General features: G+C 31.6%; 8 protein-coding genes and 1 long non-coding RNA gene across 11 annotated transcripts; 3 read left to right on the top strand and 6 right to left on the bottom strand.

The window, feature by feature from the left end:
* Positions 1-2,393: 2,393 nt before the first annotated feature.
* On the top strand, positions 2,394-4,189 carry LOC129288716 (uncharacterized). Its single transcript, XM_054925445.1, has 2 exons — positions 2,394-2,707; positions 3,632-4,189. The coding sequence occupies exons 1-2, from the start codon at positions 2,614-2,616 to the stop codon at positions 3,931-3,933; spliced, it is 396 nt and encodes a 131-aa protein (XP_054781420.1). The 5' UTR covers positions 2,394-2,613; the 3' UTR covers positions 3,934-4,189.
* A 732-nt stretch (positions 4,190-4,921) lies between these two features.
* Positions 4,922-10,341, bottom strand: LOC129293931 (ribonuclease H2 subunit A). The gene is made up of 9 exons (XM_054932076.1): positions 10,085-10,341; positions 9,725-9,934; positions 9,486-9,557; positions 8,015-8,138; positions 7,844-7,931; positions 6,412-6,549; positions 6,224-6,311; positions 5,978-6,098; positions 4,922-5,326 (listed from the first exon to the last, which is right to left on the bottom strand). Exons 2-9 carry the CDS (start codon positions 9,810-9,812, stop codon positions 5,149-5,151), a joined length of 897 nt encoding a protein of 298 aa, XP_054788051.1. The 5' UTR covers positions 9,813-9,934; positions 10,085-10,341; the 3' UTR covers positions 4,922-5,148.
* Positions 10,342-14,181: 3,840 nt separating this feature from the next.
* On the bottom strand, positions 14,182-17,115 carry LOC129307064 (uncharacterized). Its single transcript, XM_054947930.1, has 3 exons — positions 16,187-17,115; positions 15,022-15,176; positions 14,182-14,917 (listed from the first exon to the last, which is right to left on the bottom strand). The coding sequence occupies exons 1-3, from the start codon at positions 16,809-16,811 to the stop codon at positions 14,663-14,665; spliced, it is 1,035 nt and encodes a 344-aa protein (XP_054803905.1). The 5' UTR covers positions 16,812-17,115; the 3' UTR covers positions 14,182-14,662.
* A 13,854-nt stretch (positions 17,116-30,969) lies between these two features.
* Positions 30,970-34,898, top strand: LOC129289997 (vesicle-associated membrane protein 727-like). Of its 3 annotated transcripts, none has more exons than XM_054926732.1 (6): positions 30,970-31,103; positions 32,186-32,411; positions 32,497-32,686; positions 32,759-32,879; positions 34,109-34,171; positions 34,553-34,898. In XM_054926732.1, exons 2-6 carry the CDS (start codon positions 32,222-32,224, stop codon positions 34,694-34,696), a joined length of 708 nt encoding a protein of 235 aa, XP_054782707.1. In that variant the 5' UTR covers positions 30,970-31,103; positions 32,186-32,221; the 3' UTR covers positions 34,697-34,898. The 3 variants fall into 3 exon arrangements, with proteins under 3 accessions (XP_054782707.1, XP_054782702.1, XP_054782709.1); XM_054926727.1 differs by lacking the exon at positions 30,970-31,103 and adding an exon at positions 31,110-31,383; XM_054926734.1 differs by lacking the exon at positions 30,970-31,103 and having other exon boundaries at positions 31,407-32,411.
* A 2,711-nt stretch (positions 34,899-37,609) lies between these two features.
* Positions 37,610-41,359, top strand: LOC129303850 (omega-6 fatty acid desaturase, endoplasmic reticulum isozyme 1-like). Its single transcript, XM_054943394.1, has 2 exons — positions 37,610-38,347; positions 39,928-41,359. Exons 1-2 carry the CDS (start codon positions 38,294-38,296, stop codon positions 41,083-41,085), a joined length of 1,212 nt encoding a protein of 403 aa, XP_054799369.1. The 5' UTR covers positions 37,610-38,293; the 3' UTR covers positions 41,086-41,359.
* Positions 41,360-43,341: 1,982 nt separating this feature from the next.
* On the bottom strand, positions 43,342-54,124 carry LOC129321060 (uncharacterized protein At2g38710-like). Its single transcript, XM_054966792.1, has 5 exons — positions 53,765-54,124; positions 46,837-46,956; positions 45,993-46,107; positions 44,892-44,985; positions 43,342-43,846 (listed from the first exon to the last, which is right to left on the bottom strand). Exons 1-5 carry the CDS (start codon positions 53,866-53,868, stop codon positions 43,644-43,646), a joined length of 636 nt encoding a protein of 211 aa, XP_054822767.1. The 5' UTR covers positions 53,869-54,124; the 3' UTR covers positions 43,342-43,643.
* Positions 54,125-64,755: 10,631 nt separating this feature from the next.
* On the bottom strand, positions 64,756-73,941 carry LOC129295871 (uncharacterized). The gene is made up of 4 exons (XM_054934462.1): positions 73,779-73,941; positions 68,760-68,849; positions 66,129-66,396; positions 64,756-65,217 (listed from the first exon to the last, which is right to left on the bottom strand). The coding sequence occupies exons 1-4, from the start codon at positions 73,819-73,821 to the stop codon at positions 64,944-64,946; spliced, it is 675 nt and encodes a 224-aa protein (XP_054790437.1). The 5' UTR covers positions 73,822-73,941; the 3' UTR covers positions 64,756-64,943.
* Positions 73,942-100,635: 26,694 nt separating this feature from the next.
* LOC129306864 (transcription factor DIVARICATA) lies at positions 100,636-103,227 on the bottom strand. The gene is made up of 2 exons (XM_054947638.1): positions 102,741-103,227; positions 100,636-101,347 (listed from the first exon to the last, which is right to left on the bottom strand). The coding sequence occupies exons 1-2, from the start codon at positions 103,073-103,075 to the stop codon at positions 100,987-100,989; spliced, it is 696 nt and encodes a 231-aa protein (XP_054803613.1). The 5' UTR covers positions 103,076-103,227; the 3' UTR covers positions 100,636-100,986.
* LOC129306873 (uncharacterized) lies at positions 102,082-102,734 on the bottom strand. The gene is made up of 2 exons (XR_008592269.1): positions 102,536-102,734; positions 102,082-102,385 (listed from the first exon to the last, which is right to left on the bottom strand). It is a non-coding gene; the product is annotated as an uncharacterized LOC129306873 (long non-coding RNA).
* Positions 103,228-106,390: the final 3,163 nt, after the last annotated feature.

Below are 106,390 nucleotides of genomic sequence, written 5' to 3'. Positions count from 1 at the left end.
TTCCCCCCTTTTTGTCATGTTTGATTATGATGGAGAAGGTCTAAAAAGAGATAGAGGAGAGAGAGGATAGTAACTTAGAGATTGCTTGGTTATGTTAAGTTAGTGGAAGATTTATGATGAGCAAGGAATGAAATAGAAATAACATGGAATCAAATTAAATAGAAATAACATGGTGGAGGATGGCAACCAAAGGAGGGGATTGGAGTAAGGGACAAGGGCGTTTTTGAGATCTCTTAATTTTGGAGTTTGGGAGGAGCCATTTCCCTATTATGACGGTTTTCTAGTTCGATATCAATCTAGTTTAAATTTAGCTTCTTCTTTTTTTTGGCCTAATAATTTAAATTTAGTTTAATTCTAATAACATCAATTATGATTAAATCAAAATTGTAAGATTAAATAATTAATTTTTTTCTTTTCATGAAATAAAGATAACTGATAAAATCATTTTCTTTACCCAATTTGATTTTTGACAAAAATGGCCCTCACCTGTTCTCTTGCGTAGTCGTGTCATCATTCTCCGTCACCATCCTCTCACCACAGCCCGTAGAAGTAATAGCAAACATGGAAGGAGATGGAGAAGGCTTCCCATTTCTCTCGCACCATTCTAATGCATTGTGCAAGTAACATATATGTGTGTGTACACAAAATATTTTTCTTTCTGACCCCAATATAAATGATCATTAACTAAATTACGTTTTAAAAAATTAATTAAAATCTTGATTTTTTTTAAATCTTTTTATATTTTTTTCAACTATACTTTTAAGTGGAATAAATATAAGTGAGAATTGTGTTGAGATTCTACATAAAAAATTAATTATTATCAGATTTATTAACAATTGAAGCAACCTTATTTTAATTATTAATCAACTTTGTAGTAATTAAATTTTTTACATGAAACCCGTATGTAATTCTCTTTAAACATAATATTTAATTTATTTAAAATATTTTTATTAATTACTTAAATGAAATATAATAAAATATAAATAATATGTAAAACTTATCCAACATTTTATATTTTAAATCGGATGAGATTTTTAAAAAATAGTTTATTTTATGGTTGGGTGGGAATGTATATCGATAGTGGGGGGACCCATCCTTTGTCAGGGGGACGGCCGGACCGGGGGGTCTACTTAACTTGTCCGCTTATGATTCGTCCTCATGCATAAATAATTTCTATAGTAAAATTTTCATTCGATATGCTCCTACGCTTGTTAATTTTTTGAAAAAATAGTGATTAAGGATTATTAAAAAATTATATTAATTAAGAATTAATTATTATTAAAACTGAATGAAAAAAGTTTGAATAGATTATTATTAATTTAGAATAAATTATTATTAAAATTTAAATAAATACTTATTAATAAAGGACTAACTTGAATTGAATAATATTCATTCGAATTTTGATAACAAGTAATTTTTAATTGATATAAATTTTTTTAACAATTTTTAATTTTTTTTTTAAAATTATAATATATAAAATTAGAGAAAGCAATGAGATTCTTTTTTATCTTTAATCTTAAATGAAATAGGAAAATTACATGCGTACTATTAATAAAAGTGGCAAAACAGATCTATATCTCCTGATGCATGTGAGTCACAGCAATTTCCTGAAGCACTAAAACTATTAAGTACCAACCACAATTATGTTAGAAGTGATCATGCAAATAAAGGGCCTTTGGTAAGTATAGCCTATTAGACTAAATTAAACAAATAACTTAATATTTATTATATTTTATATTATAATTAATTTATTTTTTTTTCAATAATATATCATTATATATCAATAATAAATTTTTTTATATATTAATGTGAATTAATCATACTTTTAAATTTTTAAAAATTTAATTTATATTTTCCCGACATAAGATTTTTTTGGCCAATGAGCCAATTAATCCTTCAACTTATATAGATTAGGAGAAAAAAATATTTTTACGGTAAACAATTAAAGTTTTTTTAAATTTCACTTCTAATCTAACCTTTTCTCGTGGAAAATGGAGATTCACACACTGTATGCTGGCATGTCAATAGTCCAAGACCCGTTCTAAATGGAGGAGGTGACATGATTAAGACAACTGGGCGTTGATGTAAATAAATTGTGTAAAATATAATGAATTATAATATAGTGACACGCATGTACTCATTTTGATTTATTTAATTATAATATGATGAATTCGTGTCGCTCATGGAAATAGGTGGCTTCAGCGTCCAACTACAGACGGTCAGACAAACCCCTTTCCAAAAGATTCCACACTCAGTGGTCTTTATTACTTAGCTTAATACCCTGGACCACTCACTTGTCAGTAATCACTAATCACCTTGCTTTTGTTTCACAAAGCTACTTTTTTCACTCAAGATGAGGCACAAATAATTATAATCTATTATTCTTTTGTTTCATGTATCAATATATTTATTCAACCTATTGATTTGCAAAGATTCTACCCAGAAAGATATATTTAAACTGCAGTTTTGCCTACCATTATCTATTCCTCAGTGGGAGAAGGTGAAGTGCTGCAACACTGCCAAGACTCGAGCTTTCAAATAAACGAAGGATCATTGAGGTGACTGACGCAGATCATTTGTATGAATCTCTGAAAAAGAAACAAAAACAGCCAAATGGGTGTCACAGAATTGGTTTTTTCTATTATCTTCTTCATACATCTTCTTCATTCTGTGTCTTCGTCTCCAGTTCACAAGACGTTGCCTTCAGGTACTGTTCTTATCAAACGTACAGATTCAGTCTTGTGAACATCTGCTAGTTACCATCCCATAGAAAATGTACAAATAACGATTTGAGGCAGAAGGTAAATGTGCCCTGGAAGGAATGATGACCGAGAATTCTGTCATTTGGCTAGTGAAGAAATATCTTTGAATTTTCATGTCCTTCTGCATGATCTTAATCTGCACAAAAATTATCTTGAATCATAACAAGAAGACGAGTAACTATTTGCAGATTCCTTAGACATGATTACTGTTTGAAGAAATCCTGTTTTAAGGTATCAAAGAGAGATCTTGTCGAGTGACTTTGAATTTGTGCGATAAATCATGGTCCTTTCTTGTCCCCCAGTAAGCAAAGTTTCTTGCTGAAATTCCTTTTCATCAACAGCACTAAGTTCTAAGGAAACAAACAACAGTTACTTTTCTGCTATTTTGCTTTTCTTGAGAAAGTTGTTCTCTTGAGGGAATCCAACGCCACAACATGTATCCCCACCTTCAGTATTGTCTTTTTTGCACTCTACTACAGCAAGTCCTCAATTCACTTCATGAATAATTAAATTTATATATCAAACAGCATTTTCTTCTGCAAGTAACACAGCCCCAGTTTTCTTTATTACCATGTTAATTGCTTTCTGAAGCACATGAAAGAAACAAAAAAGCAAGGTAATGGTTCAAGGGTTTGGTTGAACCGCCATTCATGATTATTATTTTTTTAACTCAAAAAGATGTTTTAGGCTTGGCAAGGTGAGAAAAAATATATTAAATTCAATATGTTGACCCATCCAAAACTCTTAGTAGACTGACCAGGGGATTAGTTCACTGATTTATTGGCCTGAACAGCCAACCCGGATTGATTTTTGATACCATTAAAAAAAAAAAAAAGTGTCTAAAACTGTAGGGTTTACATTGTGTACAGAATTGGTGCAGAAAAGCAAGGTAGAAGACACAGATGTTTATGGAGGAAGTAAGATAGAAGGAGGTATTAGTCATGGAGGTACAGGCGGTGTCAAAGCACCCAACAATGGTGATAATGGTAATTCCCAAGGAGGTGGTGCCGCAGTTATCCCTGTTTATGCGGCTGGTGCAGCCAACAACAATCGTCAGCATCAGAACCACCATGGAGATGCCACCTGCAACCTCAAAGGACTCGAACTTCCTACTTTAATTATGGTGATCATGGGGTTCTATACTCTTGTACAGTTATGCTTGTTCACATAGAAAGTGAAAGTCTTTATTTCATGGTATGCAAAAGCTATTTGGTTCTTCGGAGTTTTTTCCAAAAATGTTCTGGTGTGTCAGTATACTTTATTGTGATGCGTGCTTGCTTTTGGAATTTTTCCGCTTAATTTTAACCTGTCTAGTGTTGTACATCATGATGGAAGTATTCATTGGCCTTCACATCCCAGTTCCTGAGTTTGATGTTTTTGTCACAATATCAGAAATGTAACCGAGTGATCTTCTGGATTCTTATCAATCCTCATTTTCTCTATTAAAATTGAACTTAAGCATCACGAATATGAACATATGCTTTGTTCGCATGGTTTAGAAGATTTTATGAAGAGAGTGCCACGAAATTGTAACAAATTTGTTCATGAATGTTTACTGTAACAACTTGAGTTTTGTCAAAAAACAAATGAATTGATCACAATAAACAAAAGGGGGAATTACGTTAAAATTTCACAGAAAAGAGTTAGCTCCATTAACAATTGAATTGAGGTTATTTGGGATTTAGGTGTAATTCTTTCCAGACAACATCCTTCTCTTCCAGGATTTTGTTAGAATACAAGAATTAACGAACCCTGTGCTCGCGCGGCGTGTAAACTACATGAAGTAAACAACAATGCAGAACCAGCGAGGGAAGAAATAATCCAGGGGCAAGAAATAGTGAGAAAATGAAATCTTGAGGAATCATCCATACGTAATGCGAAGTTATATATATATATATATATATATAAAAACCACATACCATAAACTATGAACTAATATCAGACTTTGTGCAAATCACTAGACTCATTTTTTAGTTCAATTACCGAAAAGAGAATAAATACTTTCATCATTGTTAATTAAAAGAAAATATAATATACGTGTTTCATCTCCCCCAAATCCAAAAAACAAAATAAATAATGAGACGAAATAAACCTGGAGGTTCCAAGGAAGCCTCTGAAATTAAGACGTTCCACTTCCACCAGAAACAAGGATATCCATATGATCGAATATAACTTTCAATGCAGTGAAGTACATTTTATATAAGCTATGTCGCTTAATCAGCTCACAAATTACACGAAACGAATATAAAATCTAATCAGGATGAATCTGATGATTTACAAAGTGTCCGTTCGGAAAATCTCTGAACTTGCTACATGCTTCATATAACTTAACTAAGAAATTTCAAATTTCTAAAATGTTACAGGGAATTAAATATCAAAATTAGAATTAGAAATCAGAAACAATTTCAAGCTTCCGAGTCTGGAAAAACCGGCTGCGACCTTTGCCATTTGATTCTATTTCTTCGCTTTTTCTCTTGGCTGTGGTGAAACCTACATTTCTCAATTTCAATTGCCGCTTGCCACTGTTACTACTACCTTCCCCTTCATCCATTTTATCAGATTCCCTATAAAAGAATGACAAGTGTGAATGAGGAAAGACTAGCATAAACAATTCCCACATAAAGTTTGTAACTCAGAAGATACAAAACGAAAGAAAAAGAGGAAGGGGGGTTGTCATTTAACATGAATAAATGGCCGTGCAAGTGAATGGAATTTCATCCATCGTCCCCAGAGGGATCTAAAGGAAATAAGCTCATCAAGATTCAAGTCTAGTTTCTGCTTCTTTTATTCTTTAATAAAAAGATCAAAGAGGGAGGACGGTTGCCTAAGAGAGAATGAAAATTAGGGGGAAAAAAAAACCATGAAACCCACAAATGTTCTTAAAATTGGATATAGAGTCCTGGTGCAAGAACTCCACAACAAAAGCAAATTATAAGATGAGTCAGTTTGAATTTGCGATTACAATAGAATCTTGGTGCTCCCAAAATACTGTCATGTAATCGATTCACGTCAATCAGGAGGCTGATTGAGAGTTATTTTATTGACAGCAGCACACATTCAATTGCTTCCCTCTACAAAAAGGTGCAGGGTAGATGCAACCCCAAGATGTGCTTCGACATAATAGCAAAACGAATGCATTAACAAATCCAAGGGTGGACGAATTGATGGATCACATGCTATAAAGATTTCTGAAAAGATGTATATTTCTAACTGACCATAAGACTTCCACCACATCCTTAAAATATGTAGTGCAGGTTCCCCAACTGAATCTGACCAGTGTTGGGAATCCAAAGACAGAATGTTTGTGTTGTTCTAACCACGATTTTGTTTGGGGGTCTGCACAAATGAAAATATACAAACACATAGCTTGAGGTTTTTTTTTTTTTTTTGCCATAAATAGAGTACAGAAATTTATAAGGACAAATACATAGCTTGAGGTAAACAAGTCATGTCCTCCTCACCTCCAGGATATCCAGAACCAAAGTTCCTATGCATGTTTTCAGCAGTCTCATCAAGCACCCATTCCCGCAAAGCTCGGTCTCTTGTGACCTAACAGTGAAAAAAAAAATAAAAAAAATAAAAAAGGCATTCCAAGTGAGCTGCCAGATTTTGCAGTTTGCAAGGCAATTATAAAAAGGGAGATATGTACCTTTGCAACTATGCTGGCACCACTCACAACAGGATAGAGACTATCAGCCTTCTTTGCAACCACAAATTTGATAGATGGAAAATTTTTAGACAGCATCCTTTCATATTTTTCTGGGTCTCCAACTGTATCTATATAAACCTGAAAAGGACGTATAAAATTTTGCTTACCCTTTTATTTTGTAATTGTAGTATAGATGCATTAATATGACCAAAATAATAATAATAACAACAGTACTAACTGCAAGCTTCATCTCCCAAACTAATCTTAGAATCTGCAAAAAGATGTCCTGAAAAAAAACTTTTAAAAAAGAGTGCATCCAAAACTACTTGATAGAGAGAGAGGGTTTCTGCTTCAGGATTTTATGGTCATTTAATTCAGACTTGACAACCAAAGAATTTTTCTGAGGATGGTGATTTTGAGGCATGCAGCATGCTGTATATATTAATAAGACCCTAATTGATAGCTTATCCCTAATGGTGGAAGTCATTCTTGACACCCGAGTCCCAAGCACCAAGTGATTGAGAGTTCAATCCTTGCAACCCCATTTTTCACAATTAAAAATGAAATTTCAGCACCAAGTAGGCTGGTTCAAACTTTGTTTGCTTTCTTCCCAGGGGGGCTTTCACATGAAGAAGAATACTAGAAACACTGGTAAAAACAATAATCATCCTTCACTGAACGCCTATAGCTTTTAGGTTAAAGTATCACTTGTGAAAGTACAGGGGTAAATTGCAAGTTGCAACCACAAATCCAGGAGCTACGAGTTCAGCTATTTCAATAAATTAGGGTATGGCAGATATACATATTAAAGTCATGACATAGAAAGATATGTTGTTTAGTACATGCAACATCAAAATATATTTGAGAAAATCTTTAACTAATGGTCCAGGTTAATTCATGCTCCACATCCTAGTTTCAAGTATAGAAGTTATCTACATAAACTTGTCAGTCCACAATATTGCAAGACAGACTCAAAAAAGGGCAAAACAAAGAAGTCAGCTACATCTTAAAGAAGGTAAATACTTTTACAACTTAAACTGTTTTCCAAATAACACTATTTCTGTAAAAAGATACATGAGGGAGGCAACTGTAATCATGAGTTTACAAGTTTTATGAATTCCCAAAAAGATTTCAAGAGAACGAAAATTAGGGAAACAGACAGCAGGGTTCCAAAGAACAGGGCTTCATGAAGTATGATTGTCAAGTGAGGAAGGTTAGTCATGGGAAGAATGTTTACATGGATGAAGAATAAGATCAGAAAGCAAAGAAATAGGAGAAAAATGAAGGACAATATCAACCAAGTTTTCAACAGTGTCAACTCTGCCACATCCAATCAAAAGAACTAAAATTGACATTTTTTTTTCCTCTGAAAGACAAGCTATAGTTCAGTTAACTTGTATTTGACATTGACACTAGTTGAACAGGGTTTCACCTCAGTCAGAAGAACTCCCATCTTCAGTACTCTATCAATCAAGCCCATAGCAGATTGATGCGATATCTCATTCAGGTTTATCTTATTCCTGTTAAAATCATGAAAAATGAAGACTTCAAGACAAGATAGCCATTGTGGAATGATTGAAGTGCTAAGTTATGTTCAATTCACCTCTTCAACATTTTAGCAGAGAGTTCCCTTGGGTCCAAGACATCAACTGCCCATCCAATTGATTCATTTCCCTTTAGATTATCAAATAATTCTTCCCTTTTCTCTTCTTTTAGTGTCTTAGAATCTGCACCAGAAAAGTGCCAAATGATAACACTGGAAACCCAGTGAAACAAAAAGCAACAGCACATTTTTGGCCTAACCTGCAATGCAGTTTTGTAATTCATGTGTGTCCATGCATGAGCACTAGTTAAAGTTATTGTTCAAGTCTAAACTGTTTCTTGAGCCACCATTCCCCAGGAAAAAACAATCCTGTTATTGTAATTATTTGAAGCTTTGATCACTTCTTGATTGCATAACATGCCAAACTGAATTATTTCTGCTTTTATCTTTAGGTTTCAAATTTCTTAAAAGACCAGCATACAGAATGGATAATGAGCTCCTAAGAATTTGAGCTAGATGGATTCTTCAAATAAAATCACCAAAAACTGAATCCTCCGTGGAGCATCTCGTTTGGTTCTACGGACCAAGTCCAACCCATGATTATAGAGAAAATAACCAACCACACAAGCATCCTAGACATACACTAACATGAGTTAAATAGCCACACACTAACATGAGTAATGAGTCTTCATTGCAACAAAATTTTGAGACTCAGTATTTGACATGAAGCTCCACAAAGTGCAGTGACTACAGTCACCAAGGAAGTTATCTTGCATGGTGAACGTAGCTTTCAAAACACCACTTCTGTAGCCTTTAATGTGCTATGTGTATCTCTCATTTACAATGTGCGTCTCTCTGCAAGGAAGTAATCTCTCATTTCACCAAGGAAGTTATCTTTATTGTTATGCAGGGCCATAGCTTTGCAACCTAATGTGTATCTCTCATTTACAATAAGCAAAGTCAAACAACAAAATCTTGCAACCTAAGGTTTATATATGGAAAATCATTGCATTAAGTTGACACATATTATTTGACGTCAGAAACAGGAGAAGAGTATTTAAGATTACAAAATTTAAAAGACAAATTTGCAGTGTATAAGAGAGATATTTAGTTCCAACATAATGCAGGACCATCTTAGAACCCAACAACCAACTATTATACAAAAAATCACAATGTATAATTAACTTGAGATACACTAAGGCCGCACGACTTTAAGTAAATAGCATGACAAGATCGTATCAACGATCTATCAGCATCCCCACAAAAATAGCAACATATTACAAATTTCCTTCAATTGACTTTTGGAGAACAAATTCCTAAGAAATTCCCAACAGTGTTAAATAAGCATTCAATTGACTTTCACATGGAAAGTGAGATACCAACTGCCACGGGATTGCTAGTTTTATAAAAATTACTATTATATAAAAGCTTTTAACTCCAGCTCTGTCATCGCTCTTCTCATACAACTATCACCAGCATCGCATCAAATGACCATCGCAAAGTGAACAAAATTGTTTAAGGCTGAACTTACCAGCAAAACTCAACGTTGCGAGGGTCTTCTGATATGAGCGTGGACAGTACAAGCATCCATACACCATGGGTCCTGAAAATTTTCCCCCCGAAATGATAAAACGATAATCCATTAAGAGATTTAGATTTAGGTAAACCACATTAAAAATGTCGGAAAACCAAGCGCGGAAAGCTGAATGGTACTGGAATAGAAAAACAACAATAGTAAAGGGGGAAAAAAAATAGGGTTCGAAATATAACCTAAAACGGGTCCCCGGCCAGCTTCGTCGATTCCCATGATGCAAGGCTGGGATGCCCATTTGGGAAGAAGGATCGCCTCAGAGCCCATTGTCAGTTGCGTCGGGGGGCATTCGGCGGCTCTAAGATGCGCGCGATCTTTTTAATTTCCCGCCATGAGAATCACCCGCCAGTCCAGTCTCTCATCTCCCAAAGCACAAGATAATATAACTACTGGAAGAATCAATCAAGTACGTATCCATATGTTAAAAAACAAAGGAAAAAGAAAAAAAATCTGCAGTTTTTTTTATAATTTTTTAAATTTTAAATTAGATCCTTCAATTTTGTTCATTTTGTTTTAATTAGTTCTTGCCTTCATCTCACCTGTTTGTTGTCACTGTTGTACCATCGTCTCGCGAAGCTTGTTTGCTGGCATAGCTCATTGCTTGATTTGAATCTCAGGATTTCTGATTTGTCCCTCCTGCTTCATTCTCTTTCCTCTTCACCCACCGTTTATTGGATTTACATCCAGTGAGCACTCATCATACCACCTGTTCACTTGAATCACTAGCAAAATCCAAATTTTTATGGATTGGATGCTCTAATGACTTCTCGTTTTCCTTTTTTCCACCCTTTGCATTGCCTTGTATACTTGTGCTAATCAAGACTCGAATGTAGCAAAAGAAACTACAATTATTTAAGATTTTAAATTTGAAATCTCTAATTTGAGATCGTGTAAATACAAATGCTTTTAGAAAAGTTATCTTCAATTGAACTTAATAATACTTTAATATGACAAAGTTAGATAACCATATATAAAAACATAAAGAACATTTAAGGGAAAAAAATAAATCTCAAACATATTTATCGATCTTAATTATTAGGAGGAGAGAGCAGTATTTAATTATTTCTTTTTGTGTTGGAATCTCGTGGTGTAGGTAACGTGTGAAGGGATGGTTTGGTCCAGCGCACACGAAGCAAACATGAATGAACTCGGTTTCCCCCTCACACCCAAATCTAAACCATTCAATCTACATTTAAATGATTTAAATTTAATATTTTTTATCTTTTATTTTATATATTTTAAAATAAAAAAATTATATAAATTTTAATAAATTTATTTATCAATATTCTAGATTTAATATGAGTGATTCATATTTAATTCATAAAAATTATAAAAAAGTTTAATATTAAACCTATACTATTCAAAATATATTTAAGAAGTCCATTTATAAAATATTTGATATTAAATATAGATCATTTATATTAAATCAGGACAGTACAGGCAAGTGAAAAATTTACTAAAATTTTTCAAATATCTGAAAAGTTAATTTATAAAATATTTGATATTAAATATGGACAGACAGACAGGTAAATAATTTTATTAAATTTTTTTAAATATCTAAAAATTAATTTATAAAATATTTGATATTAAATATGGATAATTTATGTTAAATCTGGATTGTACAGACAAAAAATAAATTTATTAAAATTTTTCAAATTTATATATATTTTTTAAAAAAATTGATCTTTTAATCCTCCAACTTTTAATTCACTTATAACTCAATCCCCAACTATGACTCACTGTGACTCAGTCCTTAACTATGACTCGCTTATAATTTAGTCCCTCAACTTTTGAATCACTTACAAATTAGTCCTTAAATTTTTATTAATTTTTTTTCATGTTAACTTATATTTCACATCAATGAGCAAGAGAAGGGTATTTTAAATAATGTATGAGCATTTTTTATTCATCTTATTTGATAAAAACTTTTAAAAAAATTAAAAAATAAGGGTCGAATTATAGGTGAATAAATTAAGGGATTGAGTCGCAGTAAGTTATAGTTGAAGAACTGAATTGCAGTGAGTCATAATTGAGAATTGAGTTATAAGTAAGTTAAAAGTTAAAGATTAAAAGATTAATTTTTTTATTTTATTTTAAAAAATTTAAAATAAAAACCATTAAATCTGAACCGTCCAGTAACTCAGCGGATGTGCCGAGCTCCAACAGAATGGGGTGGGCCTGTTTTTGTGGAGTTTCATCAATGTCCACCCATCGTCATTCCTTCGGTCAAATCGCCATGTTCTGATGGACTTGGACTCTGTGCTTTCCTCGGATGCTTCTTGCTCGGTCTTGCAACATTTCCTCCATTTCTTTTCTTTTTCCCGCACGCCCTCTTCCCCTTCCTCTTCTTCTCACCCATCATCCTTCTTTGTCCCTTTCCCATAAAATTGACCATTCATTCCTCACCCAAGAAAACAGCCTCCCAGGAAAAAAGATTTCGCTCACGTCAAAATCTCTGTCCCTTGACCCACAGGATAAAACATCAAATCTCTGAAAACCACCCCACGGCTTCTTCTAATCCATCCTATTTCTATTTCAACATACTTGTTCCAATTACACTTTTCAACATATTTTTGTTACCACACACTTCACTTGTTCTCAACATATTTCTTCCAACAAGACTTTATAAGATATAAAACAAAAATGTGTGAGGATATCTCTTCACTGTGACCAGTTGAAAGATTAATATAATGTATGTTTTAAACTTTTAGTCTTGCAAGGAGAAAGTATTGTGCAATCTAACGATTTTTGTAAATATAACTACAATTTTTTCACAAAAGTATACTCTAGTCTCTATCTCTCCAGTTTATAAAATATTTTTTGAAAAAATCACACATATAAATAAAATTCATTATATACATTTACGATCTTATTTTTTAAAAATATAAATATAAAATTTTTTAAAAACACCCTTCATCTAATATAATTTTACTTGTGAAATATTAGAGTGAGATAATGTAATAAGGAGGAAATTGTGATATTAATATGATTAATGAAACTTTATTTTTATTATAGTTTTTTATATTTTGGGATATCAAATCACCTCTAAAAAATATTTTATAAATTAAGACAGGAGAGTATTAATAATAATAAATTTTTAGTGAATTTTTCAGGTTAGGAGAAGAAGAAAGGTGAGGTTGGGTTTTATGGTAAACAAGGAAAACTAAAGATGGTAACACATGGTTTTATTCGTGGTAAACAAAGTCATGGTGTAATGTAACTTGGCGTTAATAAGGTTCAGTAGTTAGAATGTAATTGCAAGGAGATATAAAATGTAACAATCAAATTTAATTTGAACAAGAGGAAAAAAAAAACGAAGGATTAAGAAATGATGGGGGGGTTAGTAAAATTGAAAGTTGAAGATAGAGGTGGTTGGTACTCAAGAAGTGATGGTGAAATATTAGCGCTGTTGTGCAAGTGATGTGTGGGTAACATTGTAACAGGATATCACAACTATGAAATTATGATGATGTGAGTGTTACACCATGACTTAATAATTGAACGTGACGTGTTGTGGCACGATCATGAACAATTTCTTGTAATCAATTATTGGCTAGTGCTCTGCACGTTTGTTACGTCTATTTGATAATTTCTTTTTTGAAAATTAACTCGCTCTACGTTATAATTTCAAAGTTTTAATCATTAGGTCCTCCACTTGGAGAATGACATTAAATATTGAAATTCATTTTGGAATAAAATTTTAGCATATATTTGACTTTTTCATGAAATTATTTTTTAAAAAAGTATTTTTTTTAATCAAAATACACTCAGAGTCAGAGGTTTCATCGGTTACAAAGTTTGATTCCCAATCTTTTTTTAATTAATTAATCAATTAATAATATTTACAATAAAATTCAGATGCCTGCGCGGAGCGCTGCGGAAGGTTTTAAGGCATTTTCTGTGCTGGATTTATGCTAGTAATTCTCGGTCTTTCTGAGCTTGATTTGTGCTAGTAATTCCAATTTCAATTTATGCCTTTATATTACTAAAATATATCCCCACTCGTGGCATTTTTAGAAGTATTATTTCGTTCATGACATAATAATTTTTATAATTTTTTTAACTATACATTTAGTTCATTTATTATTTTTTAAAAAAATTCTTATTAAAATTTAAACAAATTATTGTTATTATAAGATATTTAATGAGAATATAATTGAAAAATATATTTTTTTAAAGATTAAAGTTTCAACTAAAGTTTTATATAACTATGAAATAGTTATCAATATCTAATATATGAATAAAATTAAGTACTTATATATGTAAAATTATTATTTTATTAGTTTTAAAAATAAAAAAGTTATTAGTGGCAAAGTTGAAGGGGGAAAAGACGGTTGATGTTGCTGAGAACTTGAGTGATATAAAGGAAGGTGGGAGTGCCGTAGTGGCACTGGCAAGGATATAGCCTGAAGCTAAAGTGGCAGTAATAATGTTCATGAATGCAATTAATGGGGTCACCAGAATACCCTGCAAAATTCTTGTGAATGTTTCATAGTTTCTACTTATAATCATAATTCTTCTTCATGACAATTTAAACGTAATATTTCTGGTTTTCCAGAGCAAATATACACACCATTAAAACCTGAACCTTTTTTTTTTCCAAGGAAAAAGGATAAGGGTAGACAGACAGTAGGAATTTTGGAACGTATTCATGTGACAACCTTACCCAAAAGGGAAAGATAAGAGAATAAGTGCCCTCCTTCCTCCAAAAGGCCAGGCTGACACTCACAAGAACGTGCACTCACTCCACAAAAGAAGAGGTCACCATGATTCGCTTTACATGTGCTCTGTTTATCAACCAGCACACCATGACTTCTCAATCTCACATCATCTTCACAGAAATAGTTAAACAACAGAAATTATCTCTCTTGAGATATTGAAAGCAAATGATAGACCTCTCCTAACTAAATTACTACATATATGAAAGTTGAAATTTGAACTCCCAATCACTTGTTCATGTGACGAGAGTTCCTATCATTCATGCCAACTTTAATTAGTAACTCCAATCTTTTTTTATCAAACTCATTTCTAACACTTTAAACCTTTTTGGGATTTTAACTTTTTCTATACACAAAGTGGGGTTGGCAAATAAGATATCATGTTTGAGCTCATCACTCTCACTGAACAATCATCTGAAGCATGGATTCCATTTTTTCTCCGTTTCTGCAACTTCTGACCAAGTCCAGGTACTTCATAGCATCATGAGCCGGGAGACCTTCAAGCAAGAACTTGAACAGACGATTGTGTGTTGCTTGCATCACTTCAAAACATTGCTCCACCGCGCTCTGTTCCTCCTCTCTGCTCATCTCAACTGCCTCCATTAATGGAAGCAATTCTACTTCCTCTTCTCTGAAGTGTTGCTTGCATTGCCCCTGGATACACAAAAATCAACAATTAACTAAGCTCATACATAGTTCGTATCATATTGTTGTTGACCAAATTTTGAGGAGCTTGTCGTGATAATTAATGATTTTACCTGCAACAATTTAAGCCTAGAAGAGAGGTTGGAGAGAGCTTCTCGGTAACCAGGGCTTCCACAATCTAAAACCCCAACAGATTTTATGACTTCTTTGATGCCATTCATGAGCGGTAGGTCCCTGGCATGTTCCTCCTTTGCAGCTTTTGATAGCCCTATGCATGTATGTTTATGTCACATTTCATTCACTCGTATTTTCCTCATAGCATTGCTTCAAAACAAAGCAAGCAAACATGTTCTCCTATTCTCTTTTTTTATTTTTAAATACAAAATGTGGGTAAAGACTTCAAACTAGATATACCACTTTATTTCTTACTTTTTTTCCCTTGTTAATAAGAAACTAGAAAACTCCAACATTGCATTGAGCATCTCGTAGCAGAAAAGTTGAACATAAAGAAATATTGTTCACTTCATTTCACAGATTGAAAGATAAGGTTAAGAAAATCGCTTTGAAAGTTGAAACCCCTCCACGAAATTAACAACAGTGATCATGTGATGTTATATACTTAAAAATACCAAACAGATCTAAATCCAATCATGACTAAATAGGTCCAAGTAAATTCTTGGTCACTTAAATAAATCATTAAGTTGTATATAACATATTAATTCACTTTTGTGCAACTATTGAGTATACTATAATATAATAATAAACTATGAGAATTACATTAACAAAGTACCTGATGCCTAATGATTTACAACATCCACAATAATTAAGATTAACTACGATCATTCAGGCGTATTAATAACGCTTCAATTTCAATTATTTCCATCAAATCACCCGTCTAATACTATCCTTTTCATTGTGAAATTAATCATTTACCATCATATGTAAAAAAAAAAAAAAAAGTCACGTGCACAGTTCCCTGAGAGTTCATTGACTATGACATCTGAGAGAACTTCTCTGAAATAAAGTAGTTAATAATACAACAGATTTACAGAAATTCACGTGTTCGGATTCTATCTCCTTATCATGTGATATAACAAGTCTGATTATTGAAATTGAATATAAATCGTGACAAATTCAAACAGTATATGATACTATAGATTAAAATTATTCAGCAGGTTTTTCTTCCCTTTATGATATTGAAAGCCAAACTAGTAGGAGAAGCAGTTTTAAGTTTCAATAGAATGTGGCAACACACGCAGTAAGATGCGTGGTCCTTACCTCGATCGGCCATGTCGAAGATGGGGAAGAGGACCCTCTCCTCCATCTGAGCGTGCTCCAACATCACTTCCAGCAGCTGAGAGTAGCTCTTGGCGAACTTCTTCACCTCCATCCTCGGGCTCCCCATCGTCGGATCTGCGGCCTTCCTCCCTCCACGTGTCGCCAGATCCTCCGCCCACCTCACCATCCTCTCCAAATGCCACAGTATGCTTTTGTGGTGCAGCCTCGTGACCCTCACCATCAACGGCGTTGTTTCATCTTCTTCCCTTCCTCCACCTCCCGCCGCCGCTGCCGCCCTAGCCAGCGATGGATTCGGAAACCGTGCGTCGATGAACCTGAGCAATGTCTCTCGGGTCCCTGAAATGGTATCGGATCCCACCTGGAGTGTAACCGGGCTCTCCGGATCGGAAGCTCCGGCACGCGCGAACTCCTCTGCCAACGTGGTTCTTTCGGAGGAGGGAACGAAGTCAAGAGAGACGGCCCTGTGGACGAGCGCGAAACGAATGTAGGCGGCGAGAACGCTCTTGGGCGAGCCGTATAACCGAACGGTGGGGTAAGCCTGAGCTCCGTCGTGGGGTACAATCTCGGCCGTTAACTTCTCCGACGTACGCACACAATTACCCATTGCAGAAAAGGAAAAACGGAAGCCAAATGAGGATGAAATTGCAATGAATGAAGATTTTCCCGGGAAACAAACAGAAGAATAAGAGAAGGGTATGAGATTTCTTAGGGAAGAAAAAAAAGCAGGGACGGGGGGGGGGGGGGGAGAGAGAGAGAGAGAGAGAGAGAGATAGGGATGGGGCGAGAGTAATGGCAGTTGAAGCTTAAATAGTAATACTGATAGTTGGTAGAGATAAGAGCAAACAAGCCGAAAGCGACTGAGCAATTAGATTTCACCTGTGTTACTCTGTATAATCTCTCAGAGGGGGAGAGAGAGAAGGAAGGCCGAAGGGCCTGTTTTTTGTTGTGTTGTAAATGGTATCATAAATCCATAATGGATGGCGTAAAGTGAAAGGATTGAATTGAATCAACGAAAGTGAATATCTATTGGAGATGCCTTATTAAGAAAGAAACTTGATTTCAATTGTGAGGGTAAAAGTTTAGATAAAAAAAATATTCAAATAATCAAAATTAATTTGTTTGTAAATTTTTTTTGGTAAATTTGATTTCAAAGCTTATAAAAAATGAGGCATGGCCCCACGTTTAAAAAATATTTACAAAGGTATATTTCATTTATTAATAAAATTCTCACAATAAAATTCTCACAATATTTTTAAATGAAATTCAATTTCTTTTCAAGCAGGAATTTTTCATTTAATTTTTTTAAAAGATGACCTTATGGAACTATATTAAAAAAAAAAAATTCATTCATAAAACATTTGGTGTTCCCGCCTGCTTTGTTTCGTTATGGAGTTTAGCTTTTGACCATAAAGTACTCAGTTGGGTAAAGCTGAGCTCTTGTCTCTACTCTCTAGGGAGAGGCACAGTCAACTAAGAAGAGATAGGGATACTAAGATTAAATAAGCATCACCTACAATTATATTAAACATCGTTAGGTCCTGAACTTGATACTTTCAAGAGATCCATAATGGATCTTACTATTGAAAAATATGTACATAAACATCAATACTTGACTTAATTGGACTAGCCGGTTCAATTGGTTTAACTTGAAACCAGCCTTCCACTTTGGTCAAGATGCAAAGTCAGGAGAAAAATGAATGGTAAATCAATCAAGTACCTGCCAAAACTAATCAAGAACCATTTTTCATTTTTATTAAAAAATCTCAATAATTCAAAATTATGTTACTTTATGCTTTTTATTTTTATTCTGAATGGCTTTTTTAGTGTCACTTGCACATATGATGATTTATTGATAATTTTAGCCAATAACAGAAGCTCTTGTTTGGTTTGGTTAGAGAATCAATATGACATACTGGATAATTTTAGTTATTTGTAATTGATACTAAATAATTTTATTATAACATTAGTGTAATTAACTATAAATTTCACATATATGACAATGTTATGGTTAAATATTATTTTAATATTTTTAATTTCATATATGATCTTTAAAATTTACTATTTTAATTGAGATTGGTTCAATCATGATTCATCGAACCAGTACCAAACTGATTCAATGCGTAGATTGGGCAACATTGATACTAACTACTAAGGAGATTAAATAAGCATGATTGGTTATGATGATATTATTTTAATATTTATAAAGTTAAGGATCATTTTTGCTTTTCAACTTTACAAGATCACTAGATTTCATGAACTTAACTATATATCAATTATATTCATTAATGTTAAAGATTTTCTCAATGGTCACTTTATGATTAACTCATCATTTTTTCACCATTAATGAGCCTAATACTATATTTTTTAATATTTTTATTATAAAATATTGTGTTAAAAGTATTTTTGTCCTCAACTTTATTCAAAAGATTAGTGGCACCCTAAACTCAAACATTTTTTAATGAAAAAGTATTGTGGAGATCATTGATGGTGAATAGATAGTGAATTAATGACAAGGTGATAAAAGAAAAAATCTTTAATAATAAAAAATATAATTAACTTATAATTAAATTTAAAATATTCAGTAATTTTTTAAGTAAAGTTGGTGGGTAACAATCACCTTGAACACTATTTATAACTTATTCAAATATGTAGACATGCTTAAAACGGAAGACATAATTTAAGTTTGTTCTCGTTCCTATCATACTGTATCAGCAAAAGCTCGTGGTCTGGCATTGGGGCTGCAGATTTGTGGACACTGCATGGGGAAGCACGGCCATTGATGGAAGAGGAAACTCGAGGAATGAACTTTTTTGAGTGAATTTTAATTAAGGATCACTGCAGAAAATTAATTTTAGGTTGGTTTAAAAAATTTTTAAATTTTAATTTAATTCAGGAGAGAGAGGTTAAAAAAATTCTGACTATAAAAAAAATTAAAATATCCTTTATTTATTATACAAAATCATTAGTGATTAATTTTTTATTGCATCTATTAATTTACTAATATTACTTATAAATTAAACGTATTTATCAGATAGTCAGTAACATTAATTATTAATTTACTAACTTTACTCATTAATTTAATAATATCAATTATAAATTATAAAACTTATTAATAATTTACAATTGATATTATTGAATTACAAGGGCTTGTCAATAATTTATAACTGATATTAGTAAATTAACAAGTAAAGTTAATAATTTAACAATTAATACTATTACTTGCGATTGAAAAACTAATGTTAAGTCTTATATAATTATTGACATGTTATCTTGTGTAATTTACAACTCATATTCATAAATTAATAATTAGAATAACAAAATTAACAATTATTGATTCTATATAATAAGTTAGGGATATTTTGATCTTTTCGCTATCAGAATTGTCTTGACTTTCTTTCCCTAAATTAAACTGAATTTCAAAAAAAAATTAGACTCACATAAAATTAATTTTTTATGATGTTCCTTAACTGAAATTCTTTCAACTTAAAAAAAAAAAAAGAAACTTGAGAAGTGAGTCAATAGATTTGCCATATTAATTAAGAGACTTGTACTTGCTGTACACTTGTACCTGTTTTCATTTCCTAATTGTGAACGAAGTTAATTAAATAAGCTTTTTTAAAATTAAAATATCAGTTGCAGATTTTTTATATATAAATATCAAATTTTAAAAGCTTAAAAAGAAATTTCTACGCATATATTTTGGTTTCAATTTTGTATATTAAAAGCTAAAATATCAGCTACAAATTTACTTTACATGTTAATATCAAATATCAAAAGGTCACTATGAGTTATTGTATCTACGTGTCGGTGATGGATCCAGAAAAATAAATTGGTGGGAGCATAATTTATATGTAAAAATATATTAATATTTTTATAAAATAATTTTAAGTATTTATTTATTTTTATTAAGGATATAACATAATAAAATCAAATGCTAAAAAAAGGCATAAAATAAAAATTATAATAAAATAAAAAATTACTTTTTGATGGGATAAATTTTTTATTCTTTTAAATCATAAATTTTTATATGGGAGAAGTGAATTTTTATAAAAGGGTAAGTGAATTTTTTGAAATGATGGGGGTAAATCAAATTTTTTAGTGGAGGCATATAAAAATTTTGAGGTTTTATTATGTAATACTTTCCTGACTTGTGGGGGCATTTAATGTAAAACCATTTCCACGTGTATTCGCTAAATAAGGGTTTTTTTTAAGAAAAAAAAAAATTTTCGTATTAGAAATTGCAAGTCGATACATTAATTGCAAAATTGTGAGATTTTTAGTGTCAAATTTTTTTAAAAAATATTTTTTTAACAAAAATACACTTTTAATTATATTTTACATGCCAATAAAAATAATTATTTTCTCATTTTCATGAAAAGATGACATGCTTTTTATTTTTTGCCTTCAATTCCTTTATTATGAATAGCATTATTATTAGACTCTTGAATTGACTCTACGAGCTTATCATTTTTATATGTTTGGCTTACAAAATCGCATTAATTTACCTATAAACTTCAATTAAATAAAATTTAATTAAACTTATGAGTTAACTTTCTAAATTTATTATTTTTACATTTCTAATTTATAAAATTATGCTAGCTTACTCATAAACTTGTTAAACATGATAGGTATATAACATGTATAACTTAATTCATAAAAGCAATAGGACCTGTTTCAATAAAAAAATGAAAAAAAACTAAAACTAACATTAATTAAAAAAAGAAGTAAAAAATATCAAAAATAATTTATGCTATTTTAAGATTTCTATGTTGAATATAATAATCTATGAATGTAGATAGATTTAAATTTAAAATATACTTAAATTAAATTGTGGAAGTATTTTATATTTTAAGTATTTGCTCATGCACTTTTAAATGTTATTTACTAATAGAAGCAAATTTAAAATTGCAATCTAATTTTATGTTTTCAAGTTTATATGTCTGTCATGAGTTTATTTAAACTCACGAGTTTAACAACTTTAATGAAGAGTGAAAATGGTAAAGAAGTGTTTAAAAAAATTATATTTCTCACAATCCCATTGAACAATATAAAAATAAATTTTAAAAATAATTTCAAAAAAATAATAAATATTCTGCATTTTGAACTAAGTTTAATGGGAAAAATGTAGAAAATATATAGTTGGAGGAATTTGACATTCATCTCATATAATTTACAGTTGATTATATAATAAAAATTTGCAACAAAACTTTTAGCTTTTACTATAAAACATTTTAAGAGAAGGCTGATTGAGTAATTTCATTTTGCGTGTCTAGTCACTAAAATGTTTGATATTTTATTAGGATTTTGAAATTTGAAACGTTTTGGTCCTAAACTGTAATTACACCAATGTATTGGTGCCTTAGTCTTAATGCATGCTTAATTTTCAATTTATTAAAAGTTTATTTATTGAAAATTCATTTACCAAAATTTAATTCAGTGAAAGTCAATTGTTGTAATAAAATTTATATTTAAATATATTTTTTTAAAATTTAATTTGATAAACTGAAAGTTATTTGGATTATGATAGTAAAATATATTTTGAATGTACAATTACTAAAAAGGATATTAATTTATGATAATTTATAATTTTTATTATACAAATGTAATATATTTAAAATATTTAAAAAATATGATAAATATTTTAAATAACATAAAATTTGGTCTATAACACTAAAAACTTGATCTCTAATTATTTTTAATTTTTAAATTTATAATTTTAAAAAATGTGATAAGGATTTGTAATTTTTATTATACATTAATACTAAAAATTAATATGATTAATTATTTAATTTATAATATTAAAAATTTGATATCTAATTATCATTATTTAAATGGCAATTATATTCTTAATAAATTACCTATTTTTAAATAAAAAAATAAGAAATTAAATTTGAGATAATATAGTCAAATAACATCCCACTTTTCAAAAATAACAAAATGAATTTTAAAAAAACACATTTAATTTTATTAAACTACACCTAAACAACTTTTCACACCCCAAAAATGAGAAAGTGCTTTTGAAATATAAAAAATACAGTACCCAAATGGTGCCTTATTTCCCTCAAACTTAGGTCAAATCAAATAAAAAATAGTCTTATTTTTCCCCTCTATGAAAAACTTGCACACACAAACACACATCAAAACAAGGAGAATTGGGCTCTTGGACCTCTTAATTTTGTGGGCAAAAAGTCAAAACGTATCATAAACCTTGGGCCTGGACTTGAGCAACCCATTTTAGGCCCATGTAGCTGATAATAATGAACTGAAAAATGACTAGTCTTGTCTTGCTGGCCCGTTTGAGATATTGCTGCGCGAAAGTAGGACTATCTGAATGTATTTGCAGAAATTGGAAAAAAGTTACCCGGATGCTATAATAAAAAATAAAATTTACTTATATACTACACTTTACAAAATATTTATTCAAATACTACAAATTCAAAAATTGACATATATTAAACCGAGTTTTGAAAATATTCTGACACACAACTCGGTGTGTATCAAGCTAATTTGTGAGTGTGATAATTTTTTTTGTTTAGAAAGTAGCATAGGGTGGCAGGACTTACATTATTCTATCTCCCTCCCCCTAAATCACTACGTCCTCTCTCTCTCTCTTTCATATATCAACATTATCTTCATTTAAATATATTATTAACTTATTCATAAATAATATGAAATAATATAAAATATACCTTAAAAATAATAATAAATAGTAAATACATAAACCATGTGTCATATAAAATTATTAAAATAAAATATGAAAACTTATTTTTAAATATTATTATTATTTAATAATAAGAAAAAATTAATTTTCAGGTCCTTTAATTTTTATCAATTTTGACTTAGGCGCCTATGATTTATTTTGTTTTAATCAAGTTTTTATAATTTAATTAATTAAATATGATAATCTTTAAGGATTAAAATCCTTATTTTTTTTCTAAAAAAATTATGGACTTCTATATTTTTATTAATAGATTATATAACTTTAAAATTAATTATATGATTTTTATAACTCAAAATATATATATATATATATATATATTTAGGTTATGTTTTTAAATAACTTTTATATAAAAATTAATAAAAATTTAAACATTGGTAAAATCAATTTTTTTACTTTTTAGATTAAAAGTATTTATTATTATTCTTAATAGTTTCAAAAGGAATTTGGTTATAATATATAATTAATATATTATATAAATTATTTTTAAGGTATATTCTATATTATTTCATATTATTTATGAAGAAGTTAATAATATATTTAAATAAAGAAAACGTTGCTCACCCCCTTAAAAATATAAGGCATTTTTAATCGAATCTCACCCTCTAATAAAGTAGTTACCTACTTTCAAACTAACCCTATCTTTTCATATTTATCTCTATTAATTATCATATATTAAATATAAAGTCATTATTAATAGGTACACTTTAAAAAAATAATTATATTTTAAAAAATTAAAAATATTTGATATTTTTTAACATTTAATTTTTTAAATAATATTTTATATTTTAAATGGAGGAAGTAATACATGAACACGCCTGCATGCGTGTGAGAGAGAGAGGGAGGGAAGAGGGGAGAAAGAGAACGTAGTGAGTTAGGGGAGGAGAGATAGAATAAGAGGGTGTCAGTTTCTACCACTCTATGCTTGTTTTTTAAAAAAAAATTATCTCACATATAAATTGGCTTGATACATATCGAGTTGTATGTCAGAAGGTTTTTAAAACTCAATTTGATAGATGTCAATTTTTGAATTTATAGTATTTGAGTAAATATTTTATAGAGTATAGTATATGAATAAATTTTATTTTTTGTTATAGTATCTGGGTAACTTTGCTGCAGAAATTTTATCATCTCACTAAATTTTCAGTAAGTTTTACCAAAAGGAAATTTAGTAAGTTGTGTGTTTCTTAAAAATAAAAAGGCTAAAAATACATAAAAAGCTCATGAACTTTAATATAGTTGCTTATGATCCTATTACCTTTAAACTATCACCTTTAAATATTTAAAATTAACCTCTTAATTTTTAATTTTATTTTTCAAAGTCTGCTACTATTAATTACTTTGTTATATTATTAATAGAGTTTTCTACGTCATGTTAAGGAAAATCACATAGAAGCTTACATGGCATTTCATGTAAATAAATAATAAATGTATAAAAATTATATTATTTTTAAATATATATTTTTGTATTAGTTTTATGCTTTTTTTTATAAGAAGTTTTATCCATGCCTTTTTGTTATCCATGGTGCATAGCTTTCTTGCATTAAAGGATATATTTTTATTTATATAATTCTTATTATTAATAACAATTTTTAGATATTTTTTATTTGTTTAATATAAAAAACTTTTTTAATTAATAAAGAATAATAAAATTATACATTTTCTCTTAAATTGTCTTAATGGTGAATAATGATAATACAGTCCCTCAACTAAAAAAATTAGACTATCATCATGTGTGTTAAATTGTTTTAAAAAATTAATTAAAATACTTCTTTCATCTCATGTAACTATGTATTTCATCAATCTGATACATGAAACTTTATTAATAACATAATAAAGTTAATTAAATATAGGAACCCATGGAAAACAAGATGAAGAGTTAGAAGAGGGAGTTAGGAAGCTTACCTAAATGATTAGTAGTCTAAATTATCTCCCAAATACTCAAACCTTGATGACCTAGCAGAGGAAATTGCCAACTCCTAAACTCCCTTGTATTTTCTCAAATTTTCCTTCTAGTTTTCAAGTTTGATCGCTTCTTATCTATCAAAATTTGACATCTTACACTGTGGTGCATTGTGCCATGTCGCAGTGTATGATACAGTGAGCAAAATCTCACTTTGACTCCCATTCTTTGTATAACATTCCAATTTTAATTTTAGAATTTAAGTAAAGTTAGAAATTGACTTATTGACCAAATTAAAGAAAATGAATATTTAGTAAATTTGATTTGATTTGAGTTTGGTGAGATTATTTCAAGTAATTAAAATTTACTAGATAATTTTTGAGGGAAGAAAATTTATCTAAGAAGAATTAAATTTTGAAGATATAACATCAAGCCATGATCTTTAGAAAAGAAAAATTAATGAAGCTATATGAGATTAAATAAAATTATTCAAATTATTTCCTTACTTAAGAGATCATAATGATTTCAATATTATAAAAATTTGTATTTGAGTAAAATATAGGAGTTAAGTGTACTCATTTAAATTTTATGAGAGTTTTGAGAGGGAAAAAAAAAGACTTACAAAAACTTATGGAAGATAATTTGAAAATGTATGAGATCAAGGTACTATAATCTTATAACAGATAAAAGTTGTATAAAATAAGCCAAAAAAAAAAGAAGAGGAAGAAAGAAGAATCATAGGACCCATAACAAAATAACACTACCCACACTCAATTTCAAAAACTATTTGCATGAGCACCTTCTTCTTCTTCTCTACTCTGTTCTGCACAATAGCACCATTTTTAAAAGCTCAAAGCTCTTCTGGGCCTGATTTGGTGCTCATAATTATTCTTAACTCCAAAACGCTCTTCATAAAAATTATTCTATATGAGGAGAGCTTTTAAACAATATAAATATTGAAGGTAGTGGAGCCAGTTTTGGATTAAGGTTTATAGCAAGTGTTGTGTTTCATCGATTAGGAACCGTAGGATTATTAAGATTGAATTGTTGTGTGATGGTTAGATTTGTGCACGTGTAGAAGAGGTAACATTGAATTATTATTTCTTATATTGGGATATCTACTTTTTATTAATATGCATGTATAACTATATTGAGAATGTTGTGCTCACTGAGGGATTGTTTGACTGATTTCTAGACTAAAAATATATGTTGTGAACCATCTAGCATGCTTGTATAATATTTGAATTGTTATATAATTATTTATGTCTCTTTCAAGCATGCTAATTTGTGTTGAGTGATTATTTGACCATGAAAATGATTTCTAATGGTGATTTAATCCTTTCAAGCATACTTGTTGGTTTTGGGAATTGAATGTAATAATGGCTTGTTCATTTTAAGCATGCTTGTATATTTTTAAAATTTGACTTTTGAAATGTGATGCAAAGATGAAATAAGGTGGTTAGTGTAAGATTATCGATGGTGTTGTTGTGTTGGAGATAGTGGATTAATTATCCGTTGCCACATGGTATGCCTTTACAAAACACGTAGTGGTTGGCCTTTCTTGTAGTTCTCTGTTACCCTAATTTGGGTACTAGGATGATAGGCACTTCCTTTTAAGGAGAGAAGTTTTACTCTATTGGCAATGCAACTTTAATTAGGTGTATCAACATTTTAGGCTCAACCTAGTGGTAATAAGGTATAAGGGGCAGAACGTAAGGGTATGGTTGGGATAAGCATAACTTGATTCAATTGTTATTTAATGTGAATTGTTTTGATTATGGAAAACTAGAATTGGTTGGTCTTGCTTGCAAATACTAAGAAATATTATGATGTTGAAGAAATAAAGAGATTCATGGTTGAAAATCAAGTTAGGAAAATGGTGATTGGAGAAGGTGGTAGGCTTTAGATCCTAAATGGCCATGTTCTTTTAAAACCATAAAAAATAGGAATCTAGTTTTGTAAGTATGTAACATCCCAAATTCTTATCATTTGAGTTAATTATACTTTAAGGGAGTTTATTGGTATTTGTATACATTGGAAAATGATTTTATAATGAATTAGGTCTTGGAAGAAGATAAAAAAATAAGCTTCCTTTGTAATTATAGGTTTTCAAAGGGAAAATGATAATATTTTTGATTAATTATTTTTGTATTAGAAAGTAGACACCTCAAGCTTTCTATAGAGTCCCAATTTATAATTTTTAAAATTGTGTAGAATTAATTATTAATTTTTGAAATTGGGTTAGTGAAACTATACTATTGGCTGCAGTGAATGATGTATTTTTAGATTTAAATTTTCTGTCACAAAACAAAATGGAAGAGGTGAATTTTTGAGAGGATTGGGGCAATTTTGGAAAGCTCTGCTTGGGTTTCATGAAGGATATGCATTAAGCACATTTTTGGCCTCTAATCACTAAGGTAATATTCCGCAATCCCTTTTCTACTTTATAAACCCCTCTTTAAGCTAGTTTTTTGTAGACATCATATTTGAGTTTTAGTTTTTGAGGATGCGCAACCCTTAGATCTAAATTATAAGGCCTTTTTAAAATTAAATAAGTGTTATTTAGGTGGTTTTAATGATAGTTATCATAAAGAGATGCTTAGATTTGAAATCCTAGAGTTGTTTTGCAATAGATTAAGCTAATGAGGTTAGCTAATAGTGTTTATTAGGTTTAATGAAGGTTAAATAAGTTATTGGAGCTAAGTTTTGAGGTTGTTCTTGCTTAATCACGCTTAATGAGGGTGTAAATCCTTAACTATGATTAAGGTTAATTAAGAAATATTAGTGATTAATGTTATATATTAATTATTAATTATAGATTGATTGCTTCGGACTTCTTTGGGCTTGTTGGAAAGCTCTTTTGAAATTCAAATTATACTCTAAAAGTGGTTACCAAGAGTAGAGGTAACTAGAAGTGAAATGCTTATATATAATTCTTGCTTACAATTATGAGTTGTATGTTATTGTTTATGATGAAAATGATGACGTGGATATTCAAGCATGTTGGTAATGATTATTGAACATTAAATGATATGCAGTTATCAGGTTATTGATAATGAAATGGAATGATTGATTTGGTTTGGGTTGTGTGGTTATTAAGCATGACATGATGATAACTTTATGATTATTGAAATCTTATTTAGTATTGATTATGGCATGTGAATTAATGAGCATGTGTATGAGAATGTAGATATATGAGTAAGTGATTGAATATTTATGACACGATTCTAAGAATTGAGTATGAACACATGACTTGATAGGGTGATATTATAAAAAAAAGTTGTTAGAGTATATGTTGACAATATATCAATGAGCATGAGCTTATATATGGGTATGAAAATTTAATGTTGGTTTATTTATTCTGGGCCTGATAGTATGTGCTTGATTATGAAATAAGTAAATCAAATTTGTGACTATAACGTGTGATTGAGTAATGAGCATGTTACAAGATCATGGATGGGTAGGAGTTTACTCGAATGAGTAAGGGCGTTATAAAAAATTCACATGGTGTAGCCACCATTGAGGTTTGTGCACGGTAGTTGGCATATTTGATTACAGTGCGATTGTATCCATTATCTCTTAAGGACGGTATATGTGAGCATGCTTGCCTAGGATCATTGGTTTCCTATGAGGGACAATATGGGTTATGGCAACTATAAGATCCTAGTATTAGAGAAAGGGGAGTGCATGGCCTAATAGTAGGAAAGGGGTACCTTGGTTGGGTAACCCTCCACAATTAAAGAGCAGGTCTAATCTGGTCACATGGGTTGGTCTTATATAATTTGATAGTCCATGGATTCAATCAGAAGATATAAGTAGAAGAATAAGGATGGAATGCATTGATCACGTATAATTATCATCATTGCATTATATGCCTTGTGATTAATGATTAATAGTCTCATGATGCATGCTGAATATTAAAAGCTTGTTAATTGTGATTTCTTGCCTTTATGTGCTTATATTTGCCACACTATTTATGTACTTAAATTTATGAGCTTTGATTATTAAGATTGTATAATCTCACTCTCGTTGTTTAATACTTTCTAGGAAATACTAAGTATGAGGCTAAGGAGGAAGCATTGGAGACTAGAGATGCTTAACTTCATCAGTTAAGTCTCTAGCTCTTTAGTTTGTATAATGGATACTCATTATTGCTAATATTATGGGTTTAAGTGTTAAACTATATATTGCATTTGCATGAGCCTAAATGTTGATTTGGGCAATCCTTGTTGTGACTTTCCTATTATTTTATGATGGGAGCCAATCTGAAAAGTGTGTGATTTAAGATTAATGATTAAATTTTTGATGCTTGTGGAGTCTTAGTATTCTTATTTATAAATGTGGTTTATGTATGGTTGTTATCTTAGTTAATGACTAAGGGTTGGATGATGGCATATGGTTGATTTGAGAATATGGTAATATGTAAATGCACAAAGTCTCAATTGTCCAAAGTCCCCATTTGGTACCATATTGAGGCATAATCAGAGTCAATAGCTATAATATTTAATTGTCTATGTGTGAACACTTAGATCACTTTAATTGAAGGTTTGAGTTGAAAACTACATGCTCCAGATGTTAGATTATTTTTGTTGTCAAATTTGTGTTATTAACTCATGTACGTCATGATAGAATGTTTAATTGGTTGTGGTGGATGTGATTGCTTGTCTTAGTCATGACAAACTATACCATGGCCTTTATGTCACAAGCCACAATGGATAAGTCTTGATTTACTGAAATATCTTTTTTACCCTTATTTAACTTGTTTTATGCTAAAAGTTTTCCTTGTACTTGTATAACTATTGATAATCTAATTTTAAGTGTTTTAAAGGGTCTTTAAATTCTTGTTTTTAAATTTGAATCATTTTTGAGATACCATTTTATTCAAAGGTATTTTACAAATATTTTTAGAGGTTGAAATAGCTATGGTTGATTCTATCTACCATACTTATCTTGTGTAATCAAAGTACTTGGTCTAAACTGTTGAGGTTAATGATAGAGGTTAATTGATAAGCATGATGGCTTCCTCAATAAAGTATCTATAAAGCTACTCTCTAAGTCATGAAGGAAGAAAGGAGGAACAAGAAAGGAGTGACGACTTGCTTCATAAAAGGAAGGAAAGGAGTATGACTCATGGACATTGATGGAGTAGAGAGAGAGAGGGAGAGAGAAGGAAGCATAATAGAGAAAAGAGATAAAAGAGAGGCCATGTCAACCCTGTTAGTCAAACAATAACATTTAATGGGCAATATTAATGGCGGGGTAATATTATATTTTTTTAAAAATTTTGTCGCAATATTACTCGAATTAAAAGTTTAGGATATTCAATTTTTTTTGTAAAAAAGTTTTAAGACATTCTTACCTTTTAACCTGAAAATGAATCATAAACATTGATTTAAATAATTTCAAGTTCAAGATTGTCAATTTTAAATAAGATATTAAGATTTTAAATGTAATTAATAAAATTATTGTTTACAATTGTTTTAATTGATATTGATAACTCATTTATCAATTTTTTTAAATAATTAATCTTCATTAATTCAATATTTTTGTTACTTATTCTTGGTATTAAAGTTTGGTGCAAATATATAGTTCCCATTGCTATTATAAGGTACCCTAAAAAAAGATTCATTGTTCTTTAATATAAGGTATAAGAAGGGTTATTTATTATTATCTTTCAATTTTATTCTTGTTATCAAATTAATTTTATAGCTAATTGAATATTATGTATATCTCTCTTTTATTTTTAATAGGAATAGAGTTAAAAAAAATATTTCATTCTAAGATATATTTGATAAGTTAACTGTTATTTTTTAATTTTAGTGAAACAGTTGAAAATGTTATCTAAGTAAAAACTTGATGAGTGTGGTGAAAATTTTTATAAAATTAATATATAAAAAATTTTTAAACATAATTACTACTTATTTATATCCTATAAAGTGGTAATAAATGTGCAAAATTCATTCAACTAATTGTATATGTTTTGTGAAAGAAATAGGTATAATAATTTTTTTGAACAAAAAAGAGGATGTGTATAATAAGACAACACTTATTTTCTTGTATATTTAAGAATTATGGAAATCAAATAATGAGTGTCTATATATCAAAAAAGAAAAAATTGAAAGGACCAATAAGAGCGCCACTTCCACGTTTGACATACCCCACCACGACCACGACGGCGCTTGGATGTTGAAACCGATAAAATTGAAGTCATCTTCGATCAAGACACCATTCTTGCACAATAAGGAAGGAAGTAAACCTCGCAAATTTCACTTCTGGTACCTCTCTCACCCCCATCTCTTTGTTTTTCTTTACCTTTTCATTCTTCCCGAACAATACAAGTTTCTCAGATTGGATCGGCCTGGGATTGTTTTGGCTTTCTTGAAATTTTTCTTGGTCCATTCTCAATTTGGAATTTGCTTTCTCTGCATTCCCGAGAAAATGCGCAACCAGAGAGGAAACGGGATGCTGAATTTGTTGCTCTGAACATCTGGACTAGGAGCGAGCGTTGTCCGTTGCACAAGCTCATTGTAGCTTGAGCCGCTTCGAAAAATTGCAGTTATATTTTTGTGAATTGAAGTAGTTGTGCTTTATTCGTTAAAAAAAAAAAAGAAGTAGTTGTGCTGTAGTTGCTTCCCTTCTACTCATCATTACTTTGGCTTCTGACCTGAATTACGGCTTTATTCATACATAGAAATTAAGATTGTGACTATCGGATGAAGGGTTTTTCCCTATTGGTTCGGATGAATATTCCTTTTCTTTTCCTTTATTTTTGATTGAATTCTGGATTGACAGCTTGATTAGTCTTTGTTATATCCCGGAGTGCGTGAATTTTCCTTTCTCTTCTTTTGTTTAGTGCTATCTGGAAATCCCCTCTTCAAGTGTTGGAAGCGAGTAGAGATTGGAGGGGATTTTCTGTGTGCGGAAGAGATGAATTTCTTTCAACTCTTAAATTTCTAATTTTTCTCATTTTCTTGACTTTCTCTGGCTTTATTTTCTTAATTTAGAAGTTTGAACCGACAGATACTAATACATACAAGGAAGCTAGGTGGTCTTTCAGTATCTAGTTATGCACCTCTATCTAATATCCATACGTGAACTACCCTAATTTAGATACATGACTATGACAACCTTTGTGCATAATCAAATTACTAATCCCAACCGATCGAATCAATTAGAAAATGGTGCTGTTAGCGGTTTTTGAGTTAAAACTTGCCACTTGCAAAGTTGCGCTTGTTGCGGGTTTTGCTCTATTCCTGAATTATTCATTGGAAATTTCTAATATGGTGACTGTTATTTGGGGTTTTTTTCCTTCTAATTTTATTTTATGATATTTTTTAATTTAATTATGGATTTACAGCTTGGCTAAGTCTTTAATCGGTGGAGCTATTTAGAGATGAGTCAGCGGGGTTTAATATATAGCTTTGTTGCTAAAGGGACTATTGTGTTAGCGGAACACACACCATATACAGGAAATTTCAGTACGATTGCTGTTCAATGCCTGCAGAAGCTACCGTCCGACAGCAGCAAGTACACATTCTCATGTGATGGGCATACATTTAACTTCCTCATAGACAATGGGTTTGGTATTGTCTATTCTTAGCATTCTTATGTATTACTGGTGTTGATTGGTTTACATGTCATTTTCTGAAGAGTTTCTCTGCTATGTAGTTTTCCTTGTGGTTGCGGATGAATCAGTTGGAAGGAGTGTGCCTTTCATATTTCTTGAACGAGTGAAGGATGACTTTAACCAGATTTATGGTTCAAGTATTACGAGTGGTGATTCTGGTCCACTTGCTGATGAAGATGACTTATTCGAAGACAAATTTGGCATTGCATACAATTTAGACAGAGAATTTGGGTATGTATATATGGTTGGTTTTCTTCATAGCTGTTTGGCTTTTTGAACTTTTGTATTTATTCTTTTGTGCAGGCCAAAGCTGAAGGAGCACATGCAATATTGCATGAAACATCCTGAGGAAATAAGTAAACTATCAAAAGTAAAGGCTCAAATAACTGAGGTCAAGGGGATAATGATGGACAATATTGAGAAGGTACACGTTTCTTGGACTGTTGAAGGGATGATCAAAATGTTTATGCTTTATAGTTACACGCAATGTCTACCTGTTCAGTATGTTCCTGAAAAATTTAAGGGTGTGGGAAGGTTTTCAAGTATGTTGATATTTATGACTGTGAGACTTGGATAATATTTAGGAGAAGAATATTTATGATTGATATCTATATAAAACATGAATATTTATGTTGATATTTATGATTGATATTATTCAAGTTATTTGAATAATATTTATGATTGTGAGACTTGGATAAGTTTTATATAGACATGTCTTAAACTCTCAAAAACTGTGTGTCTGAGGATTTCAATATTCATTGGGGAAGGGGATAGGTATTCAGTTTGCTGCTCACTAGGCTATTAGTCTGGGGATGAGAAGAAGAAAAATATTTTTCTCAAGGCCTGTGGATGAAGACTATGATACCCTACCCATATCTTACCAACGATCAACCCTAACATGTTGTTAGTGTTAAGTACCTTTTATATAATAGATGCTAGTCTAAAAGATGGTTCTGTGCAATATGGTTGTCTCAAGCAGTGTCTGTTGCCCAAGGATGTGTTTGTTAGTGAAATATGTTTGCCTCATTCATAATAATATGAAATAGTTAGGATATAACAAGAGACTTTTTATCGACCAATTATAGCACTTTTGTAAGAGGAAATTAGAAATGATGATGATATCTGTCATGGTGAAGTGAATTCAGAGCGTGGAGTGTTTACTGGAGCATTAATAGTTCTCTGCTAGACCTGCTTTGAAGTTCCCTCAACATAACGAGCTCAAATCCTGGGTACACCAAAATGTGGTCAGATGTTCTCGGACCCAGGAAAACGAGGAAGACAGTTATTGTTGTCTTCTATTTTTCACTCAAAAATTACTATCCACATACTCCTTTTCTTACAAGCACTGTAACACATGTTTGCACCTGCCTCAATGTGCACATACACATACTTTACATCTATGTCCATTACAAGTGTTAGCTTAGGCTCTTCTCTAAACCAAACTATTTTTAAAAAGGTTTTGATCATTAATACAAGACAACTCAAGTTGTTGGTTCTTGATATTGAGATTGACATCATAAAAAATGTTTCTATCTGCTTCAAGTCTTTGTTGACTCGAGCTTAGTCTCTCTTATGTTGCTCTGTAAAGCAAGGCATGAAGTTGTCGCTCATAAGGAGCACTCAAGTAAAAGCCTCTGCGTTACCTGATTGCAGGTTTTGGATCGTGGCGAGAAGATTGAACTTCTGGTTGATAAAACAGAAAGCTTACAGTTCCAGGTATCTATTCCTCCTTGTTTGTTCATACTAGTGCAGAACGAAGATAGTGACACTTGAACTAATGTTTGGTAGATGGAAAAAAATATTTTGTAGAATGGAAATAAGAAATGTAATTTAAAAAAAAAAGGAGATAGGTGCAATCCTCATTTCTTTTTTAGAAAGCATTTTTCTATTTACCAAACATTGCAGAAATGTCTACCATATTCCCGCTTATATAATCAGGCCTTTGTATTAGACATGACATGATACTTAGATTACACAAAGATGCTTCAAATTCTACTGGCTTATAGCATCCATGCCCATTTGATGTCCCATATTCATATCTATGCATTTTAATTTGCTAATGATAATGTGATTTTGCGTGTTTCCTCCCAAATTTAGGCTGACAGTTTCCAGAGGCAAGGCAGGCATCTAAGGCGGAAGATGTGGCTGCAGAATCTCCAAATGAAGCTAATGGTGGGAGGTGCAGTCCTTACCCTGGTTATAATATTGTGGCTTATTGCTTGCAAGGGTTTCAAATGTTGACAGGTTTAATTTAAGCAAGCCTGTATTAACACGTATATAACACAAATGGATGTACAAGATGAAATTATGTTTGCACGTATAGCTTGACACTGGAACGTATAATGTCACTACCTTAGTCTGTAAAATAATTACGTGGAAAACTGCTAGTTATCAAGTTCCGGATCAGTTCTTAATCTGAATGGTTGATAGTAGTTAATGATTATGGTGATAGCTAGAAGTAATTTACAATAGTCAAATGTAATGTGTATTAAAATTCAAAAAAGAAAACAACTTGAGATATTTATAATTTTTTTGTTTTTAAAAATAAAATATGAGAATAGTTTTGAAAACATTTAAATTGAAAATTGATAGCCTTATTTAAATAAATCATCATTCCTATCTTCTTACTGCGTGACTCTTCTCTCCCTGTCATTCACACTTCTCTGTTAGTCTGTGACTCAATTTTAGTTCATTTTATTTTTATTTTTTATCAATCTATTCCATTTCTTTGTATGGTTTCTTAAGAGAAAGACTTCATCACGATGGAGAAATTTAGCAGTGTCAATGGTGCAAAAGCAAAAATAAGCATAAGTTATGCTGTGACCGAGCATGGAAAACTCAGGTTAACTTATTTGATTAAACTAGTAAACTATTAATATGATGTCTTGATTGATTTAATAAAATATTTTATGATTGATTTAATAAAATATTTTATTTATAATTAATTTAATTATGATTCATTTATAATTTTAATCGACAACCTCGAGATAGTATGGTTTAGTAATCAATCCGGGTATCTCGAGGCGTACATACCGCAGTAACGTGGCTTTCTATGTTAAAGACAGTTCATATCGACGAAAGATTAATTGGAATAAAACATGAAATAATAATTATGAAAATGAGAAGGGAATCGAGTATGGGACCCACGGCGTTTTGTGTGCTCTCGAGTCCCAAACATAAAATATTTCTCTCCAAGGAATCTCCGTGACTTCTGGCAGAAAGTCCAAAACTGGTACTCCATCCGTTTCAAACGTAATTTGAAACAACATTGTACACCAATAGTAAATAAAGTTGAATAATTACACTTTATAATTTTCTTTTTTAAATCATACTACAAACTTTTAAAAATATTTATACATGTTTAATCATTACATTATAATTATTTTAATTTATTTTTCAGTTGAAAAATAAAATTGTAAAAGTATTATTAATAAAATTTTTTTATCAAATTATCTTAGATTTTATAATAACAAAATATTTTTAAAATTGACTTGAGAAAATTTGAGATAAGTTTTTGCATATAGAGCATAAAATTACTTTATAAATTTACTTTTCAAAATAAAACTGTAAACTTATAAAAATAATTTCACATGATTAATTATTACATTATAATATTATTTTAATTTTTTATTTACTTAAAAAATAATCTTAAAATATATTATTAATGAATTAAAATAAATAAATATTTTTAAAATTATTTTATAATTTGGGATGTAGAGAATAATAATGTAATATATTGACTAAAAATTGCATATGCAGAACTCTAGATCTAAACTATCTAAAGCAAAACTCACTACAGCAGAATTCGCGAAAGAGGTCAGATATTTGATGGTATTTTGCCCACCGAATCACCGGACCCCACATTTACTCAGTCACTCATTACTATTCTATGAATCACCATTTTGGAATGCGAATAACAACCACGGGCTAAATAATTTTGATATAATTAATTGCTCTATAAATCAAATAATTTTGATATTCTTCCATAAGACTAAATGAATTAAATATAATTAAAATTTATTATAAAAAAAAATAAAACTAGCCTTTATAGACTCGCACTCTTTTAACAAGTACCTATTTAAAAAATAAAATTCCATTTTTATTTTAACAGCAATTAATTTTTTATTAATAACTTTAAAAAATTAACTTGATAATGGAGAGAATAAGTATTGTAATTTAGTGAATAAGTCTTAATTCAAGAAAAAAATGTTATTTTCATTCTAACAATAATAAATTTTTTTATTAACAACTCCAAAAAATTAATCTGATAATGGAGAGGAATAAACGTTGTAATTTAGTAAACAAGTATTTATTCAAAAAAAGTCCTATTTTATTGTAAAAACAATTAATTTCTTCACTAACAATTCCAAAATATTCATTTGGTAGAGATGAATTATTAATTTGGTGAACAAGTCTTCATTAAAAAAAAGTAAATTTTATTTTTATCTTAATAAACAATTAATTCCCTGCCACAACAAATATATATAAGTGGTGATTTTATTTTTTTATAATAAATTTTAATTACATACTACTCTTTTGATTTATTTATAAGTCACTTTCAACATATTTTACTAATATCAAAAAAAACTTTAAAACTCATTAAATTTATATTAAATTTAATAAGTTCTTAACTTTGCTCTATTAAATACACATATTTTAATATATATTTTCTTTCTTCAACATTTAATGGAAGATAAAAGCGAATTTTGTGATAAAAATTAAATGACATAATTTATAAATAAAATTAAAATTTTTTTTCTCCCTATCCTATAAATAAAATCAGAGGAGTATAAGTCTTTTGATGCTACACAGTAATATTAAAGTTATTATTATTATTATTATTTTGCCAACAATGTTAAAGATATTGATCAGGTAAAACATTTAATTGGGTCAAGTGGTCTTGATTGTGATTTCTCTCTTTTGGAATCCTAAGGACCCATATTCCGAGATGGGTGCTTGCGTTGTGTCATGTGTGAGTGTGACCTTTCTTTTGTTTCGTTCGTTCCTTCGTCCATATAAGCAGCGCTTGTTGAGTGTTCTTCTTTCCTTCTCACACAATAACGCAAATTTAACGCCATCAACAACACTCTCCAGTATCACCATTCAAGTTTCTGGTAGTTTCCTCTCACCCTCTCCTTCTCTCTTCCTATCTGCATTTCATCGTTCTGTCTTCTTCTTCTTGTATCTGTTTTTCAAAGATTGCATCTCTATGTAACTAATGCATGTGAGTTTGCCGACCTGATTGATTTCTTCGATGAGATGTGTTGGCTTTCTTTCTGAATCAAGGACGAACGATTATGGTTTTTATTTGTAATGTGACTCGGTTTTCTTGCTTTAATGATTAATCCAGCGAATGAATTCGGAGCAGCTTTGATTTCATTGCCGGGAGGAAATTCGTTGATTTTAATCTCCACGACATCTGAGAAAATGCTGACATTTATCCTCTTTCGTTTCCTTCGTTTTGTGTTTGATTTTTCCATACGACACGTATGCCTTTATTATACTTGCCAATCAGATGTTAACCGTATTTCTTGAAAATAAGAAACGTATTTCATGTCCCTTTTCCCCCCCTCGATATCTTTCAAGGCACTTGACTAAATGATTGCGTGAGAAATCTGCTATTTTTTAAAAAGATTAATTTAAGCTGAGTCATCGGTATTGCTGTTGGTTTTGTCACTCAGAACCTGTTTCGTTTCAATTTTTTTTTTTAACCTTTCACCAATTTTCTTGATACTCTAAAGATTCCTATTCCATTATTGGGAGAGTCGTATACGCTTTTTCTTTTACAGAACCCTGGATCAGTATAAGAGTATAAGAATATCTCTTAGCGTTACAGAGATGCTATTGGAATATGTGTTCTCTTTTTCTCTCGCCCTCTTTTGTCTTCACGAGGTGCATTGCCTTCTCATGTCTGTTTCTATTTCTTTTGGATTTTATTCTAATGCTTTGATTACATTGGAAGGACATGTATAGTATTATCAGTCTTCTATATCAATGTGTGCGTGTGTATCGCTAACAGATGTAATAAAACGCATCGCTGCTGCTTTTTTTTTTTTTTCTCTTGTTTTGTTTGTAGTTTTATTGCAGACAGCTGCTACCTTCTCATTGTCCGTGACTGTTATATTGTAATTATAAGCTCATTGATATGGTCTATGGCTTTCTGCTTCTTTTGCTTTTGTAATGAACAAAATACAAATTGCAGTATGGTCTAAAAAGTTTTTTACTTCTATTTGCATAGATTATTCCATACTGGTTTCCGTGAACTGCTGAGACTTTGAATATTTTACTCTTTTCTACCTTGTTTTCATCCCCTTGTAAGGTTTTCCGGCATCTTTGTTTTGTTTAAAACTGGGTGTAGTTACTTGGTTAGGACTTTGCCATCTGATTCTTGTAGACTTATGACACAAGAAGAAACATTTTAGATCTAAAGGGTAAATGATTATGATGCGAGGCAGAGTTGGAAAAATGTTCACATATTATCTTTTAAGAACTTAAGAGCGAGCATCCTAAGCACTTGATGCACTTGATGTACCAAAGTTATGTGACATTGCTCATGTTTGGCTCGAAGTTCTTAACATAGATTATGACAAATTTTACATGGAGAATTTTTGAAAAAGAGTCGATGACTCTGATTTTGTGGTATATGGGGAATTTTTTGAGTGACTGTGATCGTGCTAAAGAAATATGCACGTGTTGCTGTTTTGCATGTGAACTCGAAAGTCACGCCTGCGAAGAACTTGACCTTTGTTTCGTTCTTTTATTTGAAGGAAAAGCCTCGATAAAATATGTGGCCAGTAAATGATCATGAGTGCCACAAACTTGTGTTGGACTTCCATGGAAGGTTGGAAAATAGGTCTTTGCCATACTACAGTGGGCCCTCCTGTAAAATTCATCACTGTATTTAGTTTTGTATGTCAGCTGGTTAGAGTCACACATTTAGCAAACCTGTGAATCAGAAATCCCTGGCCTTACATGCGACATATCAACCTATTTCTGAAACTCTAATATAGTGTTCTAACTCGGTGTAACATCCTCCATGTTGGTTTCCAAATCAATTCTGGGAGCACCCTTTCAAATAGAGGAAAAATGATACTAGCTACGTGTCATGAAGTTAAATTGTGTCTGCAGGGCATATGAACTCTAAATGTGTTAATTTTGTTCTGGTTATTTTCCCGTGAGCTTAGGGGAATATTATAATATGTTGATTATTTCCCCCCACACCCATTTGTCCCTTCATTTTTGGGTTTAACTGAAGGGTCATAGGCCTACAAACTTGGCAGGACCACTTCTTTGTTTGCATGTGATTTCCTGTCATGCCATGGCAGACACAGGACCACCTTCAGATTCTGGAATATTGTTTTCTGATCATTGTTTTATTCATCTGCCATTTATTTTATAGTGGTATTTTCAAAGATTCCTGTGTTGGAATTAGATATTCAGAACTTACCTAATCCTATTTTCATGCCAGCTAGTCTGAGGAAACAATGGGAGCCGGAGGCCGTGTTGCTTCTGCACCTAGAGAAATATCTGGAGAGCAACAGAAGCCTCTCTCAAGGTCTCCATACTCAAAACCACCCTTCACAGTTGGGGAACTCAAGAAAGCCATTCCTCCACATTGCTTTGAGCGTTCCCTCTTCTGCTCATTCTCCTATGTTGCTCGTGACTTTTTCTTGGCCTTTAGTCTCTATACTGCCACTACTTACTTCCATCTCCTTCCCCACCCAATTCCCTACTTTCTCTGGCCCATCTATTGGGCTCTCCAAGGTTGCATTCTCACCGGTGTGTGGGTGATTGCCCATGAGTGTGGCCACCATGCCTTCAGTGACTACCAATGGCTTGATGATTTGGTAGGTCTAACCCTCCATTCTGCACTTCTAGTCCCATACTTCTCATGGAAGATCAGCCATCGCCGCCATCACTCCAACACAGCATCCCTCGAACGTGATGAAGTGTTTGTCCCGAAACCCAAGTCCAAAATGGCATGGTGCAGCAAATACCTAAACAACCCACTGGGAAGGGCTCTCACTCTCCTCATTACACTCACCCTTGGGTGGCCTTTGTACTTGGCCTTCAATGTTTCTGGCAGACACTATGATCGTTTCGCAAGCCACTACAATCCATACGCCCCCATCTATTCTAACCGTGAGAGGCTGCTAATATACCTGTCTGATGCTTGTGTGTTTGGCGCAACCTACGTGCTCTATCACATAGCAAGTGTGAAAGGAGTGGGTTGGCTTTTCTGTGTTTATGGGGTGCCATTGCTGATTGTGAACAGCTTCCTGGTGACAATCACTTATTTGCAGCACACTCACTGTGCATTGCCACACTATGATTCATCTGAATGGGACTGGCTGAGAGGAGCATTGGCGACGGTGGATAGAGACTATGGCATCCTGAACAAGGTGTTTCATCACATAACAGACACTCATGTGACCCATCATCTCTTCTCCACAATGCCTCACTACCATGCAATGGAAGCAACTAAAGCGGTGAAGCCTCTTCTTGGAGAGTACTACCAGTTTGACGGGACTCCGTTTTACAAGGCCTTGTGGAGGGAAGCAGGAGAGTGCATCTATGTGGAGCCAGACGAACATCAGAAGGGTGTTTATTGGTACCGGAGCAATTTTTGATGGGAAGGTATCCGTAGACTATGATTTTGTCTGTATGAGTTTATCCAAGAATAAAACAGCAATGAGATCCTTTCTCAGCCTTGTTGGATGTTACGATGAAGTAAATGCATGGTATGGCTAAGAATCAAGTGCTTTCTCTTTCTTTTTCCTTGCCCCCCTTTCATCTCCTTTGGGCAATGTTAATAAAGCAAGAGGACAATAAGAAATACCAGTGGCTTTGGTGCGTGATGAACTGCCATCTATCCTAATAATCATCTATGGGAAGTTAAAGATTTATGATTACACTCAATTGTCATTACTTGCTATTTGAAACAAAAACTACTACTTTCAATTGTGAGAAGGATGTGTCATGAGCGATTCAATTGGTTGGGAAAGATTGTGGAGGCCACCTTTTATTGGGATTAGCATGGCTAAACATGCGTTGCCAGTTCGATCCTAGTTCTTCATAATCAGCTGAATCCGAGTTTAACTATTTAATTCAATCATAGTCTACATATATCCGTTGTCTCAGGCTAGTCCGAAGGCATTCAAAAACTCCCCCCTATCATGCAACATTCCCGCATGTTCCTTCTGGTTCTGCATTATAAGACACTTTTTGAAATATCATGATTAAAAAGAAAAAGAAATTTTGAATTATTTAAGATATAATTAATAAGATTTTTTAAATTCTTTTAATTGGGAAATATGATTAATAAAGTTTCTAATTGAGACAATTTATTAGATAATGATCAATATGAAAAGTACTATGTAATCCTTAATTAAAGAAACATCATTTTTACATATTACTGTAGTAAACATCTTTATAGTCAAAAGATATAAATACCAACTTTTTCAAGTGTTGGACATTTAAAAATATTTTTTTTTTAGTTTTGCAAAATTTTAAATTCCTTACAAGTGACCTGTCTAAAATTAAAGTTATTATAACTTGCTCCTTAAAATGAGACAAGATGGCTTCAATTCGACATGCAAAGGAAAGCTTGAAAGGTTTGAATTGATATTTTCAATAAAGTCAAATTATTGTAATGATTGGATCACAAAATAAAAATTAAAAAAACAATTTTTGTTCGCTTGTATCCCATAAAATATCTTATCTGAATCTCTAATCATTTTTTCCATTAAAATTAAGGTAAAGTAGCAAATTTAATTACAAACTATTTTTCTAGGAGCATTTGATAGTCTAAACTATTAGATGGTGTAAAATAAATTACGAACTTTCAAAAATGGAGCATTTAGTAACACACCATTAACTTCAGCTAATGGACGTTATGTGAGACTTACAATGACACATGGCACGACACATCAGCAAGGTAAAGGTGTAAATTTAACCGCGAACTATTTTTGAGAAGTTAATATAAAAAAATAGACCATCCAACACCTTCCCCTCAATTTTAACCAAATATTATTTATTTTTATATTTATGAAACTCACAAAGCATTAATCTCTCCAATCTTCTTGTATTCGATCTCAATATAAGCTCCAGAAAAAGAGGTTCAATGAGTTCTTATCTAAAGACATTCACAAGAATGATGCCAATAAAATAAAAGCTTAATTTTACTATGCATGTAAAAAGCTTGATTATAACTTAATTTATTCATGAATTATTTCTTCTACTTTGTCAGCATCGTCTTCATGAATATTTTTAGATAAAAACTTTTTAAATCTCTTCTTCTCGAATTGAGATTGAAAACGAAGGCAAGAAGATGGAGAGACTAATGCTTTATGGGCTTCATAAGTACAAAAATAAATAATGTTTGGTCAAAATTGAAGGGAAGGTGTTGGATGATTCATTTTTTTTTATAGTAGAGAATATTCAATGCTTCTCAGAAAATAATTCATAGCTAAATTTATACTTTTATCATGCTGACATGTCATGCTACGTGTCATTATGAACCCCACATAACGTCTGTTAACTGAAATTAATGACGGGCTATTAAATACTCTATTTTTAAAAATTTATAATTTGTTTTGCACCATCTGATAATTTAAACTATCATATGCTCTTGGAAAAATAATTTGGAGCCAAATTTGCACATTTACCCTTCAAATTAAACCCTCACATCTCCGAGCAAATTGTAGTCACTAACCAAATCAATTGGCACAAGTGTCCAAATAAACCATTAATAATCCAAAAGTGCTCACAAATTTTGAACTTTTCAAACTCACCAAACCACACCATAGAGCTCTCACCTACTCTGATTGCACAATTCAGACACTTTTACTTAAAAGGAAAAAAAAACAGCTTTAAATAACCTGAAATGAAATGGCAGAGAAAAAGTTGAAATATCAGTCATTCATAAGAGTTACATATAAAACAGTTCGAGATTTCCGCAGCGTACTTGCGCTGCTGAAAAAGGTGGATAGTAGTAGACAGTCACAGAAGCTGAGTTCAGTGATAAATAAGTTTCTTCAAAATCAAATGAATTTGAAGAATGAAAAGTTGCAACAATTACAACAGTATCTGGGGCTAGAGAAGAAATCAGATCCAACCCAACAGACAATTGAATCAGAATCATGTATAGGAATTCTTTGTTTTCAGCAAAGATTGGCTGTAAGAAGCATCAGTGATGTGGCTTTGCCCCAAGAATAAAGGCAGGCCCGCCTCTCGTCTCCTTCACATAGGAGACATACTCACTGTAGTTCATGGTAAATAAAGTGCTTTGGTAACGAGTCAGCTGTAAACGCTTCCTGAGTGACTCGGTAATTTGGCCATTGTAGCCTGCTTTGCGGACCAAAGAGTCAATGGCCTCTGTTTTTGTCCAACCTATAACCAAAGTATGCAGACACAGATCGTCGGATTTTCACCCATATTTCACTATATATCAACCAGTTAGAGGCATAAGAAAACCATGTCAAAGAGGAAAAATAGAATGAAAAAAGTAATTGTGTGGACAGGAATGTCAATAATAAATATTATACATATCGTCTTCTGCGTGATAAAAAGGACATCCATTTCCAGTGATGGATATCACCAACAGATGATCTCATAATGCTCTCTGCCATTTCGTTACACAACTCCATAAATTTTTGCTGACAAAATTTCCATGGTCAGTGATTACAGGAAAGCCATTGCAGTTGTAAGAAAAAATACTCATTTTTCAGTCATAGTTTTTTCAAGGACCAGATTTCTTTTCTTTTTTTAACTCGTTTAGAACCTCCCCATAAGCAAGCAAAGAACTAAGAGGAAACTTCTTCATGTTACCTGTTCAAATTATAAAAAACTGAATACTTGTTGGAAAAAGTATGCGGAAAAAGTATTGTGCGCGAAATTTATGAATATTAGTGTATTTAGAAAGATGTGATTGACAATTTTTAGCAAATTCCAGTAAATAGGAGGAAGTTTAAAGGTTATGCAAATTTTTATGGATAGGTTAAGAGTTGTGCTTTTGTAAAAGTGGAGTTGTCAGAGTGAAGTTATAGAAGTTGTGTTTCACCTTTGAGAATCTCCTTCATTTCATCAGCAATATTCCACCCTAGTTTAAATTTATATCTAATACTCCCTCCATTTCTTTTCATCAATCTTTCAAAGTTACAAACCGATTAAGAAATGCAATGAATACATATTATGATTCCTTTTAGATTTTCTAGTATCCTCTTAATTTATTTTAGTCATTAATGATGCCTTGAACTTCTAAAGTTAATAAAGAGACGGGTGTAATTGAAAAAATAGTAATATTATTGGACTTTTAAAGAGACAGATAAATAGAAACAAAAATTTTCTTGAAAGAAAAGGAAAAAGAAAAAAGAAAAAAGAAAAAAAGAAAAAAAGAAAAAAGAACAGAGGGAGTAGTAAACATAATCTAAGCTACCTTCATGGGCAGCTACTTCAGGCAGGTAAGTGGCACTTCGCCTTGTATGATGGTCAGGATCAATAAACTCAATAATTATACCATGCTTTCCTACCTGCAAGAAAAATAGTAGAATGAAATCTAAAGTGCAAAAAGAAAAACGAACACAAAACCAAGAAATAAGCAAATATTTTGCATTCATTGCACATTGCCTGGTCCCTTAATGTTTTCTGTACTTGAAATACTCAACCTCATCCACAATATTACATAAAACAACTGTATAATGAACTGTCAGCACAGCCACTGAGGATTAAAAAAAAAAAAAATCATCACAAGCCTATCATTAGTAAGCAGAAACTCAGACATCAAATATGTAGAATGTGCAAACAATGTAGCAATCAAAGTTACTCCCTGGTTGTCTTCTTTAGGTTAATCCTAAAAGAAAATAAAAGACGGGGGGGGGGGGTTTCCATACTGAGCATATTTGTGAAGCAAAGAAATATTAGCAAAAAAGAAAAAATCTTTATCAGCACAAAAATCTCCTTTGGCCTCAGAGTTCCAACTTAGATGCTTTATAACCCCAATTTCCTCTCTCCAATCAAGAAACAATTTTTATGCTTCAGCCACTTTAAATCAAGTTTCATATCATATATAATACGATCCTAAATAAAACAAAACATAATCACTTATCGATCTTAGGTTTGTTAATGTTGCGTTATGCTAGAGTTTGGAAACTCATATACGATAAAATGGAAACTCAAGGCCATAAATAAGCATGAATCGATTACATCATATGTTAATTTCATTGGTTAATTTTTCTGTTGTGAGATTTAGATGTCAAAGGATCAAAGGACAAAGACGTCAAAGTATGCTTATCAGCTTTGCAGTCGATCTTTTTCAAAACAATAAAACAAACCATTCCTTCTCTGTAACGGGCATCTATAATGAGAACCACTATCTCAAAATTCAGTAACATGCAGCGTTACCAACAAAAAAAAAAAAAATCAGACCAAACATTGAACTGAGAACAATGCAGGATCACCGTTGGACAGCTCAACTAATGGACATTATTTTTACATTCTTTCTAAAAGGTCTGCATAAAACAAATAAATCAGCACATACCTCCCAATCAAGGTAGTGGTCAGCAGCTTCATAATCAGTAAGAATAGATACTGTACACTCCAAATAAGGCAATTCCTTAGCCTGTATGGGTGGAAATCTGCGATCCTTGAGAGCACTGTGAAATATTTCAAAGAACAAAAATGAAGGAGTATTTAAAGATTAATGGTCAACCAATTGCAGGACAAGGAAATAAAGCGAGTCCTTCAATTTTTTCTTCTAAAAATCAGCATATTCATGAGCTATTGAAATAAATAGGTCCCAAGGTTCTGATAATATTTATAACATAATTTAAGAATCAAAACCTTGTATATTTTCTGTAAACTTTTCTGTCAGATAACTGAAATTGATTTTACAAATGATGCACACAGTACAAAAGCTTAAGCCTAGAAAAACCTTAGCCTTCTAAAGGTAACTAGCAAGGAACAAACAGCAGAAGCTAAGCTCAATAACAATGTCCCTAGTATGTTGCATGAGAATACCAGCAACTATCCAGAACCAAGCCATTCAATATTTTTTATGAAGATACTAATTAACTCATCAGATTTGTCACCAATATGATGCTTGAAAAAGGAAAGATCTCTATAAGAAAGAAACATCCAAAAATTCCTTGAATGATATTTATGTTTATGGTTATGTCCTTACAATACGAAACACAATTCATATATAAACAAGCCTGCTACAAGCATTTCTCAACATGTTTTAAGTACAGGGGCAAGTAACACAGTCCCACTTAAAGAGAAGAAAACTCCCCTCCCAACCACGTGGAATGGAGACTGTAGTTCATAATTCAAGGAAGTGCAGTTTATGTAATTACTAAAGAAAATGCATAATTACATCATCAGACCTGGTCAGTGCATAATCTTTGAAGCCATTAACCAAGTAGCGTGCTTCTAGTGTTCCTATACAACCTCGAAGTCGAGGCTCCCCACCATTCACCACTTTCTTCCAGGTAACAAACAAAGGGCTGAAACCAAAGTATTTTCACTTAAACAAGAAACAGAAATATTTTCTTTCTTAAAATATACAAGTCTCAAACCTTATTTACCAAAGCATAAGATAGACACACTATAACCAATCATCCATGCAACAAATTAGCAGATTTGCGAGGATAAATATATACAAAAGGGAAGATCACATTTTATATAGAAAACTTATCATTGAAATATGGAGTTAAAGAAACATTATCATTTACAGAATTTGTGGCGAAGTAAAGCATTAAAACAGATTTGTAAGAGAACCACACATCTTATGCCCTACATGTTCAGGACCCCACAACAAACTCCAGTATCATGGGATACTTTCTTAAACAAACAATACACTCCATAAAGTAGAGAGGCCAAACTGCAAAGCGGCTTCCATATTGTGCCCTTCAATTTCTAAATAACCAAAAGAGAAAGAAAAAAGAGGAAACAAAGTTCAAACATTACTGGTTCACTTGAATGAAAGAAATCACAAGAAAACTGATTAACGAAAACCCAAAGTAATTCTTTCACTTTTTCCTTTTTGGGAAGATTTCAACCCTCAATGATCAACATTTCAATCATTAATCAGGAAGTTGTTCACCAAATTCAACCAGTAAAGTAAGAACTGAATTATTAAGGATGAACATGATATATTTATTCTCCATGATTATTGCTTGATTGCATGCCTTGATGTTGAGTAGAATCTACAAATAAAACTTCAACGCTAAGAGAGCGGATAACTTTTGAAAGGGTTATTTTCTTAATATTATAATTAATCAAAATTCGAATTATATAAACATCTATGCAAACATGAATTTCAACTAGCTATTGAAAACCTTTTTATGACATCTAAAATAAGAAAATAGTATCATTACTTGGGTTTTTTTGTGGGGGGTGGAAAGGGGAGGGGGCTTGAAACAAAAGAAGCCTCAGAAGTAAATTTACCACCCTAAAAACAAATCTAAAATAAAACGCCAGAGCTGCCAGTCATCTTGTTCACAGATCCCATGGAATGAGGGTCTTGCATTGGCGAAGACCAATTATTCCTTTACAGTAGTGCACTGATACATAAAACATGCCATTAAAACAATGTGTGGAATTTGAGAGAGAATATTTCTCATTGATTACAACACTGAGGTACATGTTCACTATATATACAGGAGGGGCAATAAATTCTAATAAAGCCTAACAAACATGGATAATGGCTAATAAAGGCAATCAATATTTACAATAAATATTGAATATTCCCACAATTACCCTCAAATTAAATCACAGATACTAATCATGTCCAACTTACTTATATAATTCTCAAATGTAGGTCCACTTAATCCTTTAGTCAAAACATCAGCTACTTGCATCTTCATAGGCAAACATGTCAAACATAAAATTCTTGCTTTCACTTTTTCTCTAATGAAGTGTCAGTCTATCTTTACATGTTTAGGCTTGTCATGTTATACTGAATTTAAGGCCATGCTTAAGGCAACCTTATTATTACAATAGAGCTTTGATGGTGAGCTTGCTCCAACCTGTATGTCATTCAACCTTATTTCAGCGACAACTATTCAATTATTCCTTGAGCTAAAGCTTTCAATTCAAATTCAACGCCGCTTCTTGAAGCAACTCTTTGCTTTTGACTTTTCCATGTGACCAAATTACACCACACAAATGAATAATAACTAGAGGTTGACCTTTGATCTTTATAGGTTCCACCCCAACTTGCATTGGTATAAACTTTTGTGGATCTTTGCTCATATTTTCTGAAGAACAACCCTCTACCAAAAGTACCATTCAAATATCTCAAAATCTTACAGACTACCTCCATATGACTTTGCATTGGGCAGCTCATATATTGACAAGCTACATTGACAGCAAATTCTATATCTAGCCTCTTATGGGGAGGATATATCAATCAATTTTCCAACAATTTTTTGATATCTCTCCTTGTCAGCTGCTTCTTCCTTTTCTTCAGCCTCCTCTTCTTCTTCTTCACCTTCCCTTTCCTAAGGTTTCTTCTTCAATTTTTTGACTTCAATAGGGGTTTCAACAGGTCTGCAACCCCACATACTTGTCTCCATCAGCAGATCAAGTATATACTTTCTCTGAGAATCACATATTCCTCTTCTTGACCTAGCAACTTCCATTCCAAAAAAGTATTTTAGCTTCTTGAGATCTTTGACTTCAAATTTCTTGCCAAGGGCAGCCTTCACTCTTCCTATCTCCTCAAAATGATCTCTAGTGAGTATTATGTCATCAACATAGACAATACGGATACATTTCTTGTTTCTCTTGACTTTAACAAACATTGTATGATTTGACAGGGCTTGCTTTTAACCTTCGGGCCTTAGGACTCTTGAGAAGCTATCAAACCAAGCTCTTGGTAATTGTTTCAAGCCATATATAGACTTTTTCAATTTACAATCTTGATTTTCTCTGCCTTTCTCAAACTTAGGAGATAGACTCATATATACTTCTTCCTTCAACTCTCCATTCAGAAAGGCATTTTTTATGTCAAGTTGGTAAAGAGGCTAGTGGAGATTAACTGCTACAAACAATAAGACTCTAATAGTGTTCAATTTTACCACCGGAGCAAACGTTTCTCTATAACCTAGACCATGTGTCTAGGTAAAGCCCCTTGCAACGAAACAGGAAGCACCAGTTCTTGATTAGGTTCTAGTTCCCAAGTCTAAGATTCACCTATGCTCTCCTTCTAAATCAAAGGATTGCGATATAATGGAGTATCTTCATGAAAGATGGCATCAAGGCTAACAAATGTGTGTTTTGAGATAGGTCAAAGCATCTGCATCTTTTCTAAGTAGAAAAATAGCTCAGGAATATGCAATTGATAGCTCGAGGGTTCAAGTTTAATGCTTTGGTGGTTATAGACAAAAGCTATGCAATCAAACACACGAAGCAAAAGACTGGTTTTAACATGAGATGTGGAGAAAACAATTCCCAATTTTGCGGAGAGGAATTTCAAAGAATAAAATTCAACTAGGCATACAGTTAATTAGGTGGGTTGTGGTCAAAATAGTACCCCCAATAAAACTTAGACACATTGCAAGTAGACATGAGTGCTCTAGCAACACCAAGTATATGGTGATTTTTCCTTTTTGCAACCCCATTTTTGTTGGAGCCTATGGACACAAGAACTGGCATGGACAATACCATGCATTTGAAGGAAAGCACTCAAAGATTGGTTACAACACTTAGTGCTATCATCGGTGCATAAGACTTGGATGATGGTGTTAAACTGGGTTTTGATCATGTTGAAGAAGTTCATGAACGTGGATGCAACCTCAGACTTGTTTCTTAAAATATAAACCCAAAAGACACAAGCATGATCATCAATGAAAGAAATAGGCCATGTTTCAGTACAATTGGGTGTACGAGATGGTCCCCACAAGTCACTATGAATGGTTGTGAACGGTTTAGTGGGTGTGTGGTTCTAGGAAAGGAAGTTCTATGGTGTTTGGCAATTCATTCATTTCATATTGAATGTCATTAATATTCAGGTTTGGGCATATAGCTAGGAACAAACGTTTAAGGTAATGAAAATGAGAATGGCCCATCTTTTTTGCCACACCATAAAATTATTAACTTTAGAGGTGGCTGTAAAGTTACCAACAACCAATGAGTTACCTACTCGAGTGGAGACTTCGAAATTATAGAGCCTCTCATATTCTTTAGCACTTCCAATTCTCTAGATGAATGGTCCTGACACATATAGTGGCATGGGAGAAATTTAGCATAACAATTTGACTGCTTGGTCAATTGATTGATTGATCGAAAGTAAATTGCAATCAAGCTTAGGCACATGAAGTATAGACTTCAACATTATGGCCTTGTTTGGTACAAAAAATTAAATTTTATGGGATTGGGAATGGCATTGGTAGTGGGAGTGGGAGGGGGATTAAGTTTTAAAATTATGCTTGGTATGATATAGGATTAAAAAAAAAAAGTTAAGACTAACATCCAACAAAAACTAGGTAACAAACTCGAATTGTCTTTCTCATTCCTCTTCAACCTCCAAAGCTGCCAAACCATCCATAAATCTCTCTCACTCTTCCAGATGAGGTGACTAGCCTTTGTCTGCAAAGCTCTGCTATCAAGTTTGTTCATGGCCGATAGCAAAAAGATAAGAATAATGCCCTATTCTTCTAGAACTATAAGTTGGAAAGGCATGGTGAAGGTCTAAGACGATCACTAGGTCAGTCTCTCTCAAATTGAAAAATTTTTAAGACATGAGGGAGAAGGCCCTACCAGTCTTGAAGCTCTAGGATTTGAGATCTAAGATCTGAGATCTGAGATACGAGGGAGAAAATCAAGCCTTGCTATTTGAGATCTGAGACACAAGGACAATGATTGAAGATGGTTGCCACGAGTGGAAGACAATGTCGCCGGCATAGCATCACCAGCACGACGTCTACAATAGAGCTAGGGACGACTCTAACCAGGGAGAGGGATGGAATAAGGGGCAATTTGGTCTAGAAATTTAAAATCTGGGGATTGATTTTCTAATAACAAGGGGAGGTGGTATTGGGTATTTCCACCTAGATGGGATTGGGCTCGGCATTAAAATTTTCATTCCCACCAAACATGAAAACTTGGCATTACTCCATCCCAATCCCAATCCCTCAATCCTTCATACCAAGCAAGACCTATAGAGTATGAAATTCAAATACTCCCTTTTCCTGCTACAAGTGCTAAGGAGCCATCTACAATCTTTACTTTAACATTCCTAGCACATAGGATGTCAGAAGTAAACAACTCATGACAACCAATCATATGATCTAAGGTGCCAGAGTCAACAATCTGCAAAGATTCAGCACAAGGTTTTAGGGCTTGAAAGAAGTTACCTTTTTCAGCCACTAATACTAAGGATACAAAATCTAACATACCTCCCACAACAGACTCAAACTTAGAATTTTTGGCCTCGGGTTGTAGATCTAGACACACTGAGCAAACCTCTTTAGCTTTTTGAAGTGATACAATGTGCCACACGAACCATAGTGGCCAAAAAACACTCAGAACGGCAAACCACACATGACAAAAATTCTAAACAATGTTACCCAAACACAAAGACTAATGGAATTTGGCCAGAAAACACATGTCGTCGCCAAGAAGACAGACTACCATTGGAGAAAACCCCATGCGCTTGCATGCGCCACCCTTCACTTTATGATGCCAAATGAAGCTCTTGTGCGAGTATCGCACACGTGTTGCCAATAATGACAGCATTCTGGGGTTGGGCCAATCGGAGGCTGCTGAAGGTCCCTTTGTGGGCTATGATCTACTTCACACTCCTTGCTTGCACACACGTTCACCCTCGCTCTGCTGCTCTGTGTCCAGCACTAGTGCCACGTTTGAGAAGAACAAAAAAACCCTAAAATGGAGCCAACCAGGCTCTAATACCATGTAGAACTTGAGAGAGAAAATATTTCTCATAGATTATAATACTGAGGTACATGTTGACTATATATACAAGAAGGGCAATACTTTCTAATAAAGCCTAATAAATACAAGTAAAGGCAAATGAAGGCAATACAATATTTATAATAAATATTGAATATTCTGACACAATATTGAAGGAAAAGGAAGATAAAAGACAAAAATGTTATTGAAATAACATAATAGTGTTCCAGATGTGAATCCCATATGACCAAATTCTCAGTCATCATATATCCAAGATCGAATTCAAAATTTAAAATACAGTTAAGGGGAAAACTGTTAAATAGAAAATGAGATGTGAATTTTGTGACAATCATTCCAATAACCAAAACCAGCCTATTATAACAATAGATACAGACAACTTAGGATATCCATAGATTCAGCACATGCATGCAAACATGTTGAAAATATTCATCATCGAAGAGACCTACATGAATGACAAGTCAATAAGAACTGTAAATCTCAACATTTCACTGAAAAGATGTACAGAAGACACTAGTGGTACCTTTAATCTATTTATTTCCCTGATAACAAGGATTCTTCAGAAACTTAATTGCATTCTCTATAAAATACATAATTTTCCTTCTAATGGGTAACAAGCTTCACCAAGCGGCACTAGAAATTACTATAGATTATGTGCCTCAACGTGTTAGCTCATGCTTATAAAGGAGACTTGTAGATCTAGTTGCCAACACAGAGAACGCTCAAAGTCCAGGGACAACGACAACAAAGTCTTAATCTAATTAAGAGATAGAAATTCACGAGTCATAAATAAAGAATAAAGAAGCTAATAATATTTAGAAAAATATGTACCCCATAATATTTAGCAAAAGCTACATGCATGCTCATATCTAATTTAGTCATCATGGAGGAAACTACTGAAATTGTGAGATTTTCATCAGAGTCAACTGTTACACAAAGTAAACCCATAGTATGGTAATCGTCTAAAAACTATAGTGTTGAGTTATATTCATCACGTTTGACAAAAAATGCTAGTTATAACTTCTGAACAAGAAGTTTGGCAAGATTATAAAATTATTCTCTCCGTTCTTTGAAATGCCATGTCACAGGTCACCCGTAACCATGACGCACCAATGCAGGATTACTTATACAAGCTTAGAAGCCAGAGCGAAAGTAACATACAAAAAAGACGAGAAATTTATCAAGGACAAAGGAAAGCCAACAAATAACACACAAAATTATGATCTTAAACCGATCAGAAAAATTAAAAAAACTACCATGACGGCAAAATCATGAGCCAATTCAAGAATCCTCCCCATTAATACCCACGTGCAAGAAAACAGAAAAAAAAAAAAGGTGCGAAGATATGGTGAAGAAAGAGATGTAAACGAGAGTTATTACTGTTGACCCTCATCGAAGGCAGGGGGAGGAGCATCCTCGCTGTTGTAGTGAGCGACGAGGGTGTCGAAACAGTACACAGCCATCTCCTTGTTTGCCGACACCATTTTTACCGCTTAATTTCTGTTTTTTTTTTTTTTGGTTTTCGACGAGGGATTGAATAATATTGCAGTTGTTAAGAAGAGCTCTCACGGCTTCGTGAGATTCAAATTCTTAATCTTCGATATGTAGCCTTCTGTTCTGAAATTATACGGGCAGAGGGAGAGAGAAAGGAGGCTTTGTTAAAGGAAATTTGCTCTCCCGGCCAGAAAGTGGGAACTATAAGAGGGGAGAGAGAGAGAGCACAGGGCCAGGATGAGTAGGCTCTGCTTGTAAGTGACGGAACATCTAATTTTACATTTTTAATCCCTAAAAAACGTGATTCATTAATCATTGTTGGCAAAAAAAAAAAATCATTAATCTAATTCAATCTTTAAGTTATTTTTTTTAACAAAATTAGGGAAATTAGGTCCGAAGTTCGATGAGGCCAAGCATGTCTCAAAATGACCCAAAAAAAAAATCTAATATGCAAATTGTAATGTAATAAACCAAATACCATAATTCTTCTTAAATTTTTAAAATCTTTATAACATTAACTATTTTTGATAAGATGACTATAATATTTTCAGTTTAAAATAAAAAATAACAGCTTTAACCTCAAAAAAATTAAATATTAATTATTACTTTAAGTTAAACAATAATTATTTTTTATAATAACTAGAATGAAATAAAAAATTATAATTTTTCTTATGCAAACTTTGGATTTATTAAAATTTAAATGTTGTAAATATTATTAGCTATATAGCGATCATTTCATATATGATCTTTTTTTTTATATGATAAGATAAGTTTGTTTTAATTTAAGTAATGACTATTTTTTATAATGGTTAGGATTGAATAAAAAATTATTAATTTAGTTTAAATGGTGAGTATTTTAGTCATTTTATACAAATTATTAATGTTAGAAAGGCTCTCAAATACTTGAAACAAATTATAACATTTCACATAATTTTATTGTCAGAATTTCTTTGTCATTTTTCCAAGTTTAAAAATAAGTTGAGGAGATATTTTTGACATATGAGTTACATCGAAACTTGCTAATATAAAAAGAAAATCATATCTACTCTATTTGAGGCTAACAATAATTAAATTTGGATTAATAGTAGATATAAAAATGTTAATTAAAAATTATAAAATCCCATTGCTTAACTAACTTTTAATGCATGTGAATGGTATAAATTCTTATCACTTAAATAGATGAGGGTTCAAATTTAGTTATAAATGATCTACCTTTTTCTCTCAATACTTTAAAAGAAATTAGACTTTATTATTGGAGGAGTAAAATTCTTGTTCCTAACAAATAAAAAAAAAGAAAAATATCATTGTTTATAATTATTCATAAGCATTATGAGATTCATATGAGTTGAGTTGGATTAAGACATCATATCAATTCTAATAAAACAAGGCAAGATTTGACTTGAATCCAATGCTTGTTTGATAAGCCCAAATGGCTTGAAGAAGACAAACTTATTGAGCCATATAATATAAACCTGCACAACTTTAAGTGGTATAAATAATGTGACTAATATTTGATTTTATTCATCTCTACTAGCACAGCTCTTATATTTTTCTGTCTACCTTTTTAATATTTTGAATTTTGATTTTTTTGCCAAAACTTTTATCTAAATCAATATATCCTTGCGTAAGAAAATTATTAAATAAGTATTTATCTCGTGCTATATTTTATTATTGTCAACAAATCTATTCATTGTCTATCTACAAATATATGAATTCTGTCAAAAGAAAAAAAATCTTAGTTTGCAGATGATGTTGCATGATTTGGCTATTTATCTTTAATTATTCAAGTGCTTGATTACTGTAATTTTGGACTGTTTGTAAATCTGAATTAAATCGTAAAGTTTATTATATGTACGCCATTGTATCATAATTCTCCACATGATAGTGTCTTCGTGTCATATATAGGCACACATTTCTAGTTTATTATGAAATTTAAACCCACAAAAAAAAAAACAAACAAACCTCTTTCATTTGTAAACTCATCAGTCAGTGAAACATCACTATAAATTGGAGTAATTAGACGAAGTGTGAGTAATTATCAAAGTCGCAGTCATAAGGCCGAAAGGGGGAAAAAACTAAAAGCACAAACCCAAACAAGAGGATGTTTTTGTCAAAAATTTAAAATAAATTGAAGACTAGACTGAAATTTCAATAAAATTCAAAGAATGAAAATATAGTTTGTGCTTCTAATTAAGATTAAAAATTTAGATTGAGTTACCATGTGATACCTTTTGCTTTGACCATTGAGGGAGGTAGGTGGTCGCTCACTTTATTCTAATAATGGGATGGAATTTCCCCTGTGAGGACGGTGCCAATCGGCCTTTGCTTTTTTTTTTTTTTTTTTTCAAAGAATCTTATATATTTATAAATGAACACTAAACATGATTCTTTTCTTTTCTTTTAATTTAATCATTGCATGTTAAAAGTTGATCTCTCACTAAAAATAAAGAAAAATAGCAATCAAGGATAGAAGAAGAAATTTATATCAATTAAGGACCGATTGTTATGAAAACCCAAATGAAAAATAAACTTGAATAAATTATTATTAATTTAAAATAAATTATTGTTAAAACTTGAATAGATACTTTTTGATAAAAGATTAACCAACATTAACAAGTCTTCATTTAGGTTTTAACTAGAGCTACATAAAAGACAGGACGGCACTGAATTTCATCCTAACTCGAAATCCGGTCTCTTCATGGATTGGGTTAGGCAACCCGTAGTCCGATCTTATTCAGGATAACTCAAAGATTAATAGGACTAGACTTGGTCAAAGACTGATCCTGTCATATTTATACTCACTAAACATGATTTTTTCTTTTCTTTTATTTAATGATTGCATGTTAATAAGTTGATCTCTCACTAAAAATAAAGAAAAATAGCAATCAAGGATAGAAGAAGAAATCTATATCAATTAAGGACCGATTGTTATGAAAACCCAAATAAAAAAATAAACTTGAATAAATTATTATTAATTTAAAATAAATTATTGTTAAAACTTGAATAGATACTTTTTGATAAAAGATTAACCAACATTAACAAGTCTTCATTTAAGTTTTAACTAGAGCTACATAAAAGACAGGACGGCACTGAATTTCATCCTAACTCGAAATTCGGTCTCTTCATGGACTGGGTTAGGCAACCCGTAGTCTGGTCTTATTCAGTGATAACTCAAAGATTAATAGGACTAGACTTGGTCCATAGGACTAAGAGACTGGTCCTGTCAATTTAGTATTCATTTAACTTTTTTTCTTTTTATTCTATGAGAGACAATAATCATTTTAACATAATAAACTAAATTAAAATAGTAAAAATATTTATAATAGTAATAAATCTATAATAATTTTCAACAATAAAAAAAAATATTTCTTGTTATAATCCAAATGATTTAAACTTATAAACTTTAACAAAAACAGTACTCAATAAAATTCAACAACACTACATTACAATAATTTAGAAATAAACTCAATAAATTTTCATACATTATCTCCTTAGCATTAATTACACTTCAAATATTTTTAAAAAATAAATTAATTATAATTATAATAAAAAATTAATAGGACTAGACTAGACCAAGTGGTCTGAATGCCGAGCCTTTTGTCCAGTCCAACCCGAAGACTAGTCAGGTCTTTTCAGTCTTTTTAATCTTGAAGGACTAGTATCTATACAGACCAAAAAAGATTTAGACCATCTTGAGTTGGACTGGATCAGACAGGATTGAAAAACTTTTGCACAACCCTAATTTTAACAACAAGTAATATTTAATTGATATAAATTTTCTCTAATAATATTTGATAGATATTTTCCCTAAAAATAATATATGTGAGACCTAGTAGATTTTTTAATAAAGGTATGAGACTTGTCATTGGTTTTTTATATTTGTATATGTATAAGATAATTAATTGTGTATAAAATACAAATTAAATAATAAATTATAAAATAGAATGTTTTATTGTTTAAATCAATCGACTTATTCTCTCCATGTTTATATATAAGAAAAATTTAATCAATTTACAAATTTTAAAAAAATTTGATTAATCTTGATGGTTATATTTAAAATTGACCAGTGTATTAATATATACTTGTGATTAATGATTTATTTTTTCATAATTTAATGATACTATCATTTTAATGAGTGTGCAATTAAGAAAAGATGTCATTAATGGTATTTTTTAATTATTGTTTTGCAGTTTTTCTTTTCTTTTCTTTTCTTTTGATTGAATACTTTTTCTTAATAAAAATACACAACATCCCACATGAAAATTTTGCTTATATTTAAAATAGAGGAAGTATATAATAAAATTTGTCAATGAATTAAAGTAAAACTACAATGATTTTGTGAGATAAATTGAATTTCAATTCAATGAATGAGATAAATCCTCTCATTTAATTAGCATCACATGACATGATAATAACAATTTAATTTAATTAGATTGTTGTCAGATATTTTATCATATACTATTAAACAAACCATCAAATCTTAATTTTTTAGATGGGATAATATATGTTAGAAGTATTTTGATTGTTGAGTTATTTTGAAATTTTAGAGAGAATATATATATTGATAATTTTTAAGCATTAATACAATTCAATGGATATAATTGATATATTTATTAAATGAGTGAATTAGGTTATTTACTAAATATAAATCCAATATAAAATTACTATAATTCTATTGTAATCTAATTATTATTACAAACAAATTTTAAAATTTTATTTAAAAGATAAAATTGCCAACATTGAATGCTGTAGACAACTAACTATAATCAATCATAATTTTAAAATTATGCTTTAATCTCTCTACTTTTTATTGTAAATGTGGTCAGAGTATTATAAAACCCAATATTATTAAATTTTTACTTTTAATTTTATATGTTAAAAGAAATTGCAGGGGAGGCCGGTTTTAAAAATGTGATGAAGGACCAAAACAAAATAAATAAATAAATAGTAAATGTCAAATGTATAATAAAATGTAAATAAGGAACTTATAAGACAATTATATATTTAATTTTTACAAATAAAAAAAAATTTAAGACTACCTCCACTAAGATAGTAAATTTATAATAAAAAAAAACTTCATAATATCTAATTTCTCAAATTTGTTTAGTTATTGATTTAGTTTTTAAGTTTAATTTTTATTAATTTAATCTACTACATTTTTTTAAATGGTCACTTTAGTCTTTTAGGATTTGAAACACAAATTGATTCTTAAATTAATTTGAGGTATAAGGTATGTTGATGACTTGATATATTATATACGGCTAAATGAAAACAATGTTTCCTTTAAGTCAATTTAATTTTATCATTAATTTAGATGATTGTCAACTCAATATTCTTTACACTCCCTTTATTAAAAAATATAAGGCATTTATAACTAACTTTTTTTTCAATAAAATAGTTAATTATCTCTAAACTAATATCATCTTTTTATATTTAACCTTATTTAATATGATGCTTTATTTTAAAATAAATATAAATTGATTTATTTATTATTACACTTTTGAAAAAAAAACACATTAATTACACATTAAAATATTAAAATATTTTATTTTTTTTTTAACATTCAACCCTCAAAAAATATCTTACTTTTTTAAATAGAGGAAGTATATGTTAGCATATTTTAATGTTATGTGACCTCTTCTTTAAACAATGAATTTGAAGGACTAAACCGTTATTGAAAAAAAGTTAAGGGATTAAAATTTTATCATCATTTTTAAATATGCAACAAATAACAAATTATAAAGTAAAACTAATTATCATCTATACTGAATGATAGTATTATAACACACTCTTTATTTATGCATGTTCTAATTTAATTTTTAATTTTTAAGTTTTAATAACAAAGTGAAATGATCATAAATTTTGTTTACAAAATATGTTATTTATGTTTTTAATATATACAAAATGGCAAGTCATAAAATAGAAAGTTGTTGATTAGGTGAAAAATTTTATAATAAAAAAATTGTGTGAATGCAAAAAACATTTTTAAGAAAGCTACCTTAAATTTTGTTGAACAATATTTAGATTTGACTTTATTAGATAACCATATAAAAAAAATATCTTGCTATTTACATTATTATATGTACGAGGATAAGAAATCCTTGAATAAAATAAGTGGTTATTTATATTTATAGGTAACAAAATTTTTAACAAGAATTTGTTGTTTACATTTTAATTCATGCGGGTGTCACATATAAAAAGTTGTTTATATTTTTTATATGCACATGATATTATATTTTAAAATAATCTGTGTAAGAATAAAACAAATTTTTGTCTATATTTTTTTTTATTGTTCAAGGATATCTTTTTATTAGATACAATTTTATTTGAGACACGATCAAATATTAAATATGAATACCTCTTACAGTGAAAATTATTTTTTTTTTATCTTTCTATTGTTATCTATATTCTTATCATGCATGGATAGCCAATGCAAATACAAAATAAAATGTTCATACAATTTGAAAGAAAAAAAAATTCTCTGATCGAAAGAAAAAAAAATCAAAAAAATCTAAAACAAGATATATATTTAAGAAGTTTAATTTGCATGAGTATAACAATTCATAGATTAAAATAAATTGTTATCTATATTTGATTTTATATGAGATAACACATTTTATAAGGGTTGAGTGAATATTTCCCCCTGAATTATTCTTCAAAGAATACCTAATGTCATAAACTAATTATTATAACAAATTAAACTCTAAAGTAATTAAAACACAACACGTTTGTCTTTAATGTTAAATATCCTAATGTCGACAATTAAAAATGCTGATTGGGATTTAAATTAAAATGCCGCCTATCATGCTAAGTAGATTCAAGTTAAAGTATATTTTTACACTTGAACTATTTTTTAAGAAGTATCCAATATCTTAAATTATCTGTGTTGTAGCAATTTTGCCCATACAATAATTAAAACGTGGCAAAAATTCATCTTAACTCAAATCCACTCAGTATAAAAGGTGGTATTTCTTGTCAAACTTAAACCCTAGTCAGCATTTTTAACAATCAAGTTAGGATATGTAATGTCAAGGGCAAATATACTATATTTAATTATTTTAGGAAAAAAATTTTATAACAAAGAGTTTAGGATATTGGGTACTTCTCGAATAATTGTTCAAGTGTAAAAATATATTTTAACCCATTTTATAATAAAAACAAGTTATTATTTATTTCTATTTTCTAGCCACAAATATGCTCGAGAATAAAATTATATAGTTATTTTTTATTATTATAATTATTTATTTATTTGTAACCACCTATACAATTTTATTTCACACTTTCTATAAATTATTACTTTTTATAAAATTATCAAATTAATATTTACTCATAATTTAACTTCTATTAATATTTATGATTTGTGTGATCAAAGAAAATGGTTGACAGGTGAGATTTTAAATTTTAATCACTTCAATTTTAGAGAAAAAAAGGATAATTATGGCTAGAAAGTTTTTGATTGATTTTTTAATTTTTTATTTTACATCAATCAAATAACAATTTATAATGTTTGTTTATTTTTTTTAAAAAATTAAACCCATTAAAATCTTCTCTTCTCTTTGAATAAAAAATGAGGGTTAATATTTTCTTGCATTGCATGAGGCATAAAATCTACTTATGCATAAATCATTTACAACACAATTAAATACTAGGAAGAATTTTAATAAAGGATTTGAGAAGACACATAATTTCTTGTTGGTCCTCAAAAAATCTAAAACTTCAGTTCATTCATCTAGAACTAAATTGAAAATAAATTAAATACAGAAAAGACAAAAATACCCTCCTTTCAAATATTTTTAAAAAAATCACCAACCACCATTGCTGGAGCACTACTGTCGGTGACCGAAGCCTTGCTGGTGATGACAGCTATTAGACCTCCATCATCGGAGCTCTGGCTGCCAACGTTGGCTAGAGAATTAATTCTTCAAAGGTGGCTAAGGTAGGTATAGAACCCATTACCCCTTGGCGCACTAAAACATTATGGATCACCAAGCCATTGAACCCATTTAATCATATAATACATAAAATTTTATATATATATATATATATATATGTATGTATATAAAATAAATCTTATTTTCATACCATTTGATTATTACGTTACTTGTTAATTGCGTAACTTTACTTATTAATACCTTAAAAAGATTTGTTGATTACTTAACTTTTTTTGTTAGCCCCGTGACTCTCGTAGCAGAACTACATTACTTATTAATCGTGTAACTATACTTGTTAATATCTTAATAGGATTCGTCAATTACTTAACTTTTCCTGTTAAGTCCATGACTCCTATAACATAACTATATTACTTATTAATCGCGTAATTATATTTATTAATATCTTAACAGGACTTGTTAATTACTTGTTGAGAAATTAACAAGTAAAGTTAAGCAATTAATAAGTAATTTAGTTGCTTTTTCGGAACAACGGTTAAATAAGTCTTGTTATGGTATTAATAAGTTAAGCTGTGCAATTAACAAGTATTGTTGCATAATTAACAATTAAAGTTATATGATTAACAAGTAATGTAGTTTAGTTGAAGGAGTCATGGAGTTGGCAAGTAAATTTAAGTAATTAATAAGTCCTATTAAGGTATTAATAATTACAATTACATGATTAACAAGTAATGTAGTTATGTTGTGGAAGTTACGAACTTAACAAGGAAAGTTAAATAATTTACAAGTCTTGTTAAGATATTAACAAGTATAGTTACTTGAATAATAAGTAATGTAGTTCTACTGTGAGAATCATGGGATTAACAAGAAAAGTTAAGTAATTAATAAGTTCTGTTAAGGTATTAACAAGTAACGTAATAATCAAGTAGTTTGAAAATAAAGTTTATTATATGCTCCCTCCGTTAAAAATGTAAGACATTTTTAATTGAATTTCACTCTCAATAAAGTAATTATCTACTTTCAACTAACCCTATCTTTTCATATTTACCCCTATTAAATACCCTATAATAAATATAAAATCATTATCAATAAGGGCACTTTTGAAAAAAAAGGCAATGATTATACTTTGAAAGACTAAAAATGTCTTACATTTTTTAACAGAGTGAGTATATAATTTTATGCATTATATGATTAAATGGTTTCAATGGTTTGGTGATCTATAACCTTTAGGCGAGCTAAAGGGTCATGGGTTCTACACCTAGCTACCTTTGGACAATTAATTCTCCAGCCATTGTCAACGGTGGTCCTAGCTAGTGGCCAAAGCTCCGGAACTGAGGTCCAGTGGCTGTTATCGCGGGCAAGGCTTCGATCACCAATAATGGTTGGTGATCTTTTTTAAATATTTGGAAGGAGTGTATTTTCATCTTTTTTACATTTAATTTATTTTCAAAATAATTCTAGAGAATTGAACTAAAGTTTTAAATTTTTTGAAGACCCGTAAAAATTATGTGTTTTCTCAAATCCTTAATTGAAATTCTCCTTGAATGCTAAGTGCCCATTTAAATTGAAGTTGAACAAGTGATATTATAGATAATCATAATTTTAAAAAGTGAAATTAATTAAAAGTGATGTTGATAAATCATAATTTTTGTTTGAATACTTTTTTCAAAAAGGTGATTATGAGAAAGTTGGTTCTGTTTAGATTGTATCAATTAAAATCACTTTTAGATATATAATTATTTAAAATGTATGGTTTTTATAAAGTTATTTAATTTTCTATAATTATTATCTAATAAATTTTAAAATATATAAAATCTCCTGAATTTTAAAGTAATTGCATATCACCTCCTAACTTTAATATGTAACTTCCAACATTTAATTTTATTTTTAAAAGCTCCTATTGTTAATTACTATGTTATGTTATGATAGAGTTTGTTATGTTAGATTAAAAAATGCCACATAGAAGTTTATGTGGCATTCTATGTAAGTAAATAATAATTATATAGAAATTATATTATTTTTTTAATTATTTAATTTTGTATTAATTGTAAATATTTACTTTTGTATTCATTTTATCCTCTCTCTCTTTTTTTTGGTTATCAATGGTACATAGTTTTCTTATATCAAAGTATAAATTTTCTTTATATAATTCTTATCAATATCAACTTTTAGATATTTTTCTATTCATTTGTTTAATATAAAATATTTTTAATTGATAAAGAATAATAAACTACAGTTTTTCTCTTAAATTGTATTAATAGTGAATGAGTACAAAGTCCCTTAACCAAAAAAAAAAAATGAAAACATCATCATGTGTATTAAAAATAACAGTTACAATTTCCACCCCTAAATAGTGTTAAAAAATTACTAAAAATATTTTTTCTATATCATTTGCCATGTGTATTTTATTAATACAACATGACAAATTCTATTAACAACGTCACAAAGTTAATAAACTATAAAGGCTATGAAAAATAAAATTAAAAATTAGAGAAAATTAATTTTAAACATTTAAAAATATAGAGAGTAATATTCAATTACCCCAAAGTTCAAATTTCATGTATTTTAGCCTTCAATAAAAACTCAATTGTGATTTTTTTTCCCTTTTAAATGCAGAAGCACCTTTTAGTAACGTTTACTCAATGCGCAGCCAAAAATCCAAATTGCAATTAATCAGGGTTTTCAAAAAATAGTCGAACCAGTGCAAATAAACTTCAAAATCACCTGCATGAGTTCAAATGAGATTATATAAGCTTTCACCACTAAACCAAACAATTTTCCCTCTAAATGTACAATTACATGTTCAATTCTATTTGTAATCCCAAACCGTTAGTTTCTACTCTTCTTAATTTGAAAAAAAAAAAAAATACTATGTCAATGATAACTTAACAAAGCAAAAAACCCCTTTTTTTTTGTGTCAATTTTCTTATCTAAGAACTAATTGTAATTCTCCCAATTTGGATATTAGTCCTAACAAAACTCCAAACCTGAGACGCATAAGGTGACAAGTAATAACTACATGCATACGGATACAAAGAGTTAGGAACTGCGAAGAAGTTGCCGATATAAAATACAATATTGAATTGTATAAAAATATGATAAAATACAATATTAAAATCAGCAAGTTACTTGGCATAAAATGATGAGAAAAAGTGCACAAGTAAGAAGACATTTGATCAATCAGAATCATGTCTCCTCCTCTCCTTCTCTTTCCTGTGCATCTTCCTGTCATCGGAATCACGAGAATGCCTCTTGTCACGCCTTTCTCGTCTCTCTTGCTTCCTCTCCTCGTGCCTCTTTCTCTTTCTTCTGCTCTTTTCATCTTCTGATTCTTCTTCTTGTTCAGTCCTCCTCGCTGATTGAACTGCCATCGATGCTTCTTCCACTTTCGGTAGACTCTCTGTGATTGTGGACATTGAAGAACTAGATTCGTTCCAAGGGCGGGGTGCTCTGTAGGAATATGGGGGGAAAGTTATTCAAATAAGGTCGACAAGGATGTTTGCAGATAGATATAAATGATTCACATGAAATATAAGTAGACTCAATCTACGAAAGAGAAACAACCCAGTGATAAAGAGATTTTTTTTTTCCTTCCACCAACAAAGTGATGAAAAGAGACAATAGCACATAAGTGGGTGTCTTTCAACCCCACCACCTCTAACTCTCCAAGTTTAGATCAAGCTCATTGTACAGAGAATTTATTCTCCACAAATCTAAACAAATGGATAATTTTACAGAAAAATAAGATTGATTAATCTTGATAATAAAGAATGTAAACACTTGGAGCAGAGAACGTTCTTACACCTAACACGGCTACAGAAACATGACCCTGGATTGGCTTCTGCCCAGGAACATCATAACTTAGAGGTTGATCATTTACGAGTTTACCCACCTAGCACGATTGCCTACTCCCATACTGTGGCATGTCAAACACAAACCGGGCCAATAAACTTTGCATTTTTATTCATATACTCTGAAGACATAAAACTTTAATATCTCAGGCGGGCATGTCATATGAAATAACAAATATCCAGGTCCGCCTATCCTAGGTGACCATCTTCTCTACTACAGCTTGGAGGGTGTGTGCCACAGAGCATGATACAGATGTCACCAGTCCCACAAAGGAACAGATGTTTTGAACTCAGCATGTTATATTCTACTTGGGCTGGAAAACCTCTATATTTATACCCTTAACTCTACAAAATATGTTAAGCCTATCAATACACATACCAATGAAGAACTGGTATACACACATGTTTAATCCCATCATTCATTATGATGTACCGTAAAATCAGCAAAAGGATCACCAAGAAGTAGAAAAAAGTTAATGTAATATTTGGTTGCATGCCCAATTAATTTACCTTGAAAAACCAAGGCCATCAACCCTTGCTGCGTCAGCATGGCCTCCACCCACATCCTCAGCTGTAGACCCACGCTTCACCAGCTCTGAGTACTCATGTTTATCAAGCTTGTTACCTTGAGGACGGCTTGCACGCTTAGGAGCTAAGCCAAGGGCCTCCCTCATTGCCTGCTCCTCCTCTTCCTTAATTCTTTTAATTTCTTCTTTCGCAGCCTCCATCTCCGCATTCATGGACTTTTTGTCCCTTGCATACCAAAACAGATCTTTACCTGAAAAGATTTAAAACGCTCATTAAAAAGGTGACAAAATCTATCAGCATGCCCCCTCCTTTTATTCAATGGATGTGGTAACGAATAAATTGAACTGATTTCTTTTTTAATCTTTTTTTTTTTTTGTGCATAAATCTAATAGTGGCTTAAGGCTTGTTGTTATTGTTGTTTTGTATCAATTATAGATATCTTTCATTTAAAAAGAAAAAGAAAAAGAAAAAACTATCAACATATGCTTATATTCAGTAGAATGTTGAAGGCATCCAACCATGGAAACTTAAATGGTCAAATAATAGTGAAATGACAGCTTAATTTTAAATTTGCAACATTATTGCTTGCTGCTGTCTAAAGAAACAATCAACTCGATCAATGCTCTTCAAAATAGCTTTTTATCCATCAGCATTGCAGTACCCTACGAGGAGATAGCAAAAACCTTTGAAAGAGCTTTAAATTTATGAACAAACTTCTCAAGAACAATAGTTTCGCCACTACTACTTATACAGTAAGGTCATGAAACGAGCATTTGAAGAAATGTGGGGGAAGAACCAAGAGTCCAAACTTCCCTTTCCAAAGTGGAATAACAGCTAAGAGTCCATAGGGTGAAGTAGCAGCAGAAGGAATTCTAGTTTATAAAATCCCTATTCGTAAGATCCCTCTTTATGCAAGAGTCCCACAATGGCCAAAACGCTCTATTAAGGAGAATAGACACAGTGGAAACAAAAATTCCAAAATGAGCAGGAGATAGACTGAAAGATTTCCTGCACAATTATCCTCCCAAAACCCAAAATAAATACCAACACCCATTATCAAAGAGATCAGCATCTCCAAAGCTATCTATCCCTGAGAAATATTTTCATGGGTAATGGGTTTTTATAAGTAGTGGGGAGGTCTAGAAAGGCATCCCTTCTCAGTTATATATGTATTTTGTTGTTGCCCCTGAATAAAAATATCAAGCATCATTCTTCTGTTTTGGCTCAGAAAATACAGTCAACAATGCTTTTGGATGCCAAATTTCCAAGTCCCAGAACCCCTCCACAGCCTTTCAGAAGAACTCCCAAGTAATTAAAAAAGTGATCTCTTCTCTTTTCAATTCTTCCACGCCAAACTAAAAGAAAATCTCAGATAGGCTTTTTGAATCTTCAACTCACTCCTACTAGAATCCAAGAGAGAGAAAGATGGTAAAAAGGGCTACGTGACAAAAAAAAAAAAAAAGACAATTAAAGAGCAAAATGATGGATTTTATGGTCCAAAAAAAGGCCTTGGGAAAGAGAGTATAGAAACATTTTAAATTCTAAAACTCATCTAAAGCCAAGAATGATGGATTTTATGATCCAAAAAATAGCAGCAGGAGCTCAATTCTTCATGCAAGTAGTCACCACTCCTTTGCTTCAGAATTACAATTGCTATACCAATTGAATTGCCACTCGTCCTCTTCCAAACACATCCCTCTAGTTCTCAAGCAATTTCAAATCCTTGTTCATATCTATATATTGCTCATCTGCCATGAAAGCACTGCGTTTCAAAGTTTCTTCTTCCTTGATAATGTGGCAACCTAAACCGAGGTGCAGCTTAAGCATCATTTTACTGACTGTTAAATGTTTTTTCAATCACCAACTCTTAAATTTCATACCAATACATTACATAATGCAAAGACTGACCAACCAGTATTTTGATTGACCCGATTACTCTTAAACAAGACAAAATTCATATTAAACAACTGGGTCTCAATTCAAAACTATAAAGAAAACTGCAATAACAAAATTACCAAAATATATAAGGGGAGTTTTGGAGATCTTTACAGAACTATCTTAAGAGTTCTCTCTTACGGGATCAACAGAATCATTAAGTAAACGTTTTCAGAAAATATTTCCGCACCCACCAAACAACAGAGTGGACAAATATAAACTAAAAAAAAAAAACTACGTTGCATGGGTCAAAGGTAGGAGCAGAAGAACATAGCCAATGACATTCTCCAACTGTGACCGATATTTCTATTTGATAAAATATGACCTAGAGAAAGTGAAAATTAAGCTCTTCCAGTCACAGTATCAAATGTATTTGGAGCCAGAGAGTTTAATTGTTTCATAAAAGTTGAAGTTCCTGGTCCTGATATCAGCAATCAAAGTATATATAATTATAACCGCCAATTGGAATTGTAAAAGAATAAACCGCATGACACAAATCCTCAACCACCATATGCCATCTTAAGGCAACAACACTAATATCTTTTCATTCATGTTTACTCTCAAGACTAAGCAATCACTAGTATCCAAGAACATGCATATATATACATATATATATTGAGATATTGATACACAGCATTCTTAATGAAATCGTAAACTTGAAAGAATTATCAATATTACCTTTCTGCCATCGGCCAACAGGAGCCTTGATGCTGTGACCAAGATAGTTCTCCCTATGTTTATCAACTTTAACATCATCCCAACTGAACTCTGTACATCACAAGAAAAGCATAAAAAATCAATAAATTGATCTGATCAGAAGGTCGATCATCAAAGACACATTATGATAAAGTACCACTGTAGTCCATTAGTGACAAACAGGGGAGGAAAGTTGTGGGCAGAACATGGAGCCTGAACGGCTAATACAGAATGGGAAGAATGGGGACAGTGAGGAGATAGACATCATTTCATGTTAAAAGCACCAATGTGCCCCTTTGTTAGTATTGTGATTATTTATTTTACCATTGCTAATTGTTTTGCTATTATTATTTCATGTTATCACTTATTATCAATAGAGAATGTATATGTGAAGCTTAGATTTATGCATCTGATTTGCACTTTAGAGATCCTCCTTGGCTATTAGAATTGGAAGAGTAAGATTCTTGTCAGGCTCAACCTTTTCTTTTGGTTTATTAGAGTTATAAGTGTTTAACATTCTCGCACTTCTTCCTGTAATAATATTATTTCTCTTCTCTTTCCCTAAATTCTTCCCCAAGCATTTGGTTCTTATGATCGTATCAGATTCAAAATGCCAAAATAAATGGATTTACATAAATATATACAGGTTTGGGCTTTGAATTCATGTAGTTCAATAAGATCATTAAAGCAAAAAACTTTGAGGGTTACTTTCTTTCACTCAGGAATAAATTCATTGAGTTACTCCAACCTTCCTCCCTCCTTTCTCTCCCTAAATCTCCCTTCCTTTCTTTCTCCCTTCCCCAAAGCCCTCTCCCTTTCCTCAAATGTTCCAATCATCATACATTTAATTTAAGGGGTAAGAAACCAATTTCGTAATGTTAGTAAACTAGTAACTCATGAGTTAGAAGCATGCTGCTGCATTCCTCTTTTGAGAGTTGTTTCTTCCATATAAGAGTATGATCTGTTCAATGTTATTACAAGCCATCATGCTAAGGCAAGACACCACAGAGACCTAGTGCCTCACTGTTATCGAATCATAATAAATAAGAAAAAAATCAATACTTAATTAGAGTTTAAATAGATTTAAATATGACTAATGATTTAAATAAGATTTAGATATTTAATTATATTACTACTTCCTTCGTTAAAAAATGTAAGGCATTTTTTGAAGTGCTGGATGTTAAAAAATATCAGGCATTTTTAGTCTTTTAAAATGTAATCATTACCTTTTTTTCAAAAGTGCTAGAAATGATATTCAATTAAAAATGCCTTACATTTTTTAACGAAGGGAGTATATTAGTAGAATTTGGATAGATTAGGATATATATTCATATGATAATAATGCTTATAAATAAGAGGTAACAGAGTACCTAAGTTTAGACTTTAATTTCCAATGAGAATTACATACTCAGATTTGCTCTCTTCACCTCTTTATTTCGTTGCTCTATTCCCCCCTTCTCTCTCTTTCTCTCCAATCTAAATTCTATAACAATGATATCAAAGCCATCCTTCCTTAGACCAAAGAGGATGGGTTTTGATATAAAGCAACTTCAGAGTATTGCTCGACAGTTAAAAGAAATAAGTGTTGTATTGCGTGAAACACTACCAATCTTGAAGGAGGTAGCTTCCTTGCAAGAGGATTGGGAGGCTATCAAGGAGGTAAATAAAGTGAAAGAATAAGGGTCTTCATTACCATTAACTCAAGATATATATCCAATGTTGCAAGAAGGTTCTATCATTCAAGAAAAGAGTGGGTATTTTTCAACCAGCACCCAAGTAAATTGTCACAATGTTATCAAGAAGAGCCAAGAACTCTAAGTAGTTGATGGTTATGTCAACACAAATTCCTTCAATTGGTTCATCTAGTAACTTTTAGTAACTCGTGAAGGAGAATAAAATTTGTCATTCTATCAAAGGGTACGCGATAGTAAGGTAAATGAAACTCTTAAAAAATGGCAAATGGTAGAGCCAATGTATCTGATTGTATCTCATTGAAGTATGTAAATGTTTAAGTGAAGAAGGGATGTGGTAGTTAACTAAGTTATTTAACACGATATTTCAATCCAATAAAATACTTGACAATTGAAAGAAAAGCACTTTAGTCCCTATTCACAAAAATAAAAAGGATATTCAGAATTGTTCTAACTACAAAGAGATTAAACTTATAAGTCATATAACGAAATTGTGGGAAAGAATGATTGAGCATAAGTTGAGAATGGAGACTGGTATTTCTGAAAATCAGTTTAACTTCATGCCAGATAAGGCAACTATAGAAACGATTATCTACTAAGGGAATTAATGGAAAAGTATCGATACAAAGGTAAATATTCATACATGGTTTTCATTGATTTGAAAAAAACTTATGATCGTGTATCAAGAAAAATACTTTGCAAAGTCTTGAAAAAAAAAGGAGTACGGGTTGCCTATATTAGAACCATACAAGATATGTATGAGGGGGTAACCATTAGTATAAAAACATCTGATGGTCAAATAAAACACTTTCCTATAGGGATTGGATGACATCAAAGATCACCTTTGAGTCTTTATTCGTTTGACCTGGCCCTAAATGTTTTGAGTAAACATATTCAAGAGAAATCCCCAATTACATGCTTTTCACAGATAATATAGTTCTTATTGTGGAGATAAGAGAAGAGATTAATTGAAAATTTAAGTCATGGAGGAGGGCATTGCAGTCAGAAGGTTTTTGCCTGAGTAAAAGTAAGACAAAATATTTGCATTATAATTTTAATAAGAGGTCAATAATAATTTGAAAGTGAAATTGGGAGATCATATTATATCTCAAGTGAAAAAGTTCAGATATTTGGGAGCTATTATTTAACATGAAGGAAAAATTGATAAGGACATTATACATAGGATGCAAGATGGATAGTTTAATTAGAGAAACGCTAAAGGAGTTATTTGCGATCATAAGGTATTAAATAAATTTAAAGGAAAATTTTATCAAATTACTTAAGATTAATTATGTTATTTGGTAATGAATGTTGGGTTTCAACAAGATAGCAAGAGCATAAAGTTGGAATAGCACAAATGAAAATGTTGAGATGGATGTGCGGGCATACACATAAAGATAAAATGCCATATGAGCACATACGAGAAAAAGTTGGAGTAGTACCTATTGAGGGAAAAATGGTAGAAATCATTTGAAATGGTTTGAACATGTACAAATATAACTGTGGGAGGCACCAGTAAAGAAAGTGAAACGGATAATTTAAACCTTGTTAAAAGGAGTGGAGGAAAGCCAAAGATAATGCTTATAGAAGTTGTTGACAAACAACTCTTAATTAACAATATCTCTAAAAACTTAGTAAATGATAGAGCACAATGACGTCATACAATTCACGTTGTATGGGTCCTAAGATTCTTTCGTAGTTAATGGTTGTAAACTACCATCTGTTTTAAGTTCTCCATTAATGCATGTTCTCTAGATTCAATCATTGTTACCCTATACTTTGCTGCTGAGAACATATATCTCCACTTCCTTGCCGCCAATGATTTTTTTTTTTTACTTGGTTCAAAGGCAATTTAATTAGGATGCTTTAGGGGTCTAATTGATACAATTTTCTGTGTACTTGACCCTTAAGGGCAAGGGTCTTTTGGGGGAGGGTATTGTCATCTAATTATAATAAATAAGAAAATAATTAATATTTAATTACGGTTTAAATAGATTTAGATATGATATATGATTCAAATAGGATTTGATATTTAATTATATTATTATTATATTAGTAGGATTTGGATAGATTAGGACATATATTCATATAATAATAATACTTATAACTAAGAGGCAATAGAGCACCTAATTTTAGACTTCAATTTCCAATAAGAATTACCTATTTGGATTTGCTCTCTTTATCTCTCTATTTCATTTCTCTACTTCCCCTCTCTTTCTCTCTCTTTCCAATCTAAATTCTATAACACTCCCATAATATTAGAAGTGCTGGCTTAAGTCAGGCGGCAAAAGGCACTTGCGTTTTGGCAGTGGCCCCTTGGGCTGGGTATAAGGCTAGCACCTTTGGCACCAAAATGACGCTGTCAGTTGAAGGTGTTTCATGCCACAGGATGAAGAGGTTCCCAATACTTGCTTTGCAATGTACCCAAGACCTATCTTTAGAAGTATTTTGTATGCAGATAGACAAATTTTCATGCCACAGGATGAAGAGGTTCCCCAGCACAATGTAGAACTAGAACTTTAAAAAGGTGAAGGCATGATTGACATATATTTTCATGAATTTAGAAGTTACATCTCTCATAAGAAAGCTTGTAACTAGGATTTTGAATTCTCGGGAGTCTTTTCCTGGCTGGCGAACTTAATTACTAAGCTGTTTGTTTCAAAAAGATAAGGAGCAGTTAACATCATGAAAGAAAGTTATAATTCATGCACAAGTTAGGTTGTGTAAAATAAACAGCTAGAAGAAAATACAAAGCTGAAGCTGGCTGCAAGCTGACAGAAGCCAGCGGACCTACAACATAGACCATAAATCCTCTAAATGATGAGTGAAAGGAAAACCCAAAGCATTTCAAATAAAGCTGTCAGTTAAATGGGTAAAAATTCAGAACAAAGAACTAAAGTACGCTAATCGTTTGTCCAGTTTGGCATTTGTAACCAAGCGATTCTCTTCAAGTCAGATACCCCGAATTCAACTGAAGTTTGTAAAATCCAAAGGTTATTAAAAGGTCTACCACCAACAAAAACTTTGCACAGGCCATGACAACATCAGCAACGAGAACAACGAGAAATTAACGATACAGAGAAGAGATAGATTGCAGTTGTCAATTTGACAGATTCAGAGAAACAAAAATAAACTACCCTATGTGCTAGTTTCTAATTCAAAAAAAAATAATTATTGGGGAAAAGATTCCCAATTGATACATCCCAGATTTAAAAAGAAAATCAAAATCACAACGCGTTGTGGAGATCAGGCAGAAATAGGGCAATTCTGGGTAAGGTTAATTTCAAAAAATTGAAAACTGATAACTCACGATCTCGACCACCGCGAACGCCACCTCTGGTGGGATGATACATGCTTCAGCCTCTGCAGTCTTCACGCAATTCACGCAGCACACCGCCTCGTAGTCGCAGTTTTCCCTCTGCAGAAATCAACGATTTTTTGCTTCACTGTGCTTGCCAAGCATCGTGTATTATTTGTTATCTAGTACAAAATCATAAATCATATAAAATAAAATTCTACGTGTGAATAGGATACTCTTTCGATCCACTTTATTAATTATCTTTTAAAAATTATTTTATAAATTATTAAATTAATAACAATATTTTATTTTAAATAAAATATTTAAATTATTTTAAAAAAATAAAAAAAATAAAAAAATAATATTATATAATTTATTTATTTTTTGAGGATTTTATTTTTTATATTTTTATTATATTAATATTGATGGAATTGGTAAAAATAATTTATAAATAAAGTTAAAGAAATTATATATATATATATATATATAAAACAAAAAAAATCGAATAAATAATATAAAATTGAAAATTCAAAATATCACAGCCCTACCCATTACTATCAACAAATTTACGGGTAGGCTATCCCACGTTGGAGCCAACAGCTGGAGTGACTTTCAAATGTGAAAACTGATATATTGTCAATATGTATCTGACATTAGACATAATATAACTATTTGTGAAATCATAACTAACTTGTTTATCGTAGGTAATTATTTTTTAATTGGTTTAAAAGTGGAGGCAACTAGAAGTGAATTTTAATGCAGCAAGATGGATAATTGGATTGAAAAAAAATAGAAATCATTTAAGTTATCATTAACTTATTAATTATATTAAAAGTATCAAATTAACTGTTCAGATGATGATTCAAGGTTGTGTGTGTGTGTGTGTGTGTGTGAAAGCTCAGCAGCGTAAATATCTTTTTTTAAAAAAAAAAATCTCAAACGTTCCGTCTATATCACATATAAATTCTTCATGTTCTGCATTGTAAATTCCAATCAGACATGAACAAAATAAATAATTCTTCTTCTATTTTATTCTTTTTTCTATTCCATCATTGTCCATATCTTACGAAACCTGAAAAATACTTTTAGCAAATTTATTTAATATAACTGTTTGTTCTAGGATTTGAATTTAAAATTTAAAAATAAAATGATTTAGTTTCATTAACTAGTTAAACCAAGCGTCATTTCTTCTTTCTTGTTATCTTACTCTTATTATCAATATACCTTTTATATTGCTTAATTTGCATCTTTTTTTTTTTAGTGAAAATGATCTTATCATTATACACATTTCTATTCAAGTCCCCAACATCTCTATATCAAAAGCTGTCAAATTGGTGAATATAAATTAACTTATAACACATGCATAAACTTGTAACGTAAACTTGAATTATAAGCTCATAAACTTTATTAAAAAATTGTTTAATAATAAAATATAGAAAACAAAACTTATAAAATCACGAAATATTTATTAAAATATATGTATGTTATTATCCTAAAATATAAACATTAAATTGATATTTGAGAGAAAGTATGGAAACTAATAATTGTATATCCCATTACATTTAAAGTAATGAAGCACTCCACTACTATTCCACGTAAATTTTATTTGGATGGCCTCGCGAGCGCAAGTAAAAGAAAACAATTGATATGCTGACCTAAACAATGAAACAAATTAATAGCTGCTACCCATAGAACTGGTATAAATAGTGATGATGATGATGATGATGATAGGCAAAACTCGTAGCTAGTACTAATGAAATTCCAACACGTGAGACAAGTTTAACAACATATTAGGGAGGTATATAATAAAAATGATATCAAGGATTGATCAGTGAGTTTTGCAGTGGAGAACTGTGATTGATCAACAATGATAGATGGTGCGCTGGAAGATTATGAGCAACTTGTGGCTTATAGCGGTACCATTGATTCATTTCCTGTGATTAGTGGACCGAAAAGACCATAATAAACTCGTGGATTAGGCTGATATATAGTTGATGCATTGGCCTGGCTTCTGCAATTGAGGTTGATTCATTACTGGAAAATTATAGGGAGCTTGTGAGTAATTAAGTTGCTAAGATTTAAGACTTCAAATAATTTGAGGGCTTAATTGATTATTCATTAATGGTAAGTGATGTACCACTGAAAGATCACAATGAGTAATTAGGTTGTGGGGATTGAAGACTTGAAGGAATTTGAGGATCTAATTGATAGTTCATTAGTGGTAATTGATGCAGCATTGGAAGATCAAAGTGAATTGGTAAGTAAATAGGTTGCTAAGATTGAAGACTGGAAGGCATATGAAGGACTAGCTGGTGATTTATTATCGGTGGCTGATATAGCATTGGAAAATCAGAATAAATTGGTGAGTAATTAGATTGTTGAAATTGAAGACTTGAAAGAATTTAAATGCCTAATGGATTATTCATTGTTGGTGACTGATGCAGCACTGGAAGTTCAAAATGAGCCAGTAAGTAATTAGGTTGTTGAGATTGAAGATTTAAAAAAATTTGAGGGCTTGGTGACTGATGCTGCGTTACTAGAAAATCATAATACACTGATGAGTTAGATTGGTGTGTTAAACATGGCTGAACCTGACCGTGTTGATGCTGCAGTGATGATAATGGAGGATCTAAAGAAATGAGGTGGTTCTGAGCAATTTGGTTCCGGAGTTGACTCAAAAATTCAGAGTTGATGTCTAATAAATTGAAGTCAAGAATGCTTTGTCTTTTCTTCACTTTGGTTTCAATTTTCTTTCAGCGAATATAAAACTTCTGAGCATGACTAGCCACTCGATTTGTTGTTCTCGTCACCCCAACGTTTCTAGCACTATTCACCCAATTTCCCTTGCCATATATTGCCAATATGAGAATACTATAAAGGAATGTTATAAGTGATTAGAGTTAATCACTAGGTTTATTAGTGACTCTAAAAAGTCTATATAAAGGGCACTACACTGTTAAGTTGTGTAGGAGGTTGCATCCCACCTCTAAAGGAGGTTAACAAAGGTCTTCCTTATCTCAAAGAGATGTTGGGATTCATAGTTTTCTTCTCCAAGTTAGAGTTGTATTGTTCATCATATTGTTTAATCATCAATTCATCATATTCATCATTGTTTTATTAGTCAACATGGCATAATGAGTAAGCTAGTTTTGGGCCTCAGTAAAGCGAATTTTGATATGGTTGAAGAATCAAGATTTGGGCTAGAAAAACAAGATTCAAATGCCTATTCACAGTGTAATATCCAAATGGGTAACCAAGATCCATTCCCTAGAGATTAAAGATCTGACCCTCCTTAAACGATTAAGTAGAAGCGAATGCCCTAACTTATGTCCTCAAAGATTCATCTCAATCTCCATTTGTAGAAAACCCCAAGCCATGAAAGATCTATTTGTCTCCATAACTAGCAACGTCATCATCATTATCATCTGCTATCTTTGATTTTCATTCATTGTTGATTTTCATCGATGGCACCATCAATTCTTAAAGGTTGAGCTTCTCTGTAGGGATATCTCCTCAATTATGTTGATGTGTTATAGCCATTACTGCCCTTGATGAGTTCATTAGGGAAGAGATGAGCAGCAACTATAGCCCACTTGTTGCCATGGATGATGTGAGCTTGGACAATGTTGACATCAACAGAGTTGATGATTGCGTCCTATTTTGGGTGCGTCACTTTTGATTGCTTAATAATGGAGGATTTGGTAAATGTTAAAGAATTTAGTGCGGTGGAGATGATAAAAGTAGCAATAACAGGAGGAGGATTGTGGAGATTCTTGAGCAAGAACAGGTGGTTCAAGTGGCTCCTTTCTAAGCTTTTCTGACTAATCCAGCCGTGGGGAGATCCAAGGATGCTTTCCATTATGAGCATTGAATTATTGAAGTTTTTTAGCATAAGTTTGCACATGTTGATAGGTTTGATCATTGTTATCACTCACATGAATGGTTCTAAGGGCCAAGTCAAGTCATTACCTTTAAAGCTATAGTGGTCTGGGAACCCAACCAGCCATTGACTATTGAAGACGTTCATGTGGCCCTACCATAAGTTGGTGAGGTTTGAGTCAAGATTCTTTACACTGCTTTATGTCATTCAGATGCTAATACTTGGAGTCTCTTCCCATGTATTCTTGGTCATGAGGCTACCAGGATTGTAGAAAGAGTTGGAGAGTTGCCGTGGGTGTTTTAAGATTCTTAGCTCACTATCGTTAAGCTTCTTTTGGACTTATCTTTTATAATGTTTTGAGATATGCATGTGATTGGTTTTATATACATTCATGTTATTTAAATCTATCTATGATGTTGATCAGAGAGTTTCCTATCAAACTCAAGTGCTGTCTTCATTCCCAGAAGATAGGTTTCTACACAGTTTTAGCCATATATTTGCAAATGGCTATGTAGTTGGATGCTAGTTATAAGTGGGCTAAGGTGTTATTTACATATGCATCTTAAAGGAGCATAAATTTGGAAAAATTTAGTCATAACTAAGTTCTAAAAATTCACAACCTCTGGTGCTGTGCTAAGTAATCGCATGTGTTGAATCTAAATTTTGGAGTTAGTCAAGACCTTTTAGTTGAAGGATTCTTCATCTCATATTCTATCTTAGGTTTTTTGCAATTTTCTTGCTATTATGTTCTTGAGATAATCTATGATGTTGCAATAAGCAAAATCTTGAAAGTATGAATGAGAAGAACCAATTTCTTTGTATTGTTAGCATTGCCATGTATAGATAAGCCATATTTAATCCTTGGGGCAAGATTCTTCAAGTGGTGATGTCATTCTTTTGAAGCCACTAGTTATTATAGACACTATCACATTTCTCAGTTTGTTTGGATAAAGCTTAATAGGTGTTCAAGATAATAGGCAATAAAATATGATTTTATCACTTTCATGGAGTACAATGATCTCTAGTTTGGCAATGAATGGATACAAAAAACAAGCTATAGAAGCCACAGAACAAGAGCCGTCCTATTTTCACTTTATTACACCAATATTACTTTAGTTCTACATTTCTCCTCTCTAAAGTTAATTTCAAAATTAATTACCCAGTTGATAAGCTCTCTTGCTATGTGTTTGATGATTTTGCATCTATGTTGACATTTAAAGCACTAGCTTAGACATTAGAGTTTGCCATAATGGTACTTTGCACAGAAGGTTGATTGCTTGAAAGATGAAGTTTTTAATGTCTGCCTTGACATTACTAAGACAACACTCACACATCGTTGTGATAACTAGGATTAAATAAAATCTCCTAAAAAAGTTAAATAACTCAAGAGTTTAAAAATAATTAGTTTAAAATATTAAAATCTCAAGAAAACCTTTTTTAAAATATTGTTTGAGCTCAAACCATTGTTATAAATCAATTAATAGTAAATACAAAAGCATAGGAAACAAACCACGTCAAAATTAGGCTAAAACACCATTCTTCTACAATTCTAGTCCATTCACCACAGCACAAGATGCGCTCGCTGTGGCGGATGGCACAAAAGAACAAGTCCCTCAAAGGCCTCTTGTGTCGCAGCGTAACAACCACATGCCGCAGCGTGCACCCACTGTCATGATAGCAGATTGCTATCATGACATCCCTCTGAATTTTAGGAGGGCACTGTTTTGCCATCTAACGTCCGATTTGGGCGATTCAAGTGTCCATACGAAGCTCTTTGAGCCCTCTAGTTAATGGTACCAGTTTTATACTCAAACAATCATTCATTTAAAAGATGAATACCCAAATCCAAAATAGTTTGTTTTCACATCAAAACACACACAAAGGTATCCAACTCAAAATTCCAATTGCCATTAGCCCCAGAGACACTTTGACCACCTCAAATGGACCACACATGACATGACCATTGAATCATAACATACAATTAAACATTCACATTCAAAATGACCATTAAAAACTCAATTCACAACATAAATAGATGGATAAATTCTAACACATATGTCACTTGGACATTTTGGCACATAAATCTCTTCAAATTCTTCACTTGTAACGGTTACTTAGCTAATCACACATATTTAATCCACAACATCAATATTAGACCAAGATACGCACACTTATCACAATTTCATGAAGTGATATCCAAAATAATTTCATGTTCCTAAGTTGGTAATATATAATGGCAACATTCGTTACCAACCTAAAAGAGAAAGAAAGAGCTATACTATAACGCTCTTTACTCTTTAATTACCCCTTCTTTCCCTTGCCCCTGCCGGAGCCCTCACCTGTAAAATATAACTATGGGGTGAGATAAACATCTCAGTAACAGAATAATTCACTACTATTAATTAATATGCACAACCATAAGAGAGTAAAACTATAAAACTTGAAAATATACATTTAGCATATCACCACATACTGTTTTCGTCAGTATAAATCTTTTACTACTAGCATAATCATTCTACCATCTAAGCCTTCATATCACTCCGATCGAAATCATAGGCTCCTAAACTAAGTGCATATTCACATTGATCTGAGCTCACCTTCAATCGTAGAATCACTCGGCCAAAGGTGTTTTATCCTACTTTTGAACTATAATTTCCCCCTATCGCATATGAATTGGGTGTCGTTACTCTAACACTATATCATTGATGTTAAAGAGCGTTCCTCTCAAACGTTGTATCCCACATGGATACTGAGGAGAAAATCTCCAACACCGTGCCTTATTAGATACTAAGGATATAAATGCCATATGGACTTCTACTACTCCTTCCTAGGGGTGAACTCCCACCCCCTAACATAATCATGCCCATACTCAACATATATATATCACATATACATTTTAAATTTCTCAACTCATTCATATATAACTTTCATCATACTCATCATTTGCAAAAATATATTTTCATGCACAAAACCACATTTCGTGATATGCAAGATTATCAAATCTCAAGTTCAAATCTACATATCTACTCACAAATAGTTAAGCAACATAATCAATTAGTGTAAATTATTTCGTTACCTCAACCCTTTGTCACACATAAAAAGGTTACCGTGGTTCAACGTTAGCTCCACACGTTCTATACTCGCGATATAGCTCGAACAATGCTCGATCTATACAATCGAGTGTCAATCATCAATTATCACTCCAGATAACTCTGAATTCTCTAGGTTCTAAGTGTCTAAAATACTCAAATTCTTTTTCTAATAACATCAACCATTCCCAAACACTCCAACTATCCTATTAAACATTCTAACATACCAAATTCGCTAACAAATGTCCCACATTATCTCAAAATTCTCAAATTATACTTAGGGTTCATCCAAACCCTTATCAAAAATTTCTAATCACCACAAAACTCATAAACTTAGGGTTCAAGGCTTAATTTAACTCTTAAGACTTTAAATAAATCAATGGGTTCAGTTTAAACCTAAGAGAATCGAAATCAAAACCCTCATTACCTCACTAATCCAGATTTTTGCATAAAAGAGGGAGAGGGAGAAGAAAGGAAGGCTTGCCCAATATATATGAAGCTTAAAAGACCTCCAAAATCATATTGAAAGTAAGCTTTAGTAGCCACAAGTCTCTTTTCGTCGCTGCTCTTGAGTTTTTTCTTTCTCTCTTCTATTTTTTGAGTCTGATTTGCTATCTGATAAGTGTAGATTTTGCATGTGCATGGCACAGAAAATCTCATAAAATTTAAACTTTCTTTCGTACTATGGCCCACTTGAACATCAACTTAGCCCTCTTCTAAGGCTATCCAAGGATTCAAAAAAATATATTAGTCTCCCATAAACCTCACTAAATCAATAATTTATCTAAATTGACTAAACTATTCTTGAAAACATTGATAATTACCAATAAAAAAACTTAGGATGTTATAAAGTTCATCAATCACTTGTTAAAGAGCGAAGAGCCATGAAGAGGGAATATATATGAAGAATTCAAAGTTTGTATTAATGGATTTGTAACAAAGGCACACAAAGATCATAAAGAAGGGTAGGTAATACAATTTTTTCTCATGGTCAATAAGTAAGGTGGTATTGTTATAGTTAATATGATGATAACCACTGGAAATAATTTCCTAAAACTTAAATTTGATTGGAGCATGAAATATTGAAATAGCACATCAATAAGTGGTGCTTTCAAAAGTTGGGCACATTTTCTACAATAGAACAATCTGAAAAATGAATCTAAAGTGAAAGAGAGCTTACTTGCTTGGTTGAAGCTTGCATCAGTCATTGAGGAAAAGAATGAAAGGCTTTGATTTAACATGGATATGAGTATTTTGAAGATATCTTCATGTTGATTTGTGAGTTAAAAATGTTGGTCTAGTTGACCAAATTTGTAAGTAATCTAGTTGATCAAACTTGTTAATATTTCAATAGTTATAGGATGAGATTTCATTCTCATTTATTCTTGAACAAAGTTTTGGAAAGTTAAAGTAGCTAAAACAATAATACATGTGTTTAATGCAATAGTTGTTGGCATAGCTAAAACTTTTTTTCATTACTTAAAAGTTTTAACATATTTTCATTTTGTTTTGTTTTAAAAAACAAACAAGGACAACAATTTTAAAAATATTTAAATATAAAGCATAAAACTTAAACAATGTTTTATTTAAAAAAATTTTCCAAAAATAGAAATCCAAGCCCATAATATGTACATACGTATGCTCTCTCATGATCTAATCGCTGCCTTTCTTTCTTAGTGCCATTGGGTGGCTGCCATTCGAAATTGGTTACTGGGGCTTGGTTGGAGGAGGACGACAATGAGTCCTAGTAGTTTGATAGCAAAATCCAACCCAAATCAATTTGGCAAATGTCGTGAACCAGCACTTGAAATCATTGGTAAACCATCTCTTTGGTGGTGCCAAGAACTACCTTGGTGATCCTCCCCGCCAATTCGGGCAATCTTTTGAGAACTATGCTAGAGCATTCTCAAACACCTTATCTACCTCCCTACTCTAGAAATTCATCTTGCCTTCTTCCTTTGCACCAATCTTCATAATTTTATCAGTTAGTAGGTATTAGTATATATCTAACGATTATTTCATCAACATTTTACACAAGTTCAGTGAAAAAACTGTTGAATATTTATTACAATCAAGAACTATTCATAGGGACTTAAATCCAGTCTTGATAATATATAACGAGTCATCATACCCCCACACTTAAATCAAATCTTGTCCTTAAGATTTTTGATATCAAATGCCACAAAAACCACAAGAAAATGAAAGAAACAAAAAGGTGTTGCAAATGTTGTAAAGCAAGAAAAAATTTCAAACATTCAAAAATTTCACCTTCAAAGAAATATTTCCCACCTTCTAAGAGTTTTAGAAGAAAAGCAACTAATTAGGCCAAGCTAAATCACCAAAGGTTATCCCTCACTCATTAGGTGTTTATACTTGTCTCTTAAAGTGTTTTAAGGGCTTATGTATCACTCAATTCCATCTATTGAAACCCATCTACCATAAGCTTGTCTCTTATCTCAATCTCCACTATATTGTCCTAATGCATACACAAATCAAAAGGACTTATTAAAGGGTTGTAATAGGGTTATAATGCTTAAGGTAGGATGATGGAATGAAATGGGTATAGGACAAAGAAACCAACTTCAATTAATGCTAAGAATTATCAAATAGATCCTGAGGAATATGAGTTACCATTTGAGATATTAATCAACTAATCTATTATTCTTCTTATACTTTTTATTCATCTTCATTTTTTTTTGTATCCATTGTTTACTTCTTCTCTTCTCCCTTCTTTCTCTTTTTCATCATTTTTCTTCTTTCTTTTTTAACTCTTACAAAACATTTACATATTCATTACTTTCTAAACAAACATGAACTCCTTTTCATCAATTTTTTTTAACTCCTTCACTAGTTTCCATACTTAGCACAAAGTAAAGTGGTTAAAAAATAATAAAATATAAAAGGATATTTTGATTCAAATAAGGGGCTATGAAATTATTCATTATTTTTAAGAAAAGGCTAAGGCTCAAAGGGGTAAACACAAGGAATTTAATGTGAATAGGTGGGACATTTGGCCATAAAAGGTATGAAAAAGAAGGCCTTAATCATCTTTGTGCTGCAAAAAGGCATTTAAAGTCTCAAGAGAGATTTAAGACAAGTTTTAGATATGTAATTCCAATAAATGTACTGTCTCTCAACGAAAAGAACATTTAGACTCAAATTACTCACAAGCTTTATGGATTCCTTTAAGTTAATTATCTAAGCCTAGATCCTTGCTCATTTACTAAAATCATAAGAAAGTAAGATTAATTCCTCATTAAGCTTAATCCTCTTGAGTTGAAATCTATTAGCTTTAAAAATATTCGCAAACTAAAACAAAAACAACAAGATTTTCATCAATTTTTTTAAGCAAACAAAACAAAAGACACTAAATTACAAAAAATTTTCAAACCAAGGCAAATTAAACAACAAAAAGCAATGATACCCTCCTCCATACTTAAACATAACATTGTCCCTAATGTTATCAATAAGAAAGAGAGAGTGTAAAGACACAAAAAAATTCCTTTGATAAGAGCTGAATGGAGAATAGTGAAGGAAAAAGAAAGATCATCTAAACATATTATGTATATTTTTGCTTGACTACTCCCAATTTTCTTCAACCATTATTTTTCCTAAAGAGGCATGGCCTACAAACAAAACAAACACCAACTTAAACAACAAAACAAGAAAACTAACAAAACCAAAATTTAATAAGAAAATAACTCGCATTACCTCCTAAAAAGCGCTTAGTTTATAGTCTCTAGCTAGACTTCTCAACACAAATATCTAATCATAAGTATCTAACACCACAATCACCTTGTCTTCATTTCTTTTCAAGCGACAAGATTTTAAATGTAGAAGTTCCTCATTCATATTAATTACATATAGTTCCTTAATTATTATCAATTTTTAAGTACAAGCATTCGATAATTTTAAAGAAAGCTCAAAAGGAACATCCCAACAATTTGAAATAGAAGTTTCTAAAAATGCAGAGCATCCAACAAAATCCACTTGATTCTCATAAATAAAAGTCAAAATTTTAACAGGAGGGTTATGTGCAATAAGCATTGGGATCTCTTTATCAAGCTTAACATCAAAATCACAAAGATTAGGCTCCATAGCTGGAACTTCTTCTTGACATCTACTACTTTCCCACAAATTAGTTTCAAATTAATTATCACCTTCTATTGCATTATCTATATTCTCATGCAATTCCTTATCATTAGCTTTCTCATAATAATTTTCATCAAAGATCAATGGGGAAATATGATGGAAAGTTTTTTGTTGCTTTATCTTTTCAAAATCTTCTAACATTTGACTCACATATACTCCAATATTTTTAGTATTTGACTCAAAACTAGTGGCCAAGTCTTTTTGTGAATATGAAAGTTTTCTTAAAGAATCCATAAGTTCCTCAAATAATCTTTCCAAGCAAGACTCCTCTCTATACTCTTGCATAGTTTCATTAACATATGGATAAGAGTAAAAAGGTGGGGTCATTTCACTTTAATGATCATCTAAATAAGGATTCTAAGACTCGTGTTTCTCTAGACTTCAATTAGAACTAAAAGAATTATTAAAATAAGTTTTGCTTCTAGTGAAATCATCCCCTATATAGTTAGAGGCTTTGCCAAAGTGACAATTCTCACAAGAATGACTTTGTCCAAACCTCAATAAACACAAGAAAAGCCATAATATTGAGAAGAATCAATATATGGAGTATAACGAGCATTCAATTGCATATTATATTGCCTCCTTTCATTTAAATAATTCCTACAGCAATCAATTCATCTTGTATTAAAGATAAGAAATTCATTTCTTTCTCAATATTAAAATCATTTGAGTTTTACTTGAAATTCATTTTTGAAACTTTTTTTTCCCCAAACATAGAGCACTATCACAAATCAAAAGAGAAATACAAACAAACAACTTGAACATGATATTTACAAGACCCAAACTTAAGCTACTAATGCTCTATCAATTTAAACCAAGAAAATTACAACAACTCAAACGAAAAAGGAAAGAAAAAAAATGCTTAATTGAGAACTACTAAATGTCCTTTAATGCTAATCATCAATAGCTTTAATTCCTCGACAATGACGCAAAAAAAAAAAAACTTAAACCACATAAAAAAAACTAAAAGGACATTGCAAATGTACGGGTCGCAATTGCACCTAATGGGAAATCAAAGTTGATCCCATAAAGAATTAAGTAAATTGGCAAATAAGCATTAAATTTTCAATTTCATTCAAATTAAGCAAGCAATTTATAGTGGTGAATGATTCAAATTAAAAATAAAAAAAATGTAAAGTAGGCAACTAAGATTTTGAAGCATACTAAAGTCAAGAAACAATTAGGAAACCATTCTAAAGTTCTAATCCCTCATTTGCTCTGTTGCACTTAACTTACCGATTAAATTGATTTTAATTTAGTTTTAAGGATTGAAAACACTATAATTAATCTTGAATATCTTTGGATTACCCAAAATACTTCTTAATTCTAACCCAACAATTCCTTGCCAAACTTAGATTAAAAGCATTAAATTCAAATCTCTTTTAACCACTTAGGTCCTTTAGATACATTACTGTCCTAGAAAAAATTAACTATAGTTAATTCTAAGCATTTGATTCTAATGGTCCAAATAGAAATTCATTTCCTAAGTTCATTCTATTCCTCCAAATTATCACTTAATGGTGGCCAACCATCAAGCAACACAAAGATAAACTGGAATTAAAATATAAAACATCCATAATTACAAAGTAATTGGTAAATCAAGATATAATCAAAGTAAATGAGTTTATAGGACTCTAGAGTATCAAGGTTCAACCACGTATAGGTTAATATAGTCACAAAACAACAGAATAATGGGACAAAATCAGATATATAGGAGAAAGAAGGGGAAAAATGAAGGAAAACTCAATGAAAACGTGGATACTGATGAGTTATTTTGCTCCTAAGCTTCAAAATCACCTTAAGCATTCCAAAATCACCTCTGGACTTTTAGAGAATGTAAAAAAATGAAGCCTCATTTAAAAAATGCTAGTTTCCCGCTTTTATCAAATAGAAAAACTAAAACTATGCGTTTTGATGTGAAATCCATTGTAACGGGCTCTATTTTTAATTTAGAATTTGCTTTGTAACACTAACTTATTACACTAACTTGTTGTGGCAGCTGCTGTAGTAGGAAATCATAAAAATTTAATTTTTTCATTAAATTTATTATATTTTTCTTTTCCACCCTTTTCAAGCTTTAGTAGAGTTTCCTAAAATAAAAAAAAATGACTCAAATTAACAATAAAAATTACTCTAAAACAAAACAAAACAAAACATAAATAATTAGATGAATCTCTAAAAGATAAATAAAAATCCTCAAAATGCAAAAAAAAAAATATATAGAGTCATCAATATACAATTAGGGTATAGTAATGTGGAACTATTGATTCTATAAGCATGGTAACACAAAGGGGACAATGAGCTGATCAAGAATATGACGCTGGAGACCTCCGATCAGGGAGAAAGAGAGATTGATACCGACGTGGATGTACACTAAAGGTGAAAGGGAGATTGAGATCGAGGGAGTTGCTGGCATGTTTGCAGACAGCTACAGTAGAGATTTGTTGTTCCAGTCGACGATGCAGCAAAGGCAAAGGGTCCCAGGTTTCTACTCTCCTGCGAACTCTCTATCTCACTTGTATTTCGATAGGAAGATTTTGGTGCAAAAATTTAGATGATTCTTCATGATTTAGGTGTGTATGTGTGTTTGGTTTCATTGCTCATCACTTGATGATAGTCCAAACATTCTAAATTTTTTAAATTTTTATTTTATATTTATTATAAAAAAATATAAAATTTTAATAAATTTATCTTATCATTAATCTAAATAATATAAATTTAATCTGGATGGTTCAACTTAATATTAAATTTTTATGACTTTTATAAATTAACTATCTAGATGTAATCTGTTTAGTCTGAATTTAATATTAAACTTTTTTTGTAATTTTTATAAAATTTTATTTTACAAACTATAATATTAAAAAATAAAAATAAAGATAATATTCAAACTTTTTGTTTAAAAAAAATAAAATGTTGTAAATTGAAAATTTTAAATTTAAATTGTTACATCTAGATAGTCAATTTATAAAAATTAAAAAATTATTAATATTAAATTAGACTATTCAAATAAAATTTATACTGTCCAAATTAATAATAGGGTAAATTTATTAAAATTTATCATTTTTATTTTTATAAATAAAAAATAAATGCTAAATTACACACAACTCTCCTAAACTTTAAATCATGTACAAATAACCTCCTTGAACTTTAAGATTTATGTAAATAACTCCTAGTCATTAATTATATACCTCTTAAATTTTATTTTTGTGTTCATTTAAGCCCCCATATTTTAATTAATATACGAATAACCCCCTAAAATGTTAGTTATATATAAATAATTAATGTATAAAATTAATCATATAGAATTATCTGTATAAATATAAAAGTTGAGGGGGGTTCATTATAAAATTTTAAAGGCTAAGGAGATTATGTATGCATGATTTAAAGTTTAAGAGAGTAATGTATAATTTAACCTAAAATAAAATATAAAAGTAAAACAAGTAAATTTGAAACTAGACGATCCAAGTTGCTCAACACTATAGTGATAATCATATGATGAGCATGAAAACCTCACTCGTGTGTGTATATATTATATGGATATAGGAGAGAGAGAAAGAGAAATAGTTTCTTTTTTTTTTCCTTTTGTTTTTGCCATCATTTTTTTTAAAAAAAAAAATGGTCCTTTGAATAGAATTTGAATTAATCTTAGTGGGACCCACTCAGATATCAGTAATATTTTGTTTAATAACGTAACTCTTATTCCTTGTAATTATCAAATAACGTAACTGGTTAAAATTTTTATATTATATATTCATTTTTAAATTAAAAAAATAAAAATAAAATTCTTTTAAATTATATAAATAACAATGTGATCTTTAAAAATATTATAATTTTAATGAAGTCTTGAGATGTTAAGATCAAGCTTTGTTATATGAATTTTTTATATGTTTAAATATTTTAAATTTGATTTAAAGTAACACGGCCCGCCCAGCTCTAATGAAAAGCTACTCAGTGTTCTTGTCCTCACAAAGTAGAAAATAGAAATGTTGGTCCAATCTTCCCATCCATATATCAATAGTCCAAACGGAAATATCCTATTTACAGAATTCACATCCAGTTAATAATAATCATTGATTACAAGCATCAAATTGTCATTGAAGAGAAAGATGTCTACGTCGTGAAAACTCTCTCTTCTTCTTCCACAGCCTCCGTCAAACGAGGAAGATGATTAGCTTACTCGAAGTTCCAAGAAAATCAAGAACACTGAAAAAGGTGAGAGTAGCAATATTTTGGGTGGTTCATGGCCTAAACTGGATGAAAAGCAAGATAATGGTATTACAGGTGCTATGAGACCTATTTTTGCTGAGAAGCTAAAAGGGATATCAAGGCAAGAGGAACTTTCAGATGATGACATTGAAGATGTTGAGAATGAGGTCCTAGATGATATCTCCACGCAAAGTTCATAAGGTACCAAGACTAATGACAAGGAGGAGGAAGACTGCCAAATAATAGAAGATCCGAAATGCAATTTTTCAACCTTCATTTTCTCTAGTAGTATGAAGAAAAGTTTGTACAGAGCTTAGGGAAAATCTCTCATTGTAAAGTTGTTGGGAAGAATTATTGGTTTAAAGCTTTAGAGTCTCAACTGTAGTCCTTGTAGGCTAAGAGAGAAGTGATAAGGTTGATTGATATTGAGCATGGTTGCTTTGTAGTTAAGCTGTCTAATAAAGAAGATTATTTTAATGCTTATACTAGTGGTCCATGGATGATTTACGATCACTATCCAACTGTGAGACCTTGGGTACTTGTTTCAACTGAGCAAGGCAACTATTGATAAAGTTGCAGTTTGGGTGAGACTTCCTAGCATTTCCTTGAAAACTACAACGAGAAAGCTCTCTTTATGATTGGAGATAGGATTGGGAAGACGATAAAGATTAACCTCAACACTTTCAGTCAGTTATGTGGTCATTATGCTCGAATACGTGCCCTTGTGGTTCTGGATAAACAATTTATGCTAGGGTTCATGTTAGAGGGGGAAGATTATTATTTACAATACAAAGGTTTGCATCTTTTATGCACGAATTGTGTGTTTATGGTCATCGAGCTGATTGTTGTCCTATAAAAAATCAGGGTGTTAGTAGAGGAACTATATGTAATACAAGTAATGAAACAGTGAGGAATGAGGGTGCAAACCTAAAAGTTCATAGTCAAAATCATGCTAACGTTCCTCAGGACTCATGGAGAGTGGTGTAGAAGCACCATCGACAGCACAAAGCTTCAAAGCAGAAAGATGAGGCATTGAGACAAGGAATGGCAAGGTCTTGATATGATGTTTTAGCAAATGAGGGAGGAGACAAAGAGGACGTAGTGGTATAAAACGCGGACATAGACGACACATCTATTGTATGTGAAGATAATGAGAACCTCAACACCTATAGACAAGACAAAGTAGAGGGAAAAAGAAGACTGAGGTGAAAAAAGAAAAAAGTAAAGAGGAGGCTAAAAAGGTGGAGCATCAAATGGCAAAAAAATTGTTAGCCGAGGGTAAGAAAATAGCAATAACTTAAGAGAACGGTGGAGAAAAGAACGAGGGAGATAATGGATACAGGTATGAGAGATAATGAGATTTTGATATTGACGTTAGGTGAGAGTGATGATTCGGGTAGTCAAGAGGAATGTCAGGGGGGACCATATGCAGGAAAATTCCCTCTGCTTGACAGCATATACAGAGTAACATGACCTTAAGGACGTTATTATGGAGGGGTTGGATCCAAGTAAATGTAGTTTTGGGCTTGTTAAATCTAGCCAAGCCCAATTTATGAGCAATTCTAGAAGCACTTTGGAGGTGTCTTATGTGCTTGAAACCCAATTTTAATGGGTTAATTGGTCTTATATTTTATTGGGTCTTTATGATTAAGATCATATATTGGAATGCTAGGGGGCCTGTAGCAAGGGTCTTTTACGCAATTTAAAAATGGTATCTGATAGGTCTAGGCCCAATCTCATTGTTTTAGTAGAAACAAGATGCTCTGAACCATTTCATTTCTAAAAACTAAATGCACTGGGGTTCGATGCAATTAATGTTTGTCCAAGTATTGGTAGATCAGAGGTTTAGTGCTAGCATGGAAAAGTAGTAGAATCTCGATCACTGTGCTTAAAAAAGATAGACAATTCTTTCATGTTTGAGTTTGCATGACTAGACAAGTAAGCTTTCTTGTTACTATAGTTTATGCAATTCCTAATTCTCAACTCAGAGAGACTCTATGCAGTAGATTATCAATTTTATCAACGACTATTAATGAGCCATGGATGGTGTATAGTGATTTTAATGACATAATTTCTATGGAAGAGCATTTTGGTGGTCGGGGAGGAAACTCTGCCAAATTTCATTGGTTCCGTGACATACTTAAAGAGTGTGGACTTACTGATTTGGGGGCTTTAAGGCTGAAGTTCACGACGAAGGGTCCCCAGCTTCATGGGTCCTTACATCTTTTTGAAAGGTTGGATAGAGTTTTGGCTAATAATTCATCCATTTCAACCTTCCCTGATTGCCTAGTTAAAGTGCTTCCTGGTAATCAATTTTCGGACCATAATCCCCCTCTGATTGTCCCTTTCATTCAACAACCAATCAATATGGGTCAAAACCATTTAGGTTCGAAACTATGTGGTTATAGCATAATGATTCTGGCAATTTTATGTTTCACAATTGGAGTGGTGATAATGATCTAGAATTAAACCTGGTTAACTTTACAAGGAAAGTTTTAGAGTGGAATAAGGATACCTTTGGATCAGTTGAGTTGAAGAAAAAGCACTTGCTTGAATGATTGAATGGCATCCAAAGTTCCCAATCCTACCCGCAATCATGAAACTTAAGAATGTTAGAGATTAGACTTCAAAGGGAGCTTGCCAAAGTTCTCAAGTTAGAAGGGGTTAAATGATTTCAAAAATCTAAAGTTGAATGGATCACAAAAGGTGATAGAAACACAAAGTTCTACCACCTAAAGACAACAATGAGGCGTAGGAGAAATTGCATTGTGTCTTTAAAAAATTTTGAAGGTGAGTGGATTGATGAAGAAAATGAATTGAAGTCTTTAGTAACTAATTTTTTTTAAAGAGTAATATTCTACTGGGAACAGGGAGTATCCAAATCTGAACACTTTGAGAAATTTTCCCAATATTGATGCTGCGAGAAAGAATTTTCTAGCTGAATTACCTTTAAATAAAGAGATAAGAAGAGATATATTTGCTATGAGTCCTTACAAGTCCCCCAAAATTGATGGTTTTTATCCAGTATTTTATCAAAAAAATTAGAATATTTTAAAGCAATCTCTATGTAACTTTGTTCGCAATATTTTTGCAAGTGATGTTTCTTTAGCATATTCTAACAAAGCTCTTTTAGCCCTTATACCTAAGAGAGAAAGACCTAAATTTTTTACACACTTCAGACCTATTACCTTATGTACTGTACATTACAAATGCATTACCAAAATTCTCACTCTGAGAATGAGGATTCTTATGGATGAGATTATTTCCCCTTTCCAAGTTAGTTTCATGCCTAGGAGATAATATTATCATTGGACAAGAACTATTACACACTATAAATAAAGCTAGAAGAAAGAAAAGATTCATGGTATTAAAAATTTACTTAGAGAAGGCTTATGATCGAATCAATTAGGATTTTCTCCAATAAGTGCTTCATGATGCTAGGATGCCCTCTAACCTTAGCTCTCTTATTATAAATTGCATATCTAGTGTCTCTTATAATGTCTTGTGGAATGGAAATCAGATTGATTTTTTTTCAATCACATAGAGGTTTGCATTAAGGGGACTCCATACTTATTTATTCTTTGTATGGACAGACTATCTCATATTATTTGTGATGTTCTGGATAATAATGAATGGAAACCTATCTATGCTTCAGAGAATGGTCCTGCCATCTCACATCTCATATTTGTTGATGATTTATTACTTTTTGGCTAAGCCAGTAAGCCTTAAGCATATGTTATTTTGAATTTCTTAAATAGATTTTGCAAGGCCATGGGTGCTAAAGTGAATAAAGCCAAATCTTTTATCTTTTTTTTCAAAAATGTCCCGGGCAACTTGAGAGTTAAAATTAAAGCTATATTGAATATGAATATTTCTGATGAGATAGGCACCTACCTTGGTTTTCCCCTAACAAGGAATAAGAAACCTATAGAATGCTTCAAATTTATAATTGCCAAGGTGAATTCTAAGCTTGCAAACTGGAAGGCTAATTATTTGACAATTGCAGGGTATGTCACTTTAGCTAAATTTATTTTAAGCTCTGTTCTAGTTTACCTAATAATGGTTGTGAAGTTACCAAAAACCATCTGTTATGAAATTGAAAGATTACAAAGAAATTTCATTTAAGGTAGATGTAATAATAGAGGAAGTTATCACCTGGTACACTGGGAAAGAATTACAATGCTTAAGTCATATGGGGGTTTAGGTTTGAAACGGTTAGCTTCTTTTAATAAGGCATGTGGCGGTAAATTAGCTTGGAAGCTGCTTGTTGGCTTTAGTGGTTTGTGGGCTAATGTTCTACAAGATAAATATTTGCTTCAAAGGGAGGAAGGATTGCTAGTTGCTAAGCAGGGAGATTCTCTATTATGGAAATTCATTTTTCAGCAAAAAGAGATTGTAGATTGTGGTAAGAAATGGCATGTTCAAAATGGACTACATGTCTAATTTTTTAATGACATCTGGCTTTTACTTAAACAAAAACTCAGTGAGGTCTGTTTAAGACCTCTTTCTACACAAGAGGAAGAGAGTATAGTGGCAGATTGGGTGCTGAATGGTACTTGAGATTTTTCAAGAATGGCTAATTTATTTTCAAAAGATATTTTCTAAAGATTTGTTGCTATTTTACCTCCTTCTATGAACGCAGGGTTTGATACAGTGTCTTGGGCTGGTAATGCTAATGGTGAGTTCTTAATAAAGAGTGCTCACTTTATAATTGAAAAAAACAATCCAACATTTTATAATATTACTTTTAAGTTAATCTAGAAGTGGCGAGGTTTAGAAAGAATCAAGTTTCATATTTGGTTAGTTTTTCAAGAAAAATTGCCAATAAATGCATGGGGAAGCCAGTAGGCTCTGTGTTCTCCTATGTGTGATTGGTGCTAACATGGTACAGAGGATGTACTTTACATCTTGAGGGATTGTGACTATGCTAGAGACTTGTGGCTACAGCCGGTGGATAGGAAATTTCATAATCATTTCTTTACAACATCCCTCTCTAATTGGGTGACTATGAACCTAAAAGCTAATTTGGTTATTCATTCTACCTCAGATTGGAATCTGTTATAGGGTACTACTGTTTGGAAATTATGGCTTTAGAGAAATAAATTTATTTTCAACCCGGGGTTCCAAAAACCTTTTAATCCAGCTAGCATTATTGTGAATATTTTACATAACTGTTGTATGGTTATGGATGATAATAGTGACAGCTCAGAGATGTTGTAGGAAGCTAACTTATTATGGTCTCCTCCCCTACCTACTTAGGTCAAAGTGAATATAGATAGGGCTATCACCTCAACATCCTCCTTAGCGGGATGTGGTGGTGTTATTAGAGATAGCTGTGATGAAACGTTCTCACCCCACTAAACATAATTAATAAATGAAATTCATGGTAATTAGAGGATTAGCTTAGAAAGTGATTATCAAGATTTAATCTAAAAGTAAGGGATCCCAAGTTTTCTAAATAGAAACAAATTAAAATCAATCAAAATCTTTCATATCAGAGTAAAAATAAGTTTCGAAAGCATGGGATACCTCAAAGGAGTGAAAGAAGTCGAAAACGGTTGAAAAACAAAACATATACTGCAATTCAAAGCCATACACCACAGCTCATGTACGTGTGCTACGGCATGTTGCTCTTTGTGCCACGCGTCGTAGCTCAGGCACCATGCGCCGTGATGTGTTGCATGAAATTTTCATTGGTTCTGCTATCATTTGATAGTATAATCAGGGAAACTTCTGACTCACCCTGATTCTCTGTCTAATGTTCAAATGACGTGATCTAAGTGTCTATGAAAAGATTTTTATATGAACTAGCTAATAGCATAAGTTTCACTTTCAAAACAAGTCACACTAGGAAGTTAGACATCCAAACATATTTTAAGCACTTTTCAACACTTTTACACAAAAATGAGTGTCCAAAACCCTCAACAAGTGCCAAAAGCTTTTTTAATACCTGGACCATGTCCAATGGACCTAGGACTACCAGTACAACATATCACAAGCATCGAAACATCAGTATAACTAAAATTCACTCTCTCAACCTCAATTTACAAAAACAAAAGGGGAGGTAATTTGCTATTGCATTTAACTCAAATCATTCAAAACATGTTCAAATTTTCATTTCTATACACTAGTATTTTGACCCTATAATATATATATATATATATATATCAACATATACAATGGCTAAGGGCTTAAAATACAATTCTAACATTTCTAATAAGAAAAATAGTGCAAGTATGGTAATATGCATCCTAAAATTAGAATTCATATACCATTACACAATTAAAGCTAAACTAAAGGCATACAGCAAAAATATGTTAATTTCCCGCCTCTTTAGTCCTCTCCCTCTCAACATCAAAGCTAGAGCCTGAAAAGTATTAAATCAGAAGGGTGAGTTTAGCCACTCAGTAACCAATGTTAAACCTACCCTATGTAGTTATATATCAATTATAAAACAAATACATACACAAGGAGATCAAATATGTAAAACAAGTCTACATATATCACAATTTATCATTTATCACTCTATAGCTTATTTACTCACATAATTAGGTGAATTGTCACCATATTCTCAGATATGTGACATAACCCATACTCTTGTGACTTGCCACCATTTAGCACGTGTGGCACGTCATATATTTACTTAGGCAATGATCAACCAACCTTATATCCTTCTTATTTTCTTAGACTGAAACCATAGGTTATAACACTAATTAGGGCTCTGTCCGTGTGACTAGACTACCCAAGCTCACAAATCATGAGGTGTGATCTGGTCAAAGATCATAAGACTCACTCTCAGACCATGGCTTCCCCTATTCTCAAATCCCTAAGGTGTCTCCTATCTTAGGCTATTCTCCTCATTAAACCGGTAGAGATAACTAGGTTCTAATCCCTTGACAAACTATGGGACAATCCCTTGACAAACAGTGGGATAAGGCTATAGTCCCCGTGCCCTTGAGGGTAGCCTAAATATCATATAGATTTTTCTCTACTCTCAATCCCTAAGTGAACTCTCGCCACTGATCATGCCATAATCAATACTTACTTGTATTTATTTTTTACTTTCATTCACTTACTATTATAACAACCACGTTGGTCTCATGCCTTACACTACCCAAGTGTGTATTTTCATCATTTTCTCAAATTTATTTTATTAATAACACACAAATACCTCTACACATCATCACATTCATTTTTTTCAAAGGTATAAGCAATTTCATAGTAAAATCCTCTTGATTTTGTATTTTGCATTTTCAAGCCAAAAATAGCTTTTTCATACACTCAATGAAACTAATGTGCATAATGTTTACTTTAACAATCCATTCCAAGCATGTAACATTCACAATTAACATTCATCAACTAATTAACCATCAATTAACATATAACTACCTAAAGTAGAGTTTTTCCTTGGTTACCTCAAACCTTTGAAAGGTCAAAGGTTTACCCCTCAATCAACTAGCTTCCAAGTTTGAATTTTCACTCCAATAAGTGACCAAGAGCCAAAACTTCAATCAACCAGGTTGAATTTCATCAACATAACAAACTCAAACATTTGAACCCTCAATCTCTACTTCTAAATTGGCCAACCTTCACTTTACAAGAGGTCGAGCCTAACCATTGGGTTTAATAATTACCTTTAGCCCCCAATAACATTAGTGAGCCATTAAATTCTCATTAATGACATCATAAACTTCTAACCACCCATAATAAATGGAATTTTAGGGTATTAATGGTGCCTAACAATCCAAGACACTAAAACTCATTATACCTAGGTTTATATACTCTAATCTATCCCCATTAACTCTATTTGAGTCAACAAATTCGAACCCATAACCTATATGGACCGAAATCCCACTTTCACTATCAAGCCCTAACCAGAAACTCATAAATGTGAAAGAAATGGGAAGATTAATGAGTATGGTACTTACCTTGGGTGTTTGTAGCCTTCAAAATACTCTCAAAGTCATCCCCAAGTAAATCTTAGTAGAGCATTGGTGCATCCCTTCTTTCTTTCTTTCCTCTTCTCTCTATTTCTATCTCATTTTGCGTCTAATAAACTGTAAAAAATGGCCATACGCCATGGCAGACGCACAACGTACCGTGGCACATGGCACAGAAAGGTCTTCCCTCGCTCAGAAATGGCTGTGTGCTGTGGTGGACGATCTACGCTCCGTGGCGTGTGGCACAACAACTTCAACTCTCCCTTTTCTTCTCTTTTCGATGCCCGGGTGGCCCACCTCGATATTAGACCCACAATTAGGGCTGAAATACCACGAAATATAATTATTAAACCTCTCTGGCCACACACCACTTCAACTTACTTAATTACCCTAATTAGGTTTAATTAATTAGAGAATTAAAACTCGAGATGTTACATGTGGCACTTGGATTGTTGGTTTTTTTGCAAAAACTAGGAATTTATAGTGTCCATAAGGTGGAAGAATGAGCTATCTTGAAGGGCCTTTAATTTGTGTAGGATATGGGGTTCAGCAATGTGATTTTAGAATTAGATTCAAAACTGATTATAGACAGACTACATGAAGATGAGGCATTTTTCCAACAAGGAAGTATGGTGCTATAGCAAATTAGAAGCATGTTGACATTTCAGTGGAACTTATATTGCCATTGGATAGCAATAAAGAAGAACAAGATTGCTAATAATCTTGCAAAGGATGGCTTACAAGTCTCACATTTATATGACACCACCCCTCCTTTCTTGAGGGTCTTGGTGCATGAAGAAAGTATGGGATTTGATTCCCTAACAGTTTAAATTTCTGTAATTCGGGCTTAGGCCCTCCCTCTTAACAAAAAAAAAATCATTGATTATCAAAATTGAGTTAAAAATAAAGACTAGGCCTGGGTTGGCGGCCCTATTTCAAGCTTTAAAAATTAATTTTTTTAAAAGTAATCGAGCTTGAAGCCTGATCTTAATAAGCCTTGTAAAAAAAGGTTGAACTTAGACAGTCCTTTAAATCTGATTATATTATTATTATTAATTTTTTTTAGTGAAACACACGTTTAAAGTCAAGAAGAACCTACTCGCATGAAGTCCTAATCTTACACGTGTTATATTATTTATTATTATTATTATTATTATTATTATTATTATTATTATTATTATTATTTTAAATTTAATCTAAAATTAATTTAATATAATTTAATAAATATTAGTATACAGCATAAAATTTCTAATTTTTTATTTTTTATAATTATTATGTTTATATATTTATAAAAAAATGAACTGTTTTTTAACCAAGATTTAAATTTTATTATTAAATCTCTAAATATGTGTCATTTAATCTTTAAAAAATTACAAAAATTTTCTTTTTTTTAATTTTAAAATATTTTAATTAATTTATAGTGTTAAATTTTATTTTATTTTTTTAAATTTTTTTAAAATAAAACTTACAACTTAATCCTACACCTTTCAAATAAAAACCAAGCTTTAAAGGAAAGAAAAAAAATTAATTTTAAAAACTTAAGCCTTAAAGGGGGCCGCTGATTTTCCAACTCTAGATCACAGTAATGAAAGTGATGTATTATTTCATTTTCCATTGAGAGCCTTGGAAAGTTGAAAGCAACCAAAACAAGACCACGATGCACATGACATGGACGTATCGGAATCAGTCACTGACGTTAATCCAACAAATACTTGAAAACACAAAGCCCCGTCATATCAAGGAATTAATACTACGCAACGACTCATTGTGAAGTCAATATTAGTCACTCCTTTTGAAGGGTTTTAAGGCATGGCAAGTTTGGAAGTAAAGAAAATTTGCATTGTTTACCCCAAAAAAAAAAAACCAGAGGAAGAAATTCTTACATAAATTTAACTCATCATATTATTCATGTTCTTAATTAAAATTATATAATTTTAATTAAATAATTATGTATTATTATTTTGGAAATAAGATATCTTTTTAATTCTTTTCTTTCCTATCATCATCAACTTTAAAATTAATTTATATTTATAATTATATGATATGATAAGTTTTTATTAAATAGAATATGAATGGTGTGATACACTAAGTGCATACAAGAACTTATAAAAAGCAGAGCCATTTGGGTCTTATAATATCCTCCCCATTTATTATTTTCTTGTCGTTAATATCTTGAGAACCAAACAAGTTTATAAGAAAATCTACCAAATCAAGTAACACTCAAAAGAAGAACAGGGGGAAAGGAATAAATGCAATTGAATTGAGAAATTTTCTACGTACTTGTGTTTGTTCATTTTCCAGTGATTATACCAATAATCTAATCAAAGTGATGCTACAATTCTTTTTCTTTTTCTTTTTTCTTTTCTTTTTCCAAGAAAAGTTTTGGAAAGTTAAAGCAACCAAATTATGATGTCAAAGCATATTACAAAGACACAACAAAAAATCAATCATCAACGCTAAACCCTGTCATGTTTAAATAACTAGGACTAGAATTACAAATGTGAGTGGAAGACTAAAAGCCCTCTCGAATGAATATAAAATATAAATTAATGTTAAATTTAAGTTTGGCTCATTTCTACTTGAAATTCGGTAATCATTTATTTCTCCACGTTTCTGAACACTTCCTTTTTTTTTTCTTTTTGACTCGTCTTAGCCGTCTTTTGGATAAGCTCAGATTGCCAACTTATCATTTCTGGCCTTCCTGCCTTCCCCTCGTACTCAACATTACTACGATAGTCAACAATTTCTCTCACCTCACCAAGCAAACAAAGTGAACGCGATAAATCAATCTGACAAAGAATTTCGTTAAATGAAAAAATAATAATAAAATATTTTTAAATTATATAAATAATATTTTAATTTTTAAAATATTCTAATTTTTTTAAAAAAAATTTAAAAAAATTTATCATTAAAAAATTAATATAAATGATTAAATTATTCTTAATTCAAAATATTAATTATCATTCATAAATTTTATTTTAAAATTCATAATTTTTTTTTAAATTGTAAAAATTCAATAGCAATTCACAAGTTTTTATTTAAAATTTTGATATTTCTTGAATATTGCAAATATTAATTATCATTTATAAGTTTTGTTTCAAGATTCACAATTTTTTTCCTTAAAATCATGAAAATTCAACAATAATTCACATTAAAAATCCTGATATTTCTCAAATGTTATAAATATTAATTTTCATTTATAAATTTTATTTTAAGATTCACAATTTTTTTAAAAAAATCACGAGAATGCAATGACAATTTGCTAGTTCACATTTGAAATCATGAATTAAGAGCAATTTAATAATTTATATTAATTCCTCAACAATAAAAAAGCTTTTAAAAACTTCAAGAGAATTATAACATTAGATCCAAATATCATTTATATTTCAACAAAATTTTATTATGTTTCCTAGTTAAATTCTCTGCTGACCCGAGAAAATAAAATTGCTATTTAAATTCAACCCTAAACTCTGACCCAAAAAAAAAAAAACAATTCAACCCGAAATTGTTCATCACAACTATTAACCAGTTGATCCTGCTGGTCCACAAAATAATTTGAACAGAATGCCTAGTTTTTTTTTTTTTTAAAAGAAAGCCTAAAATCTTGGAAACACTCTTGCCTAATACTTGTAAGGTACAATAATTTGGATTACCCATCAAAATCCTAGAGACTTAATAAATAAGATGAATCAAGTCATCTATATACAAAACATACAAGTTATTTTACAACCTACAGATTGGAATGTTACAGTTTGCGATTGATCAATCAAAAGCCTATCAAACAATCTGCAGGTCATTCGTCCTATTTGTTCAGCCCTTGGGGGTTTTGGTGGCTAATTCAAACTGACGTATGAAGTCATCTATATATTTTAAATTCGACACAAATACTCCAAAAACTTGCAAAATAGGATGAATGAAGTCATTTATACACCAACAGTGCATAAAATCCATCTCTAGATAGGAAAAGCATAGTTTGGGTACCCAAACCCAAGGGTTGGATCAATTGAAGGATTTTGTGGGTTAAACTGGAGCATTGGCGATGACTGATGCACTGGAAGACCTGAAGAGGCAACTTGGGTTTGAAGGCTTGAAGGAGCGACCTGGTTTTGATCTACAAGTTCCAGGTTGGTGTCAGCAGTTGTGATATCATGGATGCTTGCTCTTTTCCTTTCTTTCTTTGTTTTTTCCCTTTGGCGATTAAAATATTTCTGAGCATGGCTAGCTACCTGAGTTGGTGTTCTAGTCACCACAACATTTCTAGAAATGCTCCTCCAATCTCCCTTGCCATATTTCTCCAATCCTCTTAGGAATAGCCTATTTGAGAAAACAAAAGGGCAGATACATGATCAGATTAACCATCAAAACGATAACTCAAAAGGAACAAGCAAAGGACAAGGTTTCAATTCCATTCCTAACATGATTCTTGAAAGCTAAAGCAACCAAGACAGGACAATGGACATAATAAAGACAAATCAAAATAAGTCATTGGATCTAACCCTACGCATTCTTCGAGAAAAAAGCAATCATATGCAAGAATCAAAACAAAAACTTGAATATGGTGAAGGCATCATTCAAGTGTGATTGATTGGTCTAGCCTTTAGCTCAAGGTGATTTTCATTTTGTAAGATAAGGGTATTTTGTAATCCATACACCCAATATCCAGGATCAACGAAAAAAAATAAAAGGTGATGGCCCCTCATGTGGACGGAACGACAGAAAATAATGCATCATAGACTGGGCAAAATATGAGTCAAATTGTCATGAAAAGCAGGTTAAAAAATTGCAATGCATACGATTTTTTTGGCAAACTATTCTTAACAACAGATATGTTTAGGTGAGCAGTTATGTATGACATATTTTAGAAGAAATTTTTTTTAAAGGAACCTGACAATTCGTGAAACGAAATTTGGATTTGAACCATTAGAAGGCTGCCATGACAAATTGAACACCTGAATATATATATATATATATATATATATAATATATACATACACTCAAATAGCTCTTGACAGCAGATAAAGGAAGGGGACAGGGGGAATACAGCAGAGGAAGAGAATTATAGAAATTAGAAAGAAGGAGAAGAGAAGAAATACAGAGGGATCAGAAGGAAAGAATACATCAGAGAGAAAAGATTACTCAAATCATCCACACCCTACTCATTCGTCCTCTCCTCTTATATAGCCATGGATTCACGTTTATAATTCTCTCTCTTTTCGGTTATTCTAACAGCATCTTGCAGAGCAAAAAAGGCAGCACCACGTCTCTTTCTTGGGTCCCACCAATACTTATCAAATTCATCACAAAGGCTGCCGATGTGGATTCGACGTAGAAATTTTGATGGAGGACCTAGGGCTTTAGAGAAGAAGGTAGGAGCATAGAATTTAAAAGCTCGCCATAAGAATTAGTGGGTTTGAACGATAAGACCAGTGAGATGAATTAAACAGCTTTACTTCAGAAAAACTTCAGAATTGCGTGAAGAATAAGTCAAACAAAAAAGCTTACAAGTTTTCGACTAATTCCTTGGAAACCAAAACTTCAATTTTCCGAACCCGTTGCCAACCTGGACAAGTTCTTTCCTATCTACTATTTGTTTTCTCGGAAAACATACACGTTCATAACAAAAATGTCTAAAATCAAGCACAGTCAACACTCAACAGAAATAGGAAAATCGAATTGAAGAATTTTCTAGCCAGTAGCCACCACATACCTGTGTTCTTCCTCAGTCCAAGGCGTGCCCTTCTTTCTGTCGGTATCAGAATTCTTGGGTGGCTTCGAGTTAAAAGAAATTTGACTAGCGGAGTTCCAATCGGAGGAGGAGGGCTCAGCATCGGAGGGAAAGTCAGGGAAGGCCGGAATCGGGATGCGACCAGCATCAATCTCGGCGACATCGTGTAGAAGATCGTGGTATCGTTGCAAGACCAAATCGACGGTGGCGCCGGGGACGGCGTCAGCAATCTTCTCCCAGCGGTTGGGGGAATCATCAGGAAACATTACGATAGCTTGCTCGAGGAGCTTGTCCTCGCGGCGAGTCCACTGTGTCATCCCGATCCACTAAGATTTGACTCGCCCAGGTACCGAATAGAGAAATTCAAATATAGAGAGAGAGAGAGATTAGATAGTTAGTTTCTGGGAATATACGAAAACTCGCTTTCTTGGAGATTTCAAATGGTGAATGAAAGGCTTGCTAGGAGCAAGAGTGTAAAACCCTTCTTATATAGGGGGAGAGCGGGAGAGATAATGAATGAATTAATAAATAGGCTGTGATTTTTAATTTTGTTGGTTGAGTAGAATTTGGAAAATCAACCTGGCGGAGGTGGGACCAGCTCAGATGCCAATATCAACACGTTTTTTTCTTACCCTAGAGTTATTTAAAAAAAAATGTCGGGGTCGTAAAGCTGTACACTCCAAAATTGAAGAGTTAGAGTCGAAGTCAAAAATAACAACCAACGTCAGATCCGGTCCGATAATAGCCTCGACCTGAATTCGGACTCGGCTGGAAACGGACTCGGTGAACCTGCCAAAACAAAACAAATACAAAACAAAGGAGCTTGTTTGTTTTTAAAAATTATTTTTTAAAAAAATTAAAAAATTAAAAAATTATTTAAATAAATTTTTTCATTTAATTGTTTTTAAAAACAAAAACATAGAAACAACTTTAACTTGTTTTTGTTTTATTTTCCATATTTATAAAATACATTAAATTTAATTATTAAAAATTATAATTATCTTGATCAATTTCTATTATTAATCACCACAATTAATTGTCTGGTATCATCATTATCAATTTATTTTTTAATTTTAACATTATTTTTTATTTCACATAACCAAACATATTTTTATTTTATTTTAAAAACTGTATTACAAAATAGTTTTTAAAAATAAAAAATGAGAATAGAAATCAAACAAATCCAAAAACATTTTTTTTTCATTTTTCAAGATATGTGCAACATGCTTTATTAATAAAGTACTCATGCTCATTCCAATGCTGTTATTTCTACTAATTTTGTCAATATTAATAGTTTAATATAACAAAAATATAAGACATAAAAATAAGTAAAATTTCAAACATAATATTTAAGTAAAAAGTAAAAAGCAAATAAATTATATGATATTATTTTTTTATCTCTTTAGTGGCAAGAGATGCAAAAAATGAAATGAATGGGAATTTTTAACATTTGGTGTGGATAACAAAGTGAAATCCATAACCTTTTAAAAGGGAGTCACATTGCAGATATAGAAAAAAAACAAAACCAAGAAACAAAAAGGGACCACTAGTAGGCCTTCCACCATAGAAAAAAGGTACCTCTCTTTTAATTTAAATGTTCCAACCATGTGGAAGAATGGGGACAATGAAGTAAATAGGCAGATGAAGTCAATCAATATTTCCTCAGTAAAAGCTCCTCTAATGCATGAGAGCATCTACCTGAACAACAACCAAAGTGAATATCAACATATTCTAATGAATGAAGAAAGAAATTATAAGGATGGCTATCTTTTTTATAAAAATTTTAATGTTGTCATACTTCCTCTCCAAGTGTTTTGACAGCAACATGTGCCACGTCATAATGAAACATAAGTGTATACCTTTGATAGGTTAACATTACTAGTAAAATCGAGTTTTGAATGATTAATCTCATATTTTGGGACTTCATGAACATTTTGGACATACATTAAAGCCATCCAAAACAAATGAGAAATGTTTCAGTTCAATGTTAAAAAAATTGAAGTCAATGATAAGAATATTTAATCAAGCTACAAAATGGGGGGTTTTGTTCCATGTTTTTCCAAAAGTTTTACAACATCATGATTTTGTAGTACATTGCATTTGCTAGAGGCAATAAAAGAGACATGAACTTGTATTAGGCTAAAGAGTTTGTATTCATACACCTAGCCAAAAACTTGTCAAATTGAGATACTAAATCAAAGCTAAAGAAGTATAAACCAAAATTATCACACAGAAAAAGCTAATGTTGACAAATGAGATTATCTTGCCCAATAATAGAGAATGTAGGCAATTTCTATCACTCATTCACCTAGCTAGATTCATAAGAAAACAATAAAATGATGAAAACCTATGACGTTTTTTTTTTAAATCATATGACATGTCATCACATTGAAACGTAGACAGATATGGGAGACAGTCCAAATGAATCACCAAGGAAGCCACCATGTGAAAGAAGAAGGTTCTTATTAAATGAAGAACATATAATCATTTATAAGATTTTGTTGAACTCAAGCTATCATGGTAAGTTGAACAGTTTTACAACAAGAAAGATAGTTTAAGCTTACTCAGCTTCAATGAGAGTCATTCAATATATTTGGTGTCAAGTTAAGGAAATAGGTAATGGTACTCATAAAAAGACAAACAATTATAGAAGAAAGGGAGCATTAGTGAACATGGAACAAGTCGTTGCAATTCTTGTACAACAATGGGCTACTTACAGGTCTTTTGCAAATGCACTGGGGGTTAATAAGATATCACTTATTAGACTTAAAAAAAGGAGTTCTGTGGTGCCATACAAGTGCAATCAAGCCACATTTGAAGGAGCAAAGCATGCTTGTTTGATTGAGGTGGTGTTTGTCCATGCTTGAATAAGAAAATATATCAAATGATTTAATTTTTCAATCTATACACAACATAATCCATGTTGATGAAGAATGGTTTTATATGACAAGAAATCCATGACCTACTACTTGGCAATAAGGGAGGAGCCACCACATTAAACATGTGAAAATAAGAACTATGTTGGCAAGGTTATGTTCCTAATTTTGTGGCTAAACCTGAATTTGATACACAAGGGAATGGAATTTTTTCTATGAAGATTGGTTTGTTTTCATTTCTTAAAAATGAGGCATCAAGGAGAAGGAGTGTCATCAAAAGCAAAGGCATAATGAAAACAAAACCAATCACTTTAATTACCAAAGAAGTCATGAAATCTTTTCTAATTGATATAGTACTACCAGAAATCAAAGAAAAATGGACAATAAGTCATGCGAGTGAAACCATTTTTATTTAATAAGATAATTTTCCTTGTCATATTGATGACAACAATGAGGATTTTTTTATGGTGGCAAGTGAAGATGGGTTTGATATTTGCTTGATTTCAGACTCATGTGATTTAAACATTTTGGATCTTGGGTATTTTAGAGCCACTCAAGCACTATAACACCAAGAAGCACCTAAAAGTTATCAAGGCCAGATAAATCATTTAAAATTTACACATATAAGCAATTAAACAAGATCTTCCTAACATTACAAGCTACTATGATCGAAATTATAAAGGACAAAGATTCAAACAAGGATAAACCAAGCCATCTAAAGAAAAGTATGATGGAAAGGATAAACCTTTCCTGATC

Source organism: Prosopis cineraria, unplaced genomic scaffold (genome assembly GCF_029017545.1).
Source record: "Prosopis cineraria cultivar Desert tree isolate PC_DT_omini unplaced genomic scaffold, ASM2901754v1 PC1, whole genome shotgun sequence".
Lineage (NCBI taxonomy): Eukaryota > Viridiplantae > Streptophyta > Magnoliopsida > Fabales > Fabaceae > Prosopis > Prosopis cineraria.
The sequence above is the reverse complement of the archived record's forward strand: the minus strand, read 5'-3'. Positions and strand labels throughout refer to the sequence as shown.

Coding starts and splice junctions, on each gene's coding strand:
- LOC129288716 (XM_054925445.1), top strand. CDS start 2,614: ATGGGTGTCACAGAATTGGTTTTTTCTATTATCTTCTTCATACATCTT. Junction 2,708..3,631: donor TCACAAGACGTTGCCTTCAG/GTACTGTTCTTA, acceptor CATTGTGTACAG/AATTGGTGCAGAAAAGCAAG.
- LOC129293931 (XM_054932076.1), bottom strand. CDS start 9,812: ATGGGCTCTGAGGCGATCCTTCTTCCCAAATGGGCATCCCAGCCTTGC. Junction 7,932..8,014: donor TCTGCTAAAATGTTGAAGAG/GTGAATTGAACA, acceptor TGATTTTAACAG/GAATAAGATAAACCTGAATG. Junction 6,550..7,843: donor TGGGAGTTCTTCTGACTGAG/GTGAAACCCTGT, acceptor CGTCCTTTTCAG/GTTTATATAGATACAGTTGG.
- LOC129307064 (XM_054947930.1), bottom strand. CDS start 16,811: ATGGGTAATTGTGTGCGTACGTCGGAGAAGTTAACGGCCGAGATTGTA. Junction 15,177..16,186: donor CTTCGACATGGCCGATCGAG/GTAAGGACCACG, acceptor ATACATGCATAG/GGCTATCAAAAGCTGCAAAG. Junction 14,918..15,021: donor CTAGGCTTAAATTGTTGCAG/GTAAAATCATTA, acceptor TTGTGTATCCAG/GGGCAATGCAAGCAACACTT.
- LOC129289997 (XM_054926732.1), top strand. CDS start 32,222: ATGAGTCAGCGGGGTTTAATATATAGCTTTGTTGCTAAAGGGACTATT. Junction 32,687..32,758: donor AATTTAGACAGAGAATTTGG/GTATGTATATAT, acceptor TCTTTTGTGCAG/GCCAAAGCTGAAGGAGCACA. Junction 32,880..34,108: donor TGATGGACAATATTGAGAAG/GTACACGTTTCT, acceptor ACCTGATTGCAG/GTTTTGGATCGTGGCGAGAA.
- LOC129303850 (XM_054943394.1), top strand. CDS start 38,294: ATGCTATTGGAATATGTGTTCTCTTTTTCTCTCGCCCTCTTTTGTCTT. Junction 38,348..39,927: donor CCCTCTTTTGTCTTCACGAG/GTGCATTGCCTT, acceptor CATGCCAGCTAG/TCTGAGGAAACAATGGGAGC.
- LOC129321060 (XM_054966792.1), bottom strand. CDS start 53,868: ATGGTGTCGGCAAACAAGGAGATGGCTGTGTACTGTTTCGACACCCTC. Junction 46,957..53,764: donor GCCTTCGATGAGGGTCAACA/GTAATAACTCTC, acceptor CTTTGGTTTCAG/CCCTTTGTTTGTTACCTGGA. Junction 46,108..46,836: donor AAAGATTATGCACTGACCAG/GTCTGATGATGT, acceptor AATATTTCACAG/TGCTCTCAAGGATCGCAGAT.
- LOC129295871 (XM_054934462.1), bottom strand. CDS start 73,821: ATGTATCATCCCACCAGAGGTGGCGTTCGCGGTGGTCGAGATC. Junction 66,397..68,759: donor TGTTGGCCGATGGCAGAAAG/GTAATATTGATA, acceptor AAATCTTTTCAG/GTAAAGATCTGTTTTGGTAT. Junction 65,218..66,128: donor GATGGCCTTGGTTTTTCAAG/GTAAATTAATTG, acceptor ATATTCCTACAG/AGCACCCCGCCCTTGGAACG.
- LOC129306864 (XM_054947638.1), bottom strand. CDS start 103,075: ATGACACAGTGGACTCGCCGCGAGGACAAGCTCCTCGAGCAAGCTATC. Junction 101,348..102,740: donor TGGACTGAGGAAGAACACAG/GTATGTGGTGGC, acceptor TTTCTCAAATAG/GCTATTCCTAAGAGGATTGG.